Source organism: Desmodus rotundus, chromosome 10 (genome assembly GCF_022682495.2).
Source record: "Desmodus rotundus isolate HL8 chromosome 10, HLdesRot8A.1, whole genome shotgun sequence".
Lineage (NCBI taxonomy): Eukaryota > Metazoa > Chordata > Mammalia > Chiroptera > Phyllostomidae > Desmodus > Desmodus rotundus.
The window spans coordinates 30,754,075-30,898,253 of record NC_071396.1 but is presented as its reverse complement, the minus strand read 5'-3'; the positions used below and the strand labels follow the sequence as shown (position 1 = coordinate 30,898,253).

General features: G+C 42.8%; 1 protein-coding gene across 1 annotated transcript; it reads right to left on the bottom strand.

Annotated features, from left to right (window-relative positions):
* Window positions 1-30,606: 30,606 nt before the first annotated feature.
* LOC128779344 (uncharacterized) lies at window positions 30,607-67,628 on the bottom strand. Its single transcript, XM_053912232.2, has 4 exons — window positions 67,496-67,628; window positions 66,632-66,915; window positions 32,398-32,504; window positions 30,607-30,810 (listed from the first exon to the last, which is right to left on the bottom strand). Exons 1-4 carry the CDS (start codon window positions 67,626-67,628, stop codon window positions 30,666-30,668), a joined length of 669 nt encoding a protein of 222 aa, XP_053768207.1. The 3' UTR covers window positions 30,607-30,665.
* Window positions 67,629-144,179: the final 76,551 nt, after the last annotated feature.

Genomic DNA, 144,179 nt, shown 5'->3' with positions numbered 1-144,179 from the left:
GAGAGGAAAGAAAGGGGCAGGGGAGAGAGAAAAAGGAAGGAAAAAGAAGGAAAATAATGAAGCCCTATTTGAGTCTGGGCTTGCTTTTTATTCTTTAGTTTTTTATTTTTGAAGTTGAAAAGATATCCATGGCTTCTCCATCTAGATTCCTTATTTTGGTATTCACAAAGCGATGTCGGGTGGGAGGGAGGAGAAAAAGAAAAGCAAGAAGACAGAAAAGGAAAAAGAATCCCTTTGAATATCTGAGAATGCCTGCATGGGCCAGCCAGATGCAGCAGGAATAGATGAAAGCCCAGCTCAGAGCAATATGCCACAGCTGGTGCGAAAAATGGATTCAGGGAGGTTACCTGGGCAGCTGTCCCGTCACTGCACCGCCAGTTCTGTTTACCCTTCCCTGACCAGAGAACACTTGCCACGGGCCAAGAGTGAGTGCTGCTCTCAGACATTAGCACCCATAAAAACATTCATTTCTTCCTTTATTTCAAGGCCAGGATCCTCCACACGTATTGTGCAGTGGAACTAACTTAGATGGGCCCCTACAGGGGACAGTTCAAACATCTTTTCAAGGGGATGCAAAGGGAGTTAAGAGATGCATGTGTGCAGTGTTAGAGAAGGAAAAAACCTGAAAACAGCTTCACTCAATAACTAATTCTGAAAAAGAAAATGGCAAAAGCATCTTTGCTAAAGGAGAGGTGAGTGCTGTGTGAATCAGGTCAATGTAGGTAAACTTTGAAAGGATGTGGGGCCTGGTATCTATTTCCTTTATTTCCAATATCATAGCTTTGTAACTTAGTGTTCATGGAAAGGAAGTAACTCAGACATGATCGAAGCAGTACGCAAAGGTTTGTAAAATGAAAGTTGCATTCTACTGGCCATGTGAACTTTCCTCCTCTACCTCCCAAACACCTAGGAAATGACAGTAAAGAATAATAAGAAAGAAAAATAGGTATACATCTACAAAATCCTGGGCCATCAGAGAACCAGAAATTCAGCCACATTTCTGGAAGCAGAAAGTATATGGGCGATGTTGTGTTGTGAAGTCAATGAAGAAAACACAGCCAGAAAGAGCGTAGAGGGGACTAAGCCTGGGACAGGTGCTCAGTGGTCAGCAGGGTGCAGAGAGGGGCTGGTCTTAGACGGGAGGGAGAAGTGAGCCTAACAGAAAGGGTTAGGTGATGACCAAGAGTCAGCTTCCCCTTCCATCCCAGTAGGCATAACTGCTGGCAATCTGTGTTTACACCAGGCAAAACGTATCACAGTCATTCTGTAAAGGAACCGAGCTGTCTGCAGAGAGTGTGGTGCTGGTGGAGGGACTGCAGGAGGAAGTTCTTTTTCTTGCAGCCTCTGTGGAGCTTTGCCTATGACCAAACCCAAAGTTCATCAGTCCAGAAGCCTCACCTGATTTCTCAGCGATTGGAATCAAACTTCTTCTTTCTTCATTTTTGAATAAGGACATATCTGTATCTCCAGAAAGTTAAGGAATATTTCAACATGAAGGAAAAATTATTTTTAAAAAGGAGGAAACAAATAGAATGAACCCCAACAGGGGCTTGGGGGCATAAAACAGAAAATCTCCAATGAGAATCCTCAGAAAAACAAGATATTGTATTCATTGAACAAGAACAGGCTACTTGGAAAAATGAACTCCTGCTGCCCAGGAATTTAAAATATGATCACAGAAGGAGAGGAAAAAAAGAGAAAGAAGGGTTAAGAATCGAAGATAAGGGCATCACTCAGAATGCAAGGCACAAGATAAAGAGACAAAATGTGAGAGAAAAGATAAGCAGGGGAGTTAACTCCCAAAGTTTAGCGTCTAGTTAACAGTAGTATCAGACAGAGAGAGCAGAGCAAACAAGGTGGAAGGAAACTTTTAAATCAATATTATCATTCTATTATTATTATTCTAGAGTGAAACATCGTGTTAGCAGCAATACAGGCAAAAAAAAAAAATTCTCACAGATTCAGTCATGATTCCCAGACCTCACACTTGGAAGGGATAGACGTGGCTGGAGACATAGTTTTTAAAGGTCACTTTCAAAAGCAATAAAGTCAGTGGTTATATTATGGAGATCTTGAATTTTCTATTCTGGGTTACACTTGAAAATCTGCATGGTAACATGGTAAAAAATGGCGCTGACAGCACGCTGTCTGCGTCCAAAAAATATCGGCATCCGAAACAGTCACAACGGGAGCTCAGGGGCCTCGGACACAGCCTTCACTGGCTTCCCAGATGGCTCTGGAGAAGCCAGGAGTGTGTACAGGGACTTGGAAAAGAATTGCTCCATGAAAACATAGACATAGGAAAGCATTTCTACATCAGTACTCTGTGTGTATAATATCTTTCATATGTTCTTCTAGTACTAATTTTCTAAATTAAATATAGTAAGTAGTCAGTTGACTCTTTTATGACATATAACTGTTAACATGTTTAAGTTAATCTATACCTTATGAAAAAGCTTTTTATTTGGAAAAATACAGAACCCGTAATGATTTCAAAGCATAACAGAATTATGTTGTTAATAAATTAAAAATGGTACTGCATCTGACAGAAGTGGAAAGGTAAAAAACCAGAAGTAGATGCAACAATATGTAAAAGTTTAATCATCTTAACTAGAGTTATAGAAAGATAAACAGAAACTAGGATTCCTGAAATCCTCATCTATTATAATGGGAGTTCGATAGATAAATTTCAAGTTGCTAAAGAAACAGAAATAATAGTAGTATATTATTTAATAATTTGGAGGCAGAAATCCTGTAGAATTTTAACAAAAATCCATAGAAGTGATTGTCTCTAGAAAGGGATAGTATATTGGGGGAATTGTGCAATTAGTCTTGAGTGTTTTTCATTAAAATTAAGACAGTTTAAACGGCATAGATTATATTCGGTCATACGAGGGCATGTTTCCAGCCCTCACGGCAAGTCTGAGAATTAGGTGTTATTGCTACCCTAGGTTTGCAGGGAGGAAACTGAGACTCAGGTTAGTTACATGACTGCCTAGGTATAACAACAGTGATAGAAATACAGCTTTTATAACCAGGATTTCCAAATGCCCTTCTCTTTGGCATTGCCAAAATAGGGGTGGATACTAAACATCACTCCAAAATTTGTCCAGGTTTCCTCTCATCGATGTATAGGACACATTAAATCCAGGCATCGGCAAACCTTCCTTGTGTAAAAGGCCAGGTAGTAAATATTTTTCACTTCACCAGCCATGTGGCCTCTGTCACGGTCGCTCAGCCCTGCCATCGTGGCACAGGCGTTGCCACAGACGATGTGCGAATGGGTGGGCACGGTCGCCTTCATCCTGGGGGTCACAGTCTGCCAGCCCTCGGATCAACGCAATAGCTCTCTCTTTTAATTTCCACTTTTATTTTCACTTCTGGGGATGAGGTAGAAATATGTTTTCGTGAGCCGCATCCACAGCCTTCCCTCTCGCCCCTGGCATTATCATATGCACATAATCAGAGGGACCCCTCTTATTAGGGCTGCATTCCTTCCCCATAAGTTGGCTCTGCATCTTACAAACTGTAACAATTGCATAGCATTTTTATTGGGCTAGAGAGGTTCTATTGATATACTACTTCTTTCATCAGAAAAAAATCTCCGTAAAAAGACTAAATCACGATTTTCAATGCTTAACATTGCGAAACAGGGATGTGGCAAGATTTCGTCAGCCTAGGGACTCGGTGAGGTATTTAGTGAATACCATGGCAGGTAGGGATGTCCAAGTTGTACTGAGAGGACGTAAGGGGCCTGGAAGCTGAACTAGAGCTGGGAAGGGGCTGTTCATCGGATTGGTGGATGCAGTCAGGATTCATTTGAGATGACAGAACTGGGGCATATGAAAAACCCAATGGATTCTGTAACTAGATTCTTGAAATACCATCAAAGCCAAGCAGGAAAGGACATCTATGATGTGTCAATCAGTGGCCTAAGAATAGAAGAGCAATCGCTTTAGGGTACTTCCCACAGAAGAACCAGCTTTGTTTTTCTATGCAGTTTCTCCAAGCTAAGATTCAAGTGCCTGGGACAGAGAATCCTATTAGTGGAGCCACTGCCCACTCCTTGGGCCAGGAAGAGCAGACCCTGATACCTTGCTGCTCTTCCATGGTGTGGAGTATGGCTGGGAATTTCTTCGAAGATGCTGTTAGCAGACCTTGTGAACAGTGAAGAGATGGTGGGCAGGCAAAACCAAAGGATGTCTACCACAATTTAGAATACTCAACATCACATTTTTGGAAAGGTAAACACATTGTTCTTTCCAACAATCTGTCTCCTTAGGTAAAAAAAAAAAAAAAAAAGGCAGTTCAGTGCTTTGATATCATGTAGAGGGTCTTTTCTCCAAACGTAATGTTGACTTTTACTTCTTTCTTTTTTTCTGCTTTTGAAACTTTCTCCCAGGCATTCTTTTTGAGTTTCTCTGATCTGATTGGGAAGGTTTTCAATGTGGTGAAACTTGGGGCTTTTAGATCAAAGCAGGTCCAGCCCCAGTGTCACTCCAGTGCAATCTCCTGTTTCATATCGTTTGTTAAAGCAGAAACACAGCTGGCCTACCCTGGTCTCACTCCCAAGCAGAGTTAAAGACATATGCACATTGAACTGACCATACCTGTTAGAATTCTAGATGAAAATGGTAAAGTTATAACAATGAGCTTGTTACTGAGTTACTTGAACTTCACAGCAGAGGGAACCATAGGCTAATAGCAGAACGTTCAAATCAGTAGTGACTTGTGCTTGTCAATGGGATGTAAGTTCTTACTTATAGTTACCCATTGGGAATGGTTCAGTACGGAGCTATGGCCACATAGTTTCAGGTTATGAATGGAAAATAAATTGTCTGCATTTTTCCCTCTGGAATGGTGTATGAAATCCAGATTATCTGAATTGATTTGAGTGTATAGCTTCATGAGAAAACATACTGAAGACCTGTCGCACAGCCCAAAGAAATAAGTGCTGAATTCACTCTTTGAAAAACTTTAAAACTTAATTCAGAGTCATCCCAGTTAGAATCTTGGGGGCAATTAAGACATTGTGCTGGGACTTGGGTACATCTGTCATTATTACTAACTTTAACAAAGGGAAGTGACTTCCCACTCTACCTTGAATCTGTTCTCAATGGTTCAACTGGCTTCTTATAACCTAGTTTCCTAAACATGTCCTGTTATTTAACTGCCTCTAGTGCCGTACTTACGTCTCAGATGATTCTGTATCCAGTATTTCCCCGAGAGTTTTTAGTAGAGGGCCAGGCCCACAAGATGCTCCACCAAAAAGGAGTTTTGTGGACCAGTTGTTTAAAAAATGCATTTTCCCCCAAAATCTCTCTATATTTATCTCATCCTTTCAGACTTATTTATTATGACATGTTTCTTCAAAATAGCTCTTCCCGCCATATACTCGTATGCTAGTATTCTCAGAAATCAAAAATTTAAATACATTAAATACATGTTTGGTAATATGTACATAAGTAATAAAATTCATCAAATTTTCTGTTTTATTTTCTGAAAGTCTTGGAAATGTATAAATAAAATCTTACCTCTCAGTTTATAACCAAAAGAAAAAAAAGTGAAAAAATCTGTAACAAAAGCATGAAATAGTTTGGCATTTAATCATTTTGAAATTTGAAAGAGCAGAATTCAGTGATAAGAAAAAATGTTTCTCAACATTATGTGTAATTTCGAGTAAGACTGGAATTTGGGAGTTCTGAGTCCATCATTCCAGTTTGGGTTTAGAATAGATGGTTAGAAGAAACAGGGAAAAGGAAAGGGGTAGTAGCCTTGTCTACAATCTCTTGCTTCACGGAGTCCTTTCCACAGGCTCATAAGCCAAAATTCACATCACCTGACAATACAGAAAACTCAGCTGGCTGGGCATCCATGAGTAAATGGGAGAATTCCAACTCTTACAATCACACAGCATGATGTGACCGTGTTTGGGAGTGGTGGGGCTTTGGAGGGAAGGCACAGGAGAAGCCTTCCTGGCGGCCAGAATAGATGCTCTCCGAAGGCAGGGGAAGACAGAAACATAAAAAGAACTGGGAGCATCCAGAGCACCGATTACTCAGTTCCAAGATCCGAAGGAACGGACCATTCTAAGTGGCCACTACTATCTTTGGCGGGGGGGGGGGGGGGGGGGGGGGCGCAGTGCTCTGGGGGGCAAAAGGAAGCAAACACCAACAGGAAAAGTAGGAATGAGGACGGGATGGCAGTGTGAAAAGTACACAGGGAATACAGCACAGAGAGGACGGGGTGGGCCGCTCCCCTGAATGTGCACTGTGGCTGTTCTCCCGTCAGAAAAAGGAGGGCAAGTGGTTTACTAACTGAGCATCTACTGGTTCCAGGTGATAAGTCGGATCATTACTCTGTTAGCGCATTTACTCGATATTGTCAGCAGCTTTGTTGAGTGTTTGTTTAATTCCTACTTTATATATGAATTGAGACTCTTAAGGGTTCTCTTGTCCAAATTTTACATACACTGAGAGACTGTGACTCAAAGGCCCACATTCACTCTACTGCCCCGCCTGCCCCTGAGCCAGGAGGAAAGAGAACCTCTGGCCACACCATAGACTAGTTTTGCTTAAATGTGCTGGCACCAGGCAGGCCACTGGAGTTAGTTCAAGTGGGCTTTGGCCAAATGGGCATCTGTACAGAAATGCCTCCTAAGGTCATTCACATGGCATTCTGATTAATTGATGCCGATCAATACGGTCCATGGCTGCACAGTTCAGAGTGGAGAAGAGTTCGGTTATTAATCCTCCCAATGAAGACAGTCTTCAATATAAGGTCAGTTGTCTCTATTTAGAAAAACTCGGGCAAGTGTGTTGTCAGTTTTAAACAGCTTTTCGCAAACAGAATTGCAAATAAAAAAAGGTTGAAATGCAAAGCACTTCAATAATTAGATTCAGGTATTTCTGTATTAAAAAATGGCACATTCTTTGTTGATGTCAAGTATGGTCGTTTATTTTTTTATGCTTTTGCTTGAACATGTTATATCTCGTGGCTCATGGACAATTTACAATAAGGTTGTCCTTAAGGAAGACACTTGAATTTAATTTCTCACTAATGCTGTGTGTGTCCAGGGTTTCAGAACCCGCCCCCCCCCCGCCCCCGCCAACCCATCTGGTCTTTCCATCAGTAAGTCCCTCTGGTAGGGCAGGAAAGTCCACAGAGAACAAAGCTCCTCTGCCATTGTGTTCTCCTTAACACCACGTGCTGGATGCACCACGACGGTGTTTTCTGCTTTACCTGCGATAGGCAGGCAGGCAGATGGATGGATGGACAGATAGAGATGAAGGAAGGAAGGGGGAAGAAAGGAAAGAAGGGGAGGAAGGAGAGAAATGAGGAAAAAATCAAGAGTGGTGATATGCAGGAGAGAGGAGTTCTGTTTTTTGCTGTGGAATTTAAAGCCTTCAGCGAGTCCCTTAACCTTATGTACTTCCCCTGCCAACTTGAAAATCATAATCTAGAGGAAAGCATGCAGACACTAAGCACGAGAGAATGTGGACATTCGAGAAAGACCTGAAATAGTTAAAGGCACGGTCAGACTTGAGAAAGCTTACGGGGCCACATGTTTTCTCAGTGTGTGACCTCCAGGCACACACCTGGGCTCGGTCAGGTTACAGCTCACTCCTTCCCACCCCCAGGTCAGGCCCTGGTCGATGATAGACCCAGGACCCTCCTTAATTAAGTGTACCAATCACCTAAAGCAACAAGAGCGTATTAGGGAATATTGCATGTCACTCAGCCTCTCTTTAAACTTCCTTTCCCTTTAATTATTTCAAAAGAAAAACACTAACTCTTGGGGGAAAAAAGTCCAAAAAATAACAAAAGCAAAACCCCTTAAAGGAATAGATATCTGTAAAGATTAAACAATAACTGCCTGGACTTTTAACTCCCCTGCGTTTGCTGCTAAATGTGATGTGACGCTGAATTGAGGCGTCTCTAGTACCCATTCCTGGTCATTTGCCCCTACAGATGCCTCCTTCAACAATCAGCAATGATCAGTCACCATCTGGTTGCAGAAAGGAAATGTGCAGAAATTCTTATGTGATTCTTTCTAACTTAAAATTATTTTGTGGGTGGTGGCGATGTCGGAAGGACACGGGTTTGAGCCCCATTCAGTCATTTGTAAGGGATGTGGCCTTGGGCATGTTGCTTACTTCTTTGTAGCTGAGCTTTTGCTTTTGAAAAAAAGAAGAGTACATTTCCCATACAGTGATGCTATCAGTAGTGAAAAAATTACAACTATGTATGGTGATGGATGTTAACAGGACATAATGTGGCAATCACCACACATTTTATCTATGTAAATGTATAATTTATATATATACATACATACATATATATATAATCTTTAAGTTGTACACCTGAAACTGATATAACATTTTATGTCAGTTATATCTCAATTAAAAAAGAATGCCTATAAATCCCATAGTTCATCACAGTAGGTTGTCAAAAAAAAGAAAAAAAAAGGTGGCTTCTAGCCATAGTGATAAACAACCGTTAATAAGGCTTCTAGTCTTATACCCTCTATAGGAAGAATAAATTTGACTAAAAACTGAGTGCTGGAATAGAGCACACCAAGTCCAGACAATCACAGGCTACATATATTCTAGAAGGTGCGGGTTTTCCCTGGGGTGAGTAATTACACACATAGGTAAAGACAACAAGCCAACCACTCTCTAAGAGATGTGGGGCTTGTTACCACAAAAATTAATACTGTAGTTTCAAATTAAGCTCACTGCATTTAAAGTGAACTTGACTTTAAATCTTTCTTAGTCCTTACAATAAAAGTTACAGTTTCAGCGAACAGGCTCTTTCTATTAAACCCTAAACTTCAGTAGCATAATTAAGACTCATCTAAAGTAGAATTAACTCTGACACGTGTCAGGAGAGGACATAGTTAATTCCTATTCCTTATTACCTCGTGACCTCGGATGTGTTGAGATGTGTTCTCGGGATGAAGCAAGGAGGCCAGGCGTTCATCACCCATTCTGTAAACATGTCTTTCCTCAGGCTTGCTGAGCTGCTGGCCCACTCCAGGCCTTGTCTTGATCATTTAAAAGATTATCCAACTGTAGCATTGGATGAACCCTTCGAATCCACGCAGCGCAACTTCCCTCCAGCCACAAAATCTCATTTCAAGTAGCTCTGGCATCATACCTTCTAACTTAACATTGACCAGAGAAAGTCACACACGTACAATGTCTATCTGTAATATTGATGTATATATATTTATATATAACAAAAGACAAAACTTAGATATCACTTTCATTATCAATGATTAATATACTTAATTACAATAGGCAATGCTAATGAGAGGCTGGAAAAGTCAGGTTTATATCCTTTGACCCCATAGTTCGTTTCCATGAAATTCAGATTTCAGATATAACCAGAGATGCACTCAACAATGTATTTCTTGGATTGTTCATTGCAGTGTTATTTGAAAAATATTGAAATCAACCAACTCTTATTCTGAGATAGCACTTTCTTACTGTATTTAACCTGACCAAATGCAGCCTACGCCTCTCATTATTGCATATGATGGCTTGCGACTTTGGCCAAAAAAGAAAGATGCATTGTTCCCCTATTAAATCTTCTACAACTGTTTGAGCTCATTAATTAAAAATCATTGCTTGAGTGTCTAGCGAATTTTAGAAATAAATTAGTCATATTCCCTCTGCCCTTCCTCGCTCAGATAGACAGCAGGAGACTTTGTGGTAACCGTCAGATAAAAAACATGCAGCGGGAGTTCAGGGCACATTCTGGATAGTAAGATGTCCAGATGAAAGACAACTCACTCAGTTGGACAAATCAGTGCAGAGATGTCTCAAGCAGGAAGAGCGAAAAACCTAGGCTTTGGGCCTACATGTGATAAGAATGGGAACATTTCAGCGAAGGTTCACCAATATTGTCAGCTTTGCAAATGCCAAGGTTACTTTTAAGGTCTGTGCCCATGGCTTTTGATGGACTCTTCTACTCCACTTCTAAAGAGGAGATGGGGTGCCGTTTACCTAGGGGCAAAGCCTCTGGAGAAATGAGGAGTCAGCTTCTGTGAAGTGACCCTGCAAAGGGCAGGGACTCCAGGCTCCCCAATAATCTGTAGAGTGCTGAAATCCACTTCTTATTCTGAGTTTGGACTCTAGGTCTTTGTTTTAATTTCTGTGGTGTCGTTTCAAAGAATGTTGTGTGGGAGGGAGTGGGGGAGATCCATCTACTTATCAGGGTTGGTTGAGAAAGAAATTAATTGTCCTTTAATAGTCTTCCTTTATTGCATAGTATCCAAAATATAACTCATGGAAAACCTTGGCTCTAGAAGGCCATTATACTGGCAGAAGACTCTCAAGTTCGATATCTCAAGATATCCAAGTCACTGGGAGACACATATTTTATACTTTATTTTTCTTTTGTTCATCTGTGTATTACATTATTGAACAAATATTGCTGATACCGCAAAGCTTAAATCCTTAGATTCTTTTAAATGATTTAGGATGATAAACAAATTGCTTCAAGTCCATTAACACCAGATACACATTCACAGGCAGAGTGGTAAGTGGTCTTCAAGGCAAACTTACCCATGTCCTTGCTTCACTGGTTAGAAAGACTGCGTTTCAGATGCAGGAGTCTGCCTACCCATCTCCATGACCCAGGTCTCAAAAGACCTAGTGAGGAGTCGAGTGCATCAGAGGGTGTCCTTCTTCCCCCAAAACATAAAAAAATGGAGGCTCACTGGTGCCAAATAGTCCCCCACTTCTTTTGATTAATTTTGCGTAAAAATGGGCTTCAAGTAGTGGGGCTGGGCCCCCTGATTTGAGCAGCATCAGCGAAAAAGAAACTCATCTTTATCTGGAATTAACTACAAATTCAATTAGAATAAAAATCTCCGCCAACCTCGTGGAAAAGATTTTACGCAAAGAAAACCAGATGTTTCTACAACATTGAGAGTACTTTGCCTAGCAGTGTGAGGAATTTTCCATCTTGTAAGCCCCATCACCGGTGAAAGTTACGCAGATCCAGCTTCCCTCCCTCACTGAACAGCTTCCATTTCCCATGCTCCTTTAATTAGATTTACTTTTTTAACCAAAGTAAGATCGGGATGAAAGAATGGGGAGGGGGAGGGGAGGTACTCTACTTGATATTAGGTTAGCAAGTTTAGAGAAGGTTGAAGGGTAAGGGGTTGAGATCTGTTGAGGGGTTCATTCACAGATGAAGCTTTTCTTACTTATTGTGAGTTTATTCTGTTGGAAAGAAAGTGGTGATAAAATTAATCACTTGAGGGTGCGTTAAGATCATGCCTTAGTTCTATTTTCAGCTTCGAATGAACTATAGGACAGTGGTGCATAAGCAGAAGACAAAGGAGATTGAGAATGGAACAGGCATCGCGTAGCATTTTTTCACATGACGACAATTAATGTGTGAAACAGCCTAGGAGGCAGGGTGGTAAAGGAGCCAGGTTCACTGGTTCAGACGACCTCTGCTTGGTTTCTGGAGATGTCTTAAGTTTGCATATTTTAAGCCTGCTTTACATTGTATTTGTTTAACCAGAATAGAGAGGGAGCCTAAGACACACAGGTAAGCTTTTGCGAGAGAGAGAAGCAGTGAGTTATAAAGGCTAAAATACGGTGACCACTCTTACGTAGCTATGTTTGTCACTGAAACAAACCTGACTGTGGCTCAGTTTCCACTTCTTTCCGTGCCACGCTGTTGAAACGCGTCATATCTTTCGTTCAAACTTTTCTCATGGTTACAAGAGGCTCCTAAGAGGTGTTTCTTGTCCTGTTAATACTATTTTTGAACTAATTCATTCTCAAAACTGCAGCACAAGTGAGTTCCCTAAAAGATAAATCTGGTGGTGGCAGACTTTTGATTAAAATGGTTAAGGTTCCTCATCTTAGGAAAATTATCCTGGCTCTTTATTTTTTTTTACAAGTCTTCCTCCTCTTTCCCAGATCATTTCCTATTTCCAGTTCCCACCTTCCTTGACTTGTCGTTGTCCATTCATCATATTTTAGAATGTACTGATGTAGTGCCTCCTGTGTGCCTCCAGGTGCTGAGTTAGGTACCAGGGATAGAACACTAAGGAAGGCAGTGAGGTGAGGTCTCCGACCCTGTGGGCTGGTCCTCCAGTCGGGAAGAGGCACTATGAGCACATAAGCCTGTCGGTACATGTATGATCTCTGAAGACAGAGCATGAAGTGAAAGAGGGTTAGGAGTGATGCTAAGGCAGGGCTGTCAGAGAAGGTCTTCCTACAAAGGCAACGCTGGCGCTGACTACAGCAATAAGCAGCAGAGAGAGGATGTTACTACCCTTAGATCATGCAGAACATTGGGGGTTTCGGGCCAGCCATGAATACTTTTTAAAAAATACTCTAGGCTATGCTAATATTGAGCTAAGAAATGTGGTTTCAAACTAAGGTAAAAGCTTTTACTTTAACCTGAGTGAGATAGGAAGTCATTGACTAAAGACGTGGCATGAAGTTACTTACGCATTCAGTCTCCCTGTAGTTTCTGAGTGGAGAAAAGGTGGTGGAGGGCAAGTGTGAAAGCAGGAAGCTCAATGAGAGGCTATTGCACTTGACCCCATGTTGAAAATAAGGGGGAACTTGGCTAGGAGGGTTGTATTGGGTTTGGTGACAAACTATATTCACAACTGAGTTATATATTGAAGGTGGAACCCACAGGATATCATCATCATTAAGCATAATATTCCTGGTCCCAGGAAAGCTAAGTCCACATTTTCAAGTCAAATTTGGTCAGAGTAGTTCCTGGTATACCTCCCCACGGGAGTGGGTTACATGCCTGGCCCCTGTAAGGCTTATGAGTTCTCCACCTTCTCTAGGTACGCTGAAGACTCCCCAGTGAATTGCTGTCTTCTCCCTCTTTCCATTGTACCTTCACATCTCTACTGGGTCATGAACCATATTCCCATTACTATTGCTTTTATGAGTGTCTTTCCAGATTATATTTTACTCATCTTCACGTCCACAGGGTTTGGCACAGAGCATTGTAGTTAGTGAGTGTTAGGTCATTGTTCAGTAAGTGATAAAATTAAATAATGAATGAATACATGAATAATGGGTTTTCAGAAATGTAGTCACATGGCAGAAATCAGAAAGCAGAAAAAATAATCTGTGCAATGTATGGAGTACCCATTCCTTGGTTAATTGAATATTTCCTAAGCATCCTAAGTTGACAGAGCTCTATGTTCTCAGCAGATCACTAACATTGTCTCACTTGTAAAATGGTGATACTAGGTGAAATGTAATAAAAGCCATCAACATCTTAACTACAGCTATCCAGTCCTCAGGCATAACATTGGGGGCAGAGGATGCAATAAAAAGAAAAGGACCGAATGCCATGGCCTGATTCTCTCCAGAAAGAAGGTGGTACAAAGGGAGAGTGGCACAGCAGAGGGGCTGTGTGTTGGTGGTAACCTGGCCTGCCAGGCCATGGGGACGGCCGGGGGAGGAGGGTGAGGCTGGGATGGAAGGCTGGTTTGGAAGGTTTAGGGGGAACAACAGGAGGGACCCCCCAGTTTCAGTGCAAAGGGGTCAGAGAGAGAAGAGTCACTGCAGGCTCTGGAGGTGGAAACTCTCGGATGCCCAAGAAAGATATGACACAAGATGTGGACTTCTCTTTCGTGGTGCTTCTTTAAGTGCCTCATGCACTACCTACCAAATAGACATAAAGCAAGGAACACAGTCAACTGAGCTTGTAAACCGGCATACAGCCTGACTCCACCAAATGTTGTTGTTGTTCTTGTTGTTTTGGTTGTACTTGAAGATTAGGAAGCACTTTCATATTCATCATTCCAATTTCATTTCATCCTGACTGCAGCTCGGGAAGTAAATAGGCAGGGGGTTTTATTCCCATTCAATTGACAGGGGAGTTGGCTCAGAAGGGCCAACTATATTTGTCCAAGGTTACATGAGATTCAAGTGTCGGAGTCCGTATTTTATTCACTTTCGGTCCAGAGTCATGGAGCTGTTGGGTTGTAAGTCTTGCAGGACTTTTATTTGTTAAACTTTTAATTTTGAGATTATTTTAGATTTACATGCAATTGTAAGAAATAATATGGAGTGATACTTTACCCAGTTTCCTCCAACGCTAACATCTTGCGAAATGCTACTGCTCTATAACAAACAGGATACTGACATTGATACACAGTGAAGATAAAGAATATTCTATCATCATAAGGACCCTTCACATTTCCCTTTTATAGCCACACCCACTTCCCTCCCACCCTTACATCCTCCTTGACCCCTGATTTGTTCCCATTTCTACAATGTTGTCATTTCAATAACGTTCCAGAAATGGAGTCCTACAGTATGTAACATTTTGAAATTGACTTTTGTCACTCACCGTAATTCTCTGGAGAGACTTAAAATTCAATCTATTTTGTGGCTGCTGCTATTTATTTTCCCAAAGATTTAATGCTGCTCCCCAGTGCCGAGTGGCAAAATGACCCAATGCGAATGTAACGCGGAATGTTTTAGCGAGTGGCCGCACAACTGGGTGAGAGTGAAAAGGTCATTGAACCAATGGGTTGGTTCGTCATGAGGGCATGAATGAATTATTTTAAATGATTTTCCACACTAAATTCTCCAGATGCTTTGGCCATGGGCCAACGTAATTAATATTGCTAATCCACTGGCTAGAATTAAGTTGGCAAGTTAATTCACAGAACTGAGAATTGGAACTCAATGCCGGGTTGTTGGTAAGCCATGGGCATTATGTTGAAATGAAACAAGCTTGTCTCTTTGCTGACCCAGGCCCAAAATGTGTTTGAGGTGCGTGAGACGATGACTCATTTTACATCATCAGAAAGTTAGTCTAAAGAGAAAAGATGCCACGGTTCTGGTTAAATTTCTCTCCCCCAGAGAAATCTCTCTAGGACCATGACAAATCTGAAGTGCAATGCTTGCATCCTTTATAAGTTCTCCACGAAAAAATTTAAAGGACAGATGCCCATTCTGAGTGGAAAAGACAAACGTATATGTCTATATTTCCTTCTCAAAAAAGTAAAGCTAGATGCACAGATTTTACCGATACATTAAAAATATTCCTATCGTTGACTCCCAAGAAATTACCCAAATCATTGGTATTTGTGTTGTTTTTGTCTCTAAATATAATAATGCTGCTGAAAATGCACATGATATGCTTTGACTTTAGGTGTGTAGATCCCAATGCATATGTTTTCTGCATTTATTTCAGACTAGAAAATACACAGTCCCATGCCCACCCATAGCACACAGGAAAAGTCTAGACATCGAAAGTAAGCAACCGAAACTGGATTAGAAACTTGCCTTTTGGGCACGTTTAGGGGCCTGCCACCCCAGATTGTCCACAGTCTCAGTTGCCTTTTCACAGGCCCACGGACAAGAGGCCCGGCATTACAATTTTTGCTGACGTCAGGGACCTGCTATCACTCATTGATTTCCTGTTTCGGTTTACAGAGGAATAAACCGGCAATTAATTATATATATCAGAATGTGAGAATCGACCTGGCAATTATGGGACAGGCCAAGTATGCTCTATTTACATATGTAGGTTATTTAAAAATGTGTCTTGTTAAATAAATATTTAAAATACCCCCTTATTTCGCCTATACACTGTTTGGACTGAGGCTGCAACGTGACCCGTTGCAGAACGTTCAGAAGTCAGAGAGTTGTCGTAGGTTACCATCTTTGTCTGACCTGCAAAATGTTCTTTCCGTGTATAGCAAGGCAGGCAGAAGCTTTCCTTAAAGAAAACAACGAAATAACCTGTCTGGGCTACCAGTGAAATATGTCATGTTAGCACAAAGATGATTCTCAGAAAAATCAGAAAACTTACTTTTATTTCGAGGGCAGGTATATGGAACAAGGCCTCTGGGCATAAACTAACCACAACCAGCATGACCCCTGGCAGAGAGGAGTGAAGTAAACAGGAAGTAAGGGAAGCAAATGAGTGCACAACAGAATGCCCGCCCTCTTTGTGGCCGTTTTCCCGTGTAAACGTCCAGAATGCTTTTGAAAGGTGGATACAGTAAGATACAGAACTTAGAGTTTTCCATGTCTCTGCCATGCACACAGAGCCACAATTTCAAAACAGCCGTAATCATGAGAACCCACTCGGCAAGGAGGGTGTGGGAAGACAAGCCTCTTTGCTTTGTGGGACAGCGATGCTCAAAATCAGCCAGGGGCCGGGCTAGGGGTTAACTTATTTTTGGTGCTCAGAGGGTTAGCTTTTTTCCTGGAGGGTCCATCTGTCTATCTGAAACTGACCGTTTCCTCCCCGGCAGGAGCATGTACGTTCCCTCCAGAACCGACATGTCAATTCCCGGTCCACCAGGGGGAGCAGTTCACCAGCACAAAATACACCTTCCCAAAGGAAGTCACTGAAGGTGCCTCTTCCTCTCCAAGTGCACAGCTGACTTGACAGGGACGCTGATTTTCATGGGCCCTATGAGGTGTGACACCCACATACTTAGTACTGATTTCATACGCCTCACCTCGAGCTGGTGGGACACGTGCTGCTCAGTCGTGGATGCATATACACACGGCAGATTTTACAGTGGGACTTGGAAATCAGTCACTGTAATTTACAGAAATGCCTTGTTTTAGTGTAGGAAGTAATGTAGTCCTTGCTTCTGCACCAGCTTTTATATACAAAACCAATAGATTTATCAAACCACTCATTCCTACGTATGTATGCTGGTGCAGGGATGGAAGTAGGAACCTGATCTCTAATCTGGGGTGTGGGCGTGAGACTCCCCCAGGTCTTGAAGCCAGGCATCTATACAGCTCGCTGATACCACCACTTCTTCCTCCAGCAAGCCCTTTCCCTTTCCTCTGGCCGGAGTCCTGGGGCCAGGAAGGAAAACAGCTGTCAGGGAAAGGCTCGTGTTGATGATAAGCCCTTTGTGTGCAAGCTGAGACTTCACCACCAGCCTGTCCAAACAAAACAGCTGTGGACTTCAGTGGTTCTGTGTGTGGGTAGAGAGCGCCAAGCCCGCTGATGAACAAAGACAATCAGAAGCAAATACTGACCACTAAGGTGTTTTGCAAATGGCTTCGAAATCCGTGGAAGACGTTGCTGCAGGGGAGCCGAGTTTCAATTTTCCTGATGTTCTTCCTCTAAACCTCTTTTCAGACACTACAGTTCCTTGTCTTCTAACAGTCCCCTTGCTACTTGAGGTGTAGACATTGGATCAGCAGCCTCGACATCACCTGGGAACCTGTTAGAAATGTGGAACCTCAGACCCCATCCCAGGCCTCCTGAGTCAGCACCCGCCTGTGGCTGGAGTGTATGTAGAAAGTTGAAACTGGTCACGGAGACCTTTGCCACTGGGTGGGTTTGCTTCTTTTAGGGCACAGACGAGCTGCATAGATGCACAGATGTCAAGATGAGGACATGCCCTGTGGGTTGTGCAACCCGCTCTTGAAGCAGCGGCATGAAAGGAGAGGGTTCAGTCTTAAGAATAAAATATATAAATTTAGCTCTCCATCTCAGCTCTGGCACATACCAGCTCCTCCTTTCCCCATTTATGCCTTACAGGTATCGACACCATGGTGAAGGTTAAGTGAACACCAGCACAGATCCCTTCAGAACTGAGTTTCCAGGCTATGGATATCATTCAGCGATTTGGTTATTGACTCTTTCCCCTTCCACTTTATTACTTTTTCTGCTTTCTTTCCGTTTTACTACTTCCGAATAAAACATGGGAAAAGAAATAGTGAGCCTCAAATTAGCCTATATGGTTACTTATTAGTGACTTTGTGGAATGATTTTTGAAGAGGAAAAAGTTGAAAGAGCTAAAATAATCATTTGGGATTTTGGATGAAAGTCCAAGATCTATCTTTAATGCTGTTACAGCAAGACAATCAAGGTAGCAGGATTAATTCTAGGGAAGGAAATGGGAAAATACCCCACTAACAGTACCTGAAAATGAGGGAGGAACAAGCTAAATTCCAACAAGCACACTCTTACTGCTATCATGGGAACGCTGTCACAGCTGGATGGAGTTAGTGACAGGTATTTGTGTTGCAGTATTATGACATATGGTGTGTGTTTCTTCGAAGGATGAGACTTACTGAGTGGTGTTCTATGTGGCTTATTTTTTCCCTGGCCCTTTAAGTTATTCCTCAGCAACTGCTGAATTATAATAATCTAAATTTCGGCACAAATTCCTTTGGAGGTGAAACTCACCTGGATATCAACTGCTTAGTCACCAAACTGGAAGTAATCTCTTTTGAAGAAAGTCAGTGATGGAGGAATCAGGAAGCGGGTTTTGTGTTTGAACAGTCACAGTACACCTCTAGTCTACAGGAAGGAAGGCAGGTCTGAACCTGATGTCCCACTTTTGCTCAGGCCTGACCAAGACACCCACTTCTCCATAGGAAGAAGGGCTCCGTCTGCCCCTCACTGAGGTCCAGGGTAAGCTGGGGACTGGGACACCGAGCTGCTTTGGGAGGGTGGGGGGGACTTGCGGCAGGAGAGCCCATCTTGGGAGAGTTTTTGAGAGCTTCCCCCAAGATCTTTCCTCCCCTTCCAGATGGCCTTGCTCACACTGTTTTCCCTTCTGAGGTCTCCCATTCAGCTTTCAAAGGAAACAGCCACATTCCAGGGGACGGAGGGAACAGAAGTAAATATTTGTTATTCCAGACCCACTTCAAAGCAGCCTATAGATACACTAAAATATAAACAAGTCCGTTATTTACTCCCCATTTCTAAAGCAAGCTCATTGTTTGGTTCTGTAGGCCAGACCATTCCATGAATATTCTTTTTATATTTCAGACTACCACATTTAATCTCTCTGGACTTCCAAATATCCAACAGAAGTTCAGACAGATTACATGTGATGTCCCCCCCACCTGCCCAAGCCCAATGTCTAGGCCAAGCTTCTGTGAGACAAGTAATGGGAATGCTGGGTTACCACAAGAAGGCCTGGTGTGCTGGACCTGCATCTGGACGGGACATGAAGATCATAGGCAGAGAGAGGGAGGCGATTTCCATCTATTTCAGACTTGTGGCCCACACCAGAAAGGGTTAGACCTCGTGGAGGAACAAGTACACCCGGACTAGCGCGGCCTGGCTTGCGTGGATGGGCAGTCTGGAGGGTGAGCAGCTCTAGTGCAGGGCGCGCACGATGATTTAGATGCAAGAGCTCCATGAAATGGGATCTTTTTGCTCTTGAGAACACAGATCTTTCAGTCCCTCCTGGATTTCTTAATTTTTACAACCATCATCGAGGAAGAAAAAGTTCTTTTCCCTCTTGTCAAGCATTAAGATACAAGCTGAATAATTAGTATGAGTTATTGCTGCTCTTGTTTTAAGCCATGGAGCCACATCCACAAATATCAAAGAGCTGTGCAAGATGAAAACAATCTCAGACATGTAGGAGTGAAATACTGCCAACATTGAGGAGAGAAAATAAAATGTCTTTCATTCTTTCATTCTGTCTCTGGACCGAATTTCTTTGGAGAGGAACTTTTACTGGAATGGCGAAGAAATATGGAAAGTCTGAATATAGTTCATAACTGCCTTTAATTGGCGTCCCTTTTGACCTTCTGAAAAAAAGGAAAAAAAAGAATGCAAACATCTAGTGGGCTTTAAGACTAAGCTATTCTGTTAACCCCATCATTGCTTCCAGCCTGCAAAGGAAAGGGATGAATCAGGAGGAGAATGAGTGTCACGACCAACCTCAAAGTAAAGAAGTGGCTTTTGCCACTCAGTTCTGCTGCATTTTATCCCAGATTTATGTACCAAACATCTGCCATAGTAAAGGCAAGAGAGAGACTTTAGAAAAAATGAAGGATTCCCGGGAAGCAAAGAAAACCTGCGTTCTTAAGAAGTTTCTTACCAGAGCAGAATTTTCTGAGATGGGAAAAGTATTTCCTACGTCAACCCCATTCTGAAATCTTCATGTAATAAAGATCCACAGGATGTGTTTCTCCAGGAATTGTTGTACACAATTAAGTGCTTCCAAAATTATCTTCAGTGAGGGATCTCAGACAAAAGCTAGGTAACTATCCACTTTATAATAAATACTACGAAGGAGCAATTGCCCTGCTGTTCCCAGTATCTCACTCTTCTGTCTCGGGTTTTTAATATTTTTATTGCGAAAGTGCCACAGAAATATGCTATCAGAGGGTTTGTCCACATCAACACAACAGACACTTTAGGGGAGACGATTAATTTTTTGTTGGGGGGTCTCTCCTGGGCGTTGTGAGGTGTTCGGCAGCATCCCGGAAACTATGTACAGGTGTGGCCGAAAGTACCTGGGGCCACAGTCGACCCTGGCTGTAAACCATGGCATTGCTGCTTTGCAGCATCCTGTGGCAAAATGTCATTCTGTGGGAAAGTGTCTAACACCTCCTGTGTTTTAATGTAATTATTTGACTTTGGGGCATTGTTGAGCCTAAGTGTGTGAGCGATCTTAAAAGAAAATGCTTTGTTTTGATTGGGGTGAGCCAGCTCCTTAAGAACACATGCCAACTGCTTCTGATGCAATGTGCTGCGTGGTTTCCGACGGCCACACAGCGATGCCACTGAGGGGTCCCATTTGCAAAATATGATACAGCGTGAAACCATGAATCAAAATCACAGGCTGAATGTTCTGACTGTGTGAAGGGGCGACAGAAGCAAAATCGTACAAAATAGTAATTCAACAAGTGTGTGTGAGCTTGCATAAATATTAACTATAATCATGACTTGGGTAAGTGAAAGCATGCCCTTAGCCACGATCAAGAATGAACGTGAAAACTGGATGCATAGAATATAAAAGCCATCTCAAGAGATACCTTCTGTTCAATGTATACAGATTTTGAAACTCAGTTTCAAAAAGAAAATGGTACCCTGGTTTTAAAACCACCTCGGTAAAAAGACATGTATACAATCTAATTAGAAGACTGTTTGGGCAATGACCTTTCACTAAAAGTCGGAAGACAGGGTTAAAGTGCCCGGGAGGATCCATTTTCCTGGGCTCACATGTCTTCCGAGAAACGGTGAAATCAGGTAGTAAAAGTGAGGATGAGGTAACACAGAGGTTGGCTTAACAAAAACAACAGAAGCAGTATAGCTAATTCATTCAACTGTGCCTGGGCACTCGCTGGGCCCAGAACAGGGCTCGCTGTGATGTTTAATATATGATCCAGCAAGTAGGGCAGGAGTTGGGGACAGAACACCACCCTTACATCTCAGTGTTTATTAAGCTGTATCACATGACAGTCACCTCCCTACACGGTGTGCTGGTGTGTCACGGGATACTGTGATGTGTAAAAGGAGGGAAGGGAGGCAGATTCTATCACTCTCAACAACAAAGGCTTCTTTCTTAAGCCCTTTGAAAGGGTCTTTGGACACAGTTTCCTCGTGTAACAATCACTAAATCCTCTCCTCTCGGAATTGTGATCTGCCCTTGCTCCCCGGCTACCCTTTGAGTGACTTCTCTCCTTTCACTTGTGGTAGGTGACCTATTTTACAGGACTTTCACCACGCGTTGCCCCAGTTACTTCCAAAATGCATTCTAACGAGGGCAAGGCCATCTTTGGGGAATCAAAACGCTCCTGCCACACTGCAGGCCACTTAGTGCAGGGGTGTGCTCGCTTCGCTTCGCTGCGAGTTGTGTCTTCTTTCTCTAGATTGAGCCTGTGCTTAAATAAACCCTCTGTTAAAAAAAAATAAAGTTTCAAAAGTAAACAGTCTCAACCCGCAGGCCTTGATCTGGGGGTAGAGTTTGATAAGCTTCTTCAAGGAAGGGCCACTAGCCCAAAACCTAGGGAAGCAATGCATAGAAACTTATGAAGGTTTGTCTGACTCCCTGTCGAAAGAACCAGAATCTGTATCTGGGCCAGACATGCCGTGTCCATGGGCCAGTGTGAAGGGCAAAATCATCTATGACCTGTCCTTTCTTTATAAAGTCTGACCATTTTTGCCTATTCAGACAAACTAGCGCAGCTTCTGAGGTGAAGAATTGGGAGCATTCTTGGTCAAATAGTGTTTCTTGTGATGGGTCACTGTTAGAGTTGTTTAGATATCCAACCGAAACTTGTTGTCAAAGTACCAATCAGTCTGCTGTTGATTGGGAACATAATTTTAAAAAATTAACGAGAAGACCTTTGGTTCATTTATGTAATAATGGCAGCAGCACCCAATCTGTCTCTACCACAATCTTATTATCTTTTAAAAAATTTCTCTTTCAACGAAATAGGATTCCCTATTTAGGGAATCTATAGGGAATATCCTTATATTAGGATTCCCTTTATTATTATTATTATTATTATTATTATTATTATTTTTCAAGTACAGTTGTCTCCATTTTCCCCCACCCCTGTCTCCCACCCCACCCACCCCCACCTCCCACCCTCAATCCTGCCCCCCTTTGGCTTTGTCCATGGGTCCTTTATACACGTTCCTTGGCGACCTTCCCCACAATCTAACTGTTTGCTTCCCCACTGTAGCGGAGGGCTGCTTTAAGGAACTAACAACCCTCCTGTTGGCTGCTATCTTGCCTGTGTTTGTCGTAGATCAAAGAGGGAGCAAGGTGAGAACTCACAGTGAGACAAATCCATCATTTCTCCTGAATAAAGCAACCCAAGTGTAGTCCTGTGGCTGGAGGAGTAGTCCATAAGATTTATACTCCCTCAAAATACCATCTTAAAGCAAGAGAATTTGTTGTTGATACACCAATGAACTTTCTTCTTATTCCAATTGAATCCGTCAACCTGGATGTATTGATTTCTGTCTCCTTGCCTCAGCATGCTCTTTCTTTATTTCTTGATGTAATCCCACTTGAAATTTGTAGTAAAAATGGAATTCATCTTGTTCCTTCCTTGGATCCACTGGCCTTGGAATTGAACTCGGCTGGAGTACAGACGTCCCAGAGAGCCCGAATTTGAACTTCTGTTTCTGGGCTGGGAACTGTATCAGTCATATCCTAAGCTAATAAATGATTTAGGGTTTGTGGAATCTTTTCTTTTTCTCTTTAAACTAATCTCAGAACAATACTCAATCGTAAGGTCATTGTCAACAGCTTGCTCAATTTGTCCTTTTAGAGAACCATTCCTTCCAAGCGGGGCCAGCTGCAGCCTCTTCACTTTAATGTGCTGCCCATGGATCAGCCTTGGAATTCAGTCTGGCCTCGCGTTTCAGCTGACTTTATAATTCAAATATAATTGCTGATGCACTTTCCGAAACCTCCAGGAAACTGTGAACGCTTATTTCAGTTTATAACAGCAACAGCATTTTCTGGCTGAAGCGCGCTAGCAGGCCTACTAGAAAAATGCACATTCGTCATCCTCTATAATCTGGGACTCCATTAGCAGGTTTAGTCTGGAGATGAAGGTTCAGAGAGTGTTTTGACTATTTATTTGGAAGAGTCCATGGTGCCAAAAGTGGGTTTGTGACCTAATAGGTGAGAACAGGAGCCGGGAGTCTGTGTTGGTAATCTTGGAGTTACTGTTGAGTCATAAGTAGCCCTCCCTGTCCTCTCTTCTTGCATCCCTTTGTTCTATAGCTATAAGATATGACAGTGTGTCCCGGCTGTCACTAGGCTCTGGTATGAAGGGGATGCTTCATAGCCCCCAGCTCCTGGGAGTTCATATCATGGCTTCTGGAATCACCTTCTCTGTGCAGAAACTGGTATCTAGAGATCGGCCGCTGGTGAGGGGACAGGGCCTGTTGTCTCTCGCCTCTCTGTCACTCCCTCCCTCTAGGGCTGCCACCAGGGTGGTCTTTCAAAAGCACACGGTGGTCACCCTCTGTCTGCCAGATGACAATGTAACTCCCAAGCGTGGCATTCAAGGCTCTTCCTCAATATATACCCTCCATCATGGCAAACTTGCCCAGATTTTGTTCTTTTCTTTTACACCTTCAAATCTTTTCGTATGCATTTCAGCGGCCTCCAGTGCTCTGCCCTGTCTCTCAACCCGACACCAGGACCGGAGGGTTTAATATCTACGGAGCTGTATCTTCTAACTTCAGTGAACCCCTGCGATCCTTGGAGCAGAGAAAGTGGCTGTCCCCTAATTGTTCCCCAGGTCCCTTTACACCTCGCTTTTACCACTTGGGCTTAAAAATTTACCTGTCTGTGTTCCCACACACACCTCCTAGGGATTGTGATCTTCTTAAAGAGCTCGAATCCTGTTGGTTTTTGCCCCCCATTCCCTATAGCTCAACAAATGTAGGAGAGAGGAAGAAAGAGGGAAGGGGTGGAGGAGGAGGGCCTTGGATGTCCTGCAGACATTATATTTGTACTTAATCGGGCCACACTGGCCATCTGGGACCTTCCCCCTCCCAGGCCACCCACCCCAGATTCTGGTATCTCCCCTGGCTGCTCTATTTCACACACCCACCCATTCAAACCTTATACTTGCAGTTTATATCTTTCTATCTCCCATGGGCCTCCCTTTCCCCTTCTGTGGCCAGGTCTCGTCTGATCTGCCCTCCCAGCCCAGCCCCGTGTGGGCCACCCTCTCCCTGTCTACTCGCAGGGCCTCCCCTCCTGGGCTCCGGCCACAAGAGCTTCAGTTTCTGCAGGGGTTCTTACATGGTACTCCCACCCCCTGCCCCTGCTATGCACATGATCACCTCCCGCTCCCCTGTGCCTGCTGTGGCGAGCTCCTTCTCCTCTCCTGGACTTCAGTTAACCATGACGTACTTTTCTTACTTCCCTATTGGAAGTACGCACCCCCTTCTGATTCTTTTCACTAATTCGACAGGGCAGCCCATTCATTAGGTGACGTCCTTGCACGTCACCGTTTGGATTCTTGGATGCATTTTTTCTATTTACCTGTTACCTGTCTCTCTCTTTAGAAGATGTTTCATTGGACCCTTGATGTCCTGTTGTCACTGGGTCCCCAGCTCCTGGCTTTCTCAAGCCACTCTCTCCCACTGCGTGCTCAGTACACTGCTCCAGATGAGTTCCCACGACCCCCAAGGGTCAGTATAGGAGTGAGTGGATTTTCTTCACGACTATTTTTTTCCACCTGCTGAAAAGCCACCATTAAGAGACACACTCACTGAGACTCACTGTCATCGGGAACGTAGACGGCCACAGCTTTCTACTAGCATTCATGGATAAAATTAGAAAATTCTAAGACTCTGTCAAAAAGCCTAGATCCTGAACAGTAGAAATACCCCATAAAACAACAGCTAACAAGTGATACCAAAACACCTTACACTCTCCTGAAATCCACTGAGGAGAACGATGCAGATCCTATTAACAAAGTGTTACATGATAAAAATCTGCATAAAAAAAGGAGCATAAACTTCTAATGGGCACAAAATACCATGATGGAGAACCCACCATGTGAAGTTTCCTAATGAGACCAGAGAAAGCACTAGGCCCTGTTTGAAACTTCCCCAATTGGTTGTAGCGTGTATTCCACCTCATGGTGAACCATTATTACTAACATTATTAAAGAGTATTAGTGTTGTTTAAGATCATGTCTGAAATGGGTGTAGAGCACTAGAGAAAACGTGATTTAGCCAGATCCCTTCTGTTCGGCCCAGGAAGGGCCCCAGGCGCCACAGACAGCAAGGACGCGCTGCCTGCAGGCCCTGTGTACAAAGTCTGGTGGTACCTCATTTCCAGATGCTGGTGCTTAACAAACTGAGATGCTCCTGAGAGCACCAGATGGTCCAATCATGCGAGTTTAAAGACTGGATCTCCTTGGGGGTTTTTAGTGCCGATTACAACTTTACCTATCTCTCCCTTTTTCCTGTGCCGAATTGTCTTCCTCATATCACACCCTAAAGAGGAGCTGTGTAGACTTCAGGAGAGAGCAGTGTTTTCGTGATTTTACTTATTCTTGTTAGAGGTTATGGGGTATTTTTCTCCTTAGGAACCTAAGCTTTTCACAGTGTGTTTGAATTCTGCTATTTAAAGGAAAAAATGAATGCTCTTTAAGGCACTTTAGGTCTCATGGTTTTATGATGAATTCATGAGACAACTATTCAGATTGAGTAGGAAAAAAAATATTGCGGCTGGGAATTCACACCTCAGGGGAAGAGGCAGAAGTCCCGCCGCCTGAGTCAGACCGGTTTGGGGGGATGGAGCAGGGAGACCACGCCAAGGGGATCTGGCGCTGAATAACCCCCACATGCCTTTCCATCTCTAATTGCTGACTTTGTGACTCTTGTGGGAATTTTTCAACCCATAAAACGTGCCCTTTTTCTGTCCCATGTAATGGCCTAATGGAATAAACACTCATAAATATATAAGTTCCCAAAGATAAGATGTGACATCAGCCGCCTTCCTTTTACCTGGCAGTGAACATTTTATCTTAAGTGTATTGGTCATGTGATCACTCTGCTCCTCAACCCCCCCCCCCCCACACACACACACTGAAGGTCTGAATTCTTGTCGTTTGATTCTTTTACATGTTCTGAGGCATAAGTGTCTAGTGATGGGATAAATTTAAATTTTATACACTTTTGAACACATTGCAAAGAGATTATTGGACTATATCATCTCTGTGTGATTTTCAGCTGTATCTCCACACATCTGGCCCAGGCCAGAGGAGACCCTTAAGAGGCAGGGTTAGAGGGTCTTAAATAGCAAGCAAGTGGAGAAAGGACCTTTGGCGGTCAAAATTGTATTCAAACACCAAAAACAGTGACCGCCCAATGGCATGCAAGGTATACAAAGATTGGTTTCTACTGGACTTGAACTTGCTCAGTTTGAGAGTTTCCAGGACAACCTTATGGTCTTGCACCAACAGAACCCACCCTGGTATATTTCTGTCAAGAGGCAACCTGAAAATTGCTTGAATTTTCTTCAGCCCTTTCATGTTTTTTAGAGTCACTTTGCACCTGTGTACTTCACCCTGAAAAAAATGTGGAGGTGGGATGTTCCCTACACCTGAGCAGCAGTCCGTTCTAGTTCGGAGAAGGGAAGGAGAGCCCAGGCCCCTTCCAGGGCTCCACACACCTGAAATGCAGGTCAAGTTGAACTTCCTTTGCCCGCTTCCTATTTCCTAGGTTCAGAACTCTCTTCCCAGCCCCTAGCTTGTCTATGCTGAAGACTGGCCGGCTTTTCGTGGCTCTTACCCTTGCTACCTCTGGTGGAGGATGAAACTTTTCTCTGCTTAACACTAGCACACAGGAAAGTCAAACAGCGTGGGTCACAGAGGGAACGTGGAGAACCAGACAGAAGGGCCAGTTAGTTCCAAAAGGTGTACAGAGGCATTCTCATCTAGACTCCCACATGCCATATTCTTTTCTTCTCCTTAAAGCAATCACTGAAATCGAATATAGAAAGTAGAAATGAATACTTCTTTCAAGTTAGATATACCTGGAGTTTAATTCTGGCTATTACTTAGTAATGATTTGATCCTGAAGACTGTCATCTATAAAATAATGGCAAGAATGGCGTTTACCTGTAGAGTTGTGTGATCTTTGTGGGTGCCTCATTCTTTTCTCTTTAAATATCTCACAGCTCCATGTCTTCTTCCTATGCCTCTTCTACTGCTATAGTGTCAACTCCAATACCTTAACTCCAATTTTGTTTTTAAGACTTCAGTATCTCCCCGTACTCCATACCGAGCACGAGTGTATACACAGTTTTAATGCATATGGGTTGGGCACAACTAGGCTTACGGTTGTCATCATATGGGACACAGTTCATTCTTGTACTTCGATGTGTAAATTATTGTTATTTATTCGTATTATAACTATAACCCTACTTTCCCCCACGCCTGCAGAAGCACGCGTGTGCCCAGTGATAGTGCTGTAAGGCGGCAACACTGCCCTGAGATGAAGACGTGTGTACGATATAAGGCGTTTCCGTCCTCCGATGAGAAATTCGTGCTTATCTCACTGGGCACAGGGAGTCATGATTTGACTTCAACTCTGACTGAATACGTGGAACATGGAGATCTATAGAATGGAGTTTGCGAAGTTCATTTCCTGTTGTCTCCTGAGTACGGAAAGCGCTGAGAAATGGGGTTCAGGGGCAAGAATATATCATCCTGTCAATACTACTGATGGTTTCAGCAACTCAACTCGAGGTGCGTGGCCGACACCCAGAGCAGAAGAGAGTGAAGTAACAGTGGCTGAGAGATATAGCATGTCCCTTTTAACTTCATAACTTGGGATTTAAAAATTATTTATAATTCACAAGCATAAACAATGAGGTAATGGCCCCTGGGGTCTTCGGTGGCCAATTTGGACCTAAAACAGCAGTGGGTCACTCTCAAGTATCTGCAGTTCGCCTCCAGTTTGGATCACGATCAAGGCATTCACATAGATGCAGTTGCTCAAACCTCTGGAGACTGGGAATGTGAGCTGGAAATCTCATGTGCCTGTGTGGTGTTTTTGAATCTGCTGGCTTGGGTGGGAATGAAAAGTGAAGTTTAAGTTCAGCACTTTACATATTTAAGCATGTTGCTTTCCAAAGCTCACCGTCATTTTTTGTAAAATAGCCTTCGTAATCTCTGTGAATTTAATTTTTAATTGATCCATTCTTTTGGATAGTGAACCACATTAGAAATAATACAGTTGACCGAGTATTCTTCCCCTAGAATTGTCCACTTGATGCCTCTCCCCAGTTTTAGAAGTGGTTTAACATGCACCTTCACTGTCTTACATATGTTTTCTCTCTGCATTCAGAAAAGAATCATACGTTCCCCCATGCTTTGCAGTTACTGAAAGTGCTGTGTCCAGTTGGGAGGGAAATCATGCCTCATTTGGGTTAGGTCCACCAAGGCTGGGTTTCCACAACTGGACTGAATAGCCTGGTTTGCTGGGAAGTGTGGATGTCACATCCTCAGGGCAGCGGCCGGGATGGCACCTCCAGGTCCCTGCTACTTGTCTTGGTGGTGAAGATGAACTGTGGCAGGTCAAATCAACTGAAATCTCTTTGGTTTGATAGGAATCCGCTGAAATTGCTAAAATGTATAGCATCGCACTTTCCATCATGTAAATCACAGGAGGAAAATGTAATTGGTTCTCAAGGACCGAAGGGCTACCAGTTCTCAAAGGGATGTGAGGATGTTCTCATCTAGGCCCCACCTGTCGCAAGTTTGAAAACATGTGCCCTAACCTCAGCGTTCAGTACTCCTTATGTGACACTGTGGTTCTATTAAAAACAGAAGTTCAGGGAGGAGCTATGCCATACCTGTAGCTGCAACCAATAAACAGGCAGGTAGTTTGTGATAACTGCTCTTATTTGTCCTACTAAGCATAGCCGTTCCTTGCACGTAATGGGTGAGCAGTAGTAAGGCCTTATTGAATTTCATGCTTGCTTTTTTTTTTTTTTTTTGACAACCTAATTCAGGCTCAAAAAGCAGAGGAGAAATGAAGATTCCAAGGGGAAGTCATAGAGTTAAATTGTTCCCATGCCTCTCCCCCCTACCCCACTCCCAATTCCCACAAGAATTAAGAGCAGATTGGAAATCTTCCTTGAGTAAAGGAAAGGATTTTTTCCCTAACACTGAGAACTCAACACCGAACTGAGCCCAGCATTTCCTAGCTGTCATACCGTGGAGTCTGCAAAGATTTTTAGAACAGGTGCAAACATAGCATCTGGAGGTGGTCAGGATAGTTTTGAAATCTGCCTAGAGGAGTTGGAGAATGCACGTTGTACGTTTTATGAGAGGATCCCTTGGGACAAGTGGTGTGACAACATTGGATAAATTGTGTCATTGATATAAACATGTAAATATATGTTTGTGGATGACAGTACATGCATTTGTATCATATGTGCACTATACGTGTAGATAATCACATTAACATCTTATGTATCTTATGCACAGCCAAGCATATTTCAAGTTTCTATTATTTGAAATGGCAAAAAAGTAAAAAAAAAATTCAAAGTTGTTCAATACATGAGATCAGTTTTATATTCTGGAAGTAATAGGCTGCTGCATTAATGCTTTTTGATAAATATATTTCTTTTACCCCAGAGTTTTAATAGTATCTTGCAGGTTTTGTGTGTGTGTTTCTGTCTTCCTTCTTTTTCAAATCCTCACACGGTTGCTTATTTGTTTGCCATTCTCCAACGCACCCGTGGGCAAAATCTTCGGCGAAGGCCAATTAATACAACTTAGATCGACAGTCACTATTTATAAGTTAAAATTATTTTTCTTCTAAATCTTTTTGAGATGTTAGAAAAGCATTATTATTTTTAAATTCTCAAGCTCGCATTCCACTGGATTTTTGTCTAGCCTGTAGTCAGTAGAAATCTGGAGAGTCTCTTTGTTTATTTTTTCCCCTCCCATTGAATGTCTGTAGACATTTGCGCAGCCTTCTGTGCATATCCGAAGGGAGCTGCGACCCACTCCTCAGCCACAACGCCCTTCACCGAGAGTGATGGCACCATAAGCACCGAGGTTTAGACTTCAAATGTCACTGCCAGGTGTTGTCTGTCCCCTTGGAATCTCCATTGTCGCATTTTTGTCCCCCAAGAGCTTGACGACTAATGTAAACAGGAGAGCTGAAAGCAGTCCCCTGAGCTGCCCTTCTGGAAGGTTCTTTTGGGCTGGAGAAGGTATCTCACTGCCCCTCCTTCTCAGCCCCCTTGTGGTCTCGAAGGTTCCCGCCAGCCTGACTTCGCAGGACAAGCAGTACACTTTGATATGAACTCTCAGTGCTGTCCTTCGATAGGGTGCAGACCTCAGTGTGCTGCCGGCCCAGTGTGCTGGTCTGTCTGCAGGGAACCTTCCCAAGTTCATCGGGCAAGACCTTCCCTATAAATCTAGCTGTCGGCCTTGGAAGACCGTTGGCGTTTCAAGGTGCGCTTTAGCTAAAGCCCGCTGCAGATGCTCCTCGTGTTTCCTTCCACACCCAATTTCTTTTGAGAGTCCATGAACTTGGCACCTGGCGAAGCCATACCTGAAAAATAATTTAATGTCACCATTCAGTTGGTTGTCAGTTGCAAGGCCTGTAGTTCTTCTGGGGGCATCTCAGGGTGCCTGGCTCTTACCCATTATTAAGAAGCATTGATGGGTGGTAGAGAGACGGAGCTTTGGAGAAAAGGCTGTTTGGGGGCTCAATTCTCATTTTGCTCTTGGAGACGATGGGGCAGTTTTTTAACCCCTGCAGCCTAGTTTTTCTCATAAATATAGTGGTATATAGCATATTGAGTATAGGCTTAGAATTATTGTAAGAGTTTAAAAAATAGTATTTTTATTTAGCACATAATAGGTCCATCATGTAAAAAATATATATAAAATACCAATCTATTGAGTATACTTTTTAAAGACTTTCCTTTTTAAGTAAGGATACCTTTTGCATATTATACTAATTGCTTTTGTTTTCTCAGCATGAGGCTTTCGGAAATTTCTCTGAAGTATAAAGTACCTTTTCTCTCCTCCTGTTCCCATAAGGTCTAAAGGGACAGAGAGGTTTGCACTGAGGAAAGTAGAGCCCAGTCCCCAGGAGGACAGTGAGATCCAAGAAGGGTACTTCAGTACTCTCAAAGGTGACTCTCATTTAAAATAAAAATTGCTCCCTATTTGAAGCCCTGGACATTGTGGCCAGGGTTTATTCATTTTTATTTTACAGGCCACGCCCTTCTGCCTAGCAATTTCTCAGTCTGCTAAAAATAGTCTTCCCCGCAACCTAACTGACTGGCCTCCAATTTTTTTTTCTTTATACTCTCCAGTCTTCTCACTGCTCTAAATCTCTGATGATCATGCCAGAGTATTATAGGGAATGTGTTTTGTTTATTTGAACGAAGCCAATGACCTTTTCAAGCATTCCCATCATGAGCTGCGCGTTACATGCAGTACCTCTCTGTGCATAACGAACAAATAGGATCACATTCCAGGGCCTGATGGGATGGAACTACATTTCCCCTCAGCTCGTCAGCTGCTTAAGAAGATGTTGTGCAGAGCCGACAATGTAGACATGGTTTTATGGAGGCACATCGTGACAGGGTAGCATTTTGTCACAATGGTGATGTGCGAACTTCAGAAGATTTGGATTCCAAGTTTGGACACGCTGCCAAGAATGCGCATTCCTTTTTAAAGTCTCCAGATGTCTTGTGTCGGTAGAACGGGGCTTTTAGAAATTGTTTATTTGTTGGTTTATAGCAGGACAAGAAAGAGTACATTGCCTTCTTGAACCTAATTCAAGTCTCTTCCAGAGTCTGAGAAACATACCATAATTTCCGACACTCATTTTTTTTTTTTCCTGCTTGATGGTGGACTTTTTTTTTTTTTTTTGACTGAATCAAAGTTAGACTTCCTTTGAAAAAATTAAGAAAAACAACAATAGAAACAAACCCTTTATTTTAAGCAGTCAGCATGTTAAATGTCAGTTCATAAAAAATTAAGGAATGGGATACAAGGCCAGGGGATTATTAGAAGCTGACTTTCTATAACCCTGATGTTTTCCCACAAGCACCGAAGGGAAGCGCAAGGGCGCTTTCTGCACTGAGTGCTTGAGTGTGTCCCGTGCTAGTTGTGTGTCAGCCACCTGTACGCAGCCGCCTCTGTGCGCAGATTCCAGGCTCGGCCAGCAGTGGTGGCAGTGGGGTCCCAGAGGCACGAAGTTGTCATTGATTCTTCTGTACTGTCATTTACCTAAAACAGAAACAGCACTGAGCATGCAGGTTCTATCAGAAATCATAACCACCTTTGTCACCTACTCTAGCACGTGAGAAATTGGACCAGCTCTAGGTCATAAGTAGAGGGGCCTAATGGTTCCATCTGGAAATTCATATCCTTTAAGAGAAGGAAGTTTTGGCTGTTTTGATCACTGTTGTATCCAAAGTGCCTAGAAAAATATGGGCACAGGTAGGTTGTCCCTTAGCTATGTGTAAAATGCATGAACAAATCATCCAGGACAATGCCACTAATTTTGAGCATAAAAATCAGATCCAGGTCATCCCACTCACAGATTTTGTTATTCGTTTTTTGTTTGTGTAGATGAAAGGTAAGCTTTCCCATGGTGTTGGCTGAATTGTCATGGAGATGGTTTAGTTACAAGGAGGAAAAGTCTTCTACCTTAAACTTGGTGGCAGAAATGAGGCTACACCTCTCTGATGTCACACTGCGGAAGGCACTACGATTTGCTCTTCACCATCCTTCATGCTGCAATTCATTCATTCGTTTATGGGGAGCACTTTTCCAAGCATCACAAGCATTGATGATTTTCATAATTCTGGCCAATGGGTGAGACAGAGTTATCAAGCGTAAGAGATTACAGAAACCTTCATGAAACCATCATGGGTCTTGTCCTGTGCACTTTTCCAAAGATGAAATACGCACAGGCTGTGGGTCACCATAGAGGGGAACCATTTACAGCTGGGCGATGGTGGGGCGGAGACTCTGTGTCCACTCGGCCACCTGAAACAGGGAGAACGGAGAACCCTTTCATGCGACACTGTCCTAGGTCTAGCAGCAGATGACATTTTTGTGTGTATGTTTTTCATCAGTGATGTACTTGAAAACACACAGCTCCCAGGGCAGGAATCTTAGAAACTCCTGAATTAATACTTAGGTAATTGACAAAGGGGCTTCACAAAGATCTAGGGGAGACTGTTAGAGCCACCTGGCCAACCTCCCTCCTTTGTGTCCTCTTTATGCAAAGAGAGGGAAAAAATGTGGCAACTACATTCCAGGAGGAACGGAAGGGAGCTCTACGGAGTACCTGTGTGGTCCTCCCTAAGTGTCACCTCATCGCGTCCTCTCAATAACACGGTGTGTTTAATGCCACGCCTCTCTCTCTCTTTTTCTATACATGAGTCAGCCTCTGTCCCATAAAGATTAAATGGGACAGTGCATGTGGAAATGTCATCTACACTGCCATCTGCCATGCCAGTATCAGGCATTGTCAGAGCCCGGAAGGCATCAGGAGTCTCTGGTTCTTAGAGACAGACAGACTCAGCGAGCCGGCTGCAGAAGGCAGGCTGGCCTGCTGTGCAGAACATACAACGTCACCAACAGAGATGGTGTGGGGCGGGGGGAGTTGGGGTGGTGGGCAGTAAAGAGCTAATTAGTAAAAAATTTGCTCATTCTTGGGGGATTCCACTTCCACATCTCTGGCTTGCTAAAGAATAATGAGCCTTTTACTGGCTTCCTGGCTTTTCAAGACCTAGAAGTCAAGGTGGCCACAGAGTGAGACTAAATCTGGTAGTGGGAATGAAGGCAAAGCTGTTCCGTCCCCTAGGGGGTGTTGTAACTGGGAAAGAAAATACGAGGGTCCTGGCAGAGGAAGTGGTTTCTGGAGCTTGACACTAACTGAAGGCGTTTCCTAAACTTGAACTTTGGGACCAATAATGAGCAGTATCAACAGCAGAACATTCCAGCAGCTTCCCAAGGAACAGAGCTGCCAGGACAGTAATGGGGGGAGGGCAGGAGGGCTTGCAGTGGTTCTTTGTGAACAAGTCAGGTTTGAGTACATCAGAGAGATGGGTAGGCGAGTGTTCATTGGAAGGAGCCTTTGCCTTGAAGACCTGCAAAGTTGTACTTGTGCCTTAATTATATAGCGCAGGTCCTGAGAGAAGGGGGGTGTGTAGGTAGGTGAGACTGTGATGTCATCGGTCAGCTGCTGAGAGAGGGCAGTACTGGTCTGAAAAGCAGGGAAGGCTGTACTGGGGTGGTGGTGAAAGCACATGCCCTTTTGGGGTTCACATGGTCCAGCAGAGTGAAGGCTGTACTGAGGTCGGGCTGTCTGAAGAAGCAGGCAGTGCTCTCGGTTCTGTGTAAGTGGTTCCTGGGCAGCTCCAAACCCCATTCCCATGTCCACCTCCAACCCGCTGACCCTGAACCTCTAGTGAGTGGAACTTGAACATCTGTGTTTTTCTTTCCCCCAAGTTTCCGGAGTGCTGGAGAACCACTGACTTAAAAGTTCTTAGACGAAAATTTGCAGGGAGCTGCTATTCAGCTCACCATTCCTACTGTCGCCCAGCTTTCAGCTATCCAAGAGGACACCTGGATATGTGTCAGAGGGCACCTGTTAGGAGCCGATTATTCTGGCAGGTGGAAATGGACACCATCTTGCTGGGTCTTTGAAGGTTCTCAGTTGTGAGCTAAGCTTCATGGTCTGTTCCACAGTAGGAATGAGGAGGTGGCAGTGAGGAGCCCAGCCTGGTCTGTTTCATGGGGTGCCTGCTGCTGGGAGTCTTATCTCTTTGATTATGCAAATGCTTCTCCCCACTTCTTGCTAGCTCTCCCCTCTGTGGCTACCTCCTTTTGAAATTAGCCAGATTGACCACCTCTCTAACTTCTGCAAATGGCTATGGAATTTGTATTACGTTCATGGATGCTCCTTGTGTGGGTCCCCAGACTATAAAATTTCTCTGCAGGGTTGGCATTAAGATTACACTTGAATGCTGGACACCAAATCCCCATAGTTTGGGTGGACATAATTAGTGGGGACTGGATAGTTACAGGGGGGTCAAACATCTAGGAGCTAGTAGAAGGTAGTTAGGACAAGGGACATGTGTGAGGAAACCTACTGAAAACTCCTGCGGATGTCTTTTCATTGTTCTTCATCCCCTGTTCCGGGCTTGGCCTTAGCTCCAAAAGTCATGAGGGAGACCAGATGGAGAAGAATTGGTCAGAACCTGGGCTGCTATAGGAGGGCCCTGAGCTTTAAAAAGTTCAGACCTTTAGAAAGGCTGGAGAGTAGTTGACTGGTGGGTGTCCAACCAGGACGGCTAAGCAGGGCTTTGGGGATGTCTGAAAACAGCATCTAGTAAGTATAGCGGAGCCCAAGGCTCCCTAGTCTTGAGCACTGGAATTATGGGAAATCCTCTCTCTACAAACTTACTCTAGGGAACCCAGGACAGGGAACCATATGGGAAAGCAAGACATTGAGTTGTACTTGGGCTCATGGGCATGAGGAAGTCTATTAAACTAGGCTAGGAGTTAGAAGTGTGTCCTGTGGAATAAGCCTGGAGCCTGGTCTCTGGAAATGGGCAACGAATTTTGTCCATCAGCCAAGAGGGACTTGGCTGATGAACTCTGGTCTATGGCTACAGCTCTCTGAGTTTCCCCCAGGCCAGGGTCAGGAAGATTTCCAGAGTCATTTCAGGGCTGGACCTGGACGTTGGGGTTAAGTGATTCCAGCTTCTAAGGATAGAAAGATACGGAGGCAAGATGCCAAAGGGATCCTCACCGAAAGTTTAAAACAAAAGAAAACAAAACAACTCAGTTTGCTTTCCTCACCCAACTACAGTTTTGTCCTGTGAACATGTTTTAGAACATGCTCAGAGGAAGAAGTTTAAATAAACTATTCGAAACGAGTCACTGTTAAGGGCAATGGCACTGTGGCCAAAATGACTTTGTATAAAGTCCAAAATTATTTGCTGTCGGAAACAGTCAAATGTATGTTATGGCCGAGAATGTCTGGGACGATGTGGCATGCATGCCAGTGCATATGGATGCATACTAAAGCTACAGCTATGGTAGAGGTGTACGGTTGACAAAATACAGTATTTTAAAATCACTGCCTCTCCATTCCAACTTATTTTAAAGTGTAAACTTATTTACAGCATTTTATTTTTATTTGAGTCTTCAGAAAACTTTCTTCTTTTCTTACTTCAAAATAGAAAACCTGAAATGTTTGAAAGCTATATTGCTGCCATATATCATCACACACACACGCACACACACACACACACACCCAATAAAACAACCCAAAGAGGAGTTAGGGAAGTGTTGTGTTCACCAACATATTGCTGAGTTAGCAACGAAATAACCAGCCACATACACCCCTTTGTATCATCAAGTAGTGCGCATTCTTAAAGTGATAATGGAACTAAATTTGGAGAGAACAGGCCCTTAAGTTTCAATTTATTTGTTTCACAATCACAGCCTCCAACTGAAGGGGAAATTACGCTGCAGTTTGATAAATAAAGCGCCATACATTGAAAAACAAAATGCAAAATGAAAACTTGTAGAACTTCAAATAATCAAGGATCTTAGATTAATTCCATCAGTGGTTGGGAGTTGTTTTTTTTTTGTTGTTGTGAATTTGCTGGAGAATTTAGTATGAAAGCCCTCTAACTAGGGGCTGATTATATCAGTGTCTCCAGTTCCTTTTAAAACCCACATCTGTTGTTGGGGGCTGGTTTATGGAGAGGAGATTGTGGTTGTGGTTATTATGGAAATACGGCAAAGCCCAATATTTTCGAGCAGATGAGAAGAAACCCACAAACAGTTGGCTCACAAATGCTATAATGCTTTCCACACCAGGGCACAAAGCAAGCGGCAGCCACCGCGGTGTTCTGGTGGCCTCTGGTTGAGCTGTTTCAAACCCAGGGCTGCTCTTGTTAGTTAACTGACTGGAGATTTTCTCTCTTTAGTCCCTCTCTCTCTTTTTTAATTGTTGTTACTCTGTTTTGCCTGAAAGCTGCAGTATCTCCCTGTTCATTATTCCCAGTTCAGTCAAATCCTGTCCAAAATTAACTCTTCGTGTGCTGGCGTTACCCTCTAGCTCTGTTTCTTTCTACGCGAGATGCACCAGGATGCACAGAATGGGCCTTCCTGCAGCCCTTTTAAAAACTTTGCTGGTCATATATGGAGAGCTCTTTAAATCAACTTCATGCTGATTGCGCTGCTACGTGTTACTTTAATATTTAAATTTTCTCACTGGAAATGCTTCCAAATATTTGACAAATTGCTCTAAAATCCTAGAGTGCCATCACATTTTGATCCCCCCTCTGTCTCACGTGGACTTACTCCCACAGAACCTCCTTTGACTCCTGCTCCTCTTTCCTGTCTGTTTTATGTTGAACTTTTTGAAGGAGCTTTACTGAGACTTGAAACTGAAGCCATGAGATGGGGGGGGGAGAAAAGAAAAAAAGTCACCCAGGGATGAAGCTGGAGAAGGAGTTTCTCCTCTCACCCTGATCCCTGAGTACTCAACTAGAATTAAGTGCGGCCATCAGAAAAAACAGAGAAATGGGAAAGTTGCTGCTATAAATTAATGATTATTTGCCATGTATGTTAGAGCGCCTGTTTGTTCCTCGTTTTACTGTGATGTTTTATTCTCATTCGGTGCAACAGTAATTGGGTCTTAAACATGATAAAGTATCTTAAAGCCGCATTGGTAGCTGAGCTGCCCAGAGCAGGTTTTTAACTCTAGTTAAAGAAGGTTAATCAAAGCTAATGAATCTGTTTTATCCAATGCCGATGAGTTGTTCAAAAACAATGTGCCAGCAGCAGATGAACTAAAATCCAGATTGTTCATCTGTGAACGCAAAGACATTTTTAAGCATGATAATTTGGCAAGCGTCTTTGATGGCCCTGGGTTCACAGATGTCCCCTACCTGCAAACTCAGTAGTTTTCTTATCTTTCTGCGGCTCACTCTTCTGCTGTGAAAAAAATAGGAGCCTTATGAAAATACAGAGGAGGAAAGGCAATCCCACACTCCAGCCTGCAGCGTGAGAATATCAAGAGACTGTTGCCTTCAGAACTTCAGAATAGCTCTGCTCTGTATGAAAGAATATGAGGAGGCCCTAATAAGGCTAATTCATTAGCACAAGCGAGCGTTACTAAAACACACCACGCAGGACCACAGGCTTCTCAGCCCGACTGGGCAGCAATTAAAGTTGCCTCCCTTCCCTTCCAAATGCGGGCTGCCCACCAACCCTCACCCACGGGCTCTGTTTTGTTTTCTTATTAGAAATGGCATTGAAGAATGCAAGTTCATAATTTGTCAGGCTGCAGAGGAGCAGCACCTCTCTGGCCATGACACTGTTTTGTGCACTTGAAATAAGAAGGAAAACATTTTCAGATCATCTGTGTGTGTTCTTCTGCAAAGCGCAGGAGCCAAAACTGACCAGGGAAGACACCTCGCTGCCTTGGAAATACTGCCTGGTTGCTTTTGAAAAACTCACAGCGAGAAATCATCCTCTAAATATCAAAATTCACTGTGGTGGGGAGTTTCTAATCTTAACCACAGCGTTCACGGAAAACACACACACACACACACACACACACACTCACACTCAAATCTGTAGTGACACCACCAGCCCCCCCACCTTTGGTGGTGGCAGTGCTTTGGAATGAAATTCACAGTGACTCAGGGTTGTCACTGGCTTGGAAAACTCCCTGCCAATGAGACAGAAAGAAGGGGCGGGAGGACCTTTGTCGTTTTCCCTCCTGCTCTCTTTTTAAACCTAAATAATATTTGTACTTTGGGGGAAGGGTGTGAAAGAGGGATCCACAGACAGAGGAAGCCAGGCAGACCCCAAAAAGCCAGGGAGAGAGGGAAAAAAAAAGCCCATGCCTGAGTCCAGCTTTGGTTCGAAGAGGGCCTACATCACAGGTTTCAAAAGCATATTTTTCATTTTCACAAGCCACAACCCCCTTGATGAAAACTAGTTGCGAAATTCAGGGCCTGTTAGGCCTCAGCTAATTAGAAAAAATGGGCTTTTTTTTTTTTTCTTTTCCTTTCTTTCTTTAGCACCTTTTCTTTCAAGCAGTTAGTCTCAGGAGGGGGATCCAGGCTCTTGGCCGGGCTGTTTTGAAAACACGCCTTTGAATGCCTCTCCCTAATTCACGCCTTTTGTTTTTCAGCTTTTGTGTTTGCCAGTTTGACCATATAACGTTATACATCTGGTGTATAGCTTGTTGGGGGCTTTTTTCTCCCAGGGATCCTATGCATTCCCTATAGGACCCTCCTGATCTTCAATTTGAGCGATCCTGTAACATAAAGGGGTAAAGGAGAGCGAGGAGGCTGGCGGGGAGGGAGCAGAAGAGGGGAGAGGAGGCCTGGGGGAGACAGAGAGAGAAATGAGTGAAACATAAAAAAAAAAAGTTGAAAAGAATTCTTTCCCTCTCCTCTTTTCTTCTCCCTGTTGCGGCTGGACCCTGAGTCAGCCGGCGACAAGGCCTCGGTGGGAAAATGACGGGACCACAGAATAGATAACTCATTGGAATTCTGGCAACATATTCGTAAATAAAACAAAAGTGGAGAGGCGGGATGGGGGAGGGCGGGTGTTCCTGGGGACGCACAGAGCTGGGCGGCTGGGGACATTTCCAGGGCTCCGGACTCCCCTCCTACAGGGGAGATCTAAGCTGGTCAAAGGGAAGGAGTTGAACTGTTTTGCCTGGGCTTGCTCAGCAGAGCTCTTGCAGCTGGAGATGTTTATTATTGCAGCTAGGAGGATGCTGTTGCAAACACTTTCCACGCTGGAAAGAGAGCTACAGTGATCCGTCCGGGTGTCTTCTGAGCGGCCTGCACATCCTGTGCTTCAGAAAGGGCTCTGTTAAAACGGGGACATACCTGGGCGGGCTACTTCCCTCTAGGTTTCTCAAGAAGAGGCTCCCCCAGGTTTAGTTTGCTTTTCTCTATCTCAGCCTGGGCCTCCCACGCACACCTCTGCCAAAGCAGCTTGCTGGCATGTTCCCTGGGAATTATGGGATTTATGGAAGCTGATTCTGCTGCCTGTGCATGTGAATGCACGTCTTCTGGACAAGCTCTCATTTCAGTCCCCCATCTGTAGAATGGACATGGCATAACCCAAAGCCAGAATTCCTACTTTTCATACACTTGGAGTTATTTCCTATGATCGGCTTATTTCATATATTTTATATACACAGATATATACACATATATGGGTTTATGTCATAGATATAGGCTTATATCATATATGTGTGTGTTTTAGATGTGATACTTGAAATATGTATGCAATAAACCCACTACGAAACCCTTTATAAATAAATACAGAAAAACTTGATTCGGAGCGAAACAAAACCTAGAAGAAGTGGGAACACACTGTGTGGATAGCTGGTGTTTAAAACTAATACCAGCAGCCCTTTTTTTTTTTTCCTGCTGAACAATTTTAAAAGCAATGCTAGGCATGAAAGCAAAACAAACTCATTTCAGTGCAAAGCTTAGGAGTTATTTGTGTTTCCCTGAATTCATTGAGGGGGGTGGGGAGGTAGGGAATTTGTTTTAAATATAGAAATGCGGAAAATACAACAAACTCGGCAGAATATCCTGGAAGCCTCTCCCAGTGTAGGGTTTATTAGAGATGTGAGGTAACTTTACATGTAGTTTTCAAAAATAGCCTAGAAATATGCACTGTGAGAGATGTTATTGAAAAATACCATTTTTTTTGCTCCTATTTTTGTAACTCAGGTTACCACCTGATTAAACCCTTGATAAGAGTTTCTTTAGGTAGAAATTTCTATTCCTGTCTGTCCCTAATCAATGCAGCCACCTCACCAATAATGCAGATCTGAGAGTTAACACAATTAAATTAGCAAATGTTTAGAAGGAAATGGGAAAATCTTTTCTTAAAAGATTTTTAACTAAGACGCTTTGCTGTTCCAATCCGACGCATAATTATACAATAGACTAATTTTCCAAGAATTTGTTTTTTCCTAAACATCAGTCAAACCGGTAGAAAATGACTGTTATTCACCATTGAGATCTGCTGTGATTCCTTTGGAAAGTAACACGCCGTGGGGAGACACTGTACTTAACAGAAAACGGCTGTTTGTTTATTCTGCTTGCCTTGCAAGGCTGTTATCTGGTTTTTGTTTTTGTTTCAACTGGTTTCAGAACAGGGAGAAGGAAGAACATCGTCACCTAAAACAACAACAACAAAACCATGGACTTTAAAGTTCTTAATCCCTGAACTTCAAAAATACAAAACTGTCCCACCAAGAATGTCACAAAGTTTAAGCACAGAAGGATCTCTGTTTAATGGGAAAGACTCTCCCCATAACATCCAAAATATACACAAAGAACAAGTGGCCTGATTTATATCACAATGTCTGCATTTAGTATATTTTCAAGTACCCTTAACAATTTGATGCCATTCCTAAGAGATTTCCTAATCCACCCACCTGATCTTCCAGTTCAAGAGTTTAAATTCACAGAAAAATGTTCTTTATGTTTCCTTGAAAACTGTCTTTATTTCTAATCATAAACGAGTTTAAAATTAGAGGTGAAGTTGGTGGCAGGTAGCTGCAGGAGCAACAAAGTAAAAGAAAAAAAAAAAGAAGGACAAATAGCAATAGCAGTTGCCCACTTAAGAAAATAACGTTCTGTGGCTTGACCAACACCCTTTACATTTGAGCTGTTAACAACCTTTACCGAAGCAGGACCTGCCAGCAACAAACTTGATTTCCAATGTCCCAAACGTAGTCGTAACCCACTGATTTGCCTGTAGCCCAGCTGGCCCTCTGTAGCAGTTTTATCTGGTTTTTGAAGCAGGGACGACTTATCTTTCTTTGGGGGAAAAAAAAAGAAAAGAAAAGAAAAAGGGGGGAGGGGCGGGCTGTAAAGTTAAGAAGGACCGTGGAGAGAAAACACATGGAAATTTAATGTGAAAGTTTCTTGTTGCAATAAAGCTGTTAGGTTTGGCATGAAGACGATTATCAGATGGCTCCTTTGACATTGCTTGAGCCTTTCAGTGAGTAAGACAAGCCTGAAGGATTAGGTTGTCAACCTCAGCCTGTCATCTTTGGGGTGGGGGGAGGAAAAGTTTCTTTTCTTTTCTTTCTCATTTCGTGACTCATTTATTAGTTGGGGTCGCACCTTCCTCCACCAGCCCTGGAGGCTGCAGAATAGGTAGTTAATGGAAGACAGCATCCACCCCACACTGATCACGAATGCCCTGCTTTTAACGACGGGCGGGCCAGCCAAGCTGGACGCCTAATCACCCTCAGCAAGTATGAATTTATCTAAAGGGGATTTCATGTGGAACCCCCAGAGCCGGCCGCCAAACGGATGGCTGCACACTTTAAGGAAGTTAGTGGGCCTTCTCCCAGTCAACTGTCAGGCCGCACAAAAGGTCTGGAACGCGCTGACTGAAGCAAATGCTACTTAGCCACCGAAGGATACCGTAAGGCCCAAGATTTCGCTTTGTGGGAGCTGACAGGAAATATTGATATGTATCAAGTAACACCCCTGATGGAAAAAAGGAAGACATGATTCCTTTAGGCACTGTCTCTATTTACAAAACTGTCTTGTGCTTTGAAAGCCAGGTTGGGGAAGGGGAGATGCCAAACTCAGCCCTTCACTGGGGACTATTCCAGCTTTCTGGGGACCACCATTTACTGAAAAGAGGAATCCAGCTAAATCCAGCTTTTTTTTTTTTTTTTAAAACAACAAGACGTCTTGGAATCTGAGTTTGCAAACTCTCAGAGTGTCTAGCTGACAGGTGGACCTTGCCCATAATCCCAAATGTATTTCTTAAATTTATTAACTTAGAAAATGTGCCATGGATTATGTCTTGGTGTGTTAATATAGTGAAGTATCTTAGACATACCTGGCTGTCAACTCTCAGAGGCTCTGAGCAGGTCCTTTGAATCAGAGATCCATTTGTGAGAAATAATCTCACTAATCCTACTGATTCATCACTTTTAGTGTTTTAACCACCTGGGGGGAAAAAATCATAATTGTTCTGTCTTGGCAAAATTTGATCGGGAACTTGGAGCTGTTACTGTTGAATAAAGGTTGGATTGGAGGGTTTAATTTAAAAGGAAAAAAGAAAAGCGTGCTATTTTTATTTTCAGAATATTCTATTCTTCAGCGATGTTGCACCTGAGGTAATATCCTTGAGGAGGCTGGGGGTGGCGCTGTTAATGAAATACCTGTTGGCCTGAAACAGCACCTCTGTAGACTCCTAGTTGCAGGCTGGGAAGGGGAGGTGGAATCCATAACAGCACAATAAACACAGGAGAACCTGCTTGTTCTGTGAGGACGATCGCTTCCAGTTAAACAAAGAAATTTAGGGTCGTCTGCTTTTCATGAAAATCGCATACATATGGCCTTTGAAATTTTGTCACTGAAAATGGTTTTGCTCTAAGGTAAAATTCACCACTTTATAGCTTTTCAGCTGCAAATCTCTGGCTTTTTTTTTCTTCTCTCTTTTGGCCTGCAGCCCAATATGAATGTATGATCACTAGCACAATAGTTAAACATCTGAGTCTTTTTGAAGTGCCTTCAATGTTACAATGATGTGATGGTTGATTGCCTAGCAGTCAGTTCTAGAAAGGAACTTCATTCTGCCCCCTAGTGGTAGAGATTAAAGTTTAATGACTGCTTCATAATACATAAAGCCTTTTTTTCCCCCCTTTACAATATTTTAAGGCCATATAGTGTAGTGTGGGAAGTAGTAATGCATTTCTTCATAATCAGTAAAATGAATATTTTAAACAGGGAGGCTTCTATACTGAATGGACTGTTGATACAAGCCAGGGAGTCATTTTATATCTGTCTTATATACTTTGTGGGCTTTGGTAAACAGTATACACACACTATCACTATAAACAGATGTTGTTCCCAATGCAGCAATCCCCCTGGAGAAATTCTGGGGTTTTTTAATGGAAGCTCTTACCCAAGTGTATGGTGTTGCCCAAATTATGATATAGGTTCACATGTAATAGGTAAAATACATTTTTATATTCACGTATATAAATATATATTCAAATAAAGTATTGCATATGGACAGCTATTATGAAACTTCACATTTCTTCTCAAATGACTATTTGTTTCTCCTATAGGCAATAAAAACCATTCTCACTAATTATAGCCCCGGTTACCCCACAGGTCACATTTCTTTTGTGTTCGAGTTCATAAAGAAAGCCACACACACCCAAGGCACAGAGAGGGCTTGTGATGTTGACGAGATTTTTGATGTGGGCGGCATTGATCACGTACAGGCTTTTTTGAGCTGATATCAAAGTAGAAGGGTTTTTTTTTTTAAATCCTGTCCTGGTTGGGTTCTGTTTGTTTATTTGTTTTTCATCTACAGCAGTAGAGTTCATATCCTGCAGGCAGGGAAGCATCTGAAGGCTCGTGAAATCAAGCACCCATAACATTGACGCCACCCAATGGGTACTTGGGCTAAACGCCATTGGGAGCCCTGGGGTGGGGGGCAGATGAAGAAGACTGAGGACGAGGAGAAAGAGGAGGGATCTGTGGACAGTGGACGGGGCAGCTGGACTGTGTGGAATGCATCCCTTTGCTTCTAGGCCACTCATGTGCTGCGGATGGTGGAATGCAGGGAAGGCACTAGTTTATTGAATAAGGAGCCATGTAAATTCCAGCTGTCAACGTGTGATCACTCCTTCGGACAAAGAGAGAGGTTTTCTCCTCACCGTATTCAATTTCTAGCCACAGAGACAGATTTCCCTGAGCCCCTTTGCCCCCGGGGGCTGTATCTGGGTAGTCTTTGGAAACCCTTCTCCTTGCAGACTGGTTCTGCAGGTTCAGCGCCTGGTTTTCTAAAGGTGTTTGGACTGGCATCAAATGACCGGAAGTTAGAATTTATTAAAGAAGAATGCTAGGGCCATAGAAATACCACATGATTTAAAGGAGAATCTTTGCCATTGTTTTATTTGTTTCAGTGTAAAAAAGGAAACACTTGACTCAAAAAGAATAGTCCAAAAAAATGAACTCACTGGATGTCTTTTCTTACTGTGGGGCATGTCAGCTGGGTTGTAACCACACCGATTTAATTCCTCTCTGTAAAGACTGCTCCAGGGAACAGCATGGTCTGCCCAGGGCCAGGGAAACACTCCCTTCTTATCTGGCTGCCTGGCTGTCTAGCTACCCACCCTCTCCATGTGGTTTGAAAGAGGCTGCTGACATTTCTGAGCTTGTCAGTGGGGTTCTGGGAAGCTCCACACAAGCTGGAAGGGGAGGAGGAGGGGGAGGAGAGGAGAAAAGCATTCTCTGAGTGTGACCAGCTCGGAAGCAGCCTGAGCCTCATGGGAGTTTAATTAGAGAGAGGAAATTTCATCCCTGTTCACACGGGCAAAAATTATTCATATCTAGGAGATCTCAGATGCCCATTTTTTTAATTTTATAATAGGAAACCTAGAACATTTTGTGGTGTGTGGCAAGATTGCAGCGTTTCTTTCCTCTCTTTGCAGAATTTCATCTCTGAAAACAACCCAGAATGCTCTCCTGGTGTCAGGATGTCCCTATAACTCTGGCCAAGGACAGCAAGTGGGACTTGAATAATGTCTTTTTAAGAAAATACAGATTACAATGTATAGATTATACATGCATTGCATTAAACTCTCTGACACGTTAACGCTTTCCAGGGGTGGCATTCTAGAACCAGGTGGTTAAACAGACACATGGAATGGAGAGATTTCTGGTGGGAGGGCTCCCTAGATGGATACCATTTTGACGTCAAGAAATCATCATCTTTTTAAACCCCCATTAATTGGCTATCAGAGGAAATCAGCTGCAGGTGAGAAGGACTCTGGGGACATGGCACTGAGTTGATTTTTTTTTTTTTTTTTTTTTTTTTTTTTTACTGAGTTGATTTTAAAAGAGGTGCAGGGTGGCCTCATTTTAAAGTCATTCTTTGGTTTTCAAATATCCCTCCTCCCCCGCCCTGCTGTTCTCTTCACTTACTAGGGAATGTTTTTTACTGAGTAAGTGGAGCCCCGAGCAAGGGTTTCCTCCTCTCGCCTAGGATGAGAGAGAGTGCAGTAAGTGAGGCCTATGGGCATTTTAAATAAAGACAGCGGGATACCTACAGGTGAGCCTCTCCAGTCCCAGTCACAACAATCTTTGCCTCTACTTTAAATTTTGATATTTTGTTCACGACGGGTTTCTGCATGGATCTGTATTTATGAGTACACTGCATGCTAATACTGCTTATCTGATCGCTGGGTGTTGGGTGCCTCACCTGCCTCACCCATTCGTTCTGAGCCCTGCATCCCGAAGAGGTAGGGATGCCCGTGCGTTTGTCCTGTGTCTGTCAGTCAACTTGTTAAGATTCAACAGGAATCGATTGCAGCCAAAACACCCTCCCATGGAATCATTAAAAGCACGTTTATATGCGGCGATGCTCCGTGTCATCTCCGGCAGGGGTTTTTCAGGGGCTCCCGTCGCGGAAATCAAAACCAGTGTGATGTGCACCTTCTCTCTCTCTCTCTGGGAAGTAGTTCCTCTCAAAATTAGGCAGGAGGAAAGGCTATTTTCCCCGGCACCATCTGTCTTGTGTCCATTACTCTCACAGCACCCAAGCCCACTGGTCAAACCGCTTCCCGGGGGCAGGGCTTCTCATCAGGGCCAGGCTCTCTGGCCAGGCCTTCCAGGTAACACTGCATTTACCTGCATCCTCTTCTCACCAGGGGGCCCCTCTGCTGCAGAGGCCCGTTGTTAGTCCTGTGCTTCCTGCCCCACCCCCGATGCTGCCCTGGGCAGTGGATTTCTGATCTCTGTGCACACAGCAACCCACGCTGTTCAACCCGAGAGCCTCGCTCGTGTCAGACACGGTCACTGCCCAGAATGTGTGATGTGGTCACTCCAAACTTCTCCCTTGCTCACTCGACCTGGACAGACACTGCACCAGCAAGGACAAGAGCCTGGCATTAAAGCGCAGCTCTACTGTGCTGTGAAGTCTTGGCATGTTTGACCTGGAGGAGAAGGACATGAGAGATCACCATAGAATTTTCTTTTCCCCCAGAAGATTGTGACTTGACATAGACAACTGGAAAAGACAAAGACCCATGAGACGGGGAGAGAGAGAGAAGAGGGAAGGTGCGAGAGAGAATAGACATCTCTCCATTTGTACCATTTAGCTCCAGAGAAGGCAATGCAGAAAACCACCTCTCCAGTCAGGAGAGCACTCCAAGCAGCCAGGGTGTTATAAATTAGAGCCTGTCAGTATTACAATGTATATTAATAGTCACACCTCTTTTTAATGAGTTTGGCATTGGCAGCTGAGAGGAAATACAAGTCGTCATGGCTCTGCTCATGCAAACCCCGACAAAGGAATCCGTAATAAATCTTCCTAGAACAGCACTCACCATAAATATGTATCACATAAGGCATCTGTTTTACATTCTGCATATAAATCAGCCTAGCGCTGAATAGCAATGAATCAGCTTCTCAATGCCTGATTTGATAACAAATCGACTTGGATCTTAGGAGAGAGAATTTACAGCCCTCACCCTTAAGACAGATAGTCAATACTTAAGAGGAGTGCCAAGTTAACTTTCCTTCAGCAAGCCAGTTTCCAGAAGGACAGCCTTGGTGCTCAGGGTCTGGGGACAGGGCCGGACAGTTGGGGGCAAGGGCCAAGCAGTCCACCTGGGGCAGAGGAAGTTTTGAGGGTTTTCAGTTCTGGGTTTGAAGGACTCAGTGTCACATTTCTCTGCAGGGGAACATTTTCCTCTCTGCTCTGTCCCCTCCCTTGGGTCTCCTGCAGGTACCCTTTGTGCAGGACCTGGGGACAATGGAGACATCTTGGTCATGAATGGTAGGAGGACACCCCAGTGCTCCCCCACCCCGCCAAGGCTCTGTAGGGCTTGCTCCTTGCACAGCCCCTTCACCTGTCCCAGCCTGGCCAGGGTGACTCCCATGGCCAGGGCGGGGGAGGAAGCAGAGCCCTGACCCCTTTGGTGGCAGACCGTTGATAGTAACTTCCTGTAAAGACCTTTTATTCCATGCTTCAGAATGAGCGCACAGTATTTATGGCGTCTTTCCAGTATCGGAGTGTTGATGGGATCAGGTCACAGGGGGAAACTTGAATGGCTCTGTGTTGTCAGAGCCCTGCCTGATAGGGACCTGTCCAGCCCCGCGGAGATATGAAAGGCTAAAGACCCCGCGGGCGGGGCCGGTGTGCGAGATAAAGGCGGATGTTGCGGCTGACTCACGTTGGCAAAGAGGGGCGCAGGTACCGGTGGTGCCGCTGGGAATATAACCTGGGAGGCACGGGCGCTTTTTGCGAAGCTCTGAAGGCCACGTTTTAGTCTCCTTTTTCTTTCACCTGGGCTTTGGGTCATCATTTCTCTTTCTGTAGAAATTGCCGTTTCATTCATAGCGGGAGGCAGCCACTTACCATGTTGTGAGATACGAGTCTTCGTGAAGACTGGCTTTCTCCCCAGGCCGGGCGGTTGTAATATTTTCGTAGGCTCCGTTGTTCTGGCTTTTTACAAATAAGAGCGTATTCTGTGGGCTGCTTCTCAGCTCTGAAGTGGGAAATAGATTTCAGAATCTCTTCAAAGACTGTCTTTATTCAGTGCTTTTAGATCCGATTGGGTGAATATGAACAACTTTTCCTTCATTGTGGTTGGGTAGATAACTAGGAGAAAAATTCTGAATTTTCACAAAATCCTATCTAATTTAATCTAATTAAATCAGACCTCTTCTATTATTTTTCTCCCTCATTCTAGGAGATACGTAGGTATAACTGTTAACCGAGGGGAATATTGTGTTCTCTCAAAATCCAGGTTTTTATTATTCCAAATCTATAACTCACTCCAGGAACAATAACACAAATAAGTAAATTCCCATGAACTATAATGTACAAAGACCAATCCACTTAATTATTTTTCTCTTCAGGGATCAATTTGGATATAAGTAGTACAATTGTGGTTCTCAACTGGGAGTGATTTTTTGCCTCCTCCCCTCTTCCAAGAGATATTTGGCAGAGTCTGAAGACGTTTTTACCTATTTTTGGTTATCACAGTTTTCTGAGAGTGGCATCTAGTAGTCGACACAAGCTAGGGATGCAGTTAAACATCCTGTAACACACTGACAGCCCTCCCACGCCCTCCCCACATACCCAGGCAACAAAGAATTACTCTGCCCCAAACATCAGGAGGGGCCGCTTGAGGACCTCTGTACTGTAGAAAGTGAACACACAGATTATGGAGACAGAAGGACTGGGGTTTGAAACCACCTGTGGATTCTTAGCACACGACCTTGAGTAAGTTCCTTACCCCGAGTGATACTTGTTTTTCAAGCAGGAATTGACACCACAGGTTTGGTGTGAGAAGTACATATATATAGAAGAGTAAAAGTGTAATATCTAGCCCAAAATTAGTTCAGTAATTAGGGTATGCTTTCCTTTCCCTAACAACAAAGGGCAAAACAGGCCCCACCTCCAAGCGAGTTCCGGAAGAAAAGGATGTTTGAGGTGCACTTCTCTGGGAGAAAGTTTTGTTTTTCACTGGCCTGGGCACGTCTCCAGTTTCCGCTGCTGGTTTTTAAATATTCAGTAGTAAGTGGCAGGTAGAGTTTGTTGAACTGCGCAGAAGGAGTCTTCCTTGGTTTGAGAGACAGCTGAAAAGTTCTTATTTCCCTCCGGGGCCTTTCTGGTTGCTTCCAATGGCACCACAGACTGTGTGATAGAAACAGGAAACGTGGAGGTTTGGGAGTCAGACAGACGCAGATTCAAATTTCATGTCTGCATTTCTTGGCTCCGTGAACTTGGGCACAAGACACCCTGTTCAAGCCTCAGTCTTACTCATTAGCCACGTGGGGGTCATACTTCTCGTCTTGCAGATTGGCTTTTTGGACTCTAAATACAATAACGTGAAGAAGGCACTGCCTAACGCAGAGCTAGATGGTGCCGAGGACCTGCCTTCATTACAGCCATTTAAAGTGATTCCTATCCTTGCTGCTGTTCTTCTTGCTTCATTAAAGGGATGAGAGATGGGCCAAGAGGAGGACCAGGCTGTCTTCTTCAGCTGGAAAGAGCAAGGCCCATGGGACAGACCAGGAAGACAGCTCACTTGAAGCGAACACTCTGCTGATAGAGATCAGCCGTACACATGTGCGAGTGATCTCGGAGTGTATCGAACTAGAAAGGCTCCTGATACGCGGTGCGGCCTTTAAAGTGAGGAAGTGGCCAGGTACCGCATGTTACCCGAAGGGCTCTGTGACAAATCGCATTTGCCAAAGATGGCTGGAACCCTCTCCCGTCCCAGACCACACAGCAAAAACCACGGCAGGTTAATTCAAGGCATTTCATTTTAATGTAATGTTTGATATGCTCATTTGTTTCAAATTGTAAATGCAATGCCTGCTTAGTATAGGAAAGTTGAGAAAAAATTAAAAAGGATGTAAGGTTTAAAAAAATCAAGTTAGTGGTATTACATAGCGTTTGGACACATTTCTGTTTTCAAATGTTTTAGCTACAGAGTTCAGGTACAAAATTATAAGTGACCAGCATGCTAAGTATGTATCTTCCCATCCAAAACAAAGTGCAAATTAAGATAATTATTGCAAAAATGTGGGCCCCAAACTGCTTACCTAGACAATCCCTATAATTAAAGAAAGGTGTTTGGAATAATTGCCTCAATTTACCACTCCAGTTGTTTGAGGGAATGAGGTATCAGAAATGGGGTGGCATAAGTTTTCTTTTCTGATTGCATAAAATGCTTAATCAGACGATTTCTTCAAAGTAGTTTTGCTCAATGAAAAGCCTTTTGAAATATTAAACATACTTCAACTCCTAGTCCAAAGGATCTTGCTCTTGTCAATGCCCAAATGCCCAATCAATCCCATCAATGCAGTTTTTAAACAATCAGAAAGCAGTCAAACCAGTGAACAGATTTCAAATACATGTTTCAAGGTATAAAATGCTCCCTGGACTATGTCGAACAAGTGAAATGAAGTCTACCCTGCCTGTTGCGCTGGCTCCTGACTGATCAGACCCCCAAGGACAATGGGAAGGAGCCCACTCGGACAGACCTTCCATTTGTCCCCATAGAACGTGCTGCTGCTGGGTGGGAGGCCGGGGGATGGTTCGCGGAGGGAATGAAGCGGGGCCACAACCCAACAATTTGGAGGTGATTGCAAGCAGTTGTCTTTTTCCAAACTTAACAGAGATACAAGCCTTCCAAAACGTTTGGGGTGCTTCTAATGTTACTCCCTGTGTCTTATATCAAAGGGTGTGGAATAAGTTCGCAGGTAGACCTCATTATTGAGAACCATGAGGAACATTGGTATATAGTATGAAAACTCAGAGGAGTAAACAATGGGGTAAGCAAAGTCTTCCTGGGGCCTCTGCTTTCACCTTGAAGGGAATGCAGATGAGAAAAAGGCAGGTTGGAACCCAGAATGGCACAGCTGCACAAGCCCGGGACCCAGACCCTGGAGAAGCCAGGAGTCAGGTGGACAGACAGGAGGAGGGGGAAGTGGATGCCACCACCACAGACTTGGGAGGGAGGCAGATGAGGACCATCCCATGTGGGAAAGGCTGGGTTGCATGGTCAAGGAAGGTGGAGCAGGACCTGCAAATTTGTAGCTTCCTACCGGTTACTGTCCGCATTTCTAAACTGCACTTCCAGTGTCGATTCGCCCACGGGTGTGTTTGTGGGTTTCTCCCACTCAACATGCACGGTTTGAGAGGGGCTGCCCCTCTGCACGTCCTAGTACGCAAAAAGGAAGAAGACCCTCGCACTGGGAGGCTCTACCCTGCCACATGACGTCTCCAGTGAATTTAGAATTGGATAATTTCGCAGAGCTTCGCTCCCTCTGATGCAACACTGTTTCCTTTCTACCTGTCCTCTTTTCAAGTGGGTTTGTTTGTAAAATCACGATTCCCCAGTGAATAGTCGTTCCCCAAGCGCCGTCTTATGTTTGGTGGAGCACAAAAGTGTATCACTCAGGAAAAATCCTCCAGTTTCGTTTCAGCGACATATCCTGCCTGAAATTGTAGCATTTTCTACTGGACAGAAATTCCACAAAGCCTGGTAACCCAGACAAGTACTTTTCTAAAACTCTTGAGTGTTCAGCTGAAGTTTCAGAAATACATGCGGCCAGTTTCAAATATTCCTGGGGCTACGGTAGATGCGTCTGGTTCTTTTCACAGGGACTAAGTGTCCTGGTGAGGTGGGCATGGTACGTGAATTAGTCAGTGTCCAGCTGGGAGGCCAGTGTTCCTCAGACGTCTTCCTCTCACCGATGTTTCCTGTTACAGCAGTAACAGGGGGAGGGGGGAGCACAAAACAGTGGGGTATTTATTTCCCGGTTTCGGCTGACTCATGAGCACCTAAGAGATATGCAGAACTTTGACCTGCTTGCTCTGACAGCAGAATTTCTCTCTCTGCACTTGGGTCATTTCTCTTCTTCTTAAATCAATCAAAGCTATTTCTCTGGTTCCATGCTTACATGAAACAAATAAATTACACCAGGGCTTGTATTCAGTCAACTTAGGATACATAATACCAATTTGATGACGTAGCTTTAGGAAAAAGTAACAAATAGTAAATGACATGATTTGCTTTTAGAGCAAAGAGAAACTTTCTTCCACATCCTTACCAAGAGTAATGTTTTAACTAGGGTAGAATGGGAAGGGAGAGAAAAAAAAATCACCCAAAATAGGTGTCCTATATGAAAATCAGTAGACAAATAGAATATCATCCCGAGAGTGGAAATAACAATAATAATAATAATGGCAAATCAGAAACGGATAGTACTGAATTTCCCTCCCTTTTCACCACCTTTCAGGATATCCCGTCTCGCTGCAGAAACAAAACAGGGAAATGAATCAGTCGATAGAGGATTTTCTTCCATTGATGTGTGGGTGATTTTGCCCCATAGAAGGGAAGTTGAGCAGTGAGATGAATGTTCACAATCTTCAGGGACCACAGTGGCTCCCCTCACCCACCGCAGAGGGCTGCAGACTTTCCCTGTGCGATAAAGAATGTCATGCTAGAGGTAGCAGCCTTTTCTCTAGAGGGGATAATGAGTTGCACTGTAGACTAACCTACACAGTTAAAGTTTTCCAACATTGGTAGTCAATATGCTTTGACTGCTACCATAACTTCTTTTGTTTTTCTTACTGAATCTCTGAAAACTGATGTCTATATAAATCTCCTAAGTTTTCTTTGAGGGACAGTAAAGGAAAATAAAGCAATTCTTGTGAGGACTTGGAGCCACACGAGAGAATAAGAGAGGCCGTTTGGCTCAGCAGAAATTCAGAGGTGATTCACATTTTGTTACTGTGATATTTTTCATTTCAAACAGATGTCAATTCCTCTTAAACAACTTCTATTTTTTTGAAACTTAAAAATATTAATTAGTTTTATTGTGGTGATCGCTTCCCAGTGTGTATACATATCAAAACAGCAAGTGGTACACCTTAAATGCATAAAACTTTTCTTTTTCAATTATACTTTGAAAAAGTTGAAAATTCAATGAAATTAAACTTCAGCATTAACCAAAGAAAGAAAAGAAAATGAGAGGGAAGTAAAAAGTCCCTTACACCCCCAAGGTTCCTATGACCTAGAAATGAACTTGTTCTAAGAATCAGATGTAAGACATTTATTCAAAGTTTTAGAAGGACTCCGGCTTTTAACTTTCCTGAAAGATAAACGTAATATTACACATGTTATTATATGTTGGGATCCAAATGGAAGATTTGCTGAGAGGAAATACCTAACGGAGGAGCTGAAGGAGGATTTATGCCACACTAAGGTCAGGCAGCCTTCAAGGTTAGTGCTTGTCTGAATGCACGTGGCCACTGCCCCTCACCCAGGCCACTCGGTCAGCTCTGTTCTGCTCGTCACTGGCCTCAACTGCTCCTGTGACATGTTGGCCACAGTTCAACTGTGAAACATGCATATTCTCTGCTGAGCATGTGGGGAGCCTGCAGGCAGTGAGGTCTGATGTAAATAGAAAAAAGAAGAAGAAGAAAAAGTAGGACTTTGAAACTCACCGTCCCTAGCCATCGAAGGCACCCCGCTCAGGCCTGCAAAGTGGGCACTGAACCAGGCCACCCAAACTGCTGACATCCTTCCCTGACCCTTGCGAAGCGATCACGAGCCTAATGACTTTGTTTTGGGGTTTGGAACTGAACTTGACAGGGATTGGTTCCAGTCTTGGGTGGTGCTGAGAAAACTCAAGTCCGACCAGAATCTGGCTGGGACCACCAGACGCGTTTCATGGGAGGGCCTTTTCCCATCTGACCAGAATAGCTTATGAATGTTCTGAGGGAGCGAACAAAGCAGGTCCCAAAGGCTGGGGAAGGGCCATGCCCTGCTCAGCTAGGAGACCACACAGCCGTCCTCTCTCCCCTCTGAGTATTTATAGTTAGAAAACCGCACCGTTTCGGAAGCCCAGGGTGAAAGGGGAGAAAGCCAGAGAACACCAATCGCATCCTACAGCTGAGAAAGCCTCGCTCTTGGAAAAGCCAGAAAATAAATAAATAAAGGGAGAAATCCAAATGGGACTGCTCTTCAAACACACAAATGATCTTATGTTAACAGTTGGGATTAAACAGCTGTCTCGTGGTTATGTGATCATAACAGATGCTGTGTGCAAACGTTTCCTGCTAGCTTTGTTTTCCTTATTGCTGTTTGTGCAGTTCAATGGGCTGAATTCAGCTTAAGGGATACAGGTTTTTATTATCCTTCTGTGCAGCCCGGGCAGCTTTATCATCTCTCTAAGAGGAAAGGGGATGAGAACGAGGAAGAGAGGGAAGGGAAATGGAGGGGGGGCTCTCCCCTGGCAAACTGGGAATGATGTCATATTGATGAAATTCCAATACACTGGTTTACGACCACTTTGCCATTAAAGTGGTCCCTAGTTCTATTCTGTTTTTTTTTTTTTTTCTTTCTCATGGAGGCTGTCCTTGTGTCTAGTGAAGTTTATGTAGCTGGATGAGAATTTATAAAACATAGAGAAAGGTTTTTGATGACTTACAGATTACAACATTTTCATGACCCCTATTGTGTCTTTCCTCCTCCCTTGCCCTCCAGAGGTGAAATGTGCTAGCCGATTCTGATTTTTCCTAGAAATTTTATTTCATCCTAGGGGTGGGAATCGCTCCATCTATCCACCAAGGGATGCGATGAATTGTCACTGTGTTTTTGGAAGTTCAAATCTGGAAGCCATATTGGCCTGCGTTATAATACTTGTTCAAAACCAAAATACCCTCTCGGCTCAAATTTTTCAGAGCATTGTTATGGTTCATAACACACTTGGCCTACTGGCAGATTTAATTTGTATTACTTATATTTTCCAAATGTAAAAAAAATGTGATGTAAATGGCAAAAAATAATCTTTCTGGATGCAGAAAGCACCTGGCTGCCATGAGGAGGAGGTGGAGAGAACATTGCCGGCCATGGTTCGTGGGTCTGGCATGGGCTCGGCCTGCTCAGCCGCCTGCCCCAGGACCGCAGGTCTCATCTGTGAAAGGCTGGTCTTCATTCACGGGCCATCTGCAGGCCCGTGGTAGCTCATCTGCAGGCACTTCCTGCAAGTTTGTATCGGGGAAGGAGGGAGCAGCTTCCATGGCTCAACATCTTATCTTAGGAATCATACCTTTGAGTAGGATATCCTACCGTGGCTAAGTTTCTCCCTTCTCCCATCATTACTGAAGGGGACGTTTTAATCATGTGTAAACTTATTTAAGAAACCAAAATTAAGATGCCATCTTATGCTCACTCAACAAAGGGATGTAGTGATTACAGTCACCTCCCTGTGTTCACTGGGGGATTGGTTCCAGCACCTCAGGCGGATACCCAAGCCTGTGGCAGCTGAAGTCCCTTATACACCATGGCATGGTATTTGCAAATAACATGTGCCCATCCTCTCGTATACTTTAAATCATCCCTAGAGTACTACCTAACTCAATCCAAATGCTATGTAAATAGCTGTTAGGCTGTATTGCTTAAGGAATAATGACAAGAAAAAAATATTGTACACGTTCAGTACAGATACAACCATCACAAGCCTAGCTAGTACACGTCAGGAACCATAGAACTTTCTCTTTCCAAATACTTTCGATCCGCAGTGGGTTGAATCTGCAGGTGCGGAGCCCTTGACTACGGAGGGCTCCTCAGGGTTCGCCAACCCACAGAATGAAACCAGGCCCTCTCTGATAAGCTGCCACAGCAGTAACGTTCCTGTAAGATTTTAAATGCATTTCAGAACAACCCGCTGAACAACATTCAATGCTTGATTCTAGGAATAGCTAGGAGGCATTTTCCTACTCTTACAGAGAGGCAAGTCCAGGTCCATTGCATAAAGTTGCGCCATATCCAAGTTGCCTGTGTGTGTGTGTGTGTGTGTGTGGTGAGTGGTACAGCCCACTCTGGTGCCCACAGCCGGGGTCTGTAGCCATGGGATACGGACATCCAGGAAGGGCTTTGCCCAGCCACCTCTGTTGTTGTTTTCACTGGGTGGCGGGGAGGGGCTGTGCCGTTTCAGGATGCCTCTGTGGCCTCTAAATCATCCGGGCAAAGATCAGCACTCTTCTGCCAGATAGTCTGCGTCCCCTAGGAATATGGAGGATGTGTTTTCTAGGAGTCTGAGAGAACTGAAAGTCAGCTCTCTTTGTGGGATCAAGTCCATGGCAACCTCAAAACAAAGGGTCCTTCCAGAGAAGTTATAAATGGCCACTAAGGACATGAAAAGTTGGTCAATATCCCTAATCATGAGGGAAATACACATCAAAAGTATAATAGGATTCTACCTCATACTCATTAAAGTGACTACTACATCCCCCCTGCAAAAAAAAAAAAATCCCAGCAAATAAAACTTGTAGGCAAGGATGTGGAGAAATCAGGACCCTTGCATACTCTTAGTAGGAATGTAAAATGGTGTAGCCACCATGGAAACTACTATGGCAGTTCCTCAAAAAAAAATAGAAATAGAATAACTATTCTACCTAGCAATTCTACTTCTGGGATATACCTAAGTTGGAAACAGGGCCTTGAAGAGACAGTTGCACACCCATATGGATGGCAGCCTTATCCACAACAGCTGAAACACGGCAGCAACCTAATTGTCCATGGGCGAGTGAATGAATGAATGAACGAATGAATGCACACAGTGTCTCTAAATACAGTGAAACATTACTCCGCCATGAAAAGGAAAGAAGTCTGGCATATGTCACGATATGCATAAAATCTGAGGACATTACGTGTTGTGAAAAAAAGATAGTCACAGGAAGACAAGTACCGTGTGAAACCGAGAGAGACAGAAAGTCGAATGGTGGTTGCCAGGGGCCGAGGAGGAGGACGTGGGGAGTTCGGCGTTATGGGGACAGAGTTTAGCTGTGGCCTGATGTCAGAGTCCTGCAGATGGAGGCCGGAGATGATGGCACAATGCTGTGAATGTACTTACTGCCACTGGAGCAAGCTGGACCGTTTAAACTTTTATGTTATATGGATTTTACCACAATAAAGAAACTGGGAACAGAACCAAACAAAACGTCCACTAAGGTGCTCTCCTTGGCATGTTGCTCCGGCCCCTCCTCCACTGCAAGACTGTAACTCTGAACACAGCACACAGTCAGCTTTTCAGCACCCTCACGCACCCAGCTACGGCAGTGCATGCAGATTACATACCTGCAGCAAACAAGCCGTCAGGGAGGTTTGATTTATACCCTTTCCTTGATGATTAGAAGTATCTCTGAGACCTTCATTCTTTGCAGGCTTGATACCAATTAAAATGCAAATCTTTCCAAGAGAGAATGTTTTGAGCGTTTTCATTTTTGAATGAATTTCAGACCCTTTTATCTTCTGCCTCTTAAAAAAAAAAAACCCACAGATTCTTTTTTTTGTGAGAGAGGTAATAGAGAAAAAGGGTTAATAGCTGATGCAGACCAAGAGCTCTTACAGACCGTCAGGATGGAGACAAACAGAATGAGCCTGGGCTGTGGGAAGCCAGCAGAGGGGCCGGTCCAGATGGCCCCGAACAAACACAAAGAGGGCAAAGTCGCATGGCAGCAGGAGAATAAAAATAGCAAAAGAGTGAAGCATCTCTTCATATTCATCAAGGTGGCAATTTTCTTAAACAAAAAAAAGCTATATCATGTATTGGTGGCAGGAATGTGCAGGAAAAGGTATACTCACCCAGAGTTGGTAGAAATGTGAAGACTTTTTGCATTCTAGAAAAGCAATCTGATAGCCTATTTTAAATTAAGAATACATGCATCCTTCCATTTAGCAGCCCCCTTCTTAGGAATCCACCTCCAGAAATAAAAGCCTTCTTTAGACAGTGCAGAGCTGGGCAAAAGTAGGTTTACAGTTGTTTGTGCGGCAAATAATACAATAATTAGGGAATAATAATACAAAAATAAACTTGATGTTTTGCATACTCACAACTATAAACTCATTTTTGCCCAACTTTGTATGGGGGATGTTTGCTATAGCACTCTTCATAGAGGCAAAGAAGAGAAAAAGAAAAGAAAAAGGAAAAAAAATGTAAGCCCAGTACATTTATGCCATGAACTATACTACAACCACTACAAAGGGAAAAAATAGCATTATGTTAGATGATTCAGATGAAATTTCATGAAGAATTGCCATGCCCTTTTGCAGGAAGTACAGCCCATTTTGGAAAAGCAGGTGAATACACACGTGTACCCTCCATAGGCTCCCACACAGAATCATAGGTTTGCGTTTGTCTAACAGTGTCTGTGCTTGAAGACGTATGGAAGGATTATTCTGAGGGAATTCATCCATCTCGCTCTGGATAAGGAGGCTGATACGAGTAGAGAAAGAAGAGGAAGCAGTGAGTTGACACTTGAAAAGAAAACAAGACAAAAACTAACGGCACCCAAACCTCAGCGTATTTCTGGCATTGCTGTTTTCCTTGAGTGAGGGCAGAGGAGAAACCCACAGGGGAACACTGAGTTTCTCCTACTCCAGGTCTTCTTGTGACTTACTGATCAAGTCATACTGTTCTTAGATTTTTTTTTTTCTGGTTCTGCCCAAGACCATATGCCACGTATTGCCTTAGCGCTAGAGTTTTCTTGGTCCTGCTGTCATTTCTTCCTTGTACCCAGCACCCTCCAGCATGCCCTCAATCCAGAACCAGTGTTAGGTGGGGCCCTTTGCACCCCACTCACGGACCACAAGTAAAAACCTCTTCTAAGAGTTTTTGCTGGTGTCAGTTTCATGCCAACGGCCCAGCCCTAATTCCCAGTGTTTAATACCAGTGACTCAGCCAGACAAAACTGGATCATGCCCTAATCCTACTGCCTGGCATGTGATCCAGCAATCTATATAAAAACTACACCCCACGGGGTGGACCTCTCCTCTGAAGGACCCTTCTCGTAGGCATAGGGTCCCCTCATTGAAATCATCTAAGGCCATTCCCCACGGCTGTCCAATTCCGTGTCCCCAGTACTTGTCTCCTTAAGGAGACTTGTCCCCAGTCTCCTTATCTTTTTCTGAGAGATGAAGAATTCTTGTCAATGTGAAAAAGATAGGTGTTAATCTGCAAAAAATAGAAGCAGTAACTGAATTCTGACAGCCTCAAAAAAATCTCCAGCTACATATCCTATTGTTAAAGAGCCCAAGTGGTCATTCTCATGGGAGCTGGTGGGTGTGGGGAGCTGGGGGCGGGGGGCGGGGGGAAGGGAAATGCAAAGAAAGGACCTTTCAACTTATATTTTGATGGCATAGCAGGGGGTGAGAGATTGATTTCTCTTTTTTGGGCCAACTGTCCAGTTTGTGGAAATTGTTCTCGATTTCACTAAAGGTCATCTGTCAATGGGAGTGTTAATTTTAATCTTTTCCCATGACTTCATAGGCGTGAAGACTACCACTCAGATGACATTTTAAACCCAAATCCTTACACTTGCACTTGTAAGAGCAGGAACTTGCGAGGAAGGGGAGCCAGAAGAAGTGGAGGAGGACACTAGCAAATGGGTCAGCCAGTGGGCAGCAGGCGTGCGTAGTGAAACGGGCAGTGGGTGCTGGGCCTTCAGGAAGCCAGTGCGACACACCTTCACGACACAGGCTACTTGAGATTCTGCAAAATTCCAAATTCAGGTATTTCTAAAGTCAGTTAACATCATTCACCCAGTTACAGTCTTGAGTTCACTCAGTCCTTTCTGGCCATCAGCCTGCCTTCCTTCCCAGGACAAAATCCTTTTTCCATGACTAAACTCACCTGCCTCCAGTAATTCTATTCTCAGCTTCAACTGGATTCTTCCCTGAACCTCTTTATCAAGACTGTTTTTTTCTCCCCCTGCAGTAGCAAATTCTGAGTGGCTGCTCCCTGTTTCCCAGTCAGAAATAGCTGTCTCATCTGTGGACACTTAATGTCTTCCAAGTAGCCCCTGACACCCTACAGTCCACAGAAAATCACGGTGCTGTCACCTTTATTTCTAGTAAAATCTTCCTTTTTTGCTCTTCATCCCTGTTTCTACCCTGTTGAAAATGGCAGGTCCCCAGGTAATAATACCTTGTAACAGGACATGCCTATCAAAAGCTCTTCCAATCACTCTTTCAAAAGCCAGTTCGTTTACATTGTTTGGGGTTGCTTTGTTGTATTTTCCTCCAGTATGTACAGAATGTTGGGGACCCTGCAGAACGGTGTCTATTACAGGTGTTTATGGACTCAGGTAAAAGCATAGTTTCTTTAATCAAAGGAGAAGGGGATCAAAGATATTAGAGACCAGCTATCATCTTTTGCCAAAAATAGAGTTTGATTTGTGTTTGTTCGCTTTTTTGTTTAGGTATTTATGCTGTTGAGTTTGTAAGCCGATCCAGTAAAGAAAGAGTATGGGATGCAGGAGAGCAAGGGACCAAAGTCCCCAACATTCCTGAGAAGGATGCGGGGGCTGGGATTCAAAACCTGCGTGAAATGGCTGGCCTTTGAAAGCAGCAGGTGTTTTTTCATCCATTGCACTTTTGAAGGAAAAAGATGAGACAGTGCCGAGGTAGATGAGTTTTTAATATTTAAAATTTTGTAAAAGATGAGAGATTCCCAGCTGATGGCATCTACTTTCTAAGTGACATTTGAAGCAAGGGCAGCTTAGAGTCATCCGAAGTTTCAGGAGACTGGAGAAGGCACGGACTTTTTAATTGTCCGGCTTCACAGGGGAAACCCAGTAGACCTGCAGGGAGGTGGTATGACTTCATTCGAGGCTTGGGATTTTATTCTTAAAGCAAAACCAAGGTTAGCCAGGATCGGACCACATTTGCCAAGTGCAGCTGCTGGTGCAGGTATGGGAAGGCAGATGGTGGAGTTGATCCAAGGTTGGGGTTTGCAAGACCAGTCCCAAGAGAGGCTAGAGAGTGTGCCGTTGTTACAGAAACTTGGAAAGAACTTGTGATTTTAATGATCGTCACCATTATCATCATCAACGTGTTCCAATCACAGCAGTTCATTTAATGCCTCATTTGCATAGGGCTCTTTTTACTTATAAAGTTGGATGTATTTGTAGCTTGTCTTTGTTGTTTGTAAAAACTCTTTTTTTTCAACTTTTATAGTTCATAGGATATGTTTCTATACATATGAAAATATTTCTCATTTAAGTCCATTTCCCAAATTCTTAGAACTGTTTTTCTCCGGAGATAAAAGTAGTATTTTTTTTCCCTATAGATCATTTCATACTGTACCACCCCCAATGTCCTGTCTTGGTGCAGGTTGGGTGGCCCTTAACAAGGTGCTTGAGGGTTAATGTGTATTTCCAGTGGCTCTTCTTCTCCTCTCCTGCATTTTCCCAGGAGAGGACATCTCCGGGACAATACACCCAGGTGGAAACAAGTGCCGTTATTGGTACCAAAATGCATCCAATGCTCTGTTGTTGAATTTCCTATTTACATTAAGAGCCAGTTTTTAAAGGAAGCTTATGGGAGAGTCTAACAATTCATTTTAGCATTATTCAATGGGGGGAAAAACTATTCAAATTTCAAAATGTGATTTATGCCCACATGACAATAGAGAGGTGGTAGGTAAACTGGAGAAGACAAGGTCCAATTCCTGGGGCTTTTAATGTTCTGACTTCTGGCCCTTCATTGTGGTGTTCCAAAACTGGTCAGCCATGGCACTTTGGATGCCTTTACTTGTTAACAATTCCCGTGCTATTCCTCATTAATTCCTGGGCCTGCCCCTGTTTCCTGTGGCTGCAAAACTTGTCAGTTGGATCTGGTTACATTTCAGACCATTTCTGTAAGGACAGTGTCTCACATGTCCAGCATTATGGTTCACATTTGATGTCCAATCTCCAGACTGTGTGCTTTATTCATGGTCACCTGCAAACTTTCAAAACGTGTTCTTGGTTTCAGGCTCTATTGTCACTGTGTACAGAATAAGAGACGGTGGGATGGGGTCCCTGTGACTCAGCTCCACAAGCCCCTCCCCACAGAGGGTCAGCCACTATAAATAACTTGGGACTGACCCAGACCGCAGACCACCCTATTTTTAGGCTCATAAAAACGTAAATGAAATACGAGTACGCATATAAAATATGCGCACATGTATACATGCAGGTGCATATATGTGTATGAAAACACAACGTATGATTTGTCTAACTATATTCATACACACGTAAATCCATACATATGTTATATATGAATTTAAAATGCCTCCTGATTTACCTTTTGATAAAAATCTAGAGGCACTCTGTCTTAACTTCTGTATTTACTGTCCCCAAAGCAAATGAGAAGTAACAGCAATAATAAGCATTTCTTTACAGGAAACCAAGTGCCTTTTGGTACCAAGTGCCCCGTACTCTAAAATGCTTCATTAATTTATCCCAAGTTATAGTCACAAGCTCACTGATACTTTTCCTACTGTATTTGTCAACAGATTATTTCCTGTACCTTTGCGACCTGTCAGAGATTCCCTGGCAATGTCCCCGCTGATCAGTGCACTTGTGCTACCAGGGCCTTGGCTCCCACCCATGCCCCGCGGGCCCGATGGAGTGTGCGGAGGAAAGGATATCTCTATCTGCCTTTGTCTTTGAGAAAGTGAGTAATTGTCTCTCTCCTCCCCGAGTCCCTCCATGGAGAATTTACTGGCCCAAATTTTTAAAAAAGCTCCTACCACACTCCCATTTTCTGTGAGTGCAATTAGTTGCAGGTACAAAATTTGGAGCAAAGAGGCCTCTCGTGGCCTGTTGTGCCTGCAGTTATCCAACTGTGGCTTCAGTTTTTCAGTGCACAACTGATTGCACCCTCAAAAAGAAAGGCTGAACTCCGAAAATGGGTCCCTTTAAGACAGTTGGGGGATTGCATGCCTCCGGTTGGCAAATTGCAATCTTTTATAGAGGCATGGCCATTGTCCCGGCTCACGCTGCAAGTCTGAAATTCAGGTTAGGCATCTTGGGTGAGGGAGAGGCCCCCGGGAAGGCAGGTGTGGAGCCCCACCTCCCACTCTGCCCCTGTCTCCAGGTTCACCTTGAGCTGCCGGTGGACAGCGCATTAGTATTCAGCATTCCCGACTCGCTCTCCTGCTTTAGTTCACCAGTCACTCTCCAAAAGGGCTTGAAGAGAGAAGCTCGGTCACACTGTCAATATAACACATTTAACCAACTCTAAATTTGCTTTAAAGAGACAGCTACAAAGATTGACTTTTGCAAAGTGACTCACTCCACCACGCAGCAAAAGACGCCCATTTGCTTGAGACTGTCATTAACTGTGTCACGGAGTACATAAGAAAGGGTTTTGAAGGAATTCCAGTGTGAATCCACTAATTCAATAACTCGATAGCATAAATTCAAGGAATGGATAGTAATGCCATGTTCAAAACACGCTCCCAACTTTCATCTCTGTCTCTCACACACAGAGCATGCCATACGTCAGGAGAGGATCCTGATGAAATAATAAAACCCAATTCTCATCTAGAAAAAAGAATCATTATAGGAGGAAGGTAATTTACTTTATATGACCTTCAATTGATTATTCCGTGGCTGCTACACAAATATCACAGGAGCTATTGATCGTAAAACCTACCAAATAGATCTCTAATAGCTTTTACTGGGCAAAAATAATTATGCTTGCATTTGGTCACACACACATAAACCAGTGTGGAGGTATTAATGTATGGTATTATTACCCATCTGTCTGTGAGGTATGGTGTGTTCCCACGTGAGAACCCAGTATGTCTAAACCCGTGAAAGCTCGATATCCCAGCCAACAATTACAGCCAGTTACACTGAAAAATTGATTACTGTAACTAAAAGCTAGAGCTGGAAAGCAGAGGCCACTGCCTGCTTAATAAAACTAAAATAATCACGCGAGAAGTCCTAATTGAGGAGGAGTCCCGCCGCCGTGGCTGCGTGGCCACACAAATTGAATTTCCCCGTGGTGCTGGCCGTGAGGTAACTTTTCAGGGTCAAGAGCTTTCTGTCCAGCCCAGATGGAGATCAATGATCAACCCCTGTAAAAGGTCAGGGTGTCTAATCAAAGAACAGATCATCTATCTCTCAGGGAAAAGTGTTGCAACATCACCCAGAAAGCCAGCGAGAAAGATGCAGGGAAGGAGAAACTCCAGTTCCACTTTGGTGGCCAGGAAGAATGCTCTGCTCATACAAAACCGGCAGCCAGACTTCAGTGGGCGAACTGCAGAGGCTCAGGTAGACCCCGTGCAGATGAACCAAAGCCACAGCCGAAGGAGGAATTTCTCCAAGTACTGGGCAAAATGTTCCAGACTTCAAAAGTACTCAGCATACCTGTCACTTGCCCTCCCTCCTCCCTGCCGAAGGCAGTCTTTTAAATAGTAATGAAAAACATCACTGCATCAATAGCAAGAAATGAAAGCTGCTCTCAAGGTATTCAGAAGAGGAGTGATAAATTTTTAGCACCTGCAATAAATAGGCCAGAAAGCTAATGAGTGAGTTATGAATCAGAAAAAAGGAGAGAGAGAGAGAAAGATTTTGTTTACCCGATGTTGGCTCTGTGTGTGTGTGTGTGTGTGTGTTTGGGGTGGGGGTGCGGGTTGTGAAGCGTGAAGGAAGGGTGACGATTGTACCCCATGAAGCAACAGAATTGGCATGTGGGCCAGCAGCCGTGCACTCCAGTGGCTGGAAAAGCTACTTCTGTCCAGACCGCACACCAGGCCAACAGATTCCGCAGGTAGCTCTAGGCACCGGCACTTTCTGAATGTCGACAACAACAAAGACAGAAGCAGGGTGCTCTCCTATGAAGCCAGAGTTGAGAACCGCTCTCCTGGAGGAGAGCCCCTCCTTAGCCCTGAGAGGCTCTTGGGGACAGGGACCTGGAGCTTCCCGAGGGCACGCTCTGCCTGCAGCCAGCGGCCCACATGTTTGCTTCCCTTCCTCTCTGGCATTGCCACTTGTAGTTGTTAAAGGCAGGAAAACGGGAGTCATGCTCTCTTTCTCTCCTTTCCATGATTTATGATTCCGAAGCGAGACAGGGGTGGAAGGTTGGGGCTTGATGCTGGCTGCTGTGTTTGCTGTTTTGTTTTTTTCTTTTTCCCAGGGAAATATGTTTTTCTGAGAAACCTTCAAGGCTTGACGCCACCAGCAAGACTGACTGTTTTTTCAAGGCCTTGCCTGGACAGAACTGACGGCTACACAGACACACTCTCAGAACATAAAAGAGGGAGGGGTGGGGATTCAGCTTGTCCTCAGTTGTTCTCAAATTACACGATAAAGCCCGTGTTTGGGAGGCATGGAACCCAGTTATAAAATCCATACATGCTACAGCGGGACATAGAGCGGCCTCCACAGGACAGCCCTGGCAGGCAAGGTGGATGCTGCCTGACTAGTTTGCCTATCTGGAAAATGAAGGCTTCCCACTGGTTTGAGGTTCAGCTCTTTTTTGTGAATTGTTATTATCTGTGTTTATGGCCCTTGAGATCTAGGTTCGGTTTCCATTTGGGGTTAGGTTTCTATTTGGGGGAGTTTTTGCATCCTATAGAGACTAGTTACCAGCGTTGTCTTAATATTGTTCTCTCAGGTGGCGGGGGGAAGGCTGCCAGAAGTGTACGCAGGGGCCAGGCCGAGATTAGAGTTAGCAGCAAACTCCGCCAGGGGTGCATACTGTCAGAGAACCAGACCAGAGGCAACGAGTTCTGTCACTAAAATGTGTCCTCCCTTCTGCTTCCCTTCCGAAGGTAAGCATCATAATTCTTCCACTTTTCAGACACTAAACCCAGGGAGGGTCCGTGTGGCCACACACACGTACACGCGCACGCACACGGGTGGCAGACCAATGAAGGCAGGCGTGCTCGATAAGGGGGAATTGTCCTCCCCTCCCATGTCCCCGCTGCCTGCCTGGCCACCAGCAGCGATCTGGGCGCGCGCACCGCCCCCACACCCGAGCGTACCTGTCTGGTTCTGGCCTTGGAGAGCGCAGGGGCTGGCAAGGGCACGGCCAGCCGGGGCGGCGCAGGGGAGAGCGGAGGCAAGCAGAGGGCTGTCCCGCAGGTGCGGCCCCACCTGCCGCCCGATTGGCGGTGGCGCTGGGCGCGCGCAGGGAGGAGGGGGGATGATGGATGGCCTGTCTGCCGGCTGCGGTCGGAGCAGTGGGGGACCCGCGAATGTAAATAGGGGCTGGCTCCGTGCGGCCCTGCACTGCACGGTCTTGCACCGAGAGCCCAGAAAAGGATGCCTGCACAAAAGGACCCGGCTCGGGATGTTTAGATTGGGAAGATTAGTTTCTATTACAGCTCTGTGGGGGAAAGGAAAACGCACTCTGGGAAAGCGGAGGGCGAGGAACCCTGCACAATTTAGGGCTGATGTTTGAGGAATCATTTCTCCATCAGAACAATCCCCGCGCCTTCCCTTTCCCAATTGTCAAGTGTGTGAATGACGCCTGTCCGCATCTGAGAAACGTAGGAAGTCAGTTCTGAGCAGTTGCCTCCCCGATCTCAGGCACCATTAGCACGGAAAATAGTTTTAAAAAAATGGTCTATGCAAAATAAAAGTATACGGCAATTTTTATTAAATGCTACCAAACTTTTCCCCAAAACAATCAATTAGAATATGTGTTCTAAATATATGTTGCACATTTGAGGATGTATGATTTTCATAATTTATCTACCTATTGCGTGTGGAGAACGCGTGAGCCATTTGACTGTGTTTTATTGTCCTTGTGAGAAGATGCCGGCACACGGTTTTAGGCAGTTTGATTTGAGAAGTGTGCTTTTGAAAACTCACTAGGCTAAGAGTAGGGATGGAAGCAGACAGACGGATAACAGGAGACATGGAGTTGGGCACCGCGCTGGACTGGGGCTGGTGGAGAGCTATTGTATCATCCAGCTCTTCTCTGGCAACTGAAGGACAAGCCCATCCGCTGCGAGTATTTCCTCCTGTCCGAGCCATAGTGCCGAAGGTAATGCATTTCGTGTCAGGGAATAAGTCAGTCCTGCCTGTACGTTGATTCATTTGCCTCTGAGAGCAAAATCGTTTGGAGAAAATAGTGGGATTTTTTTTTCTTTATAGCAGGAAAATCTTATTCTACCTAATTGCACTATAGAAGGGGCTGCCCTTCTGCCCCAGCCCTGAGCATCCCTGAGAAAATGAAAGCCCCATTTAAAATAGCAATAGGTGAGGTTGAATCATGTCACAAAGGTGTACTTTATATTATTGTGGCTGAAATGTGAGTGAGTAGGGGGTGGAGAAAGAACTTATGTGGATACATTTCCCTTTTAAATACCGTTTTGTAATAGCGTAACGGTAACTTTAGAGAACAGAAAAAAAATCATTAAAAGAAATTTAATCCTGTGAGGCTAACACTGATATAAAAAAAATGCACCCATAAATTAAATTCACGCACACTTCTTCCCAGAATTGTTTTTGTATTTGCTTAAATACTTACAGAAGGACCCTGTGAGTATTTTTTCATATAGTATGTCAAAGGAACTTTTGAATGTTAGTAGAGAATATTAATTATTGTTCATTAATTTTAATAACTGCATAATTTTCACTGAGCATATACATAATTTGCTTAAACATTTCCCCATTGTTGGATATTTAGATTTTAGTAAAGTAAATGATACAGTAAGGAACATCTTCAGGCAAAACTTCTGTGTTTCAAATGATTGATTTTCAAATACATTTTTAAATGGAAAAGCCATGCTTTAGGAATATTTGATATCTTTATAATAGTTTCCAAGCTGCTTTACAGACCAACTAGCTTTCCATCCTACCGAGAGGAAAATATTAGATCATGTATTTTACAGTATTCTCAGTGTTTTTTTGAGAATACTAACAACAATGTATTTGGTAATGTAGCAGGCAGAGATTATTTCTTTGATTTTTCTTTCTTTTGATTAGTAATGAAGTTGTCCTTTTTTTTTCTAATTGGTTTTCTCTCTCTTTTGAATTGTTGACCCCCCTTTTCTGTAATTATTGAAGTAGTGTGAAGTCAACATAGGAACTTTTAGCATTTTTACAAATCCATATATCATGGTGTTGGTTTTGAACAAGGGTGGTAACCCTGGGTTAAAATACCATAGCAAGAAGTTTGCAACTAAATTGAGCTAAGCGGCAGTTCAAAATGATCAAATGACTTTAGGCTTCCAGCAAGCTTCTGCCTTCTCTTCCTTGTGGCACATAAAATAGCATCACCATCTGTGAAATTACCCTGGAATCTTAAGGCCCTTCACAGCACATCGTAGTCTCTCGTTAGGACACTCGGAATCATTGATCCTTGTACTACTAGCTCTCTCTCTATTCTGAAAATGTGGGTTGTTTTCTTAAGCTGTGATGTGGTCGTTTAAAAATGCCTTGGTGCGTTCCGACACCTTCCGCAAGTACTCCAGTGCCCAGTAAATAAAGTAGCAGCCCGTGTCCCTTTTAGCAAAAGCTATATATCTGTTCAGACTTGTAATTTGCTCCGTTTATATCCTTTGCCCTTGAACTCTGGTTATTAACGCAATGTTTCTCCAAATGACGCCATATAACTCTGCTCCGAGCACATTCACGGTGACACCACGCAAACATTCCAAGGGCCATGGCCGGCTGAGGAAGGGAAGACATGACAGCTGACTTGGGGGAAGTTACAGTGCATTACTCACATGGAAGGGCTGTAAAACGACGACTGTTAATATTCAAATTGCTACAAAGCCAGGGCCAGCCTTTGCTAATATTCTGAGGTCTGGTGGGAAGGCAATTTAGCAGAGTAGCTTTGATTAAAAAAGAAACAGCCAGAAAGAACACTTTTTCCAAGAAATGAACCAAAAACCCATCAAAGGATTTGAGGCAGGTGTCCCAATTATACATCTTTTAAAAATTCTTTACAGAGGGTTTTTTTGGGGGGGGCTGGATTTTTGTTCAGTTGTAAAATGCAGATTATAGGTAGAGGAACCATAGACCAAATTCTTGTATGCCAGCTATCATGAAATATTCCAATTCGGGGCCGTAAGTAGTTTATATCACTTATATAAGATAATGGGGTACTAGTTGTGTTTAAAATTGTTTTCATTTTAAACATAAAAATTTACTAATTAATATTTGGTGAAATTTTGGACAGGGAGTGGAACTAGTCTCCCTCTTCAATATCTCTGAAGGGAATGTACTGATCAGCCAAGGTTAATAATTCAGGTGTGATTGCAGAGTCTGTGTGAAACCTGCTTTGGAACGGAAATTGTTCTCCCCCATTTTTGAAAAGGGCATTTGCAGAAAGGTGCCCTTTTTTGCAATGAGAAAGTCATACGTAGGGAATTATATGGCCATGAAGGAGCTTGCCCATTTAGCATACTTTAAAATGTGGTATTTGTTTCAGAATAATATTTTCAAAGAGTTTATTGTCTCAAAGCTCTTTATTTGAATAGATTTTAATGGATTCACATTAAAATAACTTTACTGCAAACACAGCAAAAGTTTTTTGGTTTTTTTTTGCATTTTACCTTGAGGCAGCAAATTGTTCGTAGCAATGAGACTTCATATGTATACCATCTCCCCCAAATCCTAGGCTGTGCATAATCCAGTTCATGCAAAAGATTGTGGATGTGAATGAGAAGCTAATATGCCGTCAAATATTGAATTTCATACTGAAATACAAGCTGCCGTGAAACCTCGGGGCACACGTCTGTATTCTCAGTGCCCACTGTGTGTTTTTAAAAAGAAGTAAAGAAAAAAGAACTCTTCTAACTACTCTAGTTGGCTACACTATTATTTTTTAATACACAAAACTTAACCTGAGTACATTTACATGTGCAAATACATACGTGAATATTGTCCATAAAAAGTAAGCCGTGGTCTCCCACGAACACCAAACACACTCATAAAATATTAGCTGCTCTCATTTTGTTATTATTCCAGAGGGGAATGAGTTCTAGGTTCCAAGTAAACTGCATTAATAATACTTTGGTAAAGTATTAAGCTGTTCGCTTTCTTGCAGTTTTGAAAACATTTTGGTTAGGAATACTAAAGTGCTATATCATTTATAATTTTTCACCTTTCCGTAAGATGGTAATTATGCATGCCACATGCCCTAGTGTTTTTTTTTAAAGATTACTTCAATATTTGCATTGTTTAAAAGCTATTTTTGAGGTGATATATTATTAACTATTCCAGCAATTGATTGTTCCCGACATTGGTGGAGAAGGGCCAGCTATGAAGTGAAGCAGGCAGAATGTGTGATGCAGACTTGAGTTCTGCCGACAGAGCAAACAATACCACGTAGTACAGAAGATTAATTTCTATTACAAAATTATTGAAGAGTAAAAATTAAAATAGGAGAAATAGATTATAGAAGAGTTATAGTCAACACTGTAAGATTTAATGAAAGTAAGTTATTTCAGATGCTACAAACTATGCAAATTCTAATAAATTGAGTGCTAGGCCTTAACACTTAAGAAAAAAAAACCCACCTAAAATAAAATCTACTCAGTATCAAAATATGGAAGGAACTATTCTTCTGAATGTGTTACTCCTCGGTGTATTTGAATATGTATTCTACAGTCATTTTGAATTAACCTTGACAAATTCTAATTAACAAGAAAACTTGTAGCTCTCTAAGAATATTCCATAATATCATTGCTTCCAAGAACGGTACACAGTGAAGTAAAAATCCGAGTGGATATAAAATAAGACTTAAAAATATCACCAACTTTAATATCATTCTCATAAGCTTCACAAGCCCAGCACAATCCGTATCAGGCCTGCGAAGGTCAATACGAAATGACAGATCCTGTACGTGACTCACAGAAGTCATTTTTGGGCAGGCTGTTTTCCAAGACTTAAATTAAATTAAAGCATACCTTCCATAAGACATTTTTGTTTTAACTGGAGTGTGGCCTCATTTTCAAAGAATAGCACTTTTATGCCTGGTTGTCCAATAGATATAACCACTATGGAAATGAGCTTGATCGCATGTGGCAAATACTGATTAAGTGCTGGCCCGGTTCCTTGAAGACATGATTTTTTATCATGGGAAATAAAATGCCAAGGGCTTCCCTCATAATTGGCAACTGCATCCTGAGATTGCAGTTGACAGAGGGAGCCCATCCCAGTGTCGATGAGCACAAGATTGCAGCCAGACAGGGCGGGTTCAGATCCCACGTCTGCCACTTATTAGGGAACTGCTTAACCTGCTTGTGGTCACCAGTTACTTCATGTGTGAAGTGGGGGTAGCAGCTTGTGTTTGTCAGAGTTCAACAAGGCGGGAGGTGCAGTGCCAGGTCCAGAGGGAGCGCACCCACGACCTAGGAGCCATCGTCACTGTGGGTGACTGAATCAATGGTCTCACATCTGCATTGCTATTACCTTTTATTATATAGAGTGGGCGAAAGTAGGTTTACAGTAGTGAGTGCACAAAACAGTTCATGCTTGTACTATTATTTATTCTATTATTTTCCATGCACACAACTGCAAACCTACTTTTGTCCCACCCTGTATTTTTCTTTTCTTTTTTTTTTTAAGTTTATTTATTTTTAGAGCGAGGGGAAGGGAAGGAGAAAGAGAGGGAAACATCAGTGTGTGGTTGCCTCTCATGCGCCCCCTCCTGGGGACCTGGCCTGCCACACAGGCATGTGCCCTGACTGGGAATCAAACCAGCGGCCCTTTGGTTTGCAGCCCACGCTCAATCCAATGAGCCGCACCGGCCAGGGCTGTATTTTTCATTATTAACTTTTCTTCCCACTGTCATTAGAGTTTTAGTGCTCTGGCTTTTGTATGCTGATCATATTAGAGATGATGATCCTGAAATGACATAGTTTAAAAAATATAAGTTTGTAACCTAATCAACTAGTGTCCCATTCATGTTCTTATTTTTCCAAACTTTCTTGACTGTCTTTGTATATGTTTTCTTCGAGTCCGTTTGTCAAGTGCATTAAGTATTGCACTGTAATTTTGGTTTGAATTATATTTAACTCTTAGGAAATACAGTTAGAAAAATTTACGTAGTTTTCATATTTAATTTTTCTGTCTTTCATACATTTCCACCCTCCATTTCCTTAGGTATTCTTTCATGTTCTCTAGGAAGGGTTCACCTTACTATTTTGTTCCCATAGGTTCGCAGGACAGCCCGTTATCCTTTCCTGCATGCTAGGGCGGGCTGGAGCATTTGCTCACTTACCATGTGTCACTTGAAAAGACTCGATGAACTCCGGGACTGGGCCTTTCTAGAAGCGAGGTCCTCACTCCCCACCCCAGAGGGAGTGAGACCGCTGCTGTGCTCGCTCAGAGTGCCTTCCAGCCAAACGTCTCTCACACATAATCACAGCACTGTTTGCAGAGAGGAATATGTTTGAAGCGCCTGCTCTCCTCCAAGCCACCCCCCTTCTCCGGTGCTCCTTGAGTATGTCAACTCTTGGCTCATAAAGAGTTGAGATCTTTGAAACTCACACTTACATAATACATAAACATGTGTAACAGGATCACGCAGATACTCACAGAACACTCCCTGGTGCAGAATTCATATATTTTCTTTATTTTTGTATTAAAGTATTTGGTGTTTCTCACAGGCCCTTGCTCCCTCTGCCTTGCGGAGGGGAAAGGGTCACACACTGGAGAGCACTCTGGTAATCTCAACAGTCTCATTGGAACAGTTTTTTGTTATTTTTTTTTTTTTTCTGTAGAGAGACAATGTAATCTCCTATAGATAAATGTCCAGTCCTTTGGACACACCCCGTCCTCCTTTCTCCTCTCGGAGTTGTTGTCTGGACAACTATTCTGTTTTGGAGGCTCAAGGAGAGGTGATGTTTCTGTGTTGTCAGGGTGTCCCTGGCCTCTCCCACCAAGTTACTGCTCTGGGCTGCTTCCGGCACAGGGGACACCAGTGTGAAGGCCACATGCCTTGGCTGTGCCTGGTACCTGCTCTAACCGACAGTCTGCTTTGTCACCCTCATCAGAGCCCGTGGGTGCTTCCCCAAGCAGCCTCCTGTCATCCCTCTCACAGTGCAACCTGCTCCTCTGAGTCACTGCCCCGCCTGCCATTCACGTGGCCCCGGGTCTCGGTTGTGCATTTGATGGTTTCCGCTGTGAGGCACCTTGCCTCCTGGCCCCAGTGCACCCTGTGGCAGGTTGCCTGTCCCTCCCTTGTTGTGCCAGCCTCCAGGTGATATGTGCCAGCTCTGCCGTGGCCCCATCAGCTCCAAACAGGGAGCTGTGCAAACAGATGTCTGTCTTTCATGGCGCCCTCAACTAATTACATACCCTTTCTCTCTGACTGCAACTTAGGAAAAGGAGGGTTAGGATGTCTATGTCTCACCTTTCCCTCCACCCTTGCCCACCTTTGCTTCCTCGCCTTGAAGGGTCAGGCTTTTCTTTGGCTTTCCTTCTGAAGTGCCCTGCATCCTGATTGCAGTCTCAGAGCTAAACTGTAACCTTGGAAGGGGCGGGGCTTGGAACAGAGTGAGGCAAGTGGAATTTTTAAAACAGTTCACGAGCTGGGCATATTTACAGTCGGTTTTTGTTTTAAAGGCACAGGAGAAATCGTGTGCAGTTTATCACACACAGCGCTGGGAGAAGACAGGGGTCCTCCTTCATGTAAATAGCCATAAAGCAGCCCGCTTAGCATTGCTGCTGACGCGCCGTCTGCTGCCTTGTGAGTGCACGGCCGCCGCAGCACTAGTGCTAGTCCTGTGGTTACGAGCTGGTCACAACAGGGTATTTAAAGCATCGCCCACTTCCTGAGCGTGAAGATTCTGAGGGGCGTGCTAATTTTCATCCTGACTTACAGTCCCCTGAAATAGCCAGGGTGTGGGAAGTCGGTTCTCCTGAGAGAATTGTTTCCCGTATGTCATCCACACATGAAAGGGGACAGAGAATTAATCAAGATGGTGACATTTTTAAAAAGAGGCTGCATTAGGCAGAGGAGAAAGAAAATGCCTTGATGGTTCAGTAAGAGTGTTGGGCAGCGTGATGGAGATTCTATAAAACTCTGGTTCCGGTATTGAGTCATCAAATACCCAATGGCACACTGACAGAAAAATAAGCAAAAGGATAGCTAAGTAACGGTGTAATTCATGTGCTGTGCTGTCTGGGTATCCAGAGATCCTCTAGGTGTATTGTTGGTGATTTAGAGGGAGCGGGATCTAAATAAGAGCCCTAAGGTCTACCTTCGAGTGCAGATCTTGAAGAGACGGAGAAATGACAACATATTTTCTTCTCTCTGAAGTTCACTTCCCATCTCACCCTGTTCTCCATTTGGGGGATGATACACATATGTGTGACAGCAGTTTGATTTCTGACCCAATTATATCTGTAGATCCTGGTGTTTTTAAAAAATTTTGTTGGTTTTTGACATGCACACGTATTTGAAGACCTTTTCAGCTTCGCTCACTCCGAGGCTGCCAACGCTCTCTTCCCCCACATGGCCTCCTAGGAGTGTGAACCAGCAGCACACCTGACCTCTATGCCTTGGTTCTCTTCAATGCAAGTCAGGCTTCCCTCCATGCTATTGACCTTCTCAGTGTAGGGCAAAGGCAGTTTGCTGAAGATGCCGCTCATGGCAAGATCTCACTCAAACAGCTCTGCTGAGGGGAGCTGACACCCCATGCACACCAGGCCTCTGGATGGCCTGCTTCCGGTGTCTTTCTGGAGTCCGCAAAGTCTAGCCTGGAGCATGCAGGGCAGAGCCAGGACCCCAGCTCCCAGATGCGGGGCAGCGTGCTTGAGAGCATGGGCCGCAGGCCGCACTCCTCCCCTGCCAGCTGAGTGACCTGGAGCACGTTGCTTACTCCCTGGGCCCCTCAGTTTCCTCGTCTGGGTCGTAGAAGAGTATCATCACACTGTCAGGATTGCATGAGATAATATCCATCAGTCTAACAGTTGGCAGTTCTTATACTATCTAATAGCAACTCTGCCATTTATGACTTGTGTAAACTGGCAGATACTTATTTGAGCCTCACTTGAGGTTTATTTATTTAGCAAATAAAAATCCAGGACGTCCAGTGAAACTTGAATTTCAGATAAACAACAAGTGGTTTTTTTAGGATGAAAAATGTTCCATGAACTATTGAGGATGGAACTTATACAATGTTCGTTTGTTATTTGACTGGACAGCCCGGGTTTTATCTGCAGACGCAGCATCAATCCTCTTCTCTGATGAAGGGAGTGTATTCATGTTTACATTAACTTACATCAGAGGGTGCTTGAGAGACAACATAAAAATACACATGCAAAATTTTTGCAAATTACACTGTGTGATTCTGACACGAGGGAATGCTCTCATTATTACAGTGGATATTGTACTCACAGCTGCATAGGCAGGTTCCGACATACACAAAGTCAAGGAGAGGAGCTGCTTTAACATGCAGACCAGTTAACCTTGGTCCGTCTTCTGAGAGGCCAAGGACCTCTGAGCTGTCCACAGCAGACTGTCCTTTCTCATTACTACGCTTGCGGATTTCCCTGGCAAGTACTTTTTGTTCTTGAAAGAGGAGGGACGAGGAGGAGCTTTCGAAAGATCGGGAAGGAGACTGCCAGCCTTTATACAGGGAGGGTTATTTCCTTTTAATTAAATTTCTAGACATGCAATTTGCCTTTTCCAATGTATTAGTTTTTCATCAGTTTTTTTTTTTTTTCTCCTTGTATAGTGGCAAATCACAAATGGCTTCTTTCAGGAACAATCACAGGAGGGGCCGTTTTGGTGCCCACTCATCCCAACACTGCGCTTTATTTGTAAATACTCCCGCAGCAGAGAATGACAAGGTTCACGTCAAGGTGCTCAACTGACTCCAGGAGCCGTTACCTCTCACATGTCAAGTGCACTCAGGAAGCGGAAGCACTCAAATACTTTCCTTTTCAAAGAAAAGGACCTCAGGTGTTTTCCATCCCTGCTCATGGGCCAGAACTTGATCCCAGGGCAAGACGGGCTTCTATATAACTCGGCCGACTTCTCACAGTAAAGTCAATAAGGAGAGAAAGTGACTTGTGCGTCTACAACGTCCAATTTACTGGCTGATTCTGTCCCTTTAGTAAACATGAAAAATGTATTATGTTGAATGCTTAGGGCAGGTATTTGGTAGGATGGAGTTAAAGGAGGTCTCAGTCATGTGACCGAAATTTTATTTTAAACCGGTCTTGGTACCTTCCCATAGATAGTGCCTCCAAGACAGAAGATATGTGATCTAAGTAACAGGAGCAACCCCCTGGGCAATTTCCTATCAGAGATAGAGGAATAAATCTCTGGCGACCCTTGGCCTTTGACTTTGGATGCAAAAGCCTTGGGTGAAGAGGAACATATGCTGAGCACCTGGTGCCCTGCAGACTGACACCACGCAAGTCCAGCCTCTGAACGAGATTGGTCATTTTCCCACTCGGGACCCCGATTCTCAGCCGGCAGGCACAGCAGACAGGATAAAGCTCTCCGTGCCAGCCCCTCAGGGCTGTGGAAGTTCACGGACACAAAGGGAAGATAAGATCCAGTGATGGAGTCTCTGGCCACAGCCTGAAAGCTGCCCATCAAGGCCAGGTTCCCTTGGGTACCTGGTGCAGGCACTTTGCAGGCGTTCTGGGGGATAAAGGTTCCCGCAGGGTCAGCATTGCCAGTGAAGTTCAGACTCTCGTTTGCCTTACACGCACAAGATGGGAAGTGAGCTGTGAGATTTTCAGACTAATATTTAGACAATTGCAATTTATCTCATCTGAAGGAGCAAGCTGGTGGAACCTGAGCCGAGTGGGAGCTGGACTGTGCTTACAGGGCCTCCTTCCTCACGCTTGAAGTTTAAAAGAATAAAGAGAAAAGTGAGAGCTGCGATTTCCGGCTGACCTTGGAACCCACAATGACCAGTCCGGACAACAATCACAGCGAGAATAAACAACCGTGACTATTGCAACTGCTCCATCTCCAGTGCCGAGAAAAATTAATTTCCTATTTGTGTCCCGTTTGCGTAAACACCCATTATGATGTATTTAAATCCGGACTCCGATCCATCGGAAGCACACAATACCTGAGCCCACCGCATGAGTCTTGCATTTAATCGGTTACTGTAATAAACATATAAAATGTTTTCTTTTTCATGAGAGGACAGAGCAGTGGCTACATAAAAGGACATCAAATGACACATCCTCCATCTCCTAGCAAATAAAAAAGCCATCAGCTCATAACAAGGCGGTGATAAAAGGTGCTGAGGCCAGTAAGATTAAGACTTTGTAATAAGGTTCGGGCGCCAAAACTGACAGCCATTTTCTTTTATATTTATCATGTCCTCACACCGGGGTGAGAAGCCATGGCTCTGTCCCGTTGCCGGCTAGAATTTATAGCGGCTCCATTATTAGGAGATTGCAGTGAAATGGGGTAGAGGTATGGTTTTCTGAGGACGTTACGATAGCCTCCTACATTATACACTTGACAGGTTTGTCAGCTCTTAGTAACAAGCCTTGTAAAGTACTTTAATATCATTAGCACTATTTTCTTAATGTGTCTGCTCTCCTCACAGCCTGAAAATATCATATATCATAGGCTGGAGGGGAGCGTGAACTGCTATCTCCCCTTTTCTGGCTTCTTCAGTGCGATTTTATAGTAACATGTAGCGTTGATATTTTAATCAAAATAATGCAACTGCTTTCCTTTATTGATTATCAACTAAATATGGATAAATATGTAGTTAGGGGTGGGCAACCCTTTTAGAGGGGATTGCAAGAACATAATGAATGGCTTTCTGGGGTACACTTGCTTGCTGCTTGCTACAGCTATGTTGTGTGCCCAGAGGTTTTCCATTCTGCATTCCTCGCCCAAAGATCTGGGGGCTCCACGTGCAGGCAAGAGGGGCATGGGCCAGACCCAAAACTCTGGTAGGAGGTCCCAGGTAGACAAGGTCTAGATCACAAGCCTTTGAAATTTCTGCACAAACATACCTCCCATTTTTATAAAAGAACATAAATTATAACAGTCTGTAGTTCACAGTGCATTTCAAAAGGACCCACATTTAGTTTGGAAAAAAAAAATCAAGCAATTGATTCAGGCTTTTTCATTTGGGTGAGGAGCGTAGTGGCTCGTGTATGCGTATCTGCAATGCTAATGTAACCCAGCGACCCAACAGTGCAAGAGTTTTATAAGTGTTTTAAATTTCAAAAACAAACATGCATTGCTTTGTGAGTGCAATAAAATTATAAACTTGGCTTTGATCTCATGTTTAAACAGGACATGCATCTTAATAGGGGTCATGTTTATTTTAAATGTTGTAAATATTCTCATATATGACCTTGATCATAAAATTTTAATTATTGTCAACAATAGCATGACATTATACCCAAAATAAGAATAAATGTATACACACACACACGCACACACGCAACTAGGGGAGTTGCATTACCTCCAGTGAGGTCTCATGCAAATCATTCTATAACTTAACAGAAGGATGCAAACACAGTTCAGTTCCACACTAGAGCGCAGAACAAAACGTCAGCCTCCTGCTGGCAGCATCAATGCCACGTATGTACCGCACATGCCCCCAAATGTGGGTTTAACGGCTTCCCGGATGTGCACCCTACCCACCCCCTCACCACTTCCTCAAATGAGAAATGGTGGGGTCTTGGAGGGTTTCACTTTCTGTCAGAATCATTGCACCTTGCTCAGAGCTTAGTGCAAAGGTAATCAATAAATATTGGTTGGAACAGTAAGTGAACAAGTCTGTAATTTCCTCCATTGTATCTTGAAATTTCTGTTCCTATTTGCCCATGGCCACCCAGTGGGATACTTTGCAAGAAAGAAACATGCAGCACCTGAAAGGTGCTAAGACATCTTGATCCCAGATGAATTCAGTCCCTGCTTTTCTTCACAAACTTACATATAAGCCTCATGTATGTTTACAGCAAGACGACATGCAGATGATGTCAAGGCAATAACACTACACATGGACAAAGTGTAGTCCAAAATGTTTGCAAACAAATTACTTCAGTACACCTGAAATATTTATCATGAACCATTCAAAAATAGTATTTTGAGAATAACCCAAGAAGAATTTGGGCCATTATTTCCATCGCCACACATGATCTTTATGTTCCTCGTTTGTACAATTATTCCAAGATATATTTCACAAAGTGGAAATGTCAGTTGGCATTTTGTCAGTTTAATAGTTTTCTTTCAGTTTGTTTAGAAGTCCCTTCCTAAAATCTCTGTCCTCACCACATTTGCCTCCTTTAGGGGAGGAGAAGACGGTTCATACTTTGGTCATCTCTCTACCCACCTGAGCAAGAAGACAGGGTAGGGTCAAATCCATATTTTGTCAGCTTTTATAGTCAATACAGTAATTGGTGCTGATGGATTCATTATATGGTAACTAGGGCTGATTTTTCTTAGGAAGGAAATGATTAAATCGCGTATTTTTCAGTGGGGTCTGGTCACCACATGAGGACCTAACCTAACCTTTTAAAAGTATTTTATGCCTCTTCATCTGTAGGAAAACCATTAATTTGATGTGCTAAGAAATTGTCCTGTGAATAGGCGACCGTTCACCCAGTCTAGTTAACATGAGTACATTTTTAATATCTGTCGATAGGTGACTTCTCCTCATCAGTCACATGGCTGGTCATAAAATCATTTAGTCTATTTATTGCAGAAATCATTATGAATTAGACTTGTTTCAGTCTGTAAATTTACCAAGCTTACAATGTTTGATCCTATCCGAGAACGTATCTTCTGACTGAGTCTTTATGTGTAAAACACCAGAGTCATGAGTCAAAATCGTTGAGTGAGGATTTATGGGCATTCGTGTGTCCGAACAGCTCTATAGCTGCTCTACAAGGTTGCATGAACACGTAAGGACGCTACTGAAAAAACCAGAGCTAAAAGGAGATTTGGCTATTTCCTGAATAGTCTTCCTTCATTACTATAACAAGAACAAGTCAAAATGTAACTGTTTGGGCTCCCCCTTCCTTGGCATAAGCCCTGGGTGGGATTTGTCACCTCCTTCTCTTGCCCATGCCCAAGTGCGGCACACGGGGAGAAGAGGTGGGATCCTTATTGTCTGTATGCCCCATGGTGCAATCTAGCTCCCTGTGTCCACATTGGGGCTTTCAGAGTCTGGATGATACTTTAATTGGTCCAATGATTCCAGGCAAAGCCCTGCACAGGCGTCCTGAGTCTGTTTTCTGTGCCCCACAGAAAACGCCAATGTTGAGTTAATTAGCTAAGAACAATTTAACTAAATGTTACTGTATTTATAAGACTCAGAGACAACTGACTAAAATCAAGATGTCACCTTGATGATTTAGCATCCCTAGATTCAATTGTTTTTCCATGAATCTGTTCATTATTTTGGCACGGCGGAGATGTAGGACAATGGGAGTTCCCTCCTCTGCTGCATGGAGAATAAATTGATGTGATTGTCTTGGACAACAGGTTGACCTTATCAGATAATTTGGAAATGTGTGTACCTTTCAACATAGTAATTTAGCTTCCAAATGGAAACCCACAGGAATTCTTACAGATCTACCCAGCAACATCCAGAATAGCATATAAGGAGAAACCACACAAGTGTTCATCAAGTGTCTAGTGAAGACAAACTGTGGCGTGTTCCCACAATGGGAACTATGTTCGTGCGATAGAAACCATGTAGTGCACGACAGGGAAGGGATGGCCAGCTATGTGTGTGACCAGCGGTGAGGGAGAAAAACTTAATGTAAGCAAAAGCAGAAACACAGAGGAAGTTACACACATATAATTCCATTAACATAAAAATTTTACAAAGCAAGTCTAAATCTCATACTGATGAGTGATCCATATTAAGGGGAAAAAACTTCAAAGAAAAAGAAGAGGATTATGAACACAAATTCAGGACAGTGGCACGAGGAGTAGGTGGAGTAAGGTGTGCGTATGTGTTGGAAAGGGGTCGAGACATTCCTTAATGCACTGTTCACATATCTCTTAGCCTTGCAAGGGGGGTATGAGGGTGTTTTTGAAAACACCAATTATGTAAAATGCACCCATATAATTTATGCACGTTTTGAATATAAATTTCAAAATTAAAATAACAATAGATAAATAAAAAAGAGAGTTAACAGTGGAGGTGACTCCTAAGGCATACCCTCTAATTCTTTCCTTTGATTTTACTAATGAAATAAAGTAAAATAAAATAAAATAAATGACTTTGAGTAGTCTTTCGTGTAGGCAAAAAAAGGCACCCCTCTAAATTGTGCATTTCATTTCACAAATAGCAATGTGTTTCTGTAGCATATCAGATTTAAATGAAAGCTAGACAGAGAATATTTAATATGCATGAGAATTATACGAGATCTCTTGTATTTTATGTGTTATTTTCCTACGCGACTAGTCGTTAACAGTATGTATGCAGGTTATGATTTTAAAGCAATTATTCAGACGCTGAAGTTGGCCAAGTGCAGTCTATTTGGATGCCCATTGTTTGACGTGCATGGGCCCCCTCACCACCATTTCCACAGACTAACTCAGACGCTTACGGCGCCACCTCCCCTTCCCGCAGATGTGTTCACGCTGCAACTTCAGTCACCACGGCTGTATGACTGGGGGAGGTTTAGCGAAATCCTATGCTTGTATTTCAAAACAGCAGATACCTTTGGAAGAGTTTCTACCTTTGTTGTATTTTCCAAAAAGAAATAGAAGAAGGTGGCAGGCACTCAGTAACATTTGCTGAACTGTGCAACGAGAACAATGAAAAACACACAAAGCATAATATCCCACTTTATCCTCTCTCAACAACTCTGTGAGGTTCTTATTGCTATTAATCATCCCCTTCTTAGCGGGGAGAAAGCTGATGCACAGAGAATATAAAGCCTTGCCCCAAATCAGTGCTCATGCTCAGGTATGAACTGTGGTGGCTTGTCCTCCCCTCTGCACTGATACATTGCCCTTCCTCATCTCTAAGCAGGCACAGAGTTTATTACTGTAATTACACATATTTACCATTGTATATAGGAAAAAGATGGTCTTCACAAATGCTTTGTGGGTTCATGTACATCATTTTTTTTTTTTTGCAATTTCATGGTGAACATATTTTACTGTAGGTAAGGTATGTCCACATCAGGCAAATAATATTTCCATTGCCATAAGTTAAAGACATCGAAGGGTTTTTTTTTAAAGAACTGCAAAATGCTGCCTTTAGAACATTGTTTCGGCTCCCACTCTCTGAGCGAGACCGGCATTTCCGGGAGATGACTGGCATGTGCTTATTTCCCTCTTTCCACGTCCGTCCTGATCACGCCAGCCTGGTAATTAGTGCAGAGGAAGGTCGCTTTTGGATAGCGCACCGTTTCAACTGCCATCCTGGCGGATTGGGGAAGAAAGTTGTTCTGTAAAATGAGAGCCCAGTGGTGCCGTTGTATTGACTTTTATGTCATGTTTGCTTCGGCTTACTAGTCAAAACAAGTTTCCTGGCCCAGAAGGTTCCCTTTGCTTTATGAAAATGAAGCTGTCTTGTTTTCTGGTTCATAAATCATTGTCAAGCAGAGCTAGATAAGAGAAACAAGTTCAGATTCCAGAATGATTATCCTTAGAGATGATGTATTAAATATACAGAATACAACTTGATTTTCATAAGGAATGTTGACTTTGCAGAACCGAGGCTGCAGGGGGAAATTGCCTCCTAAGAGGAGGCGCGTGAGCTTGCACGGTCTAACTGGGCGGGGATAATGGACATGAGCATCTCCTCACATGGAGACACGTGTGCTTTCTCCCGTTTTCTCTCCATCACTCATCTGCTGCTGTTCTCCCTGGCATGGGCGCCCCTTTTATCAACAATATAGGGAATGTCTTTAAAAACAGACTCCCTTTCCTCTGTTATCTGCCACTGCTCTTCCATCCTCCTCTCTGCCTATTGTGTTATCCTGTAACATCATCCTTCCACCTCTTTGTGGCCTAATCTCTTTCTCCCTGAAATGAGCCTGGTTTCAGTGGCACTGTTGCGGAGTAGGGGGTCCCACAGCTCTTGCACGGGAGGCTGTTTAGTGCCTCACCAGAGAAAGTTGGGCCACGGGAGTGAAATCTGGAGAAAAATCACATGGAGTCAGACAGAGTGCCAGGGATGTCCTGAGATTAGAGGTGTCCCAGTGGCAACTTGCAGAGCCGGTTCCTTGCACATTTCTTGTCCTGAACAGGCTGAGGCCGACTCTTCCTCTGAGTGAAGAGTTCAAGCCTCCAAACACACCCCAGGGCATCTCCCTGGGAAAGAGATGCTTCTTCTGTATGAAATGTGTTTCACCTCCCACCTGACCACTCAGTTCCTACTGGAGCTTGGGATCTCATTTCAGACCCCCTTCCTCAGGGAAGCTTCCCAGTCCTCCTGGCCATTACCTGGGGTCCCGTTTCTCTGGACATCCCCTCATACTCATTACAGGGATAATCAAGAATTAATTGCATTTTTTAATAGATATTGCTCTCACTTGGTTGGGATGGAAGGTCCATGGAGTTCGGTGAGCATGTTTGTATACACAGCTGTTGCTAGGTGCATGCGACAGAGTAGGGTTGCGTTAGGCATTTGGAGGCAGAGCGTACAGAGAAAGAGGCATGTACCTGAAGCTCTTCCAGATTCTGAGTGAAACTCCCTCCAACTGGGCATTTGGGTGGAGGGTAACTTCTAGTCCAGATTTAACTCTATTCCAGTTATATGTTCTTGCTCAGAATGGAAGGCAACATTCTCCAAAGAGCAAAACAACAGAGTGTCTATATGCCACCATATATTTCCTCTACTATGAAAAAGAACTTTCTCTGCCCACCAGGAAAAGTCTTTGATTTTTCTTAAGTGTAAGATGCTGCTGGGAAGGTGATTCGTTTCAGAACTATAATCATAAACACCACAAACCTCCATTTGGGGATTCAGAAAGCCAGGCCTCAGACCCTTACAATCTTGTGTGGCCTTGCTTATTTGCCTGACTCATTATTTATTTATATACCTAGTATTTTGCTCATTTATTTAGTAGAAGGTAAAGCAAGGAATTAGAAAGTTATTCCAAAACTGTGATAAATGCTTATGACTAGTTGGGGTCTTCACCTCGACGTCTATTTTCGACAATATGCTCAGAAACTTGTATCCTCTGGATAATTGCCCCAACTTGCCACGTCACTGTAGTTGAAAGAAAAAAAAAGCTTTGAATTTATAATCTAAGGACAAAATATCTACTGGAACTTTGGGTTTTCTGTGATACATCCGATTCCAGGTGGTTGGCTCCCTCACATGGACTTTGCACCTTTTAAACATATTTCGACACTTGTAAATGTGATCCTCCTGTCTTTACTGCCGTTGTGCAGCACTGGCATTTCGCTCTTTACGAAGAGTGGGTTTCTACAGAACAATCAATAGGAAAACCCTGCATGGCTTATTTTCTATTACGTAGACCTTATAGGTCAGCGAGTCAAGTACTGTGGCAGGATTTCCAAAAGATTGGTGAGTTTTAGGAAAGATCATCAATAACATATGTAGCCGAGCAAGCTAAAATAATTACAATCAAATTTCATGCTTCGGGGCATAAACTGATTTCCTGCAAGGGTCAGGAAGGAATTATGTTGCCTTCACCAATGTACACTGCATCGGGTAAATGACCCACCTATTTTTGTTTGTGTTTGCCCTTTTTTTTTTTTTTCTGAAACTAATACGCTGACCAGTTTGCTGAAGCGTGCAGATCCGGTTAGCCCATGCGGCTCCTTGGTTACAACACACCATGTTTAGTTTCTTCGTGTTATTTAAGAATTTTTCTCTGGGGTCAAGCCACGGGATGGAGCCCCCGTTGGGAAGTGTTGCCTAAAAAATGTAAACGTTCCTTTTTGGATCTATTTCTAACAATTGAAGTTCTAGAGGGTGAGACATGAATAGAGAAAAACACAGAGTCATTTGATTTTGCATTCCCCGCCCGCTGTCCTAAGGCTCACTGAGGGCTCTCCTTCCTCCTGCAGGCCCTCCAATCCTGCCTACTTCCAGCCCGAGCTTTTCTTCATCTTGCCTCTTTCCCCAGCCAACTTTTGCCACTGCCTCCCTTTCTTTCAAGAATCTCCATCAAAACATGCCTTTGCTCTTCTGAGAACAGCATCAGCAGCATGAACAATGGGTTTTTAATTTTTGTCACCCTTCTGCGGCGGGGGTGGAGGGTAGAGGAGAAGGGCAGAGGAGCACATGGGAATCCTCACGGCTCCTTCCACTGCGGACTGAACACAGAGGCCGTTGAGTTAATTACATTCTGTGTATCTGAGCCAACTAGCAGAGCTTCCCGCCGACACTGGGCTACATCTGGGCCTGATAACAATTGCAAATAGTCAGGGCACACTTTAAAAAAGAGCTTGTGTTACCATGTGAAACAGCATGTTTTACAGTCCTCACAACAGTCAGATAAATAAAACAGCTCTGCGTCCAGAGCTTGGGGGGGAGGGTGGTATTTTGTAACATTTCATTTAGAGCAGAAAAATGGCCCACTGACAAGGGACCGTTTGACCCTGAGAAAATGTTGAGTTCCACCCACAGCCGTTTGAGGACAGGGGCGATAGAAGGCTGGGCTGCCTTCGATGGGGTGGGCTCTCCGAGACTGCAGTCCCTGCCCATTCGGAAGGAGCGGTTTTGGAGATTTGGGTGTGATTTGAGAATGGAGAGGAGAATTTCTAAGAGCTACTTCTGGACGCACATCCAAGGGGACAGTGTGGGAATGAAGAGACTGCCCATTTTAGGACATATTCAGCATAACTGCTCAAAGAATAGTTTGAGTTAATTTGGGGGGCGCCTTTGGGAGCAGGTTGAATGTGTTCAATGCAGCTAGGTGACTTTCCAAAATAATCATCTGTGCTTTGGGGTGATATTGGATGCAGGGAGAAGGCAAGGAAAACAAGTCCCAAAGCCAGAGTTCTGCATAAGACAGTCACACTCGGCAGCTCCCATGCCACCTGCCTTCCTTTAACACACGCTGCGTGTCTGCCATTGTCTTCCCTTTTCCCACGGGGCGTCTCGATGTCGGAACATGGAGGGTATGGCCAACTTTCATCGAGCCAAGTCCCTGTGTTTTTAGTTTCTATATTCTTTAAGTGTAGCTTTGACTTATTAATATTCTTGACCTTCCATTCAGCATGCGATTTTGTGGCACCAACACACTGGCCCACCAAACCCATTCCTCTCAGGCTCCTGCACTTCCAGAGCATTTTTATTTAAAAGTTGTCTATAGTAATAACTTCATGACAGAGGAGAAAAATGATAACACGAGAGCTCCCATTTGTGGAGCACTTTGGGTTTTCCTCATGAGTGCGCATTTTCTCTTTTGATTCTCAAGAAATCACGAGAGGGACGTGAAGTCCCCCATCTGACAGATGCGGCACCGGAGGCTCGGATACAGGGAGTGTGTCTTCCCTAATTCCTCAGCACAAACTCGCTCACACCCATGGCACACTCATCAATAACCAGATAAGATGCCTTTACTCATTACCAGCTTGCCATTGCGTAGAAATTTCAGTTTTCAAAAGCACTTTTCCTTCTTTCCTACATCATCTGCTCTAGTAAATAAATGTCATAGAGCCTACCCCTTTTAGAATCCCTCTCAATGCCGAGGCATGGGAGTCGTTAAATTTATTAAGGAAGATATGTGGGATGTGTAAGATACAGTCTCATACATATACAGATATTCAATATGCCTACGAACATGTGTTACTTTAATGATTACACACCCTATCTCCCGATTTCTTCTCTTAGGGAAGAAAATAAACACATTTTCTTGAATATAAGTAATGGGTTTAGAGGCCACACTTCAAGTTTTACTGAATTCCCGATGCGCTCCGTTTTAAGGCCATCTCCCCTAAAGACAAAACACCCCTGTTCTGGAAGCTGTGTGGTGGTTTGGTTTGTTTATTTGTGGGGGGATCCGTTTCTCCGGGAAGCTGGCTCCTGTGTTCTCAGGGGTTATAAAAATGGGAATCATTTTTATTGGCAATCCCCTGGAATAGTGCTGAGACAAATGGAAACTTGAAGATAAGGATCCTCGGAGGTGAGAACGCACAGCTGTTGGGAATTGGGAGAGAATCTGACCAATAAAGGAAGTCACTATTTTTCCAGGCCTAAAGTGAGTTATAGGGCGAGACGGGTGTTGTATATTTATGTAAGGCAACAGCAGGGAGTTTAAGCGGCTGTATATTGCTGAAAGAGCATCATTCACATTCAGGCTGGGACAAAAGGTGGAAATGAAGCAACATCCTGGCCGAAGAAGGCCTCACGACAGAATAATAACATTTCAGAGAGGGGGGCCATGTGCGAGGCAGTGGGCAGGCCTCAAAATGAGGAAATGATCAAGATGCCTTGTCAGGCTTTCAAAAAACAGTTACACACACACACTCAGGATTAAGGCCTGGCCAAGCGTCCTTGGAAAGGAAGGTCATTTATCTTTCACAGCAACGCGTACACAATTACTTTGCAACCTTCATCAGTGTAGTCAGCAAGATAGGTTTGCCAGAGTCCTAGAAAAAATATATATCAATACACATATTACAGCAGGGAGCCCATTTGGTCTTTAGGGTTATCAGGCACTCCAGCCTCACTACATCAGCGCGGAGACTAACTCAGGCCAATATTTGAAGGACTGAGTGGCTCTGGCCGCTCCAAAGAGCCAGGGGAAGGGGTGGGCTGGGGGAAGAAACTGCCTTATCTCCTGTGTTTATTTATTGTGTCCTTTTGTTTAGAGGAAGTTGCAAGTAGAAGGAAAGGGTCATGAAATTACACTCCTCTAATGACAAATGGCGAGAGGGAAGGAGAGACCATCCATTTCAGGAAAATGATCAAAAGGGGAGGAAGAAGGAGTTTTCACATTCAAAAAATAGGTTCAGCTAGTCTCTGGGACTCTTTCAAAATACGGTGCTTTGGTTCAGTGGAAACAGTTGAGGGTGCGCTCCAATGCTAACTACAATGTCAACATTTTTAATAGTAGAGCGTGGTAACTATCTCAGACTCTTGGGTCATTTTAGAAAAAAAAATGTAAAATAAGTATCTCCAGTCCCACAAGAGCTTTAAATTAATACTAAATTAGAAGGTTATTAGGTACAGAATCAATAACACAAAACTGAGGTGAAAATAGTACATTTTATCCTTGAGGTGTATTTATTTTTGAAACAAACATGATAATAAGGAAAAACTTAAGTAAAGTTAAAAGGCTTTATGGGAGACATTTATGTGGTAGGCCAGGGAATAGATCTGAGAATTTTCCATATTAGGACAAAGTGCAAATGAGATGTCAAAGTGATTTTGCACCAGGAAAACCTAATTGAAAACATAAACACACATATTTACCACCTCAAGACTATTTTGCTTAAGTTTGAAGGGAATGTTGCAATCACAAAATGAATAGACTCGCTTCTATTTTCCACTTACTTTCATCCTCTGCCATCTTACAACTGAATATTAACCTGTCACTTCAAAAACGAAAAGAAAGACAGGTGAATGGGAATGATCTCATTTCCTTCATTGACCCTTCTTCCGAAGTGTTACTCCTCACCGCTGCAGTCGTGCCCAATGCCTTTGCAGGGTGCAGCCCCAACATGCTCAGGCCATGGCATTTAGCAGCCTTCTCCACAGCCAAAGGCGGCGAAGACAAAGACCGCACCTAGAGCTCCGTGTCCCTCTAAAAGTGAGCAGTGTGCAGATGGGAACACTCACTTGCAGCTGAGCTCACCAGGCGCGGAGCTGAGGCCAGAGATTTCAGGACTGCCGGCTTCGGCCCATGCATGAAATCATCCCCCTTGCCAAGGGCCTGTTTTCCACAGGGGTCCTGTAAATTCCTGCCTGGCTTCTGAAGCATCAGGTGATGGCTGCTGCTGGAGGCTGGGTTCCAAAACCATTAGGCCAGTGGTCTGAGCTCGGGTGGGAAAACCTCCTGTTTACACCGCACGCCCCGTCTCCTGGTGCGCCTGTCTGGTACTAAGGATGCACTGGCAGAGAACACTCGGAAACTGATCACTCGCTGGAGCCTATCCGAGACTTGCTTTAAGAAAAAAATATGTCATGTCCCCAGAGTTGGAGCTCCATGGAGACAAATGATATCTGAAGTACAGATTGTTCGTTCTCTACTCCTACATGCAATGTATCTAATACATGTTATATATTTAACTATAATGTGTGTTATATATTATGTAAATATATATTATATAAATATATATTTTATATACACACACACACATTCTCCTATCTGTATGGAATTTCTTGGACTAAGAACTATTGGTCACACCTGCAGCAGTTCATATGAAAAACAAGAGTGCCAGGGAAGAAAATCTTCCTCTTTGATTTCTCCCCTGAATGTTTGAGAAAAAAACTATCCTACAGTTACAAGCATCCATGGGTTGTGCGTGGTGCAAAAGTGTTCAGTAAACCCGGCTTTTAACCTTCCACCTTAGCCTCTCCCATGTTCTTTCCTTCTACGCAAAGAAGTTAGGTGAATTAGGACAAGATCCCTCCATGAAAATCCAAGGGGATCAGTTCAACTTTCTTCCCTAATTTATTGGTGAAGGAGCAGGTCTTGCTGGGCATCGTCTGTCAGGAGGACTTTCTCATTGAGAAGGAAGATGGAAGGACAGGAAGTTGGGGGGTGGGCTTGGCTACAAGTTTGCTGTGAGGGTGGAAATGCAGGCGTCTCCTTGCTGGGTGAAGTGAACCTGAGCAGAAGTTTCCAAAATGAGGACCAGACCTGAATTAGCATCTATACATGCGTGAATGTATGAGTAAAAATATGTATTATAAATACAAACATTTATGTATTTTAAGTACAATATATAAAACATTTTATAGAATACATGTACAACATAATACAAAATCTATTCCATCTATCTGAACCTATTTGTTTATCATTATTGAATAATGGCTCTGACATTCCAGTGGATACAAAGTATTTACAATATAGCGGAATTAAATTCCCTAAATCATACCGGTTCCAGCTCTACCGTGTTGTTGTAGTTACAACTTCATGTGAACCTTATACGGTGGACTGTTCCCTTTAACAATTGTTCTCCTGCATAAAGATTGAGCTCTGCACGGCCCTCTGTGTGCAACCAAACATGTGTGTGTCCTGTGTACACTTGAACATGAGCAAGGTCAGAAGATGAGTCTTAAGAAATCCCTAATATTCTCTTTCAATTTCAAGCGTGGTTTACTGTTCTCTTTTAAAAGTTCCCTATGTTTTTCTTTTGAAATCATTTCTTGTTTTTGTTTTTGTTTTTTAGGTTTTGTTTTTTCTTTCCTCCACTTTCAACTGTATTTCGCATTTAGGGGCTTGTGGGAAAGGAGAACAGAGTCTTAGAATGTGAAAGACCTTATTCTAGTTGATGAATAGGTTCCTCGGTTTTGCCATTCCAGTCCCAGCATTCAAAAATTATCATCTTTTATACATGTGGAAAAGGGAGGGGGTGGGGTCTGGCATTAGGTCTTTTAGTCGTCAGGAAATTACAAAATGTATACTTGCGAAGTAAGCAATTTTTGCAGTCTGCCTGCTCATCCATCTTTTTAATGAGCCTTGTTTATAACCTGATGCCATGTATCCAGTCCCCTACCCTGTTTACGTCTTTGGCCCCTTTAATTAAGGGAAGAACCAGTTAAAAGAAAGTAAGAAGAAATATTAATATGATCTGATTAATTCAGCTAGCAGGAGGTTATGGGGTACCAAGGTTATTATAACCTATAAAGGCAATGTGAATAAAGCTGTATTCATTTGTAATTTTATTAGGTGGAGCAAATTAGTGAGTCTGCATCGCCGTGACAAAAGACCCATTCCGACTCTCCCGTACCCCCTACCGCAAGGGCCAGGTGCCCAAAGTTAGGCTCCATATTAGGCAAATGAGACTGGATAAATCTCCACCGCACATCTAATGAGAACCTCCAGGGCTGGTGCTCTGCTAATTTGGAAAGATTAGCTGGGATGTTAGTATATGGCAGCTTCGCGTCCAGGGAACTAAAAGAGTTCCAGGGAAGAGGAAGCAACACCTAGAAAGGGTTAAAGACAGACAGACCACAGGCTTGTGGAAAAGGGCAGGCCAGAAAGAATTGGTAATGGGCAAACTATCAGAAACAAACTATCAAAGGCAAGTTGGACGGCTGAAGGGAAGATTCTATTTTTCAAAGAAGTGTCAGTGCTAACTAGTCCCTTTGTAATGATAAAACGCACTGAGGTCTACCTGTGTGGCCTTGCCCTCACCTTGGGCCTTCCCTCTCCAGCTTCCTGACGTCACTCAGAACCCACCTTTGGCCCACTTTCCTGCAGTCAAAGGAAATTGCAGGGTTTATTTTCAGTAAAGATGTGGTGAGCCCTGACAAGTTAAGAATTTAAAGTAAAAGGAATGAGACATGGCAGGGAGTTTAGAACAAAAAGATCTCGGTATCCATCAAGGGGGACCTTCTCCAGGGCTCGTCTGGGGATTTTGAAAAGAGGCTTCATTATTCCCAAATCCTGTCTAGACAAATTTGCTTGGCCTCCAATGTACAAATTATAGTTTCCCTTGTCTTGCTTCGTCGCATCAATTCTTCTAAACTCTAATTTCAGACTTGCTGCTAATCTGGTGCTTGCTCTGGCTTGACTTAGCATCTTCTGCCAACGGCACCGGTCTTCCCCCGGCTTGTGTCCGACTCCTCTGTTATGAACGCAGCACTGAGAACTTGGAGGACCTCCTGTTCCCCTTTGGTCTAAAACTAGGCTTTGATTTTAGCATGTTTTAATTCTGGATCTGTGTTGTGATCGTTTTTGGTGTGACATATATCCAAGACATAGAGTCCTGAAGGGCCCATCTGAGCTGCTAAGCAAATCCAAGCTACAAAATTAGTCTTTTATCATCAGCGGGGCATTCTAATGAGTGTGTTTTTAGAAAAAGAAAAATCATACATTAGACAATAGCAGCAACATAGTCAAAACAGTTGACTTCAGAAACCCCATGGAAAAATGAAGGATAGTCATCTTAAACAGGGACTCACTTCAATGGCTGGAATTATTTGAATGTATTAAATTATATTGGGGTGAGCAAAAAAATATGTAAAAAGGTTAAATAATTTTTTTAAAAACCCTCCCTGGTTGAATAGAGAAATGATTATCGAGAAAAAAACTTACTGGAAGTGAATAAAGAGACAGCATTTTTTTGAACTTAAGTATTCTTTCACCTCCTAGTACAACAAGATAGGGATCCCGAAAGTGTGGGAACTGAGTCTTGCGAAGCTCTCTCCTTATTTAAAAATCTCTAATTAAAAAAAAATGCATAAATCAGTATTTATGAATGTGGGAAGGGATGATGAACATGTTTTAAATACTTTCCAAAATCATTCGGTTGTTTTTTTATTTTTTTTCCTCTTAGGTGATACTTCCCTTATTTAAAATTGCTTGGGCTACTTTTTCAATGAAAAATGATCATAGACGTTTTAATAATTACATAATATTTAATTTTTTGTGAGCCTCCCAATTAGCAATTTGCCTCCACAGGCCAGATGAGTAACGGTTAAAATCTCTGAAACCGCAGAGAGAAGGCTCTGCTCGGAGCGGCTCGTGCTATCAGAGTGGAGGCTCAGGGAGTATCTACTGAGGCAAGTAAGTGAGTAAGTGTCCAGATGCGTACCACACACCGCTTGGGAAGGGACCCGTGGCCGTTAATCAGCCCCCACCCTCCTTTCAGCACTGATGCCGCCGCTCTCGGAACGTTGGGGTGCACTACGAGTGCCGGGTTTAAGGCATGTCACCTGGCAAGAATCCCAGCTCCGCCTCTGTGTGCTGGGTGTCCCTGAGGGACTCACCTGACCTCTCTCTGCCTTTGCTCCTCATCTGTTCAAAGGGGACAGTAATGCTAGTGCTTATCTCTTGGAGTTATGTTGGGAATTAAATGACTTAAGAATCCATGGCAACCCTTACAGCTCATCTCCAATCATCATTTTGCCTTTTATTTTAGGTAGTAGTTTTCATGTCAGTTTCTTGTGAGCCCCTTGAAGGCAGGAACTTTCTTTCCCCCACGACACCTCGGTGCCTAGCATAAAAGCTCTACCTAAAAACAGGGACTTGTGACATGCCGACCTTCTCCACTGGGTGGGGGAGCAGTAAGTGAAACAACCATGCCTAGAATGTTCCTTTCACTCTCAGCATAGTGCCTTGGCTTCCCTCTTCATCTTCTGTTTTTGGACAGAAACATGACAACATCACATAATCAGCATACAAAGCCACGTGGAGGCTGGAATGCGAAGCCACATAGTACAATCATGATAAAATGCTCAGAAGGTCAGTGTCTGTTGGCTACAATGTGGGTGCATACACATGTGTAACCTCATTCTCTCAAAAAAGAATGCAGTTGATTGGCAGGAAAGCAGCCGAGATTTTGGAGAACTGGCTCAGCTACCTTCTAAGCTATGCTTTGCCTTTATGAAATGACAACACTCACCTCATGGGATTGCGGGGAGTCCCGGGGAGATAACGTATGTAACGTACCTGGTACTTGATAAATGATAGCTGTTGTCACTACCAGTACTTGCGGAGACTTGAACTCAGGAGGCTCACAGAAGTGAGGAAGGCTCAGAGCAGGCGTCAGTTGGTAACAGTGCTGCGGTCGGAAGGATCTGAGTGGGAGCCCACACTCAGGATGAATTCGTGATACAGAAGCCAGTCTGCCTGGTGCACGTTCAGGGAGCGGCAGCGGTGCTGTGCTCTGCCTTTTGCACGTGGACTCTTAGGCCGGTGTCTTTCCAAAGAAATGTGCCTGGGGATTCCTTTGGGAGTCTGGTGAAGCCTATCTCAGAAGAAATGATTCTAAATGAGTAACAAAACATGTATGTTAGAATGCAGAGTTACAGTGTTTGAAAGACAGGCTTGTGATGCTACAGTGTATGTGTTTCTTTTGTAATGTGGTCAGTAACAAGATCTCGTGGTAACTCCCACACCACCCATCATGTCAAAGACATGCTGCGTGTATACGATACTGTGAGATACCTGTGGCATCGCTAATGTGATATGAATATGTCTGTGATATCTCTTGATGACAAATCATAGGTACTGTTTACATTGTCCTGATGTGTCATCTACGTTCATTAGGAAAGGGAATGCTACATCGCAGTTAGAAATTAGCGAACACAAAAATGCAACAGAGATGCAGATGCGTGGGCCTGTTGCTCTAGAACCCAGGTGAAGAATACCGGCTGGAACCCCACGTTTAGCATCCCTGGTCTGAAACCTAGACACTGCTTTGTCTTTATCAGCTCGGTTTACCCTGTTTTTCTGCAACCACACTCGCCATTTGTGCTTCAGTGCACAGTCTTTCATCTCAGGAAGTTTGTGAAGACCTTCAGCATACAAGTCGTAGAAATTTGTATGGACACTTAAATTGTCTCTGCTACCTAGACCCAGGCTGATACTGTAATTACTGCGGGGGCCGTGTTTTTAGTGGATTGGAAAAATCTGGGTGTAAGTGTTAGAATGCAAATGATAGTGAAGTTTGAAGGTAAGATGCAAGAAAATCCATACTAACACATAACAGTATTTGAGGAAATAAAATGCTTTGAGAACAGTCATAAAATAGGAAGTGCCCTGCACTCTGGGAACCCTCACATCCAATTGTGCCGGGTGAAAAGATTACATTTTGGACAAGTATGCATGCTGTGGGATATTTAATTCAACCTAAACCTTAAGACATTCACCCTTATTCTTAGATAAATGTAATAATTCATTCTCCTAGATACGAAACAATTCTTCACACTGTTAGGTTAAAAAGTCCAGAGTATGTATGGAGCTGAGTATATCAAAGCCGTTTGGGACAGGCTGATGGGTACCTGCACAAGGAAAGCACAATGTGAGTAGGGATCCATTGTAAAGACAGGGTACAGGTCTGAGTCAGTGCTTCGGTATTTACAAATGTTCTGCATGCTCTTGGCTCCCCAGGAAAATAATGTGTCCAAAGAAATAGTGCTGAAGTAAAATCTTGCTCATTGCTTTTGTATCTTAGAGCTACTGGAGAGGGGACTCAGGATGGGAATCTGACCCTCTGTAAGCCGACAGGCACAGTGTGACTCTTCCCTGCATGTTTGTATTTGCAGTACTAAAAAGATTAATTGATTGTTCAATAAATTATCACTTTACAGATCGGGTTAGTCTCTTCAGCAAACCACAATCACCTTGTTAACATGTAGATATAAATTAATTGTTTTCAATAAGATGAACATTATCCCTTATGTAGGTGTGGCAATTAGACTATTGATTTTAGGTAAATGTCTAGTTAATTATGCAATAGGCTTCATTTCTTCTGTTAATTAAGCTACTTCTCTTTGAAGTCAATAAACTATAGCCTCAGGAGAAATGAGAAGTTTCCCATTAGCAGGGTCCGACTCCTTCCCCTAATACAGGGCAAAGTGTGAGTCATCTTTTGTCAAACCAAAGAGTCAAGTGAGGAAGAACTCTTGAGAATGAATCGTCGTTCCAGTTTTTTCATCATCCATTTCTAGAATCCACATTAAATTGAAATCTAAACAGAAATACTTACTTAAGGAAAACTACTTATTCCTCTTTGGTAAAGCTCTTCCTAAAAGAAACTCTACCCTCTCTGCCATGTTTGGTTTCGCAGTGGCCAGCTTCACCTCACCCATCAGTCACCCCCACCCAGGATCCCACTGCGTCCCAAACAGCATCATGCCACGTAGGTGCCAGGCATTCACCCGACCTAGCTATTTTCGGAACTTCCCTGGGAACGGGGCCTCAAGGCTACTCCTGGTGTCCTCACCCGGATTTTTTACTTTTGACCAAGGATTAATCCATACGTGTTGACTTTTGTTCTGCTCTAATTGGGAAGTTTCCTTTTATGTGTTATATCTTTTTTAGGGAGGGCATCTCTCGTTGCTTTGCCTGGACACCTGCAATCCGCACTTGGCTCTGCCTCTCATGTTTATTTCATAACGTGGCGAGACTTCTGACCCATGGATGGACTACAGACTTTGCTTTGTGGACTATGGCTTCTGTGCCAAAGTCTCCCACATACGTGCCCTCTTTTCAAATCTGATTGTGGTTTGCACGTAGTGGAGGCGTAATAGTAATTAAGTAAATGAGTGGAAAGGTGGGAGCCATGTAGTGCATTTAGAGGAAGCTCTGAGTAAATTCTGTCACTAGCAGGAATGTCACGAGCTCCCAAACCATAATGAGTGGGTTATTTTTTCTCGTAGGCATTGAGCTAAGGGTAGCCCACAGAAATGATAATTACACTGCTCTTCATTGTATTCACGGAGTGCCTTCTGTGTTTCAGACCCCGTTCTAGGGGAAATGGCATGCATTGTCTTATTTAGTCTTTATAATGGCACTTTTCAACACATTTCATTATCCTCCTATTATAGGTGGAGAAACTGAGGCATAGACTCCAATGTCACACAGTAATTAAGCAGGGAAATTAGCATGGCAGCCCAGGAAATGCCACTACAGAATCTGTACTTTTAACTCCTATCCAGGTACCAGTGTTCACTCCGTAGCCAAAGGTGTGCCCAGCTGGTTCCATTGACCTGCAGTCTCTCTGGTAAAACTGACAGCCACTGTTTCGTAAGAACTTATTTCATTTGCTCAGTTCCCAAGCGAACATGCAGACCGCCATTTTATCCAGCACAGCGCGACCGCTCACGAAGGGGTTGGCATTCTGTGAAGCAGAGCGGATGCTGAATGTAAGAACGCCCGCGAGGCCAACATCAGCATCCCTCTTCCTGCTAATGATTTTAGCACCAGATGCAAATAACGCGTGTACGCATTATACTTTTATTTGAATAGCCCCCAATTAGTTTGCAATAGTTGGATATAGTCCCACTGACCACAGAATGACTTCAGCTGCCTCTTCAGAACCAGGATATTTCCATGTATGGTAAAAGTTATAATTAGCTGAAGAAACTGTACTTGTTAAAAATAATCCCCATACAAGAAACCTGGTAAAAAGTTGTGCTGGTGTTTGCATGGAGCCTGTTACACATAATTTTCTGAAGCTGTTTTCAATCATGCAAATGATTTTTTCCTTTGCAATATGCTAATGCAATCTGATTTATTTCAGTTGTAAAAGTTAATTACAATGTGTTTGTGAGTCCCTAAAGATGATGTATTAAATGTTTATAACCAGGATTATTAAAATGTCCTGTCTCGGTTACAGAGCTTCTCTTTCAAACACTAGAACTAATTGTAGCCTTAAATCACAACAACCTCACCGTTAAAATTAACACCAGGGCAACATTGCATAATTTTAATTAATTTTAATTTGGCCAGAGCAAATTAATTTTTGTTTTCTAGAAGGACAGCTAAACTCTTTTGTAGCCTGTCTGCCCTGAACATGAGTTCATAAACTTCCTTTCTTTCCAGCAATTTCATTCTTTTGAGGATTGTTCCATGGGATGGAATCCTGGTTTATGTTTTGGTTCCAATTTGCATATTTGTTTGTCTTTGCTCCTCTTGGCATCTCAGGAAGGAAATAGAACCAGAGTGAAACGTGTGTAGTTCTATGGTCAGGGAGACACATTTTCCACTGTGAGTTCCATAATCTTCCTCACCGGGGACTTTGCAAATAGTGATGTTCAGAGCCCAGGAGACCCATTCTCAGAGATTTCCATCTTTAGCTCCCATTAAAAAGCTGCCAACACTTGTTTCAAAGTGTCTAATGAATATCTTCTTTGAAGACATCACATCTAGATTCTTTCTTCCTTCTTGTGTTTAACAGGTGTGCCAAAACTGTCCCATGTGAATAGCTAATACTAAATCTTCCATTGTTACATCAGGCTGGACTCGAAGCATAGTAACACACAGACTAAAATTCTACTTATTCCTAAAACTGATACATCCTTCCCTGGAAAGCTTCACTTTCCCATTCCCATTTCTCTGCATAGCACAGCTGGTCTCTTTAGTCAACTGAGAGTTGTTTTAAAATTATCGATAGCCATGATACAGAACTTTGAACCTGTGTCTTAGAAAGTCAACCTGTCCCCCTGGAATCTGGAAATCAGTGATGAATATGGTGTAGGGTTCCAGGGCTTTATCTTATTGATCGTAAGTTCTAAATGCTTAGAAGAATGGGATAAGTTATTTCTTATTTCAATTTACATGTAGATATTTGGGGATGATATGAGTATATGTATTTGCTGATCATTTAAATTTTAATCTGCCTATCCATATTTATAAGCATTCCTTACACACTTAATAAACTAAAATCTTAGAAGCAGTCTTATTATTTTATGGCCCAAAAGTAATAATCATAGACAAAATAAACCATGAGTTCAGTATTAAAAAGTTAATTTATGCCATATAATTAAAGTCTAAACATATCAAACAATCCTTTGTCCTAACACATTGTCTGTAAAAGCGAAAGAGGATGTTGTTAATAATTACATGAGAACATTATGTATAAAACTGGGATTTCCTGGGCAAACCAAAAAATGTCCTCACCCAGACCAGAAATGACAGAGGAGATTTGGTCCTAGCTAGAAACAAAATTACAACCATAATATTCCCATTTTCACTGTTAAAACAAGCCAACAAGCAAAAATAAAACAAATCTTAAAACCATAACCAAGTCCCTAGAAAGTATTGGCTCATCACTGGGGAAGTTGTCCTTAAATGAAAGGACATTCCGACAGTGACAGTTAGTGTCAGCAAGAGTAAGACAAGAAGCTCAGGCTCATAATAAAGCCTCGGGTGGGGGAGTGGGGGGACTTTATTTTCCTTGTTACTGACTCTGGACTTTGTGTTCAGAGATGACACTGAGTAATTTGAATTTTAAAATCTTTGTCGAGGCTTGCTTTGGGGTATCCTAGACGGACAAATTTGTTAAAGTTTGGAGTACCGGGACTCAAACGCTTTACATTCTTTCTGATTTTATTTTTATTGTTGTTGCCTGGTTTTGTTGTAAATTTACTAAGAAAAATGTATTAAATACAGCTACTGTGATTCTGGATTTTGCATGTGGTTTGATAGGTTTGCTTTAGATTATTACATCATTCATTCTGATGGACACTTCTTATTATGAATTACTCTTCTTTATATTCGTATTTTTCTGTCAAGTCTACTTTAGTATGATGTTAATACAGCATTATAATTTTCTTTTATTGTTTGCATGGTGCATCTTTTCCCCATCCTTTTACTTTAAATTCTTTAGATGTCACCTGTACACAGCACAGAATTTATTTTTGAGGTTGTTTTGGTGGTTTAATAATCTTTGTATTTTAATTAAAGGATTTGGTCAATTTATATTTAATATAATTTCTGATACTCACTAATTCCATTACTTTTTTTCTACTCCTGTGCCTTTATTTTGATTACTTATCTTTTAGCAATCCAGTTTTGCTGTGTCTTAGCTCTATCTGCTTGAAAATAATAACTTTTAACATTTTTTTCATAGTTGCCATACATATCACACATTATGACTGCCTGATTTTTAAAAGTAAAACATCCATTCTATTTTCCTCTTACAGGACAAAGCAAGGAACTTAAAACATTTCACCTTTATTTTTCCTACCTTCAAGCTTTTATATGTATTTTTGTATATTTCAATAATTTATATCTTAAAACATAAGATATTATTATTGTTTAATATACTGTAATAATTTATATTTACCTATATCCTTACTATTTGTTGCCGCTTTTTGTTTGTTCCTGCATTTCTGAGATCCTGTCTGTGGTCCTTTTTCCCACATGGAGCACATCCTGTGCGTGTTATCCCACTACACTGATGTTATAGTAAATGTTATACCCAGAGCCTGTACTATGTTATTGCTCCTGAGCACTGAAAATTCTCACCTATTATTTCTAACTTATTTTCTCTGGTCTATCCTTCTGGAATTCTTAACTCATGTATTTTATAACCCTTATTTGTACTATACCTTCTAAATACCTTACTCTGTCTTATTTTCCCACTTTTTGTTTCTCTGTTCTTAATTCTTTGTAAGACTTAAGCTAACATCCAGTGCACTGATTCTCTTTAATCCAGCTCGTATTTTTAAAAATGTTCTTTTTATAATTTTCAACTATCTGACTATATTTTTCATTATATCTTTTGTCTCCTTAAACAGAGTAAATGTAGTTATTTTAAACTGTGTGCACCATAATGTCAAAAGCAGGAACACCGAGAACACGGTTTTGTCACCGGCTGTTTTGCTGTTTTTTCCCTCATATTGTGTCCTTCCATCATTTGCCTATTCACGTTTTATTGTGCATCAGACATTTGATAGGGTCCTGGGTTCTGAACCCAGATTTTGAGATTGGAGGAGTCTCCTGCCTCTCCACATAGCTCTGAGTTATTCAAGGTTGGAGCATAACCCCAACAGAGCTAATCATAATTTTTCCCAAAGGTGTTTTTTTTCCCCTCAGCATATTAAGGAAGACCTCTTATTTTTCCAATGGAGTAGTTTATTAGAGTGGAATTTTGTGCCAGGGTTCTTAAAGCTAGCTATCTTGTCACTGCATCCAGAGATTCTATCTGAGGAATAAGGCAAGAATAATTAATCAAGGTCAAGAACTGAAGAGAGTCATTCGGTCCTGATTTTATCCTGCGAAATGAGAGCCCGAGAACCATATCTGCAGCAACCATTCACGTTCCCCATTTGCATGGCTCAATAAATTCCCTTTATTAGTTTAGATACTTTTAAATTGGGTTTTTGCAACTTTTAATTAAAAATTTTCTCACTAATTTGTTGAATTAATTCAGGCACAGGAAGAGGGTTCGTGGTTGTAAAAAAGATCTGGGGAAGTTTGGCTGAATACAGGGGGACAGTGAGAAGACTACAGATAGGAACCAAATGGCAAAATCCCAAATCCATGGCAATGCAGATGGAGGGGGAAATGGGGTATGGGTTGGCGATACAGAGTACTAGTAAGAATAGAGAGATGACATAGCATATGTGAAAACTTTCCTGTAATATTTTACCCATGATAACACCTCTGTAAAAAAAAAATACATGACTTCCTTGTACTTGCTGAAAATCAAACTGTGTACAAATTCTAGTATCTTAATTCAAACTATGTAACCTCTGGCTAGCGCACTTGCTGTAGCGATTCTAGTTTTAACTTTTTCACATTGCTTTATCTGGGTGATGAAATAGTGTATTGCCCACCAAACAAAGAAACTTGCAATTCCAATCCCAGTGGAAGTGACAATTCCATTTATCTTCCTCTTTGCAAGCAATGATATAAATACAGTTTGCATTGTTCTACAGAAACTATTTCAGTTAAAAAATGCAATCAGTCGCCTTCCTCTCCAGCTTAAGGTACGTGTGACCAGCGAGACCTTTCCAAAGGAAGGTTGTAAAAGTACTTGGATAATAGATAAGGGCTATTCTGCCCAAATACATATGCAAGGAGGAGATGATAGACATCTTGCGGGAGCCTAACGTTTCTAGATAAACATTTTCTGGTCACAGATGATGATGTTTTAAACACATATCTGCTTTCCTGTGTTTCTTCTATTCACTCTTATTGTTGAATCCAACTCTAAAATTGGAATGGGGTGGCAGAGTTGTTACTTGTTCTCCACGAAGGGTTATCAAGGCCATAACACGCCGTTTTCCTCTTCCCAGAGCCCTAATTGTACCAGCAATCTCACAATTGAGTCGGCATTGTGAGAAAGGGAGGGGGAAGCACCAAGAAGAGCGAGTTGGGTTGTGAAACATGGAATTGTTATGTCATAACTGCAGCGTTTCTCATCGGAAAAAATCTCCTTCCCAGCTATGGGAAAAGCTACAGAGTGCTTGAAAAATCCGAAGGAATGAGGCACTTCTCCCCTCTTCTCTCACACTTCCTCGCAGAGCAGAAGCAGCAAAGAACTCCCATGTCAGGATGAGTCACCGGGCTGGAATTCACACGCAGCAGCAGATGAGGGGCTACGCGCCACACAATGCCAGATGCAAATGTTACAGTTATAGCACATTTCCTAAAAGTCCGCCCCGGCCCACGCGCTCTTCCCAGATCCTGGTTTGTGTCTTGTCACCTACACGGTAAACAAAGCCGTAGCTTTCGGAGAGAGAAACAGAGAGATGTGTGGGGACAAAGCCAGGGAGCCAGTTGGGAAAAGACAAGACAGAGAAAGCCTGCAAGCTTGAAGCCAGGAATGAAAAACATAAAATTATGCACACTGAGATGTGGGCAGATTCCTCAAGTCTTGTTAAAGCGAGTCAAGGTCAAACAATGCTATCCGGCTGCGGTACTGAGCGAGACCCAGACTCACGTGGCTGAGTGAACTGTGGGTTGCACCAGGGGCTGTGCTCCGCAGGCTGGAGGGAAGCTCTGAAAGTTGCTTCTGGCCAGTGTACAGCCACACCCTGGGGGCTCGACCTACCGGTACCCATTTCAACTAGCAGGTGTCTCCACATTTGCATTCAGGAGCTCTTTGCCTCTTTAAGTGTTTTATGCTAAGAGAACATGTATGTAGATTCCATTACCTATTGTAAGTTATTGACTGCTTGGCCATTGTTTCATTTTTAGTCACACTTTTCTTATTACAAATGTGGTAAATGCACAGGTTTGAAAATTTAGAAAATGCAAATAAATACACACACACATATGCACACACAGGAAACTATGAAGGTTGCCCCAATAGTATTCATCATTTTTAAAAAATCAATCTATTTGTGATTTTTAAAAAATAAAATGGGACACTTTATTGCACTATCCAAAAACACATTATTTTAAAATAGCTTTGGGAGAGGGATTGTCAAATGGAGTAATCATGTGAATTAAGCTGTAAAAAGAGGAGAAAATGGAGGATGTCTTTTTCCAAGAAGTTATCTTTTAAATGGGGAAAAATTAGTGAAAAGATTACAACAAGCCAGAAAGACTTTTGGCTTTATATAATTATATGTATAACTCCTCAGGAAAGTTTTAATAAAGCTAGTTTTTTTTCTTTTATCTGAATTTATTTTTATCTTACATATTAGAGCTTTTATTTGAGCTATGTACTTAAAAGCCTTGAATTGGGACCTTTATTGTAGGTGGAAAAAAGGGATTTGGGCGATAACATGAATCATCCAATGCAAGTAGTTGGGTCGGACTGAGCTGCGGGACCCTTGGGGTGGATTGGTAGGAGCTTAAGCTGGTAGAGGACAGTGTTTAGGTGGAGGGAGCCTTGGAAATTCGCCCGAAAGCGTGGACATCACACCGAAGCTGATGAAGAACGTGGAGGGATTCTAGCAGAGGAGCGGTGTGCATGTGTTTGCTTTTCCGAAGTGCCCCCTGGGTGTCAAGTGACTAGCACACCGGAAAAGTGGACCCAGTCGAAGGGGATTAGTTGCAATTATCCAGACCCCCGTTCCTGCAACAAACACAGCATGCACATCAAACATGTGGCCTTCATGACGGCCGTGGTGAGGGTGCCAGGCAGGACACGGGCGGGAGCGCAACTTGAGGGGAGAAAGAGGAGGACTTGGGAACTGTCGGGAGGTGGGGAGGAAGGAGCCGGGAAAGTCTCAGTCAACAGCCGGGCTCTGGCTCGTGTTGGGAAACAGTGGGGTAAATCTTTTAGAGAAGCCAGTCAGGGGGAAGGATCTCGTGGTGAGATGATTCAGCTTTGGATAAGATTTGGAGGTACTCAGGGGACATCCGGGGACAGTAAGTGGGTTTAAATATAGAATCCAATTTCTGGGCAGTTATTGAATAATGGCTAAAACGTACTTGATGTTTGTTGTGTTCTAGAACTTTCTAAGTGCTTTGCATATTTTCACTAATGTAATGCTCCAAACAACCGAATTAAACTTACTTTCAGATGATTAAAAGGTCAGATGGTGCAGTTAAGTGGCTTTACCACGGTTGCACGAAGGGAGTCTAAATTAGATATTAGTAGAGGAGAAGAAAAAAAAAAGAGTAAGAAAGACAAAATCCAAAAGGACATCAACAGATTTCTTTTAAATGGGAAGAAAGATGAGGAACCTAAGATGGAGAAAGGACAGGCAGGAAGGTGGGGGAGAAAACAGAGAGGTGCCATGTCTTGGAAGCCTAAAAGGAGTGAAGTGGGTAGTGCGCTGTGAGAACCAGAAAGCAGTCAGAAAAGACAGGATTAAAAAACATCCCGTGACCCTGTGCTCAGACGTCCAGGAAAGTGGGTGAGTCAGAATTCTTTGTGAATGAGAAGGAGAGACAAGGTTGGTAGTTGACATCATGTAGCGGGATCCTCACAAAGAAAAGGCTTTGCACCCCTATAATAATCCCACTGCGACTCAACCTACAGTAGCCACAGCCCCTCCGATGTTAAGTTCAGGCAGCTAGCTGCATCTCTAAAGGGCCACCCAACAGCCATCGACATTTATCACTTAAGCATTGGGTCAGTTATGAGTTCATCTCCAGCTGTGGAGTACTGGTGAGGAGCGTGGGCTCTGGAATCAGACTGCCCAAGTTCAAAGACAGCCACTATCATTACAGGGTACCTGACCCCAGGACAAGTTATTTAACCTCTGCAGACAGCTACTTTCTGGCCTGGAAAATGGAAATAGTATATTAGGAATTTCTCTTTCATTTCAGAGGGCTTTGAAGATTAAACGAGACAATTCATATAAGGCACACAGATCAGCCCTGGGTTTGCAATAAATGCACAATCCATTTAAAAGTCATCTTAAATTCCACATCATTTGCACACCCATTTTAGCCTCCTATCGCATGGCACACCAGTTGTTGGTTTGAATTGCTCTCTTTTAAGCTGTGAGCTCACTTCTGTACCTGGGCTGCTCATCCTGAAAAACCTGCTATTAGCTACATGGGGGCGCTTAGTAGCAGTTTGCCGAATACATGAATGAAACAGAGAGAGATTTTTTTCCAGTCCTTGGATGAAGGACATGACAGTGATAGAGGGAAGTGACTCTTAGCTACGTGTGTTCACCTCTTCAACCAAGAGTTGTATTCTAAGCATTATTTTAAATGGGGTTCAATTTCTACAGGACAGTACCAACCAGATATCCTGGAAACCATTCATTTTTTAAAATCCTTAGTTTTATAAAGATTAGACTCAACGATGGCTACGTATTTTGTAGCTATTCCACTTTGCCATCAAAAACTATATCCAGAGGCTGTGTCAATCATCTACCCCCACAAAAGCATGGGGTTAGAATGAGCGTGTATTTCTTGGGTGGCTGTGATTCTGAGGAAGGTCAGGTGGGGTCAGCTGGGCCACTGTGCTCCAATCCGTGCATCTAGCTAGATGTGGCTTTCACCCCCTTGTGGCTGGGGCTCTGGTCTGCTCTACATAAAACATTTATGAGGCCCTGGGCGTAGGGGCAGCGACGACATGGGAGAAGCTCTGACCTGGGAGAAGCTCTAACCGTGCTTAGGGGAAATGCAGGCAGGCAAAGTCACTCAGTGACACAGCCTCGCTTCTATCCCCTGCTTGTGGAATCTGCCAACTTGATAGGAAGTCACGAGGCCGGGGCCAAGCCCCAAGTGAAGGTGTGAGGAATCCCAGTCCACTTCTGGGGGAGGGACTGCAAACTTATTTAGCAAAGGGTGTGGACATAGGGAAGGGAGTGAAAGCAGGCCTAATCCTTCAATCTGGCCCAGGGACCTGGCCCTGTGTAACTATTAGATGCTAGATCAGAAAACAAACGGACAAACAAATAAAACACACACACACACACACACACACACACACACGATAACATTTGCTCCGCTACAAGAAAATGAGACAGTACATTTTAGGGTAATACATAACCATGTTTAAAGTCATAAAGAACTTTGAGGTCAGAAATAACCAGAGGGGAGATGAATTAGACCCCTCTGTCGTCAGAGCCCATCCAGCGCAGAAGTGCCAGACTCCGGGCTGGCTCGCTCAGCCGGCACCAAACCCAGCGCTTCCCTCCTCAAAGGTCCGATGAGCCCTGCTTGCAATGTACAGTATCAGTGTGGAAATAACAGAGACACTAAATCAACCGGATTTCCTTAGCACCTGATGTGCTTTTTGAATTAAGCAGACAGAAATGTTAACAAGTTGGGCCCTTACTGTTTAGGAGTATCACACCAGGGGGCAGGAAGACGGGCCTTAAACCTGAAAATGCTGCCTGTAGCATCTCGCACTGTGTAAGCCTGGGCATTTCCTTGCTGACAAGGTGCTTAACCTGATTGAGCTTTCTCATCATTAAAAAAAAGGGATGAATCAGGGCAAGTCCTTTTTCTCTAGAAATAAATGGCAAATTCTTATTATTTAGTTGACCTGAATTACAAATAAAATTCTTGTATTTACAAGGAAAATGATTGCAGACGCAATACAAATAAACATAAATAAGATAGTTATTACATAGCAACCACAATGCCTTTTGCATGGGGCTGTGTGAGAAGTGTGCGTGCATACACATCACGTGAATGAGCACTCTCGCTGTGCAGTGGGGGCACAAAAAAGACCGCTTTCTTTTCACAGCCTTCCCCTTTAAATACACAACTGAAAAACTGAAGCAGATGTGCCTGAGAGCTACATTTTTCTCTCCTAATTACTCGGAAGAAAGGAAATTCCCTTTTTTATATTTATGCCTTTCCAAGTGCAAATTGGCAAAAACATATTCTCAAAACATAAAAATATGCATTTTTTTTTTTTTGCACTTTTTACAAGACAAGAGACCTAAACTGGATTTCTTCCCTCTGGGGAGAGGAATTTGATGATGTCCATCCTTACTTGTCAGAAATAGCATGGACAGGCCTGGGGTGTTGTACACGGGCCCTGGGGACTGAGCGGGTCACTGAGAGGCAGAACTACAGCGCTGACCCAGAGGACGAGTTGGAGCTGTGACTCACGACCTTCTTTTCAACCGGGACGTTTTAATGGCAGTGGCTTGATTGACTTTTCCTCATCAAAGTTACCATAGAGGGGGCTGTTTATTGTTTTTCAGCAAGAGAATAAAATTTAGCAATATTTTATAAAACTTCTTGAGAGAGTCAACAACCATTTCTCATTTTTTAAAAAGCCATAACCAGGTATCTCCAGTCCTAAAAGTAAAAGAAGAACAAAACCATTTTACTGAATACCTACCAAGTTCAGGGAGCTATACGCAGCACCCACCAGAAGTAACGCCTGCTTGAGTGTGGTTGGTAGGGTATGTGAATGTCTGGCATGAGTGGGCAGCAATTTGAACATTTCCCCTAAAATGTCATATGGTGTGCTCGAGTGTGACATTGTTAGGTTGCAGAGTTACATACTTATGATTTTGTACTAAAAAAGGGCATTATTTGTGCCAGACCCTGTATTTTTTTCTAAGGTTGGCATTAGTCTGTCATCTTTCGATGGGAGATACAAAATTTGGAGAGGTTCAGCAGTGCCTGCCTGAACTCAGTCACTCAGTAGGTTGCAGAAGTGCGGGGACTTAACCCCAGGGGGCTGGCCAGAGTCCTTTCTCCACTTTGTCATGCTGTGACTGGTATGTGGAAGGCCCTCCATACCTGCTTGTGAAACAAGTGGCAAAATGACACAAAATGACTTTGCGTGAACAGAACAAGGGTATCTTTATCCTATTGCAGATGGTCAAACGCAAAGGCTCTTTCTGAATGTCAGTTTCCTTTTAGCTGTGAGGAGGGTACTTAACTTACACCTTGGCTCGGGCACTGGGTTGGTGTAATGCATGAGAAGACTTAGCACAGCCCCTGGCATGCAGCAGACAGGTAATAAGCATGAGGCCGACGTGGACAATGACAACGAGGATGATGGCATAAAATACGTCTTTGCGCAGAAGTGGCTCCCATAATTCCGAACTGGGAGCGGACTCAACTTTCTGGCAGGCTTTATAAAGTGAATTGATAAATTAAAACTGGGTGGTGGAGAAGGCAAGGTTTCCACTGTTGTTGTTGTTGTTGTTGAGTTACTCCCATCATTATTTCTATTCTCCACCTCACACACGCCATGTGCCTTACGGTTGGTCCGTGCTGCCTAGACCAAGCAGCCTCCCCAGCAGATGGAGAAATTCAGCTAATTGGGCCTACCAGCTCTAAAATTGTGCTGGAACCAGCTGGGTTGCCCACAGTTTCCAGCCTCGGGGCTGGGAGGCTGGATGCTAAGGTAACCTGGATTTCTTATGGGTTTTCAAAGCCCTTGTTTCAGGTGTCACCTGGCTATTTAAAAAATGTCTTTGAATAAAATGTATACAGCCCTCTAGAAATCCATGCACCAATTTATTTTATGGATGTATTTTTAAAAGAAAAGAGGGAAAGCAGATGGCTTGAATCATATTTTATAGTTCTTTTATTTGAATTTGGAAATATACACATGTTCATACAGTAGTATCTCGACGACTAAAAAAATGTATATTAAGCTTGATGATATGGAAAGTTACTCAGCTCAAATGAATGATTGTGCCTGACCGCCGGCCTGAACTAGCCTAGGCTGTTATTCTGCTACCTGGTAGAAAATACTCTCTCAAAACTTACATTTAGTTGAAAAAAATGAGTCCTTTATTTTCAGAAATTAAGTAAGTGAAAGATTTTTATTTCCTTTTGTAACAGTGAAATAAGATGACATCTTCTCACTACTCCACACTAATTCTGTCACCCATATTATGACCACTGTTCTTGTCCCTACACCAAAGAGGACTTTTCTCTCCACCGTAGATAAAGTAGAGTGCCGGAGTTCCGCACAGGTCTGCCCACTGCAGTAGTGAGTGGAGGCCGATGGGCGTTTAAACCAAGGGCAACTCTCGGACGTTTTGGAAGAACTTAAATCCTCCCTTTCACCTGGGACTTAAGTTTGTTATCTCAGTTATTCCAGGTTTCAGGCTTTGACATAACGGATGTTTATATGACAATGGAAAATACTTACCACTTTATTTACATTTATTACTGGGAAGAGCTATCATTTATTAAGTACCTACTGTGTGCTGGGCCCCAAACTAAGTGTTTCTGTGTTTCCTCACTGAAGTTTCACAACAAAGCACAAGGGAAGTCTCACTGTCTGGAGTCACAGATGAGTTAGCTGAAGCTCAGTGAGGAAAACGACGCATGAGGGACCCGCACAGAGCTGGGATTCCATCTAGTTTTGCCCGTTCTGTTGTCTCTGTAAACCCAGATCACTAGACGCCTGACATACTGTGACAAGAACATCCACGTGGAAAAGGAAAGAGTCTCTTCTTTTTCACCTTTGTGTAGACGACAAAAGCTTCACCAGAGGTCACGTGGTCTGGTCAGGCAAGAAAGGACCGTGAAAATGGTGTCCCTCTTAATCGATCACTGATGAGGGGCCATTGGGGGACCCTCATCATAGCCCACTTGATTAGGGTCCATTCGACACACAGCAGGATGGCGTGCAGCAACGATCTCTGTGGAAAGAAGCATATTGTTGCTGAAAAATACTCGCGGCCGGTTCAGTTAACTCTTAGCAAGATGAGCTGACGTTAAACTGAACTAAGGAGGCGTTCCTTCTCCTGAGACGTTTCCTTCATTCTCCTCCTCCAATAGCTCACTGTCGACGTAGTCCTGAGAAGTACTGCTCCACTCTGTTTTAAGTTAGTTCTGAATGGGCACAAAAGTCATCGCTGGTGTGTGAACTGTTACTGTTTTCATATCATGTGTGAGAGAAAGCAGCTATTTAGGAAAGAAGACTTGAATGTATATAGCAGAAAAGAAAAAGGCACTCGGGCTCAGCTGTGAACCTTTCTGCTCCATGCCTTGACCTTCCTGAAGCGTCAACTGTGAAGGCCCTGACATAGTTCCAGTTACAACTTATCCCCCTGACTCAGTCCCCAGTAGCCAGCTACCGTTCGATGGAATCGCCCCCGAGGGTTCTAACAGTAGTGGTGCGATTAGACAGCGAGTGCGTGATGGGCAGCGTTAGCCTGTGCACCTGTCCGTTTATCCTCATATTGTTGATAGATTGGCTTCAAAAAGGTGGATTTCCTGGCCTTTTTGTCCTGGCACTGCTGCGTCTCTAGATCAGAAAGCAGGAGATGTAAACGACTTTATCAAAACCAAAGCATTTTTACATCTCTCTTTCGTATTTATTTGCAGAACTTTACCCATTGAAGACATTGCATACTCAGAAATTAAACCAGATGATTGCTGTCCACTTTGGGGATGGCAGGATCAAACTTGAAAGTGCAAAGGGGAAAACTTTCCATAAGAAGTCTGTTCATATTTGCCCGCGCAAATTGGACAAGCATACTGAGAAGCTAACATCTATACTGTGAACTTCCCAGGTTTGCAAATACACCTGTCTAGCTCTTAAACATGGAGTTTCTGTCCATAGTCAATCACAAAGTATTTCAGTGAAAATGCAGTATTCGATCAAGGTGAATAACTTGACCACCTACAGTTAACTGATCTATTTCCAAAATTTATGTTCCAAATACACATTTATTATCTTCTTGGTGAGGAGAAGAGAGCCATCTGTCAGCTTGTGAGCCTAGAAATGTAGTCACTTCCTTGTTCTCTGCTTATCACATAATGATTACATCCTCATGGTAACTTCCCTGCTTTTAATTCAATTTAATGATCTGTAAAATGGGTCTAAAATGGTTCCAATTAGGAGTTATAGAATATAAGATTACGGCTCCAGCACTGCTAGTGACTCTTTTTATGAGTAAGAACAAGTCTTTTAACTACTGTTATACTTTACTTTCCTCATCTGTACAATAGTGGTGGTGGTGGGATTAGAACTCAGGGACTCTCAGCCTGGACTCTGAGGGGAGAATTTGTAACATCCTTGAACCCATCCATCCATTTCATCCAGCAGAGCTATGTCAGGGCTGGGGCGGATTATGTCTGTACTTCTCCCTGGAAAATGGCCCATTTTATCAAGCTGCCAAAGGAACCCTTGTACCTTGGAATGTCCAGACCCCCTTAAGTAAATGCATCTACATTTCTTCTCTCCCAGTAATAGCAGTTGATGACTGTGAATGCGAGGCAGTGAGATATTCAGATATAGCATTTAAGGGGTGCCACCATTAATTTCCCTATCAAATGTTTTGAAGAGAATCTAGTGGCTTTTTTAGAATTTCTTAATTGTAAGTCTCTGCATACCTGAAGGGACTATGGAAAGATCATGGTGGGGATGTCGGGACCCTAATAATAGACACGATTCTGTGGGTATGTGTATTTTCTAGGAGAATCGAAAGCTTTCATCATATTCTCGATCATTAAAAAGTTAAGAACCACTGATTCAGTGATTTGAGTTTGCCCAAAATATTTTTACTAAAAATGGGTGATCGAGTAAATTAAGACAGATCATCTTGATTATGCAACTTGATTGGCTATTTTAACTGGTCGGCAGACATGCGGCCCTTGGGAACAGAGCCATTCATTGTAAAAGGAGTTGATGAATGTGAATGCTTAAGAAATTTAAATACTTCCAGCTTCCTTCCTTCTTTCTTTATAATTCTCCCATTTTCTTTTTCCTCATAGTTAAAGCTCTGGAGAGTAGGGTCATTGATTCAGATATTTTGAATGTTTTGTACATAGTCGCAACCCCAGAAACAATTATTCTTACACCTGAAATTACTTCGTTGTTGTTGAACACCATTTAGAGTTATTAATCAAAAGCCTTAAAAATCTCCCTACTCTTTGGCCAAGTAATTATATTCCTAGTAGCCTATCCCACTGAAAAATCTAAAATCTAAATAGAAAGAATGTTATTTTAAAAAGTTTTCCTTGTACTGTAACTTGTGAAATCAATTAACAAACATATCAAAGTATAAGATATTGATTAAATTGCCCTGGCTGGTGTGGCTCAGTGGATTGAGAGCCAGCCAGCCTGCAAACCAAAGGGTCGCCGGTTCCATTCCCAGTCAGGGCACATGCCTGAGTTGCAGGTCAGGACCCCAGCAGGGGGGGCATGAGAGGTGGCTACACACTGATGTTTCTCTCCCTCCCTTCCCCCTCTAAAAGTAAATAAATAAAATCTTTAAAAATAAATAGTTGTGTACCCCTATAATGTTATATTGCAGCAGGAAAGTGAAGCATGTTCAATAGCTTATATTGTGAGAGTGAAAAAAATTAGGGAACATTATTTTATAGTACTTACAAGAAAAGTTAATGGTTATCGCTAGGTGCTGGAATAAAGAATAATTTACCATCTTCCTTGTGATATTTTTTATTTTTACACATTTTTACAATGATAATATATTACAGGAATATATTTAGAAGATTTTTCTTGCACTTTTACAATGCTAATAGAGCACACAGTTCTACAATGATAATGTCCTATTATCTATATTGTCAATCTGTACATAAATACAGAAATGTGTAGATGAAAACATTCATTTCACTAACTCTGATGTTCAGTGTTTCTGCATGTTTAAGTGATTTTGAAGTGAAGGATACATTTTCAATTAAGTTTATAATTAGCTATCTTGGCTAAGTTCTAAGCTTCCTCGATGACACTACTCTTTCCTTTTTTCCCCCTTTATTTCATATGCAAAATAAAGTTCTGGCACTGCTTACTTTGCTCATGTAGACTACAAATATTCTACATGATTTTAAATGTATATCTTTGAGGAGGGAAAAACAAGCACATTTACTTAAACTCATCCTAAGACGATTGGAAGGGTAAGAAATGCAATACTTTACAAGTGCCCATAAATGTTGCCTGTCTAATTTGAAGCCTGGTGGGACAGAAGTAGTTAAAGAAAGACCGAGGTCCAACTTATGGCCTCGTCTGAGCCATGTTCAAAGTCAAAGTGCTTTAAGCCACTCTTATGAAGCTCCAGCTCTCCTGAACTATCAAGAATAACTAACTAGTCTTTGAACATCACAGGCTCATGCTGTGAAACTTTGAAAACCATCATTATATGCACAGTATTCAGTGGGGAATGAAACCCTGCTTTCGTGGTTACGCTCACTAGATGGTAAGCCTTCTCGGCCATGGAAGTCTGCTGCGGTCAGGACATCTCCAAGGTTAGGAGACAGTGGAGGTTTGGACTAGGTGAATCATCAGCGAGATCTTGGTATTATTGAATCTATTCATATCGGATGAAGGATCTGAGCTTGCTCCAGCTTTCTATGACACACTGGGTATCTATCTATACTTCAGACCTATAAATAAGTGTAATCCGTGAAGTACTGGGCTGTGTTCTAATGGTGGTTGTGTTCATTGTGAGCTCCCTGAGGGCACACAGAGTACCTTCGTCTTCGGTGGCCCATGGCCATGCTAACTGCCCAGCATCCAGCACACGCTCAGTGGATGCTTGTCAAGTGAACGACTAAGAGCATCGCAAGCCAGGTCTGTTGGAAAATGATGCTGGGCATTAGAAAATATCGGGCATCTCTTTATGGACATATTCAGGGAGGAACTGTGCATGAGGCTGATGTCATTCTCTAACTTTGAGGACATTATGTTTTCACTGAGAGGTCAGACATTTAACAGCTACATGAACTATGAAGCAGAAGAAAAAGTGCTATATATCTATATCTATCTATCTATCTATCTATCTATCTATCCTATCTATATATATATATATATAATCACCCTACTGCCAGTAGCAGTTTTAGATGGCAAGAATTATTTTAGACAATAATTAAAATGTATTTAATGCATATATTGTACATGTGGAAAAGCAGAACAAGAATATGGCATATGTACTTTCAGATTCTAAGAGAACAAGCATCATACAGACATACCTTAATATTTAAAATGTCATTTCTCATCCATTATCTATGTATTCATCTGTAACTGTTGATAGTTCATTATGAGCCAGGCCTGTGCCATCTATATTCTTGGGATTAAAACAGAACAAGAACCATGGAACCTGTTTTTTTTTCTTGCTTAAAGTTGAGTGAGGACAGGAAGTATTGAGCCAAGTACTACCTGTAATAAGGGCCGTGAAGCAAAAGGAAAGAGAGGGATAGGAGACAGAAGGTGACAACTCCTGCAGGTTGAGGGGAAAGTCTCTGTGTGGGGAATAGAAGCAGCTGGGCTGGAAGGATGAGTCCCAGCTGTCCAGGGGAGGACACAGAGGCAGAGCATTCCTAACAGAAGCAGCAGCAAGTGCAAAGGCCCTGGGTGAGTAAGAACTGAACAAATTTGAGGGTATGAGAGAAGGCCAGGGGGGTTGAGTGCAGAAAGATAAGACAAATGTGGACAGAGATACGGGACTTCAGAGACTGAGTGCACTTGCTTCATTCAGTCATTCAGTCATTCATTCATTCACTCATGAATATACTTAATAACAGTAATTTTTAACTGTCAAATATCTAAAAAACATAAACCGTGAATATATACTTACATTAGTAATCTTTAAAATAAAAACAGAACAATGTAGAGCCTTTCCATGTCTTGGGTTTGTATTGACATTGAGCAGTTCATATTTACTAACTGAAGGAAAACACTGTTTTCCTTTTGCAAGGCCTGGGCATGACCCAGACCCCCCCCTCTGAAGGGATCAGAACCAATGAACTTTCATCCTGATGGTCTTTTTGTTGTCCGAGTGGCTGAGCTTCGAATACCGAGAGGAGCAAAATGCCCCTTCCCTCGGTGTGACTGAACACTCCCTGTCCCTCTGTCTCACTTATAAATATCACAGGGACCTGCCACATTACTGCCTGGTTGAATGATCCCCTTTACAAGCCTCTTCCTGGGTTTTTGAGTAAAGGTTTCTCTTATTAACTTTACCAGCCAGCATTCACTTAGCATTTGCTTTGAGGCATAATTGACAGGCAGGGTGACACCCGCCTGAGAGAGCGCCATACATCAGAAATAATTTCCAAACCTGGCTGAGGGGCTGAAGTGTTGAATAGGCAAACACAGGTAAAAATCTCTTTATTAGGACTGACAGGGACAGCAAATGTCAGCCAAGTGTTTCCTAACGGACCCGGTGAGATTAATTCGGGGGGCCCTGCCTGAGCGGATGTCATGTTCTGTGCTCTCCAACAAGTGTCCCTTGGGGGGCTCCACAGAAGGAGTGTGGTGGGCAGGGAGCCCTGTTCCTGGGACATCCCCACCCACCCCTCACCCCGCCCTGCTCCTGGCAGGGCACTCTTCTGCCTTAGACTAGATTTGCATTTTGGACCTTTCATGGAAAAAGCTGTAAGTAATGATCCAAAGACCTCGGCACTGTAATTAGCAAAACCAGGTGTCCAAAAGGAAAAAAGCAATGCAGTGCGTGGTAGCTAAAGGAAACTTTCATGGAAAAGAGGGGCCTCGGAAGGTAGGACTGAACATGGGTGTGATCTCCTCCATTAAAAATAAATAAATAAATAAATAAATAAATAAATAAAAATTCACATTTTGGGCCCTGGCTGGTGTGGATTGAGTGCTGGCCAGAGAACCGAAGGGTCGCCGGTTCGATTCCCTGTCACGGCCTATGCCTGGGTTGCAGGCCAGGTCCCCTGTAGGGAACACGCAAGAGGCAACCACACATTGATATTTCTCTCCCTTCCTTTCTCTCTAAAAATAAATAAATAAAATCTTTAAATAAATTCACATTTTGGGAGAAAAGAATAATGCCATTTTTCCCCCTTCTGTTTCAGTTTCTTAGAGATTCCGACATAGGCCTCTCCAATCCAGCTTCATAGACCCCTATGAAAAGGATAAAATTTGGTCATTTTGTAAACGGTGTACACAGATGTTTGTGTTATAAATTTTTTAAAATTGCAGTGCTTCCCCCCTCCAATCTCTATTTAAAGATGTTTTCTATGTTATAGCTGACAGCGGCAAGATGAAAAATTTGAAAATAGGATGAAAACTAGGTGCTCGGAAAAATTATAGCTTCGTGCATTGTGAGAAGTCTGCACAGTAGCAAAATATTAATCTGCTTTTGAAAGGTTCTTCTATTAACAGTTCATAAAAGGGGCTAGAAACTTTACTATGCAGATGTCATTAAGAAGGCTTCTTTTTAGGTAATTATAGAGTGAAAGTATTTACTAGTTAGCATCAGAAGTGTAAATAATACTTTAGAGGGCCACCTCTTTGGGCAAATGTAATATGTCCAGATAAGAAAATGCTGAGTGGCTACTCACATTGGGCATCAATTCTATGCCAGACACGGAACTGGGCACCTTACATATTTAATCTTTGGGAACCCTGCACGGCACTCATTTCTATTAAACTCGGTGGGAGCAAGAGCAGCTCCAATCATTATTATTTAAATAAGCCAGGTGGTATTTCTTTGAAACAGAAATATGTAGAGATGAGCAGCTCAGGAGTGACACTGTCACTCTGCTCCTCAAAGTCCCACCAGAGGGGAATTGTCCTTCAGCTTGTTGCTTTACGCCTCTGAGGATGTGGCCCTTTTCTGTCTTGCGGTCCAAGACCTCTAGCATCTTGTCTATTCTGCACATCAAGATGAGGAAGAGATGAGGAAGGAAGGCAAGCATGTGTGTTAGCTCTCTTTTCAGAAAGACTCTGGGAAGTAGTTATGTGACATTGACCTCTCATTCACCTGAGTTAACTGCAAGAGAGGATGGGAATTACAGCTTTTATTCTGGACAGCCACATGCCCACCTAAAACTGGGACTTGTCTTACTATAGAACGAGGCAAGAATGAATGTTGGCAGGCAATCAGTAGTCCCTGGCATAATATCGTTTCTCCCATTTTGCAGGTCGGAAAACAGAGTCTAAGAGAGGTTAAAAAAAAAAACCCTTTGAAATAAAATAAAATATAAAAAATAAACTCAAATAAAAATAGCTAGTAAGCAGTTCCGAAGTCTGCATTCTTCTCATCTTGCTATAAAGTATACAAAGGATAAGAATCACACAGATTACACTTTTTATACCACCAATTAAGTTCAGTTTGATACAACTAATTCTAAAAGCTCACCCACATCTATGCTTACCAAAAGTAAAAGCTGTTTTAGGCATAGGGCACTATGCGGGCTATGAGAGGATTTATGGGACATCAATATGGATGAAAATAGGTATGATATCACTTTAGGATGTCTGTAGATAACAATGTTGATGAAAACATAGATACAAGCAAAATCAGAGGCCGTTTCATGGGGACGCTGAGGAAGCTCAGGTCTCAGGACCTCTCGCTTCCTTAGGCCCACAAAGGTGGAGGGGGCATCAGTGGATTGCATCTCAGTTTCTCAAATTCAGAAAAGATATTTTAAACATAATGGGTTAAGATTTCTGTCTCTTTCCCCTTTGACTTTTCCTGTTTCACATTTTCTCTTATATTGGGTCAAGTGGCCTCAGTCATTCGGGGCCCTACGTTCAGGGATAAATTGGGAATCCATTTATTCAATAGTATGGGTTTGTGATAGTATTTACCTCGTCTACTTCGCTGCTCTGCAAAGTTAATTTATTGTTGCTGGTGTAAGAATGGCTTCAGTGGTGAATTGTTTCAATAGTGAACCTCATCAAGACGTTGGGAGAAAATCACTATTATGTGACCTGAGATAAAATATTCACATTGAAAAAGCTACACCGGATACTTCACCAGAAAAAGGCCAACTTGCTAATGAGCGACATCAAAGACTATTTGACTCCTCAGAAAACACTGAGATGCTCTGAGATCTCACAGCTCATATGCAAAAAGACTTGAGAGAGGTTTTTCCACATTTGACAATAATACATGGTTATGATTTTTTCTTTAGTCTTTTAAAGAATTTTTGACTTTTAAAGAATTTAAGAAAATAGAGGAGTCTCTCTAGTTCCCATTTCTCCAAGCCCAGAGGACTGTGGTACCAGAGATGATGGGGCTGCCTGGTTGTGGGCCCCCAGTGAGGCTTCAGAAAATAAACCCTGACGCTGGAAGCCTGCGAGCCTGGGAAGTGTTCCTATCTCCACTCCCAGCACTGTCTAATCATCTAAATTCCCCTGTGCAGCCACTGGGCCCAGAGGATTCTCTTTGCAGTCGGGGCACCTCCAGGTTCAGTCGGCCATGGCAGCCCATAAATTCATCAAAAAGCCTGGTTTGTTTCTTCTTGTCTAAGCAAAGGCCATCCTTTCTGACAGGTTCGCTCTTCGGCCCACCTGCCCCCCCACTTCAGCGCCTGACCCCAGGTTTGAATGTGTCCTATGGGGTCCATTTACTTGGAAAAGTCTTCTCTTTCCTAAGTTTGGTTCTTTTGGACTTCTTTGTGTTCACAGCTCTTTGATAGTACTAAAGAAAAGTATGCGTTTTTCTTTTTGTGCTGTTGCTCAGCTGGCGATTTCTTGTTATTTCCTTGGGAGCTAAAGTCTTTCATTTCTTTCTATATCCCAAGCAAAAGTGGAAGCCTCTAGAAATTCCCTTCCTCTCTCCCTCCTTCTCTTCCTCCCTCCCTCCCTTCCTTTCTTCTTTCCTTCCTTCCTTCCCTCCCTCTTTTTTTCTATATGCAATATCTTTCTTCCCCTCTCTGTCTTCCACCATCCAAGGTTGGTTTAAGACTCCCCTCCGTGAAACTCTTTCCCAAGTGATGCACACATGTCCACCTCAGACACGATCTTATTTGTCAGTCTATTATTCCTTCGTTTAGACATAGACTGCTTTGTATGGTTACGTTTTTCTTCAACATACCGATGTGTGTACATTAAGAGTTTCTGTCCAAAAAGAGTTGTGTGTCCTTGAACGTAGGGACGATGGTTTTGTTTGCTGGTTGGATGTTGTTGCTTCATTTTTTTAAATCATGGCCACTCGAGAGCCCGCAGAGTGACCATGAGGGAATTTGTTTGAAGATAACAGTGAACATAATAATGACAATGATTCTCTTGTTTGAAATGATAGGAAAGAGGAGATATGAGGTTGTCTTTTCCACATAATAAATCTTCTTTGGTACAATAAGACATGTAATGAGCACTCTCCGAATACACATATACTTACTGTGTGTACATTATTATAACATAAACATGAGTATCTATAAACATAGAGTCAGGATGTCTGACTCTGCCAAACATAAATATACTCAAATGTATTGATAACCTTACGTGCTGTGACCATTTGTTTTATTCTTGTGCTGGGTACAAGTGTTTAATATAAACTTTAAGCATTTATAAATAATAATGTACAAAAATGGAGAATTATGGTGAAAGAACTGAATTCAATTCAGGAGACTTAGTCATCACAAGAAGACACTAAGGGCATTTTCAGTGATAGAAACTTCTTTTTTAGTAGTAAAAAACACAGTTCAATACGTCTTTCTCCAAAAGCACATCTCTGCTTCTCCGATGCCCTCTCAGTACCCATTATACTTGCAGTGATGATTCTGCCAGTTCAGAAGCACTATAAAAATATTGTTTGCGAGGATGGATGTTGATGAGTAATGGCCATAAACTAGAACGTCATTTATATTTCTAAAATACATAATGACATAGGCATTAAGAAATAGAAAGTTGTGGCGTTGGTGGTATAGTGGTGAGCATAGCTGCCTTCCAAGAAATAGAAAGTACCATTTGGGTAAAGAGACAGTATTTTCTAGATGAAAGTTGTCTACAAATCCTATGTAAAAATCACGTAGCACAACAGAAGGGGGCAGAATATAGAGAGAATGGCTTGCGTGGACCCACGGACAAGGGGCATGGCCAGGATTTGTGCCTTGGCAAAGGTTTTGACCATCAGAGTTTATAATGCAGACTTTTGGTGATCACTTTACATGCCATGAAAAAAAAAAAACTTTGAATTAAGCCATTTGCAGGTGGAGTGGCTTCATAGCTCGCTTTTACTTCAAAGATTCAGCAGCCTTTCATTTGCTCCTTTTCCCTGGACTGTAGAGTTTTCCCAAATCTGTCTGAGCTCCTCTGAGGGTGTTTAGTTTCTGCTTTCCTTCTCCCACCTCTCTCTCTGGTTCTCTGAGGTCAAAAAGAGCAGAAAGAAGTGAGATGGATAAAGGACTAAAAGCCATTTGTGGGGGGGGGGGGAGATGTTAAATCTTGGGTTTAAAGGGTCTGCTTCTAAAAAAAAAGTTGAAGGACTTTAATTGGGGTTTTGAAAATCAAACCCAAGAAATGTTATCACTATGCTGACAATAAATAAAATGGATATTTTTGATGTTTGTCTTCCCTGTTGTGTTGTACAATATTACATAGGGACTTGAGGAATATCTTATAAAGGTGTCTCCAGCCCCTCACAAAAGTCATGGTTGAATCCTGGCTTAATTAACTGAAAAAAAAGAGTGTGTGGAGAGTGTGGGGTGGCAAAATTTTTTAAATTCAATGATAAACTAATCAACTTGGAGTTTAAATTTGCTTTAGTCTGAATCCTAAAACAATAATAGGTTTTAATTCAAAGTTTTCATGTATATTTAAAGCCCATCACTCATCCTTTTACAAACCCTTTTAGATCTTAGTTGAATCTCTCACTAGTGTGACTTGGCTTATATGTGAATTATGTCGGGCTCCGAGGTACACTTTTGCAGGTGTCGTCTCGACTGAACACTGACTGGCATTTCTGTATGCCATTATCTCTAGAAATTTTCTCCTTAAAAGCTGCCTCCCCCATATCCCTCCTCATAGGGAATCCGTCTTTATCCACAGAACCTCCCAGAGAAGTGTTCTAACTCAACATGTTTATCCTGGGAAACAAAATTCGGACTGGTTAGATGCTAACAGAAATGTCCCAAAGTACCGGAGCCTTTGAAGTTGGGTAGATTTCTCTGTGATATCACTAAGGACTGGTTTCTGATTTATCCTGATTTCTAGAATCAGCTTCACCCCTGACTTGAAAACGGCCGTCAACAACTCCAGGATAAGCGTGCATCCTCTTCTGAAACGAGAGAGGGAGGGAGAGGAAAAAACCAAACCTGGACCCGAGTGGAGAGTTTAGGAAGTGGAAACAGTGAGTACGGACAACTCTTTTTCTTTTTCTTTTTCTTTTTCTTTTTTTTCTATAAAGGAAGCAGAGAAATGGAGTGATAATTGGAGGGAGATGTGGAGTCAGAGGAAATAAGAGAAAGAGTTTTGTATATAATGATGATGATGACGATTGTTCCAGAGAGTTGGGCCAAAAATAACTTGTTTGAGCATGTTTTCCAGTATTTATTCATTTATTCACCATTTGTATTTTTTTTGTGAACTACCTGTCCTTTGCCTGTCTTAATGGGTTATTTAGCTTCATAAAATTCTCAATCCAACTGTTTTTTTCATGCATATTGCAACTACTTCCCCCAAACTGTGACTTATTTTAAAGGGGCATTTTACTATAGAGCACTCTGAAGGATGAAGTCAAATGGTTATTCTCAGGGAGAATTCAAACCTGGTCTAGAACCAGAAACCTTTTTTCTAAAACATAGATACTAAAACTTAGGAGTACAGCGTGTAGCATAGGCCACCATCCTGATAATATCCAGAGCTAGGCGCTGTGATGAAAAGTTGCACACGTATTGTTATTTACCCTCGCAATTTTTTGAACTACAGATTACATCTCAGTTTCACCAATGGGGAAAATGAGCTTCAGAGAATTTAAACGCGTCACCCCAGGTTACAGAGTTCAGATTTGAACCTCGGTCTGATTCCAAATCACTATTGTCGACCCCTAAAGTACAACTTCCAAAATCAGTGGTCATCAGAATTTCAACTGACTCTGAAGAGCCTCTTCCCACACCTCCGTTAAGTGGCAGTATAGGGTGGTTGTGACGTGTGGGGCTGAGTCCTGGCTATTCCATTTAGTAGCAATTTTCTGGGCTTTATTTTCTTACCTGTATGATAGTTTCCTATGAACAACATATTTCCATTCCCTGAGCTACTTTCCAACGGGTCTTTCAATCATACCCTCCCTCACTGACACTTCCCTTTTCTCTTCCTCCCCAATCTGATCACGCATTTTATGGCCCCCATGGATACAGTGGCACATTTTTATCCAATCTGCCATGATCCAACTTTATAAATATGTGACCATCTTTCCTTGGATAAGTTCTGCAAGATCTCCAAGCTTTAATCTCCTCAACTATAAAATTGGATAATAATATTATTTACCTTGAGGGATGCTGTGAGCATTTATAGACTGATACCACGTATTCACGTACATATATATTCACAGTTGCACACATGTCTACTGAAGACATGTGCCCACCAGAGAGGCTTAGAATAGTGGCTTCTGTGTAAGTTTTATCGCTGAAATTGTTGCTTTTCCTGTTATCAGTGTCATCATTACCTCATCTCCTCTGTGAAGCTTCTCCTGTATCCCCTTCCATAGGCTCTCTGGGAACCCCCAGTCCTTCGTGTCCGTGGCAGAGATAACATTTTTTCCCCTTGACTGTGATTGCTGGCTGTGTAACTAGCCGTCCCACTGACAGATGGTCATTTTGAGGGCACACCTAAGCCAGGGTCTGCTCCCTAGCCAGAAAGCATTCCCTTGGTCAGAGGCACAGAGTGCTCACCGTGGAGAATCCTATGTACCTCAGTCATGTGGCGGAGTGGAGCTGCCTGACACTGGAGAATCTGGGACTGACGGGCTCGCTGCTCTGGCTCCCCTTTCTGTAAAAGCAAGAAAACTGCCTCTCGGGAAGATCGATGGCCCTCTCTGTGCAGACCTTGTCTGCACGCCACTGTGTCCCGAGCCACCCTTCTCCTGAGCTTCACCATCTCCTGTTTATGTCTCATTGGGTACCACTCTCCCTGCCCCCACCTTACGTGTGTGTTTCTCTCTGATTTTCTCATTTCTTCTCTCTCTTTTCCTCCTATACTCCTCCCACCCCTCAGCCCTTCTGTGACTCTTGACCTTGTCTCTGCAATCACATCGACACTGACTGGATCCCCATGTCCTCTGCCCCCTGCCCTGGTGTCTGGCCACCGCCTTCTCCTCGTTCAAGTCTCTTGCTCATAAGGGTCCAGCAGTGACGATCTGGTTTAGAATCCACTTTAGAAAAGGAGTGGGGGGAGGAAAAGGGTATGTGGGTTTCTTCCCCCAGCACATCACAATTACAGCCATTTATTCCTGGTAAGGAGCTTCCAGGAGAAAGACAAGCAGTCTCAGTCCTGCAAAGCCAGGGTCCCTTCACCCTGAGAGGTGAGGGTTCCAGAGGTGTCCAGAGGAGGCTTTCTCAGGTTGCCCAGGCGGACACACTAAAGGGCAATTTCTCTTTCTTAGCATTCACCTCAGCCGTGAGCGAGTGCAGGGAACACAAACACTCGGGGAGAAGGTGATAAGAAGATTACAAGTAAAGCCTCTCTTTAGCTATTCCACATCTGTCAGACAGAGCAAGTTAAATTGCAGCGCCGGCCACAAACGCATTGATCATGCCCTCGGCTTGTATGACTTGGGGTTTTTAAAGATCCATGCCAAGGATAAGTGAAGTCATTGCGGCAAAGTTTATTTTAGCAAGGGAGGCTCACCGAGTTCAAAGAGGTGAGGTTCTGGGAGACAGCCCCGACTCCCCAATGCTGAGCTGGGTTTTCTGCAAGACCTTCCCCCACAAGTATTTTCTTACAGCCCCTGAGAAGTGTTGGGGGAACACGATGATGCCAATAGCCCTGCTTCCAAATGACTACCACGTGTCTCTCTCAGCCTCTGGCACCTCCCCTAGCCTGCCACACCAGGCTGCAAATACTGAGTCTGTGGCTAAAAATGGCATTCACCCTACTGAGAGTGATTGGCTGAAGGCTCGAGATGACGCATTGGCTAAGACAGACTAAATTTTAGGTGCCCTGTTCTGATTTAGTTGTAAGATAAAGTTTTGCTTTTTTTTTTTGGCTTCGTTTCGTTTAGAAAGATCGCCCTTGTAATATGCTTCAGTTACCCTCATTCAGCCTCTAAGCCACACCATGAAGTTTAACAACGATATACATTCTTTGGATGGTTTTGATAGTCCAGTCTTTCTAAGACTAAGACAGGCCATTTTGAGGCTAAAACAGAAAAAAAAGAGAAAAAAAGATAAATCATTAGAAACACTTAAAAATTCTGTGTGTGACACTCTTCTTTATTAAAAAGACCCATTGTAAATTGGAAAGTTCCGAAGTCTTTGTGGCGAAGGAGAATGAATTATAATGACATCACTGGGTCGTGAACTAGGCCCACTGGCTACTCTCCAGAATGAAATTGACTAGGAGAGATCAGATGAGCCCATTCGTAGCACAAGACATCTGGGAGGCAGCCAGGGAATCGAGGTTCAAGCCCCCTATTTGGGACGCACTTCCTCTTCCTCTGCATCATCAAATACAATGTGACTTCCCAGGCAAGGCAGCTCGCCTAACAATGCATTGCAATTCATGTTCTAAAGAACACCCAAAAAGTCCTTTGTGCTCATGCCTCACTGAAAGAGCTCATGAAAAATATTAACATGTCAACATCTGGCTGACACCTTTGGTACATTTTCATCATCTTGCTGATGGGAAGCATTTTGCCTTCAAATAAGCATAATTTCCCAGTCTTTTCCATCTCCTTTTTTGTCTCTCTCCCAACGTAATAAATGGTGTCTGAAGCCCAAGAGAAACTCATTTCTGTTAACAGATCATTTGTAAATCTTTAAGGGCAGCTGGTGAGAAAGGGGCATTTTTTTCCCTCTGTCTTAACTTCCCTGGTTGTCTCTCTAAATGCAAAATGACACCTCATTCAAAGCTTTCTGGTGTCATCTTAATCTCCCTTATTTCACACTTTCCACCTTTTTGATATTGCTACAGACAGCATGGAGGCTTTTTACCTAATACTGTAATACCTATTATCTGAGGCATTTAGGTCTATAGGCTCTTGCCAGCTCAGAATAATGCAGATCAATTGGATGTCAGCAGCCCAATAAAGTCAGATAGTATATATATTTTTTTCCAGGTAGAAAAAAAGATGTCTACCCACCTGACCTTAAAGCCAGCACATTTCAGTATTAATATATTTTATGCATGCATGTGATAATGTTTTACCTTTCTTATGGATCTGTAGGGAAGTCTCACTTCTTCTCTGTGGAACATTGTTACATATTTGGAGGGTGCTATGATTATAGATACTTACTAAGACAAGAATAATTGACCATATAAAACCTTTTATATTCCCACAATTATTTTTACATTTACTAAACGTGTCAAGAAAATCTGATTTTATTAGCCGGCGCCTAATTTTTGACTCCATTTATTTTTTTATCTGGCTTTTTCCCCCAATATGTTTTCTGACTGAGATACTTGGCAATTGGACAAAAGAACAATTTGTTACAGAACCTTTACCGAATGGAAGCTCTATAATCCAAGCATAACATCAAGTATCAAACCAAATAAAAATGTATGAGATCAGCAAAGGGGACATGCTCCAAGGTAAGGAGCTGGTCTAGGGCCTGGGGGTGGGGGGAGAAGTTTAAATCAAAATTTGACCGCTCAGCTATGAAGTAAGTCTGTGGAACAAAGGGTCAAATGCAGCTTTGACCCCTCATTCCCCTCCACCCACCAAGAGGTCAGATCTGTCAGCCTGGAGCCTATTTCCAGTAAGGCACGAGGCATGGACTTGTGCTTATTAAGAAGCCATGTGGACAGCTCTAAAGGACACTTGACGGGAAGTGTGTTGGCTCTGCAGGAAGCCGGGGTGCAGCGGACAGGGCGCATGGCAGTGGCACGGCGCCCGTTTGACCCTTGCGATCAACATCTGCCCTGGTTACCACACGTGCTTCCCTCATCCCTTTGCTTCCCTGAAGATTAGGGACAAGGACAAAATCAAGAATCACAAGTGGACACGGTGGCCAAACGCATGACTGCTTCCGGAAAGAACTCAGAACAAGAGAAGGGGGCTACGTGGACCGGTTTCACTGCTAAGTTGAAGAATACTTGGCAAGTCCTCTCCAGGACTAGCATTCTGGGTTAGGTGCTAAATGCATTGGCTCTTCGGGTGGTGAAGGATGCAGGAGGAAAGAGAAGTGGAGTTGACATGGTACCCACTGGACCCTGAAACAAAACCGTTCCTGGATATGTACATGTAGTGGACCATTTATGTGTTTCCCTGCAATCAAAATCGGGGACTACAACTGCGAATGAAAAGTACAGGAACCTCCCACTGTCCAATCACCAGTGAGCCAGACACTGTGGAGGCCAGACACTTTCCGGTGACGCAAGGGGAATCTGCTGCCGCTGGCTATTCCTCATTCCCTCAACCTCTCCCCGCATTCCCAGGCTGCCGGCAGAGAGCATCTTGGGGAAATCTCGAAGCTCTTTGAGGAGTGCAAGTACATGGGGTGAGGGTAATTCCTTCCCACTCCATAGATAACTGGGAGCAGAATCGGGCCTTCAGGAGAGTAACTTGTAGCACCTTGGGGTGCCCTTAGAGTGTGCAGAGAGGACTCAGGGGTTCCTTCTCCAAGCAAGGAGACCCAAAAGTCAAAGAGGGGTCAGGAGAGTAGGGCTGCCCAGGAGGCTGCTAGGCCAGGGGGGGAAGGGGACAGGGACTTCTGGAGGCATCAAGGCAGAATCTTCCAGAAAATGCCCAGCTTCAAAGGAAATCGGTAAAGCCAAGGACCTTACCTCAACCTGACTTTCTAACAATTTAGATAAATCAATCCTCTTTTCCCTGTTCCCCTAATATTTTCCTTCCAACACCTGAAGGTCAGTCAAGGACTGAGGAATCCATTTATTCTTCCCAGTCCGAGTCAGATCAGGAAGGCCAGAAGAGCTTGACCAAGAAGAAGAAGAGTGACGAGAGTGTGAAGGAAAACCTAGGCCCCCTTTTCCAACCCAGGCCACCAGGACCGAGTCTGCCCTGGGGACAGGGGAGAAATGGAGGAGAAGAAATACGAATCCAATATGAGATTCTAGTTTTAAAATAGGCTAAACTGAGTTTTAAAATTGGAGAAAGACTGAAAAGTCATAGGACCTTACCAAGTTTTGTCTAAAGAATGTGAAAGGGGGATTTTGACTTAGCAAGGCCATAGCAGGAAAACAAAGTAACACAAGAATATAAAGAAACCTATTTGGTTTCTCACTCAATTTGTTAAGAGTCGTTAAGAAACCACTTATACTGCTAAGATGTTAATTATACTATCTGCCCATCTGACCAGTAATCCCCTTCTGACCTGTTTAATAATTTAATGTCAGCAATAGAGCGATCGAAAGGGATTGTTAAGGGGTTGTTGTTACATAGTGAGTTGTTGATGGTTGCAAAGGAAACCGTGTCTGCTTTGTCAAATTTAGTTAGCTGAGTGGGAAGAAAGCCCTTTGCTTCCACGCAACCCTATTTACTTAGCAGCACTCACTGTGCTTTCTTGCAGCCACTTCCAATTGTCAGATTTCATTTGAGAGGGACAATAGCAGGCACCCTCTATAAATAAACACACATCACTGATTTTACCCTCAACACAGATAAGACATCATACCTTGCTCTACGAATTGTCCTAGATCACTTTGGAACCTCAGGGAATGAAATGACACCTTGATAGCGTTACCATATATTTCATTGAAGGAAAAAGACCCATAAGATACATACTTCAGGTTAATTAGCAAAGTTTGCTATGGTGATCAGTTTTATCTATTTTTAACACTCCACAGATTTGGTAGAATATAAACAAACATCACCATTCTGATGACAGAACAGTGGGCTGCCCATTGTATGGAATTGAGATTCCATAAATAATACATGTCAATGGTATCCATCAGTCAACTAGTTTAATTTATCATTTTTCCTACTGTACTCAACCCTGATCTCACAACATGTGGCAGCCTTCTTCTCCAGTTCTCTGCCAAATGTGCTTGGGCGGTCTGCGTGGCGTGGCCTGTGGCCAGGACCAGGCCAGCCTTGAGTCTGTGCGTAAAGGCATACTTGGCTCCCTTCCCTTGTCCTTGTATCACCTCAGTATTCGAAAGACGATCGTGATGGTGGTGTGCCGTGCCCTGTGTCCTTACCCCTTTGGGGCATTTTCTTCTTAAACTCTTTGACCAGGATTCTTGACCCATTCTGTCCTGAACCATAGCCTCAAGGCTGAGCTGTAATGAAATGCAGTGAAGTGGCTTTTACTGCAAAGTATACCTGGGCCAGGCATCCTCAGCCGCTCCTATAGGAAATGTTCCTAATCCGTCAAATATCCTGAAATTAGTTCACTCACAGAGTCACCAATTCCCACTGCCGTTGACCTCAGTGACCACTGTACAAGTGTCAGGCAGCCACTTTGTTTACTTCCCTTTCTTCCATCACGTGACAGAGCCCACAGGTGAGGGACAGGTACCACGTAGTGACGACCAGGGCGTTATAAAACTTGACTCAGGACTTAGAGTTGGACCGACTGGGCTCCGGATTCTGGCTCTACTATTTTCCAGTGCGTGGGTTTAAGCTTAAAGTCTCTGCAACTACTTTGTAAAATGGGGACCACACCGTTTACTTCATTAGGTGGATTAATAAAAGTCGAGAAGCCCAGGCTCCATAACAATTTGGTCTTGATTTAAACCTGGGTCACCACTTACCGGGTATGATCCACGGGCACGTGGTGAATAAGTTCACTGCGCCTATTAGATGAGGATGCTGATAGCAACGGAGTCCCTGAGTCGCTCTGTGTGTGAATTGAGTTAGTATTGACAAAGTGTTTAGGAAGTACCTGGCCATGGTTAATGCTTGATAAATGTGTGAGTGATATCATTGTGCTATAGTATCATTCTACTACTACTTCTAATAATCAAGGCAGTGAGGTGAATATTAACAGTCTTCTCAGCAAGTGTGCCTTGGAGCCAACCATAGCCCATTAGTTGATTGAAGTGGGTCTAGACCCAAAACACTGAAGGACAAAGTGACTGTGAATTGGCCTCACAACTGCCCAGGGTCCCAGCCAGTCTTCATCTCTGCTGCGAGCTCGGCAAATCATGATCCTCTGGGGGTTCCTTGTCAGGCCCTGGCCTTTGCCTGAGGAGCTAGCTCTAAGTTGAGTGGAGAGAAGGCATAGCTCTGCCTGCCTATGCTAGAACAATCAATCGGATTGGAAGAAAGCCATTTCTCTGATAGCAGGAGCAAAACCTACTCGGTTTTCATGAGCAAAGGGGAGAGTGTCACATGTCTATATCAATGTTTAATATGCGACAAGCTGTATCACACTGAAGATGTCTCTTTTCAACATGAGGTCCATAAATAAAATAACCAAGAACCTACCACAATGTAGACAGTGAGTGTGAAATACATTGGTTTTCATTCTTATATGTGTGTGTGTGGGGTATGTATACATACACACACACATCCACACACACATATATAATGTATGTATTATATGAGGTACATATACGCATATATGTATCTATGTATAATTGTGTGTGTGTGTGTGTATAATTTTAAGTTGAAGATACTGTGGGGAATACCAGGGCAAAACAGGCTCTGGTTCCTCTAGTGGGTAATGAAAGTAAAGTAAGCACACAAATAACTGTAATGCAAAGCAGGAAGTAGTAAATGTCAAAGAAATCCACAGATGTGGTGCAATTAAAGTGTGAAGGCGGTCGAGAGGGTTTCCTGTATAAGGGAAAAGACAGGGCTCTGCAGAGGAAGTGGCATTTGAATAACTTCTAGCTCCGTAAGGACTCTCGTGCCAACCGCCAACTGTCTCCCCACCAGCACGGGACCTGAGCACTAACCTGGGCCCCGGATGTCCCCTCTGCTTCCCCTGCCTGGCAAGCATATACTCCTCCTGTAAGACTCACCTCAAGGGTTGCTCTTTCTAAGCCCTCTCCCCCAAAGCTGTGGCCCTTCCCCTTTTGGGCATACACACTATTTTGTACCACCTTCTGTCCCTTTGACATTTTAGCTCATTGCTGTGTTACTATGCTACCTTCCATGCCTTTTTCATGGGACTGTGATCCCCAAAAGGGGCTGGGGAATGCCTTTGAATCCTCAGTGCCCAGAGGTTCAAAATCTCATTGAAGGAATGAGCTCTGCTTTCTTGAAATGAAGGAAATGAAGAAGGTTCCTTGCCTCTGTGATTGTGTGTGATTGCCTGCGGATCCATGGTCTCATTTAATTGCCATGATGCAAACATGCCCAGGAGGCTTTATCATCTCCGTGGGCAGCTGTGGAAATTGAGGTTCAGAGAAATTAAAGGACCTGTCCCAAGTCACAGAGCGTTAAACTGAGTAGCTAGGATCCCAACTCAGGTGGAATCCTAGCCTTCACTGCGTGCTTTTCCCGAATGAGGAAATGCATTGGTAGAGTGACGGAGATGTTCTACCTCTGAATGTTCCTGGATGTTAAAAGGCCAACACCCACTTGTACAAAATCTGAAATGGGTGTGTCCTGCCAGTCCCTGGAACCACCAGGGGGTTTGATGTTTAAAAAATCTTGCTACCTGGAGGCAATGCATCTGTTCCTGAGAAAAGAAAAGCCGTCTTTTCCTTTCTCCCTTTCTTTCTCTGTGCCCACTTCATTAACCTCTTCATCAGTCTCAGTCTCTGCCTCTCAGTCTTTTTCTCTTTCTCTTCCTGATGTAGAAGATGATTAGATGCTTGAAGTGCTGGTGGTGATGGTGATGATGATGATGATGATGATGATGATTTGGGTAGGCTTCTGCTAGGATGTTGGCTTATTCCTCAAGGGTCTGCCTTGGGCTTCAATGTATAGGATGGGACAAGATCGAAATTTAGATTTCCATTTTCTCTATCATAGGAAATAAAAGAAGCTGAATTTCTGTGTAAAAATACTTTTCAAGGAAAATTCAGAAATGAACAAAATGATTTACATGAAAAATTGGACACCATTTGTAATTAAAAACTAGAAAAACTAGACATCACTTCAGTGCTTAGTGATAGCTTCAGTGCTTAATAAATTGTGGTAATCTATGCACATGAAGCAATCTCTGTACATTGAAAATGTCTTCCAAGAGTACATAAGAGATGAAATAGGCTGTGATGTGTTATTAAATCAGATATCAGATTAGAACATAGGGAAAGCAAAATTTTAATTTTGTAAAAACTATATGTATATATGTAGTTGGAGAAAAGATTAAAAAATTAGAAAGCAATATACTAGCACATTTTGAATAGGTAGAACTGGATGATTCTGCAGCTGCTGATTCTATAGTTTCCTAATTTTCTACTATGAACATGGAATACTTTTGCAATCAGAAAATTAATTCAGGGTTGACAAGTACTTGTCAACTGGTGGCATCTCATCTTGGAACTCTCCCTAGAAAACTTCTTTTTCTCAGTTGTTGCTTTATTCGACCACTGTTTGCAGGAAGGAAGCTCTGTCATCCTGCAGCTCATTTATTCCCACCTTCTCACCCTCGCTCCCATCAGCCTGCCTTTCAAAAAACAGCCTCGATATGGTTCAGTGCACTGAAAAGAACAGAGGAATCAAAACGGGGCAGATCTGAGCTCAAGTCCATTTTCCTGTGTTTCTTAGCTGTGCAATCTTTGGAAAACTCTACCTTCTCTGATCTTTAGCTTTCTACTCTGATGAGAAATGAATGAGATGACATATGTAGAGGAACCAACCCAATCCCTATGCCACAATATGTTTGTTATTAACACAGGTCAATACTTTCTGCTGCTGCATCTTCTCTTGGCACCCATTCAAACTTACTGACCCCTCAGGGTGCTACTCATGAGCTAGTTCCAATGCAAAGAACTAGCATTGCGTTCCAGATCTCTGAGCAGCCGTGATGTCTGCCTCTAAGTATGTTCTCTGTACAATTTAGTTAGCGCCTCATATACAACTTTATGCATTTAGCAAGTGCATGGTGGAACCCAACAGGAATAGAAGCAGCACCCCCCCTATAGCATTCATAACTATAATTTATTATAAGCTTTCAATCGGCAGCTTATGGTTGAGAGCTGAACCTTTTTGAGATGAGTTTTAAGTGTTAAAGAAAACTTAAGAGTTACAATATTGAGCAGGAAAAAGTAAAGTCCATTGTCTTTCCTCTCCGATCACCCAGAACACTGAATTCAATCAGTGGCCTGCGGGTGGTACCTGCTGGCTGGATCTGAGCCGTCAAGACAGATTGTCACCACCCCTGGAGACAGGAGGGCTCAAAAAGCCCCAGAATAGTCCTGACTTTTGTCAGATGGTGGGAAAGGGCTAAGAACGTAAATTGGTGAGTGCATTTGATAAGGTGAAGTAAAGTAGTTGGGTCCTACAGCCGTAATTTCTTCTCCCGTACAAGTCCGTCAGTCAAGTAGATTACTTGGGAACTAGGTTTCTACACCGTGAAAGCAGGAAAAGAAAAGAGAGAGAGAGAGAAGAGCGGAAGCACTCAATAATGTCTCTCTCAGGTATATTTCTATTAGTATTATCAGTCTAAAATCATCGACATGCCGAATTTAATGATTAAGTCCCAAGCTTGTAGGCTAAAATATATCCAATGCTTGAGATGCCTTTATTTTACTTCTAAGAAGCCACTAGTTCTTTTATTGTCATGTTTTGATGCTTGATAATTTAAAAGCAGTCACTTAATAATGCATCTTTAATATGACATTCTTTTCAGACTTCTTTTCAAGATCTCCTTTTTTTTTTTAATTAAGGAGAAAATACATTACATTTACCTCTTCCCAATGGTATATAGAACATTGTACTATAGGGGGAACTCATGTGTTGGGCTGTGGACTGAGATCTGCTTTCTTCATAAAGTTGAAATAAAAGTGCACGGAGCAATACACGGACAAATCCCTTTCTGCGACATTGTCCCCTTGAATGAAAGGTCCATTATTTGGCCTCAGCCAAGTTTTTAGGAAACGTACAAATGAAGAGGAAGGCAAGCTTTTAAGAAAGCTTTGTTCATAAATACAAATAAGATTTCGATGCCAGAGATTAATTAGTGCTTTGTTCCTCTTTTGAATAGCAAGTGAGGGAGGTGCCTTGGCTCACTTTCGTCCAATTCTATTGACCTGCCAACATTTTACAAAACTTAGTAACATCCATTATTTTTGTCCATACAGTTATCATGGTCCCTTTCATGAGATCTTATTTGTGTTATCTCCTTTCTTCCTTCCTTTTCTTTATTTGCATGTCATAAAATGCTGAATTTGTATAACATTCAGGTAATCATTTTTATGAGCTCACTGGAGGTTATCTGCAACACTATCACAAACCCTTCTAGCAGTCAGTAAATCAGGACATTTCATGATTCCTCACCCAGGACCGCTCTGGAGGCATAGATCTGCCCATGGCGATGCTTTTAAAAGTCGGGAGCAAAGGGTATTCTTACAGCGGTCGTTGTCTTTTCCTAATTATAAACCAGTACATGCATTATGAAATATTTGGAACATAGAAAAAAGCATTAAGAAGTAATTAACTCCCATCGTCTCCATAAAAATCGATAATGTTTTAATGTATATATGCACACAGGTAAAGTTTTGCAGTCTGATTTCTTTCCACGTCCATTTTCCTCTGTCACTCCAGATTTTTCAAGTTTATTTAGTAATTATTTATATAGTCATTGCCTGAATAAACTATAATTTAAATTGATATCAGATTTTATACTATTTCAGGTTTTTACCTTAAGAAATTATTTTTAACATAGACATGATTTTATGCAGCTGAATTTGGTCTGGTAATGCAAATTCTCCCTGCCCCCCTTGCCTGGGTCACACATAATTAAAATTCTCTTCCAAATTCAATGAGTTAAAAATGCTTAATGAGCCTTTTCTGAAAAAACAAAAGATTCAAATTAAAGAAAAACACCTTTATTCACATAAAATAATATTTAAGTGGTAAACAGCTGTCACTAGGCTAAGAGGTGGCCAAGAAGGGCCTGTCATTCTATGAGACCTAGTGCCCAACGTGAACTAGAACTTCTGAACTCCTGCACAGAGGTGGGCACACTATGGCCCAAGGGCCAAATGAAGCCCATTGGCTGCTTTTGTGTCACCTGTGAGCCAGGGATGGTTTTTATATCTGTAAACGTTTGGAAAAATCTAAAGAAGAGTGGTATTTTGTGACACATGAAAAATATATGAAATTCCTATCTAGTGTCTAGAGTAAAGCTTTATTGGAACGCAGTGGACACTCATTAGTCTATATATTCCAATGGCTATTCCAACTACAGCAGCAGGATGGAGCTACAAAGAGTGTACAGCCCACTAAGCATAGACTATTTACTTCCTGCTGTTTTACAGAAAGCGCTTCCTGATGTCCTACAGTAAAAGTTCACAGACTCCTGTTCTAGGTGATTAGGTTGTGAGCAGGATAGCATTAGGAAAAAACCTATTTTCATTTTCTTTTCTCCCTCACTCCAAGTCCTTTCCCTGTTTTTAGCTGTTTTTAGCAGTGGTATTTGTGCCCATCCGGGAAACAAGCATTGTCAGTATGCATTTGCTATCAGAGCTGCCTTTGAACTTCAGGAAAGCCGCCATCTTGTTTTTGTTCACTTCGCTAAGGCTTAGTGTCTGCAACATGAAACACTAGTAAGTTCTTTAAACTTCTTGTTATCTTGAGACAGGGCAAGACCTTTACCCAATTTATTTAGTTATGGAGGAGGAGGATGAAAGATTGTGTCCTAAGTGTTATTCAATGGCATGACATGGCTTTCCCTTGGAAGGCAGCCAGAACTGATGCTTATGAGGTGTTTGTCTGATGAACTGTACCCCGGTGACACTAAGCAGAGCCAGGAGGAGGTGGCAGTCCATCTTTCTAACCCAGGTTTGATTTACAAATCAGAGGAATGTGGGAAGCCCGTGGAAGACAGACCCACCCCTAAGATAGTCGAATGAGGAAATAATGAGCCCTTGCTTGTGAAAAACTATTTGGAAGGTGGGATGATGGGATTATTGTTGAAGTACATAGTGGTATCTTCATGAGAACAAAATAGATCCTAGGCAACTGCTGAGGGTGATGTTTGCTTTAGTAACTGGAAGTTTCAAAAATAATTATTAGCCAGTGTCTATGGGTTACAGAGAAGCTTTCTAATTGAAGGAAGTATTGTATCGAATGCCTGAAAAGTTCTAACACCATCCACATAAACAGAAACAAAGTAACAAAAGATTTGGAAAGTTACGAGGAAGGGAATATTGGGTCGAAATGCTTCCAGGATTAAATTCCACATTCAGAAAACTAAAATGAACCCACAAATTAGACAGTGACATTTTCTTATCACAGGATTTTATTATTTCAGAAATCTAAGTGTCCTATGAGCTGCTTCCTGGTACCCCATGGCCCCCAACTTAACCTTGCAGTCAGATTCAATTTTCACATGCTCTGCACAATTTTACGGGGCATCAAGAACTGATTTTAGTTTAGCCATGAAAACGAATGCTCTAAGAAGATTTGACAATGCTTACAAACAGTAAAATTCTGGTTATCTGGGGTCAGTATGAAATACAATGACTTTGCAAAGAAATGATTGCCTTGTTTGTGTTAATGCATTAAATTTAAGTGTTTCAGTTTTTTGAATTACTAAGTAATATGCTTATTATAGAAAATTTTAAAAATGCAGACTTTTCAAATGAAACAAAAATTACCTCAATAATCCCTCCACCCTAAGACATTAAGAACTATTTCCTTTCATTCTTTTGCTGTGATTTCTTTACACAGTTGTAATCATACTCAAAGTTTAATATCTCCTGCTTTTTTATTTAACTGTATAATATAGTTTCTAGATAGGACATTCACAATTGTCTTGAAAATGCCTTAGAGAAGAATAGGCAACCTGTTACAATATTTGGATATTAAGAATAAAACAAAATTCAAAAGCAAAACCACATTTTGTCAAGTCACAGAATGAGCAAAACTTTTAGAACTACTACTTCTTTTTTCTTTCTTTCTTTCTTTTTTTTAAATTAAATCTTATGACTTCTTGTTTGGCCATGATCTCATGGCCTAGGTGAAGATCTAAATTAAAAAAAAAATGGGGAGAGAGTGGGGAAGGAAAATGAAAAAGAAAAAAAAAGAAAAGTCAAGAAAAAGATGAGAAAGAAGAGCCAGAGAATTGCAAAGAAAATACCACATTCCCGAAATACATCTGGTCCTGCTGAGAGAACTAGCGTTTGTGTAAACATGGAGATAGGTCCCCAAGCCGGGTTTGTAAGGAAGCTACCCCCACACGATACCTAAGGCATCAGTACACTCAGTTGTAATTCATTAAAGAAAAAGAGACCCAGAGCAGAATTCATTATTTAAAGTACAAAAGTCTTTTAACTTGATTTTGCATTTCACTTTTTCATCTCTTATTTGAACACAGGCACATTAGATGTGGAGACAGTGGTGACCCAGTGTGATGTGGCTGCTGTCAAGCTGCGAGGGAGCCGTCTCCATGGAATGGGTCACACACCACGGCTGTGGCCAGTTGGCCTAGCCCAGCACAGAAGTCATAGGCTCTCATGGCCAAAGGGGGCACTGGTACCCGATATTTGACCCTCTCCAATTTGTTGCATAGCCCACAAGTTTTTCCTCGAGGTCTCCTTCTCTGAGAAATCTAGGTACTATGGTTGCATTCGTCCATGATACAAAGATCCCAAATGTCACTTGCTGCCTTCATGGGAACTAAGCGAAAATGTAATCTGAGCCCTTTTTGGTCTGTCTCTACGCAGCGACATCATAACATTGAAGTGTAGATTTATAGCATGCTTTATGTATATTTTCCTAGTCCCAAGGCCCCCCTTTTCACAGATACATACACAACATGTCATGTAGAAAATATAAATTGTTGATCGTACAGGCACTTTCTTCCTTTTTAAACCTTTCCAAAGGTCTTTTTGTTAAATACACCCAGATGCCGTTTGACAGATGAGGGGCTAATTGCTCTGTGAATTACCTCTATCGATTCCTGTTTCATGTTGAGCCAAACAAACAAAAGATATTAATGCTTTGAAAAAAATGAATGATGACCTTTCTCTGCAAACACAGCTTGCGGTCTCTGATTATTGGTGATTCCAGAGAGCAGCGGTCAATCGCAATAGCGGTAACGCTATGATCACTATAATAAGCTTGCCTGACCTTCTCTGCCATGTTAAGTGGTTTAAATTTATTTGCCCAACAACACAAGAGCTTTCATTTAAAGTCACAGAACATTCAATTCAACAGAAGAAGTCATGTCTTCTTCCCTTTTCTTCCTTTCTTGCCCACTTCCCCATTTCATACACCTACATCCCAAACTGACTGAGTTTTACCATCGCAAAACAATCACCATGCCTGGGGAAACATGTTTCTTCAGTTCTGTTTACAATTCTGGATCCCATTCGCTCTTTTGGCTTGCTTTTTCTTGTTTTAAGACACTGGAAACATTTTGTTTTTCTCTCTTTCTAAGTTTCGCCCATGGCTCAGGTTTCAGATTACAGACGCTAGGAGCAGTATAAAAAGTCAAGAATGCAAGGGGTGTGGTACTAAAGCATGTGGTGGGAGCCAGAATGTCCACTGCTCCCAACTTTGCACTTAATCAACGAGACCTTGAACCAGTCATTTCTTCTGTGGCTTCCAGAGCAGGTCTTTCCCACCTGGTAAATGGGCAAGACTGGCCCGATGACATCAGGGGACCTTTCTAGTCGGAACATACTGATTTTCTAGGTCTTTCTACTTAAACAACTGTTTTGTGTAAATGGCAGCATTACCACTGGGCAGCTAGGAAAACATGGCAGTGATGCCTTTTCAGAACTTCCTGACTTTTTCTCAACACGGCTTCAGGATAGTGCACCATGAATGGCTGAAGCCTTGAGTGGTTGGGAAGTGGATGCAACCCCCCTTGGTTTAAGTGGCAATCTCTTGACAAGGGTACCCCTGACACGTCCACCAGTTTCCTGGTAAGAGACATGCCAAAAATACCAAGGAAGTGGTTCCCCTTAGAATAGTCCGGTCCCTGCACTATAGGATCATAGCAGGAAGCGGAGAGAAAAACACCACCAATAATCAAAAGACTTCCTGCCTTCGTCTGACATTCTCAAGACCTTAGGTAGGAATTTAAATAGAGAACTGGGCAAGTTTGAGGTGGCTTTCCTTAAATATCACCTCTAGCTTCTACTCAAGACAGTGACCAATAATATGGCCAGTAATTGAATCACACCTGACTTTGCTTTATTAGGAACCGTAGGGAGCCCAAGAAAATGTGAGGCATAATTCCTGCCTGTGCCAGCTTCCTTGCTCTGCCCTCAAAAGCACCAGGCTTTTTCTCAGCAAAGGGGTAGTTGCAAATGTTATGCACTTTCTCTGCCTGGAATGCCCTTCTGTCCTTCTTCCCTTTAAAATCCAACCTGAGTGCCTTCCTAATTCCTACTTACTCTTTAACGTTTTCCTAGGTTTTATTGCTCCTCTTCCAGAATACCTTTGTAGCACCCTGTTAAGGATTCACCCTAGCACCTGATGCATATTTTTATTCTGGCACTTTTCTCATGGATTTTCTTTACTGCTCAGTTGATCTCCTTCCCCTGGAACTTAGCACTTAGTATCTCAGGCTGTTGCCACAGACCTGGGGGCTTATTAGGTGTCCAGCTGATGGGGGAGGATGAATGTGTAGAAATGAAAGGATAAGTGAAACTTATTGTGTCAGTTAACCAGTGTACAACCAACCACTCAGAAGTGTGGTGCCTTTAGACACAGCTATGGTTCATTATCATGTTCGCATCCGCGGTCAGCCAGGGTTTGGTGGATCAAAGCTGAACTTGGCTGGGATGACTCAGCTGGGACTCTGCTCTGCATGTCTCTGTGGTTTCATCTTCCTCTTGGACCAGCAGCTCTGCCCAGGCCTGTGCTCCTCACGGTCACAGAGGAGGCAGAAGACGGGGAGCAGAGACTCGCAAAGCCTCTTCAGGCATACAGTCCTCTCCACCTCACTCTGTTGGCCATAGCAAACCATATGGCTAACCCTAAGTCAAAGGACAAGTAAATATACAGTCCCCCTTTAATCACGTGACAGAGTCACATATCAAAAGCTATGGATAAAAGGAGATGGTGGAAAACAGTCACAGTACTGAACCCAAAGCAATCAGGAAGGAAATACCGATAACCGTATTAAGATAAAAATAGAAAATTGGTTACTAACCATTACAGCCACTGGACCAAACTCCAATTTCATCTCCTTTACCCTCATATCGTGAACACAGCCCAGCAACTGAACAGCCTTTGTGAGCCATAAATGTGCACCAAAGTAGAGTCAGTCACACATGGCAAATGATCAGAGTTGGAAGACTCCTGATACCTTTATTTTTAATGCTTTTAAAACTCTACGCAGGGTGGGCTGATGTGTTATGATCACAGAATGAAAAGCTTTGAACATACAATGTTCTTCAGGAAAACGCTCATAGTTACATATTGCATGATAGAAGTTGGTTTGCAGTTTTTCAAGGATCCAATAGCAGCTCACACCCCGACCCCCTCAGCCCCTAGGCTTCTCCTGTCACTTTGCAGCATGCTTGGGGAACCGTCACCTACACGTTGTAGGAGTTTCTGCTCGGTCACTGAGCTACTGTTAAACCTCCAAGGTCCAAACGTGGGCTTACTGGGAAGAGCGTAGTTAACTTAAAAGCAGAAAAAGCCCAGGCAGCGAGCAAGCCCTGGGATTCCTGGCCCTCTTCCTCGGAGGCCCAGAGGGGCCCACTCAACGGGCCAACCCCACACCACGCACACTGGACTGGTGGTCCTCTTATCACAGAAAATTCCATCAGTGTGGCCAAAATATACAGAAGGAAGCACACAAGAAAAATGGGAATATAATATGCAGGCCTGTGGGTTGAGTTTTATGAAAAGAAAAAAAAAGGGGGGGGAATTTTTCTGAGCTCTTTTTTTATAGTTCCAAGGACAAGAAAAAATGGGACAAATTGCTGATCAAATGTGAATAATTTTACTGTTTTTAATGGCAAGTCAGGTACTACACTGGCAGCTTTAGAATGTCTCTCTCAATTTTGCCTTAGATAATTTAAACTTGACTATTTGATAAATACATAGAAACACACCTTTTCCCACAATTTGCCTTTCATTTCATGTGCTAAAGAGTGTGCATTTATTAAACACATGCAAATCCTAATATTCCCAAAACATCGTTCTTGTTGGATTTTGGTTTATAATAAAATTTAGCATCAAAATTCTGCCCTGTAGTTAAAGGACATTAAGTTCCTTGAGGAAAGAAGATCTTTTTTTTTTTTTTAAACCCAGAGTCCAGTCCATCCAGAACTAGTAAAAAAATAAGCATAAGAACGTGCCTTCTTCTTTCTGCCCAGCTCAGTCTTCTCGAATAGTCTGTGTTTCACTATGTAAAGTTTCCCTTCCATGGGCCAGCTGCGGCGTTTTAATTTCTCTCCATTTCTCCGTGTATAGTTCCTCTCCATTTTCCGCTGAGAGCCCTTTAAAGTAATCAGCCGAGAGACTGTGCAAACGTTCGAAGCATGTCCTGATGCTGTTTGAGCAACAGAATTGTGGCAGAGTTCTCACGACCATCAGTAACACTTCTCCTAACGTGAGCCTGCACTTAGGAAATGCAAAAATTCTTAATCAATGGGACGCAGTGGCCATCTTACCTGTTGCCTACAACACATTAGAACTAGGCTGGTTGCTAGGAGTGGCAATGCTCCGAGAAGCCCTCCTTCTCTCTTCCCTCTACTCCCACTAACTCTGAAGCTGGTTGTAGAGGAGGGTAGGGGGATAGGGAATTAATTGCCAGAGATGGGACACCACTGCTGCTTTACAAATATTCACAGCTGCTGCATTCTGTAGCCAGGCTCTGCTTTCCATGAAAAAGGCAAATTCAGAAGTCACTTTGCCATAAAAGGGCATGAGCTCTCAAGTCCGGCTCCTTGAAGCCCTCAGACCCTGAGCTACCACAGCACTCCCTGAGGCCCCGAGCCCAGATTCCTGCCTCCTCCCACACCCCTGTCCCTGGAAGAGGTTTCCCACTACATCCAATAATTAAAAACATTCCCAGGATGGAAAACAACACATGTACGGCTTGAACATGAGCCTGTTTTTAAGAATCATCGATTTATTGCCTATTTTACCGTGCGCTACTCCAATAGCTGTGAAACTGTCCTATTTGGTATTTAATTGCTGAGAGCAGTAAGTAAAGAAGGTATGCAAGAGTAGTTGTTCTCTTTGTTTGGGGGGCTTTTTGTGTGTTTGTTTTGTTTTGCTCACCTCTGATTTGTTAACCAATTTGAGGGGTAATTCTTAAAAGGCACAGCACAGCAGCCTTTGTGAAGGCATCGGTTACCTCTGAATGGGAGCCTGGCTTTTTAAATCCTGTCTAGGTAGATTACCTTTCCAGTGCACCTCGTTTCCTTTTAGGAGATTCCTTGGGAAGGGCCTCCCGGGAGCTGACTAACGTTTTAATGGCTCGCTCAGATTAAGAGGAAGGAAATGTGAACTCCTCCGGGGCAGGCACCACTCTAGGCCAGTCTGCATCCGGTAATTCTTCCCACGTCCGTGAATCATACTTTTAAGACTCCTTTTCAAGGGCATTTGTCTTCCTTTAGGAGAAGGCCAAAGCAGACAAGACGGGGATTAAAATAGCCTCGATGAAGCTGTGGCCGTAGGGACAGTTGCATGATTCTCCCCCCACCCCCCCATCCACCCAGAGGAGGTCTCTTACCTGTGTTTGCCCCCTCACCTTCAACAATACTTGACAGGATTACTTCTTTATGTTCTTTGCATTTGAAATTAAGATGACTTCTAGTATCATCTAAATGACTCAGCTATAGTTCTCAATCATGTTGAAGAATACAACCAGCCTCTGAGACTCATTTCAGGGAAGCTAGAAAGTTTTGAAGAGCTGAGCTACCATAACAAATTTTTTTCCGAATCTTTTAGATAAAAATCTTGCCTTTAAAACCATGTCAATATTTAATAAAGTGTCTTGTGTATAGGCAATTGTAGACTGTATTTGCACCTTTTCCACAAAGACGCAAATGCTTCTGAAAATAGTTTTGGCAGTGGGTGGAGTTTAATAGGCATTTCAGGTTTATTATGTTGCAATATCAATTACTCAATGAATAAAGTGTGTTTTTTGGGCATGTACTAAATGGAGGCTTCTACTTTTCTTCAGGCTACTACTAAGAGTGGGGAAGTCCTATAGAAATGTGCAAAAAGACAGACGTCTAATGACAAGGAATGCCTACGTGAGTCCTCTGGTACCCTAGGGATTTGGGTGACAAAGCCATGTCCAAGTCCATCAGCTATGACAAATGTACCACTCTAGTGGGCCTTGTGATAATGAAGGAGGCTAGGCATATGTGGGGGACCAAGGAGACAGAAAACCTCTGCCTTCTCCTCAATTTTGCTGTGAAACTAAAACTGCACTAGAAAAAAGAAAATCTGAAAAAATGTGTAAAAGTGTATTTAGATTCTAATTAAATTAACAAAAGGCTCAGAGTTGGGTTGTTTTTTTTTAAAATAGATTTGTAACCCATTGTTTGTGATTCCTTAATCTAAAAGCCTCTAGAAAATTAGTATTTGGGGGCGAGGGATGGTAAGGATCTATGTATGAGACAACCTGAGCTGACTTGAACTCATAGGGAGCAAAATGTGACCCAAACTGACGTAGAGTGCGTGTAGTCCTTATTTGGGTCATGTGTGAAGGTCATGTGTGTTGGTGCAGTGATATGCCATCCCAGTCCCCACCGGTGATGGTGGGTTATATGGATGTAGTGCAATGTCACTTTCCAAAATCCAAACACGTCTTCCCCTAAGTTTTAGACCAGGGATGGTGGACCCAATACATAGAAAGATAGAAAACAGAAAAGGTTGATAAGAATAGCAAAGGAAACAGTTGAGTTCTATATTATTTCTTCCCTGATGAGAGAGACTCTAGTCCTAGATGGCCATGTAGATCCCGTTATTATAATGGTCACTTTTTATTGAAATTTACTGTCAGCAGTAAAGTGCAAAAGCCTAGTAACATAATTGTGATTTCTACTCAGACATATCTTAAAGTTTTTATGTGAGTGCCTATAACCCACATTTTGGTTCTGTAAGTCTATTCCAAGAGCGTACCCAGAAATGTTTTCTCATTCCTCTAAACCCCTGATGATCATAATTGTATAATTCATTGCTTTAGAATAATAGGACAGTAAATACATTGGAAAGCCAAGCATATATTCAATTTTTTTTGCAAACTTAGGTCCAAGAAAATAGTCTGACTAATTGTATTTTATGGGATTAAATTTTAAGCATTACACTTATGCTCCTAAGCATTTACCTCAACATTTTAAGGTCCCATTAAAATAAAGAAGCAAGACAGTTAATGGTCTCTGTTGAAGGTTTCCAAGCAATACTGCCAGCTAGCAGATGGAGGTCCAAGTAACTTAACTACACCTTTAACTCTGAAATAATGTCCTGGATATAGTCATTTGCCTTTTACTTTATAATCATTTAAGTTTTGGAAATAGTTTCTTTTCCCTCCTTTCAGTTCCGGTCTTCCTCCTTTTCATCCCAGTCTTTCATTTAAATATCTCCTGTAGTCTATTTGCCAAGCTGTTGGATTCTTCTACATACTTAGCATACACTTCATACACTTTGAACAATGCTTCAGAATGAGGCAGATGTCTCAATTACCCAATGCCTACCCAATGCAAGATGAAGGGTACTTTGCATTTAAAGCCATACTGGAAAACAGTACATAACACTTTTTAAAATATTATATTTTTTACCAGATAACCTAGATTTTTTTAAAAGAAACTCATTTTTTAAAATTTACATAATCATACTGAATATTATGGTTAATAATCTTTTTAAAATTATTTTCTATGTAAGAATCATAGCAACATGGAACAAAGATATTAAAAAATGCAGGGGTAGATTTTATTTCTATGGGGTCATGTTTGTTTGAGATGGCAAAACTGAAAGAGAGCCTTGTTCTTCAGTGATAACTTCTGTGTATCAGGATTTTCTACACTGAAAAAGATTGACTGGGACTTCAAATGAAGGTCATCAGTCAAGAGCTTCTGTGGGCAGAGCTAGAACTTATGGGAGGAGTTCTCACACTCCCAGTTATGACGAGAACTCCACAGGTAGCCCTCTCTGCCTGAGATAGACC

Coding starts and splice junctions, on each gene's coding strand:
- LOC128779344 (XM_053912232.2), bottom strand. CDS start 67,628: ATGGCTCGGACAGGAGGAAATACTCGCAGCGGATGGGCTTGTCCTTCA. Junction 32,505..66,631: donor CCAAGGCCAGAACCAGACAG/GTACGCTCGGGT, acceptor TTTCTGTTTTAG/GTAAATGACAGTACAGAAGA. Junction 30,811..32,397: donor ACAGAGGCGGCTGCGTACAG/GTGGCTGACACA, acceptor ATTATTTTTCAG/GTATGGCTTCGCCAGGTGCC.